Source organism: Saccopteryx bilineata, chromosome 1 (genome assembly GCF_036850765.1).
Source record: "Saccopteryx bilineata isolate mSacBil1 chromosome 1, mSacBil1_pri_phased_curated, whole genome shotgun sequence".
NCBI lineage: Eukaryota > Metazoa > Chordata > Mammalia > Chiroptera > Emballonuridae > Saccopteryx > Saccopteryx bilineata.
Window position 1 is genome coordinate 91,914,492 of NC_089490.1, and position 144,179 is coordinate 92,058,670.

Below are 144,179 nucleotides of genomic sequence, written 5' to 3' on the forward strand. Positions count from 1 at the left end.
AAACATCCTGATAGGAATCAGGATACAATGGTTGCCTTTCCTTGGGAGACCTGAAGGCTTCATAGTGTCCTTTGCTGCCCTGAGGCCTCTCTTTCCTCGCTGTTCTCACTGATCCCCAGACTCTCCACATGCTGTCAGCTTGACATCTCCTCTCAGATATCTGAAAAGACACAGCCCAAACTTAGCATGTCCCGAACTAGACTTGTGATCTGTGTGTGTGCGCACACACGCACTGTCATTCCTTGTCTCGGAACAGAACCGCCATCCATCAGCTATGTAAACCAGCTCTATCCCTGACACTTCCCTCTCCTCTCTCCACATATTCAATCCATCACCAAATCCTCCTGATTTTCATTCCTGAGTATTCCTGAATTTATGTACCTCTCTTGGCTTCACCCATCACTACCCTGGTCTAGGCTATGATCACCTCTCACTTGACCTACAATAGCCTCATGATGAGATTCCTCACACTGAATGATGCTCCTCCAGATTCATTATCTAATTAGGAGATGCACACATCCCATCGTGTCCCCCTTTTCATTTTAAACCTCCAGTGTCTCCCATTCGCTCTTGGGATAAAGGCAAAACTATTTAACTTAGCCTAAGGGGAGCTCCATGCCTTGGCTCCTCTTGCTCTAGACGTTCACCCAGTATTGTTTCCAGTCCCAAATGACTCTCATTTCTTTTCTATATATCATGTTCCTGCCATCAGCTGGCTTTACCACATTCTGTTCTTTCTACAGGGGAAGAATCTTTATCCTATTTTATGCCAAGCTATTTTGTACTATTTTTTTGTACCTTGACTCAACTGTCATTTCATTGGGGAAGAGTTCCAAGACCAATGTGACTCAAACACACTTTTGTATCAATCTCCCAAATGGGCCATTGCAATTTTGCATTTCTTTACATGACTGTTTGATTAAAGTTTGTTTCTTCCCCAGTTGATGGCAAGTTTTTACGGCCCACCATTCTCTTCCCAGAGAGGGGACACAACAAATGTTTGTTGAGTGGCTGATGAATGAGGAGACATTGCCCTAATCCAGTCTCTTCATATGATGTCAGCTACAGTCACAGCCCCCATAAAATGGTTTTGTCTCCCTAGTTGTACATGTGATTAGGAGTTGGCACTGAATCATATATCTGATTGTTGTTATTTCTCTGCATAAAACTGTGTGATGGTTCTCCACTGCATGGAGAACAAAGCATTTTTACTTACAACTGATTTTTAAATTTTGTCTCCTAATTCTACCCTTTCATTGCCCACTGTGTTTGTTCTTTAACACATGGTCACACCTGCTACTTGCTGTCCCTGACATTTTGCTCTTCCTAGTCTTGCTCATGCTGCTCCCGCCAACCGGACCTTCATTCAGCCATTACCTCTCACCAAACTTTAATTCATTCTTCTAATTTCAGAGTACATGCATTCTGCTCAAAGTTGTCCATATTCCTTTGGGCAGTATTAATTCTCCCTTTCCCAGTGTTCTTAGAATCTACAACAGCAATTTTCAACTGGTGTGCAACGAGAATTTTTAAAACATGAAATACCTGACTGTTTTGTCAGGGGCACTGACCTCTTTTCCCTTAGATCAGAGGTCGGGAACCTATGGCTCGCGAGCCAGATGCGGCTCTTTTGATGGCTGCATCTGGCTCACAGACAAATCTTTAATATAAAAAAAATAACGTTAAAAATATAAAACATTCTCATGTATTGCAATCCATTCATTTCCTACCGCTCATGTTCATGGTTGCGGGTGGCTGGAGCCAATCACAGCTGTCCTCTGGGACAACACCAAATTTTTATTGGATAATGTCTAACGTACATGGGTTATTGTATGGCTCTCACAGAATTACATTTTAAAATATGTGCATTCATGGCTCTCTCAGCCAAAAAGTTTCCGGACCCCTGCCTTAGACTGTCAAATAAAACAATGACAACACTCAATACAATAGCTATCCAATGAAAATGAATCAAAATATACCTATTATTTTTGTCAGATTTGGCAAAAAATATACCTTTTGGTGTGTTGGTGTGCTGCAGAATTTTAGTAATTAGTTTCCGTGTACTATAGGATAAAAAAGGTTGAAAATTGCTGGTCTACAAGGTAATGTGCACGAAATGGTCCAACTGCAATAACCTTAATTCCGACATTCAGTGGGAAGGGTCATATGACCATGTTTTTTTTATGTGGAGAATCCAGTTTTAACTTTAAGACTGTGGTAGGCTGTATTCTTGTTTGCACACTCTCCATTCCTCCCCCTCCCCGGGGCCTGGGTCAGTGGAGATCCCTGGAGTCTGGGTAGTAGAGGAGAGGGGAAGGGGAAACTTCACTAGGAGAGGGGAGGCATGTACTTGGATGTGTCTGTGATTATGTATGGGCGCAATGGGGTTCTCTCGCCCGGCTCTCGGAATGATGATGTAATGGCATTCTCCGTTCGGACAGGTGGGAGAGGGGACAGTCATGCACGAAGAAGCAGAGCTACTTCCATCCACTCACCACCCCTGCCACCTGTGGCCTTCGCCCTGGCATTTTCTGGGTCCCTACCCAAATTCAATCTCTTATGAATCCCTTTTAGGCATAAAAGGAAGTTCTTCTTGTCCTTAACACAAAAGTTTCTTTTTAAAACACATTTACCGAAGTGAAAAATAACATGCACTCCCTGTAAAGAAAGAAATAACAAGTAAACGGTTGGGCACACTGGCAGTCAGCAGATGATGGAGCCTGGGAGGCAGGGCAGTGCTTTAATAATCACTGCTGCCTGCAGATCATTCCCAACGTCAGCCCTCAAGCCGGCCTCCGCCAGGCCGCCGGGCCAGGGAGCTTTGAAGGAAAATTCAAGTGGCTACCTGCCATTGTGTTTGCTCCTTTCTAATGGTTTTTGAGCTGTTGACTTACCTCGCTTAAAAATAAGTGGAAAACATTCTGAACTGACAGATAAGACTTTGATTGTCTCCCGGGAATTTACTATACAAAGGGCTACTGGTTGCAATCTTGGAAAGATAGAACAAAGGCGATGTTTGAGAACAGGAGCAGGGGCAATACTGCCGAGGATGCAGTTTGGAGGAAGGCTAGTCTACAAAGCCGTCCTCTCCCTTCCTCAGGCCTCCTCCTTCAGGTGTCAGAGACACCTGGAGCAAACCACGCCACTGTCTTTTTAAATTAGACTTAGATCTTTGTTAGGGGGAAAAAAAAATCCTGCAGCTAGCTCTCCTCCTCAGAATGGAATGTGCTGGGCAGAGCCTTTAGCCTTAAGCAGAGAGGGGCGTGCCCTCACTCCTCTTGGGGGAACTGTTCGTAGAATTTGCGTGGGGCTAGGGAGGGTCTGCAGCAGATTACTGTGTGTGGACACTCCTGTACCCCCTGGATGTCTGGTTAATAAGAGCTATGCCAGGGTCTTTAATTGCTGTCTAGATTGAAACAAAAAGCTTCCACTGTCAATCTGGAAATTACCCCACCTCCCTGCTGGGCTAGCTCTTCCATTGGCCTGTGCTGCGTGCTGCCCAGCAAATCATTAACTCCTCGGCCATGTCATGCTGCATATCAGGTAAATTCCCTGTGATCCAAACCCAGAGTTTCTCAGGTAAAACCAGAGGGCTGCTTGCTGGTTGGGAGGGATGTGTTCATTTTATTTTGGAAATGCTTGTGAAGGACACGGGTTTCCATCCCAGCTCTGCTGCTGGATGGCCACAGTGAAATTCCCATTTGCAGTGTAACTGGATGCAATGGGCCAGCTCCATACCCACTGTGTCGAGCCGCAGAGTATAATGAGATGCTAGGGAAAGCATGGGACATCTAAAAGCTGGGTGCTGATGCTGCATTGTGGGTTCCAGGAGGGAGCTGACGTCTCTGGTGTGTTTCTCATTTCTCTCTATATATTCTCTCCACAGGAAAGAAGAGATGGCACATATGAGTCATATTCAAGGTCAATGTTTTGGGAGAAAGAGTAGGGAAAAGGACCACGTAATAAACAAAGGGATTACAACTTTGATTTTAGCCATGGGGACGCTCCCTTTCTTCTTTCTTGCTCTCCTCTCTTTTTCTCTTTTCCATAAAGCAAGTACAGCATAACAGACCAGGGATTGCTTCTTGGAACACCTCTTCACCCCAAGAAGTCCAGGATAACCAAGGAAGCTGATTTACACCTTCAGGGAGGCCAGTGTGGTGCTGGTACATGTCTAACAACACAAAATAAAACCAACTGAAATGCCCTGCTTTGTAGTGGCTGCCAATTTCAGTGGTGTAAATACTCCTTCCATGGGCAGTTTCAAACTACCAACATGAAGTCACTGAACATGATGTTGGGAAGAAATGACACCCTGCCCCCTTGAGACCCTAGGAGCCAGCTTGAGCATACCACTGAAGCCAGCCTCCTTTTCCTTTCTCCCCCTGGAATGCTTTTCCTTACGCCCATCTTCCTGATCCATTGGAGTGGAAAGACAGAGGGCAGAAATGTGTGAGTACATCCACAGGGAAAGTAGGAAGGAGACAGCATGGTCTACTCTGGTCCTGGCCTTGGGCCTGTAGCCTGTGGCTTCATGTCGGTGGACTCAGCTCACTATGACTCACCGGGGGTTCCACACGAGGCTTTGGGATCAGAGCCCCAGTAGTCCTTTGCTTGGCCTGGTCTCTAGGACATGTGGTTGATTGTGAAAAGACAGGATTTGAGCTCAGCACACAAGGTCCCATCCCTACAAAGCCACTCACGTAGGTGATGAACTTCATTCACCAGGGCCATAATTGCAGACAAGTTTATGTTCATCTTCTCTGATTCAGTTTTGTTTAGAATATGAATTTTGGCTGCCCACTATTTTCATACAAAGGAACATTAAGAGTACTCTGGACAAGAGCACAGGGGCGCACTAGGGCTGCTACTATATCTTCTGGGAAAGAAATGGGGTCAGTACGCATGGATTTGGGTGCCTTCCAAAGTGCAGGGACTCAGAGGCAGCTTGTTCTCATCAGGACAGCTCTGACCCGCCATGCCTGGGGCTGCTGAGAATGGCACTAAGCCAATCTCTTCATTCAGATACCCAGGCTAACATTTATAGTTGGGACTGGTTGCTTTAATGAATGCCTGAGTTTCAAATGGACAGACCTTGAGCACATTATGCTAAGCTAGGTAAGTCAGGCAGAGAAAGACAGGTACTGTGTGATATCACTTATATGTGGAATCTGAAAAGGTTAAATCTGTAAAAACAGAGACTAAAATGGTGGTTACCAGGGGGTGGGGGGAGGAGAATAAGCCGATGGTATTTAAAAGTACAAGCTTGTGATGAGTCGTAAATAAGCCATAAAGCTCTAATGTGCAGTGTAATGGATAGGGACAGTCATATTATACTATGCTTACGTCATGTAATAAATATCACTACATTGGCCATAATATTATAACATATACATGTACCAGAGTAACATGTTGTGCATCATAAACTTACACAATGTTATATGTCAAATGTATTCAGTGAAAAGAGAAATAAATGTCTGAATCTACTGTCATATATAGGTGTGTTTCTACTTCTTTCATGAGGTGAAGATTTAAGAATCTGGGACCTTGTAGATATACCTAGGTTAAGAATCATACTTGGAATATATACATATTCTCATATACTTAAGAATATATATGTGCATGTATAGATATATAAACACACATGCATATACATATACATAAGACTCCAGATGAAGAATCATATATATAATTCTATATCTTTGAATCATATTTTCCATATGAATAAGCTAGAATATTCTTAATGCATGAAATGCGTATAAACATTTGGCAAGGAAGTAAGTCAGTTTGGATTTTGGTCCCTGACTCAGGGGCCACTATACTCCATGACTAGTGGTGATTTCAACCTCCAGTTCTCCCACCTCACCATTCTTGAGCTATTTCATTCCAATGACATTGACCTTCACAAAGCTTTAATCACCTACTCTAATGACTACATCCACATCCTGGAAATTTTTTACTGTGTTCTTTTTAATTAAGGTATAATTGACATGCAGAGAATTTACTGTTTCTGGTGTACAGTTGTATGCACTGGACATATGGTACCACTACAATCAAGATACGGAACAGTTCCACTCACTCAAAACATGTCCCCATCCCTCTCTGTAGTCAACACATCCTCCTTCCCTGTCCCTGGCAGTCACTGCTCTCTGCAGCCCTATGATTTTACCTTTTGGAGGATGTCATATATAGACAGAACCATATAGTGTGTCAAGAAAATTCACCCATGTCGTTTTATCTGTTGTATTGCTGAGTGGCACTTATTTTGTTTATCCACTTACCAGCAGAGAGACATTTGTGTTACTTTCAGTTTTGAGAAGTTACGAACAAAGAACTATAAAGGGAATGACATACAGGAATTTATATGAACTTAACTTTTCATTTCTCTTGACATACACTGGATTTTTAAATTCTTATTATGGTAAGGGCACTTACCCCGAGATCTACTTTCCTAACAAACTTTGAAGCACAAAAGACAACATTGTTGACTACAGGTGTTGTGCTGTACAGCAAAGCTCTAGAACTTATTCATCTTGTAAATTTGTAAGAGTTGGAGGCTTTTTTTTTATAAATAAATTTTTATTTTAATGGGGTGACATCAATAAATCAGGGTACATATATTCAAGGAAAACATTTCCAGGTTATCTTGTCATTTAGTTCTGTTGCATACCCATCACCCAAAGAGAGATCGTCCTCCGTCACCCACTATCCAGTTTTCTTTGTACCCCTCCCCCTCTCCCTCCTCCCCTCCTCCCACCCCCCGTAATCACCCCACGCCTGTCCATGTCTCTTAGTCTTGTTTTTATGTCCCACCAATGTATGGAATCCTGCAGTTCTTGCTTTTTTCTGATTCACTTATTTCACTCCACATAATGTTATCAAGATTCCACCATTCTGCTGTAAGTGATCCGATGTCATCATTTCTTCTAGCTGAATAGTATACCATGGCGTACATGTGCCCCATCTTCTTTATCCAGTCTTCTATTTTTTTTACAGTGATTAAAAGCCTTTAAGCAAACTCTTGGCCAATACAGCAAGAATCCATAAAAGAGTAGTGTCCTTAACATGTTCACCAAGTCCAAGTTGGCCCCATCATCATGCCAAATTCCTGAAAAATGCAACCCAACCACAGTTCAGTCTGTTAGGAGCTGTCACAGGGAGCAGGAGTCCAGGAAAAGTCCACATCCAGGAAAAGTCCTCATGGCACTGGAATTGTTGTCACCATTCTATACTTTGCAGCTCATGTCCAAGTCCCAATGACCGCTGCTTCTAGCTGGTAATGATTCAGGCAGACCGGAAAAGCCATTTGCAGCATGCATGGATATAGAGCTTCTGTTCTCCTCTGCCTGGAGAGATGAGACCAGGTTGCTTTTCCCTGGAGCTCTGCGACTGTGGCATGGTAAAGAGAACCTTGGGATACACTAAGCTGGGTGGCAAAGGTAGATTCATAATAGAAGTTGGCAAAAGGGGGAAAGAAATCTCTAAATTAGGAGTAGGTCCCAGCCTGAAATATGAGTGGGGCATTGAGGTAGGAGGGATAAAAGAAACACTATATATTAAGCAAAGCAGCAGAAAATAGGACTATCAACACCCACAACAGAGATCTTTGAGGGAATAATAAAAAACATGACTATTCAGGCAAAACATAGTTAAGTGGCCCTTGTGCAAATGAGATCAGTTTACCTGCTTCTTGGAAGAAATACCCTAGGCTCGTCCACAGTGTCGTAGATGGGGCCGACGGCCCTGGGCACCTTCAGCCTTCAGTGGCTAACCCCAGCATTCTGGACAAGGTTAGGTCATAGGTGGCTGGAGCAGGGCTGGAAGAGACTGAACCCTCCCTTAGAGGAGTGAGGGGAAGCCTACCTTCCAGTGTCCCTGTTTCCTCACAGCAGAGGCATGTAAGCCTGGCAGGCTTTAGCTCAATGACCTTCCTTTCCACTATTGAAGCAGGACCCAGATGGCATCCTATGAGACCCCTTTGGGGCGTTGGAGCCTTTAAGGGTGTATTCTAAAAGCTGATAGTTCCCCTGATCTCTATTGGGCTTTTTCTGTCTCTAGGTATCTTAAAAGCCATGCTCAGAAGATCTCACTGAGGGGTTTGAGGATCCCCATCCGCCTATATAAATCTTTTCCATATATCTGGAGCTATTTGGAAAAAGACAAAAAGTGTTATTTGCTGGATCTAATAAAGAAGGTAGTAGTTTGCAGGTGAAAAAGATTTGGTGTCTCCTGTTCATCAGCATTCAAAAGAAATGTAATTTTTTTTTTTTAAGTAAGAAGCATGATATGGTAGACCCGTAGGAGTTCCAGGATATGACTACCCCCTTTAAAAATTTTTTTTTTTCAAATTGACCTTAAAATGTTTGCTGAGTACACTTTAATAATACCTTAACTTTAAAGATTGTAAGCATGACAAAATATAGTAAATGCTTTTGCTCCATATGCAGGAGCATTCTCAGTTTAGCCAGTTTAGGAAATCCAATAATAGAACAATGCATACAGACAATGAACTATAACATGCTTAGCAGCCTCTCCTGTTCTGACAGAAGTTACTATAGATCCAGAATATGTATCCACTGTAGTGTGGACATACGACTGTTTGCCAAATGAAGGTATATGAGTAACATCCATCTGCCAAAGTTGTCCTGGTAGGGGTCCTTGAGGGTTAACTCCAAATGAAGGGGCAGTATAGGACCCCTTGGACAGGATTTCCCAATCTGCCGTGCTGCTTCCCGAGAAAGTTGAAACTGTTTACACCAGGCTGCAGCGTTCTGGTGATGAATAGTATGAGACTGACTTGCTCGGTCTGTCATGGTTGCTCCATATAATTTTCTTTTGGGTAGCTTGATCAACAAGGGCATTCCTAGCCCCTGGCTGGTTGGCTCAGCGGTAGAGCATTGGCCTGATGTGTAGGATTCCTGAGTTCAATTCCCAGTCAGAGCACACAGAAGAAGCGCCCATCTACTTCTCCACCCCTCCCCCTCTCCTTTCTCTCTGTCTCTCTCTTCCCCTCCCGCAGCCAAGGCTCCACCAGAGCAAAGCCACCCCAGGCACTAAGGATGGCCCCATGGCCTCTGCCTCAGGTGCTAGAATGACTCTGGTTGCAACAGAGCAACACCCCAGATGGGGAGAGCATTCATGCCAGGCAGATCCCGGTCAGGCGCATGCAGGAGTCTGTCTGACTGCCTCCCCATTTCCATCTTCAGAAAAATACAAAAAATAAATAAAGAAAAAAATACAACAACAACAAAAAAAAAGAAAAAAGAAAAAGAAAATAGAAAAAAAAAAAAAGAAAAAGAAAAGAAAAGAAAAAAAAAGGGCATTCCCTTGTGCTAAAGCTCCAGGGAGCATGGAGTGAGCTTGAGTATGTCCTATGAAACATGGAGCTCTATGTTGACATATAAGTCTTTGAAGAAGGAGGAACTGCTGAAATGGTTCATCAGAATTTGTCCCTAAGACAGCAGTCTTTATAGTGGAAACACCATAAGTAAATATTTGCTGTCTGTCTATAGATTAAGGGGGGGAATATGGCAAATGCTGAAAAGCCATGATCTTTGTGCCCCTCCCCTCCCCCAACCCCCTCCCATTCCTCCCCCCACCCTGTAACCCCAACACTGTTGTCCATGTTTCTGAGCCTCATCTTTATGTCCTATCTATGTATAGAATCCTATAGTTCTTACTTTTTTCTGATTTACTTCTTTCGCTCAGTATAATGTTATCAAGGCCCATCCATGTTGTTGTAAAAGATCCTATGTCATCATTTCTTATGGCTGAGTAGTATTCCATAGTATATATATACCAAAGCTTTTTAATCCACTTGTCTTCTGATGGACACTTGGGGCTGTTTCCACATCTTTGCTATTGTGAACAATGCTACCATAAACATGGGGGTGCATTTCTTCTTTTCAAACAGTGCTATGGTGTTCTTGGGGTATATTCCTAACAGTGGTATAGCTGGGTCAAAAGGCAGTTTGATTTTTAATTTCTTGAGGAATCTCAATACTGTTTTCCACAGTGGCTGCACCAGTCTGCATTCCCACCAGCAGTGCAGGAGGATTTCCTTTTCTCCACATCCTTGCCAGCACTTATTCTGTGTTGTTTTATTGATGAGCGCCATTCTGACTGGTGTGAGGTGATATATCATTGTGGTTTTAATTTGCATTTCTCTAATCATTAGTGATGTTGAACATTTTTTCATATGCCTATTGGCCATCTGTGTGTCCTCTTTGGAGAAGTGTCTATTCATTTCTTTTGCCCATTTTTGGATTGGATTGTTTGTCTTCCTGGTATTAAGTTTTACAAGTTCTTTATAAATTTTGGTTATTAACCCCTTATCAGATGCAATGTCAAATATATTCTCCCATTGTGTAGTTTGTCTTTTTATTCTGTTCTTATTGTCTTTAGCTGTGCAGAAGCTTTTTAGTTTGATATAGTCCCATTTGTTTATCCTGTCTTTTATTTCACTTGCCTGTGGAGACAAATCAGCAAATATATTGCTGCAAGAGATGTCAGAGAGCTTACTGCCTATGTTTACTTCTAAGATGCTTATGGTTTCACAGCTTACATTTAAGTCTTTTATCCATTTTGAGTTTATTTTTGTGAGTGGTGTAAGTTGGTGGTCTAGTTTCATTTTTTTGCAGGTAGCTGTCCAATTTTCCCAACACCATTTGTTGAAGAGGCTGTCTTTACTCCATTATATTTTCTTACCTCCTTTGTCAAATATCAGTTGTCCATAGAGCTGTGGGTTTATTTCTGGTTTCTCTGTTCTGTTCCATTGATCTATGTGCCTGTTCTTATGCCAGTACCATGCTGTTTTGAGTACAATGGCCTTATAATATAACTTGATATCTGGAAGTGTGATACTTCCCGCTTTGTTCTTCCTTTTCAAGATTGCTGAGGCTATTCGTGTTCTCTTTTGGTTCCATATAAATTTTTGGAATATGTGTTTTATATCTTTGAAGTAAATCATTGGTCTTTTAATCGGTATTGCATTGAATTTATAAATTGCTTTGGGTAATATAGACATTTTAATGATGTTTACTCTTCCTAACCATGAGCAAGGTATATGCCTCCACTTATTCGTATCTTCCCTGATTTCTTTTATCAATGTTTTATAATTTTCTGAGTACAAGTCTTTAATCTCCTTGGTTAGATTTATTCCTAGGTACTTTATTTTTTTGGTTGCAATGGTAAAGGGGATGATTCCTTGATTTCTCTTTCTGACATTTCATTATTAGTGTATAAAAATGCCTCTGATTTCTGAGTATTGATTTTATATCCAGCCACCTTGCCAAATTCATTTATCAGGTCTAGTAGTTTTTTGACTGAGTCTTTAGGGTTTTCTATATACAATATCATATCATCTGCAAATAATGATAGTTTTACTTCTTCTTTTCCAATTCGGATGCCTTTTATTACTTTTTCTTTTCTGATTGCTGTAGCTAGGACTTCCAGAACTATGTTGAATATGAGTGGTAAAAGGGGGCACCCCTGCCTTGTTCCTGATCTTAAGGGGGTTGCTTTTAATTTTTGCCCATTGAGTATGATGTTGGCTGTGAGTTTGTCATAGATGGTCTTTATCATGTTGAGGTATGTTCTCTGTATTCCCACTTTGCTGAGAGTTTTGATCATGAATGTGTGCTGGACTTTATCAAATGCTTTTTCTGCGTCTTTTGAAATTATCATGTGGTTTTTCTCCTTTCTTTTGTTTATGTGATGAATCACATTGATTGATTTGTGAATATTGTACCAGCCTTGCCTCCCAAGAATAAATCCCACTTGATCATGGTGTATGATTTTTTTCATATATTGCTGGATCTGGTTTGCTAATATTTTGTTGAAGATTTTTGCATCTAAGTTCATCAGGGATATTGGCCTATAATTTTCTTTCTTTGTGTTGTCTTTGCCTGGTTTTGGAATTAGAATTATACTCACCTCATAAAAGGAGTTTGGAAGTCTTCCTTCCTCTTGAATTTTTTGAAATAGCTTGAGAAGGATAGGAGTTAGTTCTTCTTTGAATGTTTGGTAGAATTCACTTGTGAAGCCATCAGGCCCAGGACTTTTCTTTTTTGGGAGTTTTTTGATAGCTGTTTCAATCTCATTTGTTGTAATTGGTCTGTTTAGGTTTTCTGATTCTTCCAGATTGATTTTTGGAAGATTATATGATTCAAGGAATTTGTCCATTTTATCTAGGTTGTCTAGTTTTTTGGCGTACAGTTCTTCATAGTATTTTCTTACAATATTTTGTATTTCTGTTGTGTCAGTTGTTATTTCTCCACTCTCGTTTCTAATTTTATTTATTTGAGTCCTTTCTCTTTTTTTCTTGGTGAGTCTGGTTAAAGGTTCATCGATCTTGTTTACCTTTTCAAAGAACCAGCTCCTGGTTTCATTGATCCTCTGTATTGTTTCTTTAGCCTCTATGTCATTTATTTCTGCTCTGATCTTTATTATTTCCTTCCTTCTACTAGCTCTGGGCTTTACTTGCTGTTCTTTTTCTAGTTCTTTTAGATGCAGGGTTAAGTTGTTTATTTGAGCTTTTTCTAGCTTCTTGAGGTATGCCTGTAATGCTATAAACTTCCCTCTCAGGACTGCTTTTGCTGTGTCCCATAAATTTTGAGTTGATGTATGCTCATTATCGTTTGTTTCTAGGAATTTTTTAATTTCTTTTTTTATCTCAATGTTAACCCATTTGTTATTTAATAACGTGCTATTTAGTTTACAAGTGTTTGAATGTTTTTCAATTTTTCTATTGTGGTTGATTTCTAGTTTAATGTCATTGTGATCAGAGAAAGTGCTCGATATGATTTCAATCTTCTTAAATTTGTTGAGACCACTTTTGTGCCCTAACATGTGGTCTATTCTAGAGAATGTACCATGAGCACTTGAAAAGAATGTATATTCTGCTGTTTTAGGGTGAAAGGTTCTGAAGATATCTATTAAATCAAGTTGATCTAATATGTCCTTTAAGTCTGCTGTTTCTTTGTTAATTTTCTTTCTTGAGGATCTATCTAATGATGTTAATGGGGTCTTGAAATCCCCTACTATTATAGTATTGCTGTTGATCTCTCCCTTTAAGTCCATCAAAGTCTGCTTTATATATTTAGGTGCTCCTATATTAGGTGCGTAGATATTTATAATGGTTATATCTTCCTTTTGGATTGCTCCCTTTATCATTATGTAGTGACCTTCTTTACCTCTAACTATGGTCTTTGTTTTAAAGTCCATTTTGTCTGATATAAGTATTGCTACCCCAGCTTTTTTTTTATTTCCATTTGCGTAAAATATTTTTTTCCATCCTTTTATCTTCAGTCTGTGTGCATCTTTTGATTTAAGGTGTCTCTTGTAGACAGCATATGTATGGGTCCTGTTTTCTTATCCATGCAGCTACCCTATGTCTCTTGATTGGATCATTTAATCCATTAACATTTAAAGTTATTACTGATATGTAATTGTTTATTGCCATTTTTTTTCTTTAAAATTGTATTCCTCTTTTGCTATATTCTTTTTTTCCTTTGATCTGTTTACAACAGGTCCCTTAGCATTTCTTGCAGCCTTGGTTTGGTTGCAGTGAATTCCTTGAGGTTTTTTTTGTCTGTAAAGCTTTTTATTTCTCCTTCAATTTTAAATGATAGCCTTGCTGGATAAAGTAGTCTTGGTTGTAGGTTCTTGTTCTGCATTACTTTGAATATTTCTTGCCATTCCATTCTGGCCTCAAGTGTTTCTGTTGAGAAGTCAGAAGTCATCCTTATGGGGGCTCCTTTGTAGGTGATAGTCTTTTTTTCTCTAGCAGCTTTTAATATTTTCTCTTTATCATTTAGCTTTGGTATGGTAATTATGATGTGTCTTGGTGTTGGTTTCTTTGGGTTTCTCCTTAATGGAGTTCTCTGTGCTTCCTGAACATGTAAAATGTTTTCCTGCCTTAATTGGGGGAAGTTTTCCACTATAATATGTTTGAACAAAGTCTCTATCCCTTGTTCTTTCTCTTCTTCTTCAGGAACCCCTATGATGTGGATGTTATTTCTCTTCATGTTGTCACAGAGCTCTCTTAGAGTTTCCTCAGACTTTTTGAGTCTCTTTTCTTTTTTCTGCTCTGCTTCCGTGCCTTTATTTATCATGTCCTCTAACTCACTGATTCGATTCTCTGCTTCATCCATCCTGCTTTTAATTCCTTCCATTGTATTCTTTATTTCAGATATTGTATTTGTCATTTCTGACTGATTCTTTTTTATTATTTCAATGTCCTTTTTTATATTTGTTATCTCTTTATTTACGTTTTCGTAATGGCCATCTATGGTTCTAATATCTTTGAGCATCCTAACTATCGTTATTTTAAACTCTGCATCTGGTAATTTGGTTATATCTGATTCACTTACATCCTTTCCTGGGGATTTCTCTTGGTTTATTTGTGTTGTATTTCTCTGCCTTTGCATTCTCTCTTCACGGGAGTGGCTGTGATCATGTGCTTGGGTGCACAAGCGTTGGTGGCCTTGGCCTTTGCCCCGCCCCCGTGTGTGACATTATGCTCGGTCCTGAGGGCACTGGTGAGCACCTTTGCTCAGCTGCGGGTCTCCGCCTGTTTCCGGGCTTTCACCCTGCCCTTGCAGGAGGAGCCCACTCGAGGAATGGCTGCTAGCCTTGGCTCTACTTCCGGGCAGGACTGCGTGCCCAAACTCAGCTCAGTAGCGGAACTCTGCCTCTTCTGGGCTTTTGGCTCCACCCCTGCAGGAGGAGCCGGCTATCAAGTCAGACTGCAAGCCTGGGTTGCATGGGTGGGGCAAGGCTGTGCTCCTGTGCCCTTGCTCAGGGGCTGGTATCCACCGTTTCTGGGGTTCTCACCCTTCCCCCCCCCACAGGCTGGATTACAGGCTGCCGGCAGCTGAGCTTGACCACTTTTGCACGCCCCCTTCTCCCCAGCCGGGCAAGATTGAGCTCACACCTGAGCCCAGTGGAGGCCAGCTGGCTTCCACACCTGCCAGCAGAACCGTGCTTTTTTCTCCCGCTGCCGCCTGCCCTCCGGCGCGCCCTCAGCCGCGTGGGTGGGGGCATTACAGCTAGGACCCTAAGACTCACTACTGTAGACCCGAAAGCTCCCTCCTTCTATGCGACTCTGCTCTGAATGCTGCGGGGGAGCTTGTTTGGCTGCTCTCCTGCTTCCCTTTGCTGGTATTGCTGTTTCTGGGGGAAATAGTCACTTCAGCTTTGGGGAGTGACTCGTCCCAGGGGTTAGGGTGGCTATCTCCCAAAATGTTTCTCCCTGTGCCTCCTAGATTACACTCTCTTCCTGTTACTCTGGTCCTCTCCTTCCCCCCCCCCCCATCCCCAGAAGCCCCAGGTGAGTGGTTGTGAGAGAGATGTTCTGCGCGGTCCCTTTAAAAAGGATCCTGGGTCTGAGAAATCAGACTCTTTCTCACAAACAGTATCCTGACTTGTTTCCAGCTAAATACTGTCCTTACGCCTCTTCTGGGCTCTGGGGCTGCAGGCTGGGGCTTTGTTCCTGGGGCTCAGGACCCTTTCCCCTCTGCTAAACTCACTTCCCACCACGCGAGTCTCTCCCTGCTGCCGTTCGCTCCGGGGAGCTGGGCAGCCCTCTCTGCATTTCCACTTTTCCTTCCAGTCTCGGTGTGGCTTCTTCAGTGTTCCTTGGTTGAAGAGTCCTCTTAGTTTGGTCCAAAGTTGGTTTTTCCAGATGATAGTTCATAAAATTAGTTTGTAATCCACTTTGGTTCTGGGAGGTAGATGTTGGTACGTCCGCCTACTCCAGCACCATCTTGTCTCTGAGTTGGAGGCTTTTGAAATCACTGGGATGAAGTAAACCAACAGCAATGTCCCATGTCCTCCTTTCCCCAGCCCTGAGAAGCACCATTCTGTTCTCTGTTTCTGTGAGTTTGACTATTTTAGATACCTAGGTCAGTGGGATCCTGTAGTGTTCTTCCTTCTGTGATTGGCTTATTTCACTTACCACAATGTTGTCCAGGTTCATCCTTGTTTTTACACATGGCAAGATTTCCTTTTTTTAAAGGATGAATAATAGAAATACATTTAAAATTTATTTATCTGTTGATGGACACATAAGTTGTTTCCTTACCTTAGCTATTGCAAATAATGCTGCAATAATAAACACGTTTAACAGGGAGTGAGATCCTGATTTCAATTTTTTTGGATATATATCCAGAAGTGGTATTGCTGGGTCATGTGGACCTCACTCTCTCAATACTTGACCTTCTACCTGTGATCTTCGTCAGTTTTCTCTAAAATGCATATGCTTAAGTTAAACCCAGATACAAGTTAGCTCCAGATACCCTGCCTCGGCAAACAGCCTCTTGCCGCTGCCCCACCCTGGTCCATCCCTCCACGGTGAAGATCCTTGAAGGAGGCCTCTCTCCCCAACATTCTACTGACACTGCTCTTTCCAAGGTCCTCCTCCATGGCTTCCACATGGCTGCATCCAAAGGACCCCTCCTGTTCCTTATTGCCACTCGAACTCCTAGCAATTCCTTTTACAACCTCTCTACTTTTGGCTTTCATGACCCCAGCCTCATCTGATTTTCTTCACCCTCTTTAGCTGTCTATTTAAACACCTCTTATCCTCCCTACCTATATACAGTGCTGGTTTTATTAGGGGTTCTATGGGCAATGCAGGTGAGTTCTAAATGGTGCTTGATGCTATTTGGCTGGAGGACCCAGGAAGACCTGACTATTGCTTTGCAAATCACCCCCAATTAGTGAGTTTCATGAAGAGAAAAAGATGGTAAACAAATGCCGTATACTCTGAGTTGAGTCAGGGCTTCCTTTACCATAGTGTGGACCTTGGGTGAAGTGGAAATGAGGAAGAGGGTAGAAGTGAGGAAGGGGGTGGGCAGAGAAGCAGGCAGTGCAGAGAAATAGGTCCTCTGTCTTCCCTCTCCTTAACTCCTGTAACACTCCTCAGTTACATATCCATGCCCTGGATCTAACTACTATCTCCATACTAATGACTCAGAAATCTCCATAATTTTCACAAAGAACTCTCTTATGAATTTCAGACCTATAAAATCAACCGCTTATTAATATCCAGCACCTGTGGGCTTTATAGGCATCTAAAATGCAACATGTCAAAAATTAACTCATGTCCTTCTCTCCAAACTGGCTGCTTCCCCAGATTCCTCTTTTCAGTGATAACACCCATTTAACTGTCAACAAAGCACAAAGCAGAGCTGTCATTCCTAACCTCCTCTCCCGTCATCTCCATAGGCAGTGAGTCTCCACGTCCTGTGAATTCTCCCTCTGAAATATCTTTAAATTCTGTCCACTCTATCTCTACCAAGTTAAGGACCTCATTGCTTCTTCGCTAGACTATTACAATAACTGCTAACTAATTTCCCTCCAGTTAATCATCCACAGAGTAGCCAGAGGAATATTACTTAAATGCAAATCAAGTCTAGCCAATTCCTTATGTAAACATCTTTAGGACCCCTGGCCCCTTGCCCTCATTGTTGAGCATCGCCAACAATGTCATTCCCTGTCACCTCCTGCCTGTTCTCCTTCTTCCCAAGCCCTCTCTAGAAAGACACTGTAGCCACCACGAGCGATATCATGTGCCTCAGACATGCCATCTCTAGGAAGGTGAAATCCCCCTTCTTGGAGCTCTGCCCCATGCCACATCCTGAGTCTGCCACATTTCCCTGGTACCTTCTTTTTATATTCATTTTAATTTAACTTTTTTTACTCACCATAGTTTACTCAGGGGAAACATTTTATTTATTTGTATTAATGTGTTTACATTGACAGCAGACTTGGAAATGAATTTTTCCCAGCTTTACTGAGACATCATAACTGACAAAACTGTAATAGATTTAAAGTGTACAATGGGATGATATGGAAATGATTCCCATAATGAAGTTAATGAACACATCTGTCCCCTCATATGGCTTTACATGTTTTTATGTGAGAATGCTTCAGGTCGACTTTCAGCTCATTTCAAATATACAGTACAGTTTTATTAACTAGAGTCAGCCTGTTGTACACTGGATCCTGAGAACTTAGCCATCTTATAGCTGAAAGTTTGTTCTCTGACCAGCATCTCCCCATATCTACCACCCCCAGCCCCTGGTTACCACCAATCTGCTCTCTCTAAAAAAAATTCCACATGTAAGTGCTATCATTCAATATTTGTCTTTTTCTCTCTGGCTTATTTCACTGAACACAATGCCTTCCACTTTCATTGCCTTCCACTTTCACACACACACACACACACACACACACACACAGTTTCTTTATTCATTCACCCATAGATGGACACTTAAGTTGTTTCCATATATTGGCTATTATGAACAGTGTTGCAATAAGCATGGGGCACAGATATCTCTTTGAGATAGTGGTTTTGTTTCTTTTGGATATATACTCAGAAGTAGGAATCTCAGATTATATGGCAGCTTTATTTTGAATTTTTTTGAGGAACTTCCATACTGTTTTTCATATTAACTGTACCAATTTACAATCTCATCAGCAGTGCACAAGGATTCCAATTCTTCCATATTCTTGCCAAAATTTATCTCTTTTCCTTTTGATAACAGATATCCTAAAAGGTGTAAGGTGATATCTTGGTGTGGTTTTATTTGCATTTCTCTGATAATTAGTGGTGTCGAGTACCTTTTCATGCACTTGTTGGCCAGTTGTATGTCTTTGTTGGAACAATCTCGATTCAGGTCCTTTGCCCATCTTTAAACTGCTTTTTTACTATAGAGTTGTAAACTTTCCTTGTGCATTTTAAATATTCGATCCTTACCGGATGTATGGTTTGCAAATATTTTCTCCCATTCTGCAGGGTGCTTTCTTATTCTGTTATTTGTTCCTTTTGGTGCAGAAGAATTTTAATGTGATTTAGTCTCACTTGTTTATTTTTGCTTTTGGTGTAAATTCACAAAGTCATTGTCAAGACCAACGTCAAGGAATGAGGTCTTTGAGGAGGCTGAAGCAGAGAGCAATTAGGAAAAAATGAAAAAGGAAAGTTTAGTCTTGAGAAGAGAAATGCTTCTTCCATTATTAAAAAAAGGTAAATGAGTTTCAGATGACATCAAGTGAAAATGGGATCATAGTCAGAGCAGGGAATTTGGATGGTGTTTTGCCCCTTAGCTCAGTGGTCCCCAACCCCTGGGCCACAGACAGGTACGGGTCCATGGGCCATTTGGTACTAGTCCGCAGAGAAAGAATAAATAACTTACATTATTTCCATTTTATTTATATTTAAGTCTGAACAATGTTTTATTTTTAAAAAATGACCAGATCCCCTCTGTTACATCCATCTAAGACTCACTCTTGACACTTGTCTCAGTCACGTGATACATTTATCCGTCCCACTCTAAAAGCCGGTCCGTGAAAATATTTTCTGACATTAAACTGGCCCTTGGCCCCCAAAAAAGTTGGGGATCATTGCCTTAGCTGATATTTCTTCTATGAAGTATAAAGGGGATCATAGGCTGGGGTGGGGGAGTGACCTGGTGGCTACATGAGTGATGTCCATAGTGTCCTGTCTTCAACAGTGCTGCTCAACTCCTATAGGCTCTTATAGATTAGGGCTGTCCCACAGAACTTTCTGTGATGACAAAAATGTTCCATAATCTGCTCTGCCCCACACGGCAGCCTTCCAGGATGGCAGTCACTAGTCATAGTGGGTTCTGGACACATGGACTGTTGCTAGCATAGCTAATAAAATGAATTTCATTTTTTCTCAATTTTAACTCATTTAAATCTAAAATGAATCAGCCACAGATACCAGTGACTACTGCATTGGAAGAGATAATATTTGAAAACCCCTTGTGTTCACTATTCAGTTTTATCAAAGATTTTTCCTGTGTGCTTCTGACTTTTAAAGAAGAAGCAAACCGTTAGAGAGACAGTTTAATTTGTCCACAGACACTGTCTGCATCCTCCATCTCATTAATATCCCCTCCTACCAGCTATAACAGTTCAACGTTTTCATGTGCATTTTCATACTTGTACCGTAGATCTACCCCTAAACAAGATGTCAGTGTGCTTTGCACTTTTTAAAACTTTATGTTTATGTTGCACTTTGCATGTCTACAACTTTCCCCCCCTATATGCTTTTGAGATCCTCCTTATTTTGACATAGGGAGTGCTAGTTGACCTTTTGCCTCCTGTACTATCTTCATACATATGAACTCATCAGGATTTATTTACCTGTTCTCTTGTAAACGGACGTTTAGGCTCAGTCAAAATTTTCACATTGACAAATAAGGTCGCAGTTAACAGTCTTGTACTTGTCCTCAGGTGCGTGAGAAAAATCTCTCACATGCCTGGGAGTGGAATAGTTGGACCACAGTGTATGTTCACTTACAACTTTGCAAGATGCTGTACTATGTCTCCCCCAAAGGGTTGTCCCAGCGTACACTCCTAGCAGCTGTGCATGACCGTCACCATCGCTCCACAACTGTGAGTCGCCAGAGAAATATGTGTTCACTGGATAATTCCTCATATCTGCCTTGGGGTATGCACTGGTGTCCTGCCCCCAGATGGCCTTCTGTCCCAGCCACAAACTTTGTGCAACTCACTTCTGGATAAGAAACAAAAGGTAACTTTTTGATTGTCCCCAGGGTCTTTGTTCTTCTGTTATATTAAGACGCATTCTGTTATTTGTTGCTAAGGCTCCTCCCTTCCTCCCTCCCTCCTTCCTTTTTTTCCTTTCCTCTCTCCCTAATTCTCCCATTCTATTCACTAAGGCAGCCAATACTCACACAGGCATTTAAACGTGGGTGGAAATAGAGATGAAAGGCACAGCTGTTTTCTCAAGGAGCTCCCGGCCCAGCACACACAAAGGGCAGACAGTTCCAAGGCTGCAGGGGATGAAGGATAGAAGCATAGAGTCCATGGCAGCCTGAGTATTGGGAAGGGCTCTCTATTCTAACATCACACATGAATAAAACAGGGTGTGAGCAAAGGAGGGGATAGAGGCATCTCCAGTAGGGGTCCAGTCCTGGGGGAACATAGACTGCAGGGGCTCCTCTGGAACTGCAGGGTGTTTGACGCAGCCAGAGCTCAGCCAGTCAGAGCCCTCAGAAATGAGGCAGGGGAGGTAGGCAGGGCCAGATGGCAGAGGTCCTTGTATGTCACACAAAAGGGCTTATCTTTCATCTTGAGAGCAGCAATGTGCCATTGGTAGTTGACATCTGCTGTTTTTGTCCTCTAAGCATTCATTTCCTTCCTATTCTGATATTGCCTACCCCCACTCGTCCTTTGGCAGACTGTCTCTCCCAACTCTATTCGGCTCTGGGGAATCAGCCAATCACAGCCTTCTTCCACCCACCCACCTCTCCCAGGCCTGACCAATCACACTTCCCCAATTCCTTCCCCTAAGGAGTGGGTATATGATCCAAATGGGTCAATTAGGGGTCTTCTCTGAAGCACTAAAGATAATGAGAAGGAATATTAATTGCAGTAGAAAACAGATAAAGTTGTATCACAGAACATTCAGGGAGGATGTCAAATACGATGTTGAATATGTGAGTTTGGAGAAAGGCTATGTCCTAGAGATTTAGACTTGGGACTGTTTATTTGATGTCTCACTTTTCTCTCACTCTCTACATTGAATTCAAGAGCAAGTTCTTAAAGCTCTGCCTCTAAAACTCACCCTGAATCCATTTATATTTCTCCATGTCCACAGCTGCAGCTCCAGAGCAAACCACTGTCTTCTGTCACCTGGGCCAGGGCATAACCACCTGAAGAGTCCACTGGCACCATCTTTCTGCTCTGTACAATACGTTCTCCACACAGTAGAGTGTGCTTTTAAAAATATGAGTGGGATCACGGGCCTCTTCTCTTTACTGCCTCATCGAACTGAGAGTGAACTTGAGCTCCCACACGTGCTGTCTTCTGCCTCCTCTAACCTCGTCTTATAGCCCATTCAGTATTGATTTCTTCATTCCAAAATATTTGTGCAGTGCCTACTACTTTTCAGGCAATGGGGAGACTCCAATAAACAAGATAGATTATTAGGTCCCTGTTCTCATAGAGTTTACATTTTAGGGGGTAGGGGAAGAATATAATCGATACCACATATACAAGACATTTTTAGACAGTATTTATAAAGACAATAAAAAGGAATGTTAATGAAATGAAGTATTTGGATTAAGTTGGTGACACTTAGATCGATGACTTTTCTTCTCTCTCTCTCTCTTTTTTTTTTTGTATTTTTCTGAAGTTGGAAACAGGGAGGCAGTCAGACAGACTCCCACATGTACCCGACCAGGATCCATCTGGCATACCCACCAGGGAGTGATGCTCTGCCCATCTGGGGTGTTGCTCTGCCGCAACCAGAGCCATTCTAGCGCCTGAGGCAGAGGCCATAGAGCCATTCTCAGCGCCCGGGCCAACTTTGCTCCAATGGAGCCTTGGCTGCAGGAAAGGAAGAGAGAGACAGAGAGGAAGGAGAGGGGGAGGCTTGGAGAAGCAGATGAGCGCTTCTCCTGTGTGCCCTGGCTGGGGATTGAACCTGGGACTCCTGCACGCCAGGCCGATGCTGAGCCACCGGCCAGGGCCTTTTCTTCTCTTTTTAAATATAATTTGTTTCTACCTCAGGATCTTTGCATATAAGTCTCCTTGGAGCCCTTTGCTCTCAGATCTCCCCGTGGCTGCTCATCCTTGTCATTCATGACTCAGTTCAAATGTCATCTCCTCCATGAGGCTTCCCAGACTACTTAATCTAAATCTAGCTATAACTTCAGTTTCCAGTTTTAATGAGATATCCAAATAGGGACCTGGTTTTCCCTGAGCCTGGGAACTGAGTAGGTATTTTCAGAAGGGGAAGAATGCCCATAGGAACATCCACTTCCTAACTCTTTTACAAGCTCCTGCTCACTTCAAATTGTGAGGGATTCTCTCCAGAGTGGTGCCCTGGAATGCTCATATTTCATATAAAGTTACCAAAAAGGAAAGACTAATTAATAATGGAGACAAAAATAAACCAAGAGGTAGCAAACCAGAGATGCAGGCGATTTCCTCAAGGGCCCAAATCAAGTTAAACGACACAGAAAGTTCTCTCTCTCTGGATCTCAGTTTTTCATCTGTAAAACGAGACTATTGGACTAGAAGTCCTAGGGGGACCTTCTGTTTTTCTGAGCTCTGCCATCTCATGCCTGATGTTGGAGGCACCAGGTTGGTTCATACAGTTTTGGAGTGCTCGGTGCCAGCAGAGATGAGGGTTGACTGTGAGCTGGAAGAGTCCACTTTCAGATCCAGCAACTCTGGAGGCCTCACCAGAGACTGGGCAGCAAGCCTGGAGGAGACCAAGAAAGCCAAAAGCCAAGGGAGCTAATTAAAAACTCTATGATTGATCACTGGAGGGAGGATGATTAGCAGCAGTGGGTCCAGGGGCTGTTATGCATTTGCAGCTACAAATTGCTTTTCAGGCTCAGAATTAGTTCTAAGGAGAGCTCTAATGGATATGAAGTACTTCCCCCCAACTGTCTCCAGATTGCCACGTGAGGCTCCCTTATGGAGGGAGAAGGCAGGGGGAGGAATTGTGTGCGCAGGATGCATGCTGATGAGGGAGCAGGAAGTTAGCGTCATCGGAACCCTTCTGTCTACCCGAGGCTGCAGTGCATTCTCTGAGGCCGTATTGATGTGTCTTCAGTCTCCGGGTGGAGGTACCTTCCGGACCCTGACTTCATCAGGACTGTCGTCTGCACTCTTGTAGCAGCTACAAGTCTAGGACTGGGTGTACCTGGGGAGTGAGTATGGGCACCTCGGTGGCACTGAGTCACAGCTGCACCTGGCTGGGTTAGCCTAGTCTCATAAACAGGCTTTCTGCCTGTTTCCTATTGAAGGTAGCACTTCACAGCTGCAGTTAGAGTTCTGTCCTGAGTCTCAGCCTCCCTACTTCTTTTTATCTAACTCTTAGCATCCCCTTGGCATCTTGTCCCTGTGGCTGGAACTCATCTGATGGCTAACACACAGATCCCAGATGTGACATACCTCCTGGCTCCGAGTATCACACGTGCATGCATCAGACCGGTCAGAGTATACTGTTGAGCCCCGCAGATACAGCGTATTGGACCACCTGGTGCCATGATGGCTGACTCCATGCCCTACTGCTCCCTAGACCTTTCAGTGGAGTGCCCCTAATCTGTACCTGTTGGCAGTCAGAGATATGACAGCCATTCTGTCTTAGGCACCAGGGCCACAATGATGAGGAAAAATGGTCCTCAGTCCCAGTGGGTCACCGTCCTGTGCAGGATCGATACAACACATTCATGGCTGACCAGAGTGTGATGTGAGGCACAGTCAGGGAGGTAGAGACAAGTGTCCTGGGCTGGGCAGAGAAGGAGGAAAGCAGGCAGCAGTCCATTGGGGGGGGCAGCAAGGCCCCTGCTCCCCCTCGGCCACGGTCTCCTACCAAGCTTCCTTCCCCGTCACTGGCCCCAGGGATATCGCCCCCGGGCTGCTTCCTCAAGTCTGGCAGGACCTACCTTCCCAGTGTCTGTGTGGGTCCCTCTACCCTGTCACCCAGGTGTCTGCTCAAATGTCAGTCTTCCCATGAGAGAGATCTCCCTTCACCCCTTGCTTGCAGTAGGTCAGCCCTTGCCTAGACCCTGCCACTCCCCAGCACCACACCCGCTTCTTCTTCTTTATAGTACTTAATATCACTTGACATAATTTGGGTGTTTGCTCGCGTGCAGTTGACCCTTGGACTGCATGGCTTTGGACTGCATGGGTCCACTTATATGCAGATTCCCCCCCTCCCCAATACACACAGTAAGTACATTTTCTCTTCTTACGATTTCCTTAACATTTTCTTTTCTCTAGCTTATTTTATTGTAAGAATACAATATATAATATGTGTAGCATACAAAATATGTGTTAGTTGGCTATTTATGTTATCAATAAGGCTTCTGGTCAAAAATAGGTTATCAGTAGTTAAGTTTTTTGGGGAGTCAAAATTTATATACAGATTTTCTGTGTGGGGGTTGGTGTCCCTCACACCTGCATTGTTCAAGGGTCAAAAGGTCAACTGTATTTGTTTATTTTCTGTCTCCTAAATTAGAAGTTAAGCTCCTTCAGGGTAGGAATCTCGTATTGTCCGCTGCTACACCCCAGCAACTCAGGGTCACTGGGCACCTAGTACATGTTGCATTGGTGCTTGTTAAATGAATGGGTGAATGACACGAAGGTTTGCAGCAGGCAGCACACCTCAGGCTGACCCTGAAGGATGGGTGGGGTTGATTGACTTGGGCAGACATTCCAGGAGGGAGCATGAGTGTGGGCAGAAGCATGAGTGGAGGCAAAGAAAGGCAGGAAAGACACAGCAGTGGAGGGCTGAGGACAACAGGCAGAGGAAGGAACCAAGGTTGGCAGCCAGAATGAGGACAAGTGCACGTCAGTATGTGTAAGGACACTCACTTCAGCTGTGATTGAGTTGGGTCCCCATCCATCCACCTCTCGTGCTTCCTCCACCATTCCAAACACTACCTATCCTTTGAGGCTCAGCCAAAGTCCCGCCCCTCTAATAAACGGTAAGCTGTGTGCTTGGCAATCTCATGCAGTTTGGTTACAACCCTGACTTTGCCACTTACTAGCTATGTGATGTGGCAGAATCCCTTCTCAGAGCCCCTGTGTCTTATAACCGGCTAACATGTTGTAGATATGCTACCTGGGGTCGTCTTTCAACAAGAAGGTGACAAACTTCACCCATCGGGTCACGAGCTTCTGTGGGACCTGGCCTTGACTTTCCATCAGTATGAGGTAAACGCGGCTTTCTGGATGAGGGGAAAAGCAGAGGAGACTCTTGATTCCTGGTTTTACTTCTTTACTGGTTGTGTAACTTGGACAAATCACTTAACCTGTCTGGGCCTCTGTGTCCTTATCCATAAAGGTAGGAGTTAAAACACTTCCCTGTGGGTTTGTTGTGAGGATTAAGTGCAATTCCATTTAAAGTGCTCAGCGCAAGGAGGTGCTCAAAAACAATTAGATCTGGCCTCCCTCACCATTCGTCCCTCACCCACCCCTTTGCCCTCCCAAAGGTACCACAGCTTCCAGTGTGAATCTTCCCACGTGGCCAACCCCTAACTCCCCATAGGGCCTAGACCACCCCAGGCAGCCAGGGCTCTTGCTAATTAACGGGTTGAATTTTCAAGCAGCCTTAACCTCTCAGAGGAGATCATCGGCCCCATTAATCAGAGAAGGCCTTCCCAGGTCCCCTGTAAGGCAGCCTCGGGCATCATGCAAAATTCATCACAAAAACCCAAATGAGATGGCAAAAGTATGTTTCCATTTGAAAACCCTGATTACCCGTTTGCTAATGCAAGCTGGCTCAGAGCTGGGGTGACATGTTTATTTATTTATTTGTGGGTTGGCGTTTATTCTTGCAATGATGTTTTTATCCTTTGCCAAAAGACCGACTGGAGCCTATTCAGCAGGTGGGTGCATTTACTTGCTTAGCATCTAATTACATTATGAAACAGTCGGGGAGGACGCTGTGCATTTTCTAGTCTGCTCTCCTTTCCCAAAGCTTGTGGGAGGGTGGACGGAAAAGAAACATTACGAAGTAACTATTTCTCTCTGAGTTGGTGAATAAGTGGGGACCAGGGCCTCAGAGTGAGGAATTTCTGGGAATGAAAAAGGCAAATCATCCCTTTCCATTACGTACCCTGAAATCCTTCACATTCCACTCCTGTGTGTCAATGGGAAACTGTATCCCGAGGATACCCTGAAAACGTGCTTCTTCTTTCCCATATCTACATGATATTAAGTCAAAATACTTACTGAGCTCTTACGAGGTGCTGTTCTAAGCACATTAGTTTCATTATTTCATTTAATCCTCACAAAACCATATTAGGTAGGTAGTTTTATTATCCCCATGTAATAGATAAAGAAATGGAAGCATATAGAGGTTAACCTGCCCACCCTTCCAGATGGAGTTAGGTGTTGAAACCTAGACTGGCTCCAAAGCTGTGTTTTTAACTCTATTGCTATTAATAACAACATAATATTTATTAGTGTTAATAGATAAAGGAACATGTAAGTTGACAGGTAATTAAATTGATAGATGATCGTGGTAGAGTTCATTTTTCCTCCTTCCTGGCTGGCTAGCTCAAACTACATTCCCCAGCATCCCTTGCAGTGACCTGTAGTCATGGTAGATACACCAGTGGAAGAGGAGTGGATGTAATGTGTGTGCAGCTTCTATATCCCCTGGATAATTAGAAGTATTAGCCCTGGGCTTGCCTGCTTTCTCCTCTCTGATTGGATGGAGCGATAGCTGGTATCACCTTGGGAGCCTCGTGCGGAGGGCAGTGCCACAGCCTGTACTCACAACAGCCTGGGTTTCCATGATGATTTTATGGAGCAGGGCCTGCCAACCTGCCCCACACTGTTAGGTGAGAGAGTCATAAATTTCTTTGCTCTGTAAGTGACTAAATTTTTGAGTCTCTTTGTTATGCAGCCTAGCCACCGTTCCAACTAATAGAGTAATTTTTCCCCCTTTCATAGAATCAAAGTAACTTTTTCTTTTTCTTTTTTTTTTTTTTTTTTTTTCATTTTTCTGAAGCTGGAAACGGGGAGAGACAGTCAGACTCCCGCATGCGCCTGACCGGGATCCACCCGGCACGCCCACCAGGGGCGACGCTCTGCCCACCAAGGGGCGATGCTCTGCCCATCCTGGGCGTCGCCATATTGCGACCAGAGCCACTCTAGCGCCTGAGGCAGAGGCCACAGAGCCATCCCCAGCGCCCGGGCCATCTCTGCTCCAATGGAGCCTTGGCTGCGGGAGGGGAAGAGAGAGACAGAGAGGAAAGCGCGGCGGAGGGGTGGAGAAGCAAATGGGCGCTTCTCCTGTGTGCCCTGGCCGGGAATCGAACCCGGGTCCTCCGCACGCTAGGCCGACGCTCTACCGCTAAGCCAACCGGCCAGGGCCTAACTTTTTCTTTAAAGGTAATCCAGACTAACTTTTGAATCTATCACCTGATAGAACATCTCTTGAAGACCTTTAGTTGTAAATGGCTCACTTCTTACTGAGTTAGCCCATTCTACCTATAAAAGTTCTACCATTAGAGAGTTGTTAAAATTTAAATTCTAAGATAAAATGCATCTCAGTAATTTACATGCAGGGTCCCATTCTCCTTAAGGCCTTGTAAAGCAATCATGATTTTCCCTCCTACATCCAGAGCCACCTTCCACGCCCTGCCAACGATCACGCCTTGCGAGTGTTCTCCTGGGCTAAATGTTCTCCATCTCTTCAATTTTCTTCGTATAATATTATTCTGAGATCTGGGTACCATCTGCCCGACCATACTCCAGGTGTCTACAGCTCTCAAATCACTGTGATTCAGGACCAGTCCCGACCTTGCACATGTGTTTTGTCCAACTTGGAGAACAACAGGATAGCTATTCTTAGTCTCATTTCTATGCTTGAATCCGTTCATCTTTATATTAAATTCAACAAAGATTTATTCAGCTTTCTCTATGTGTAAGGATGCTTGGAGCTTGTAGACATGGCTTCAGTATGTGCTTGGCTTGGCTGACGTACTCTAGGCCTCGTGTGGGCTTCTCTGTCATCTCGTCCTCCCTGTGTTGTGAGGATGAAGGGCATCTGGGTTTTTTTTTTTTTGGACACAAGTGCAGGTCCTAACAAATACCCCTGTACAGTTTCATTCAATGACATTAGCTCCCTACACTTTCCAATCATGACCACCCCCTCCTAATTGTCATCCAATATTACTTCCCAGGAAAATGATGAAAAGATAGAAGTCATTCTGACAAGGAGCCTCTAAAGAATAATAGCTTTGGTTGCCACCCACAAACCACATCATTTATCTTCAATCTAATATTTAGTTAATGTGCATGAAAAATGATATTTTTAATACCAGAGAAAGTGACTTACTTGACCTTGAGAATGACGTTCCTGAGATTATTATTGTATGTAGCGATAATTTAAAAAAAAGCCAATGTCATATTCAGTATAAAGATCTTAATTCTCTAACACAGGTGTGAATAATTTTCTGGTATTTGGCTCAGTTAATCAAAATTAAAAGTACGTTGGAGGGTCTTAATGGAATAAATGGACATGGCATATGAAGATATTAAAAATGTCTTCAGAAGAAAGAATTTTGAGGTTTCCTTTGGAAACATTGACCTCACTCGTACCTTTTCTAGTTCACTCCAATGATCTCTTTCTTGCTACTTCATGTGACCATATATAGTCACTACCCCCGTCTCTCTCTGTATCTCTGTCTCTGTCTCTCACACACTGATACACACACACACACACACACACACACACACGCACGCACAGCATGGAAGTTCTGCTTCCGTGGCTATGTCTTCCACAGGTGTTCAGCTTCACTTTTGGCTGTCCTTGCTCTTTCCGGTTGGGTATCCCTGGTGCTTCCTGTGAGAGCTGCTTGTTCAGACCCGGCCCCAGGAAACTGTGTCCCTGGCCAGGCTATTCCCTGACTTCCCAGTAGGGGGTGATTTCTAATGTGCTCAGGTATCTTATAGACTAGTCACCTTCCCTAGGACTACTTGGTACTTTAGAAGATTCAGTGGCCCAGTGACCAAGACTGAGAAAGATTAAAGAAGGCATAAGACATAGACAGAGATGACCTAGTAATTCCATCATTTCTAGAAAACCTGAAAAGCTCTCAGCACTCACTGGTGGAATAAGGTCAGACAGGCCTTTTGGTCAGAAGCTGCCGGGCATATATATAGCCTAAGGGGACAAGTGTCTTTGTCAGCTCAGGCTGCCATAACCAAATACCATAGATTAGACTGCAGGCATCTATTACTCACAGTTCTAGAGGCTGGTTAAGTCCAAGATCAAGGTGCCAACCAATTGGTCCCTGATGAGAACTCTCTTCCCAGCTTGTAAACAGCCATCTACCTGCTGTGTCCTCACATGGCAGAGGGAGCTTGAGCTCTGGCCTCTCTTCCTCATATAAAGATACTAATCCCATCATGGGGTCCCACCCCTATGACCTCATCTAAACTTGATTACCTTCCAAAGGCCTCATCCCCTAATACTATCACTTTAGGGTTAGGACTTCAACATGTGAATTGGGGTAGGGGACATAAACCCTAAGTCCAAAACAATATTGGAAACTAGGCCTGCTCTGTTCACACCCCAACTTAGAGCCAACTTAGAGTCCCTAAACAGCTCTGCCATTTACAAGCAAGAAACATAAATTCTCTAAACCTCAATTTCCCCCTCTCTAAAATGGGGGTGTGGCCATTTGTGTTGTGGCTCTTAGTGTTATTTGAATATTCAAGAGATGTCCCTTCCTGTCTCTTGCTCTTGGAAGCTATTCTATACTTCTCTTCAGTAGTTGCCTTTGAGTCCTAAGCTTTTCTTCACCAGATTAGCATTATCAGTAAAAGTAGAATTAAACTGGAAGGGTCTGGAGGCCAAATATGAGGGTAAACAAATATCCCAATACCCTCCCGGCACAGCTAATTAGAGAAGACAGAGGCTCACTGCTCATGTGGACGCACTATCTACAGCATCCATTTCCTGTCCTCCTGAGCCCCACCAGTTGTTTAAAAATGCAAGAAAACAGTGATACAGCTGATGAACTCAACGCCCCCTCCACTACCTGTAAGTTGGATGTGAATCAAGACTGGGCCTTTCTAATGCCCCAAACAGCCCACCATGATTATGTGGTGTCTTTAAGAAAGGTTTGTTCATCTGACATGCATTTACTTAGAATGTCCACATGCTGGATTTCAGTGCTGGAGGTGGAAAGTCACCCTGACTATGGTGAGTGCCACGTGCCACCAGGCCTTTGCACAGGCTATTTCCTCTGCCTTGAATACCTTCCTCCTAAACCCCTTGTCTGCCTGGAACACGAATATTTCAAAACTCTGCTTATACATCATATTCTGTCTGATGACTTCCTTGAGCCTTCTAAGGATAATTACTCTCTCCGCTGCGTTCTCATGCGTTTACTCATAGTTTCTTATCACATTAGGTTGTGATTGTTTATTACACAGGAGTAATAATAACCTTAGATGAATCTCAACAAATGTAGGTGCCCAATAAATGAATGAATAAAAGAATGAAAAACTGGTCTCTGTCCTGGAGGACTCGGGGTCTCATAGAACACTGGTTTTATCCAGAACTCACAAAAACAATGAATGGTAGGTTTTATTACAGTGTGTCCGTAAAGTCATGGTGCATTTTTGACCGGTCACAGGAAAGCAACAAAAGAAGATAGAAATGTGAAATCTGCACCAAATAAAAGGAAAACCCTCCCAGTTTCTGTAGGATGATGTGGCAGCATGTGCACATGCGCAGATGATGACATAACACCATGTATACAGCGGAGCAGCCCACGGCCATGCCAGTCGAGATGTGGATGGTACAGAGAAAAGTTCAGTGTGTTCTGTGGCTCACTAAATTTGAATCCGTGACCAAAGTGCAATGTGAATATCGGTGCATTTATAATGAAGCGCCACCACATAGGAATAACATTATTCGGTGGGATAAGCAGTTGAAGGAAACCGGCAGTTTGGTGGAGAAACCCCGTTCTGGTAGGCCATCAGTCAGTGATGAGTCTGTAGAGGCTATACGGGATAGCTACCTAAGGAGCCCTAAAAAATCTGTGTGTGAGCCCACATCGAACTGCACTGAATAGGTATGAAACTGGGAGAGTTTTCCTTTTATTTGGTGCAGATTTCATATTTCTATCGTCTTTTGTTGCTTTCCTGTGACCGGTCAAAAGTGCACCATGACTTGATGGACACACTGTATATCTGATTTTCAGATGAGAGAACTGAGTCTCACAGAGGTCAAGCCACTTGCTTGAGGTCACAGAGTCAGCAATTAGACTGGAGGGTCAGACTGAAGCAGGTGTCCTTCCTACCGCTTCATGCACACAACTGTCTGTGATACAGGTCTGAGGATTCCTGTAGCCCCCAGTGGAACCCACGTTCTCAGCACTGAGAGTTTCAGAGCAAGACTGGAGGTTCTTCCAGGTCTCCGATCAATGGAGGAGGCTCAGAGTGGAAATTAGGGAGGTGATGGCCTCTCCCTGATCAGATATTAAAGTGAGACTCTGATGGGGCTTGGGGTTGCCTGGCTGAAGTAAGACCATAAACCTCTGAATGGCAACTCTGCCCCCTCCCCCGAGGGCAGAGCCTGAGTGGCTGGGAGGGAACGTGAGACCACAGCCCATCAGGAAGAGCCGTTTGGTAGAAGGGAAATGCCCTGATGTTTGATCCCATTTATTTGAGTAAGACTTTATATCCAGGCATTTTAGGTTCTAAATTACATGTCAAAGGCAATTTTCCTCTCTCTGGATGCGGTGGGAGGTCTTGTCCTTTCAGGGAAGCCCATAGGAGCTCTGTGACAGGCACCTCCTGTCTCGAGGAAGGAGAGCTTCTTGGGTTCATTCATTCAGCACACCTACACTGAGCATCTCAGCGGTGCTGGGCCCTGCAGAAGGGCTAGGGATACAGACAGGAATGAGACATGGCTGCAGCTTTTAAGGGGCTCAAAATATGATAATGCTTGTAGCTATCAGTCTGTTCATTCCTTACACAAATATTCGCAGTGCACCCACTCTGCTCAGGGCACTTGGAACCCACCTGTGAACAGGACAGACAAAAACTCCTGCCCTGTTGGAGTTTACATTCAAGCAGGGGAAGAGAGATAATAAATAATAAATGCAATAGATAAGTAAATTATGTAATATGTTAGAATCTGATAAATGACAAAGAACACGGGAGGAGGGAACAGGATTAAAGAGACAGAGTGCGAGGGTGGAAGGGAGGCTTGCAAATAGGGTGATAGGGTATAGACCTTTTAGGAGCATCCTGTGGTGGAGAACTTAAAGGAGAGCATGAGGCAGGGAGCTATCTGGGGAAAGCATGTGTGAAGCGAGGGAGCAGCCTGTGCAAAGGCCCTGAGGTGGAGTATCCCTGGAGACATAGCAAGGAGGGCCTTGTAACTGGAGAGCAGAGGGCAAGGGGTGTAGGAGGTGAGATCGAAAAGGCAAAGGGGGTGGGCACAGCATGGAGGGCCTGTAGGTTGTGGCCAGGACTTTGGCTTTGATCGGAATGAATTGGGGGTGTGTCGGAGAGTTTTGAGCTGACAAGGGATGTGAGCTTACTCATAATGAGAGAGCGATATTCTCAAATTCCGCCAAAGGTGGAAGTAGGGAGACAGGTACGTGGCTGTTGCTAATCCAGGTGAGAGGTGATGGTGACTGGGTTGGTCTGGGGCTGTGGAGAGGGTGAGAAATGGTCAGATTCTGGGTATACTCTGTGTATAGAACCGACAGGTGTCCTGATGGAGCAGGTGTGGAATGTACTAGAGCAGGAGGGACAGGACTTCAGTGTGAGCCCCTGGAAAGCTGGTGAGACCACCCACCATGACTGGGAAAGCCATATGGGGAACAGGCTGCAGTAGGAACTCACTGGTTTCCTTTTGGACACATTACCTTGGAAATGCCCATCAAACATCAAAGTGGAGAGGCTGAGTGGACTGTTTTTTTTTTTTTTTTTTATGTAAGCCTAGAATCCAAAGTGTGTGTGGGCAGACTGGGGGGAAGCTCAGACTGGAGATAAAAACTAATGGAGTACTCACTAATTACCAGCACTATATGAAGCATTTTATATACTTCATCTCACAAAATTCTTAACCCGACCCCGGGAAATAATATTTCCTTATGTCACTGATGAGGAAACTGAGGTGCAGATAGTTCTAGACAACTAACCCAAGGTCATTCAATGTGTCAACGGCAGAGCCAGGTTTCAAACCCAGTCATTCTGGATTGGACAGAGGGCTTTGGTGCAACTGGTCCACCAGATTGGACTGTGCTATAGCAACTGCTAGACTGTGTTGGGACGGAAGCTGGGGGCCTGGCTTATTCTGGTGGTGAGGGTGCACGACCAGCTAAAATCTGCAGAATCAAAGAAACGCATTGAGTTGGTGTAGGTACGATGGATTAGGTACCAATTCCAGAGGATCCCAGGCTGATAAGCCAGCATTAGGAGGGCTGGAATTCAAGCCAGAGAGTGATGGAGGCAAACAGCAGTCGTGGGGTCCCTCCAGGACATCCTGCTCGTGGTGGTCCAGCCTCAGCCTTCCTCCATGTCTCGCAGTCTTCCAGGGCCACACTGGTGAGCATGACACACCTTCAACAATTCTCTCTGACATCACTCTGTGTGACATCACCTCACTCTGACATCAGAACAGTCTGGAAGGTTTGGGGATGACAGGCCAGAAAGAAGTGTGTCTGCAGGGGCCCTTTGTAAACAACAGGCAGCACTGAGGAGATAGGTGAGACTTTAGCCCCGTGGCTCCCAGAGTCCCCTGGCCTGGAGCAGGTCAATAATGAGTGATGAAGTAAATGTGCTGGCCATATGTCCATCTCTTTTCCCGCTTCGGATACCTGTGTCCATCTGAAGGAGTGCCTTGATCTTACTTCTGGACAGTGGGGACTGACCAGGCCTAGCATGGGCTGGCCATATTCTTGGGTATCTTCAGGCATAGAGGACTTCTTAGACTACTGATGGAGAGACAGCTTCTGGTTAAGAGCAAATAGACTTTGGAACTAGGTGAATGTGGGAACAAATCCTCCTACGGATCTATCCATTAACTGGGTCCCTTAATTTTTTAGCAATTGCTTCATTTTGGGCCTCAGGGACTCATCTACAAAATGGAAATGCCATCCTTTTGCTAATTGGTTGTTGTAAGGATCTAGTAAAGCAAGGTGATTCCATTATCAAGATCGTGGGCTGTGGAGTCAGACTTGAGTCTCTTTTCTTTTCAAACCCTGGGTAGTCCTGGACAATGTACTTAAACTCCCTTAGGGCTCATTCTGTTTAGTCCAAACCAGGAGTGAGAGTAATGCGGACTTCCTAAGCAGGCAGGGCTATGGCCAGTGTACCTGCTGCCTGGATGTGAATTTCGAAAAGGGTTCTCTTTCCTCCAAGTGGGCATGGCCACAACTGGGCTCAAGACCTGGCAGGCAGTGTGTCGCCTCAGCCCAGCAGGTCCCTTTCTGCAAAACAGGCATGCCAAACAGGTCACAGTGTTATTGCTATGCTTAATTCCTGTGAGCCACTCAGGACATTTTCCGATGCACACAATAAGCACTCAATTAATGTTGATAATTATTATGATGTAAAAATATTAGCTCTAGAGGCAGCCTGTTTTGTTGTGAGACAGCCTGAACTGTTGGTGGAGTAGTCCCATGTTCTGGGGAGAAGTCTGCTTTCTAAGAAACAGAACTTCACACGCTTCTGTGGCTTCATAGCTATGTTTCACAGCATTGCCAGTTTGGGCTACTCTTATGGAAGAATGATGGTAAAGATGCCCCCAGTTCTCTGCCCCCCTCTGTACCTGTGCCCTTGACTTCCCCTGTCAAGACTTAGAATCTATTTTCTGACCCCATGACTCTGAGGTGGCCTCTGACTTGGCCATTTCTGCTTCCATTCTTCCTTGGACCTTCGCCAGCACCACGTGACTATTCACCCGCTGGATGGTGGCAGATGTGTGGGCCAGGTACATCTAATCCAGTTCAGGACTTGCCACCCCAAAATACCACACCCTGACATACCAACTATTGTAAGCTGAGGGAATGTGGAAAACTGGCTGAAGCGGGAAGTTCACTCTGACCTTACTCTCACTTTGTTCCCCGAAGCAGTTCGTAAAACCCTCCTGTGAGAGGTGCCTGCCCATACCTGGAGGAGAGAGCATGCTGTCTCTAAAGGCAAAGGGACACAGAGAAGAATCCAAACAAGCAGGCCTTAGAAAATCCCCCTCGGGGAACTGCACGGGCCTCTTACTCTTGATTCAGTCATATTTTTGCATCGCTACCCTCACTTCATAAAACTTAGCATAAAAGTACTCAGTTTTAACCACTTCTTCAAGCATTCATTTCCTTATGAAGGCTCCTATGTCATTTAAAGCTTAAAGTTAATAGATTTATGGTCCCCCCCCCCCTGTTAACCTGTCCTTGTCAGTTTCATTTTTGGACCCAGCCAGGGACCCTAAGAAGGTCAAGGTGAAGTTTTTCCTCTCCTGCACCTCCATTGCTTCAGCTTATAGCCAGCCACCTGGCAGGCATGTGAGTGAAACTATTCTAGATAAATCATCTCCTAGCCGACCATGGGCATAATAGCAAGACCAGCCGAGATTAGCTAAACCCGGCTCACAGACTTGTTAGAAGAGGAAAATCAATGCTTACTATTGTATGCCTCTGAGGTTTGGGGACTGTTTGTTATACTGCATTATCATGAGGGTAGATAACTGATACAGGTCTGGACTTATTGGCGGGCATTTCCAAACTGTGCCCCTGGGGCTGACAGAATTTCAGGTGCCCTGTGTCATCAGTCGCCTCCTTCTACTGCCCGCTGGATTTACAAGCCTCCCTCACATCTCTCTGGGGCCCTGCCCATAAGGTCAAAGTGATTTTCTGCTCCCCATCATTCTTTCCCGCCACCTCCTGGCTGAGATGGTGGGGACCCGACGCCGTCTGCGGGAACACAGCACGGCCCCGAGGCTCTCTCTCTGCTGGTCTCAATTTCAAAGGACATTTGAATCTGGCCCAGCCACACACCGTTCGGAGCTTAATGACATCTGGGTGCTCCCACTAGAGAAGCCCTGGTTTTCCGAGGGTATGTAACTCCGCTATTATGACTCACTCTAGGGTGAAACTGGGCAAACAAGTCTGCTCGCCGAAAGGCAATTTTGATTTTTAAATTATGAAATAAATCATCCTGAGCTTTTATGTTTTCTTGGGGTTTGTGTTTTGTTTTTTTTTTTTTCTTTTGCTCGAAAACTTCCACAGTAGCTTTCTGGTTTGAGATTATTTATCACTTGGCTCTCTTCTCACCCAAACTGTATTTGTTTTGTAAAATGACAAATCACCCTGTACGCTCGGGCCAGAACCTTGCGCTGAGTGGTGCGTGCGGACACGGGAGGGGTTGGGAGGGAAGAAACACAGGTTAGTTTCGCTTCAGCAGTGAGGCAAAGGGTCTCGGAGGAACAAGGAGAAAGAGCAAGCAGTCCCAAACCACACTGGCATGGCCGTAGGTTCGAATACATATTTGCTTGACACTGAAGTTCCTGCTTTGGCCAATCTGACCCTCCCCCCTTTTCTTTTAATCTTCTAGTCCTGGTTTCCTCCTTTAAAAATATCTCCACAGAATTTTGGGAACACCACATGTTTCACACCAGCAAGCAGTCAGGTGCCTTTCAGCAGCTATGGGGTTATTGTTTAGGGTCCTCACATCCATGAATGTCCCAGAATCATCTGTAAAGTAGACAGATATGGTGTCTCACAGATTCACATGCTCATCTCTTTATTAAATGTATAAAGGGTCACCGCTGCAGAGAAGCAACTCTATTTTGATTAATAAAGCTACAATTTCTCTAAAAGCAACTGAAAATTCATCCTAGTCTTTAGCCATTATGCGCCTTCCTGATTAGTGAGTGTTAGTCGGGGAGGAGGTTGGCCACCTGTTATTTCTTTTGATTACAAAAGTGTCTTTGCACTTGAAACCTACAGGAAGCAATTTCAGATATGAAAGGAGTAGGGTGCCTGAGCATTTGGGCCTGGGGAATGCTGCTGGACAAAGTATTTTCCTCTTGGGGGAGCTGGCCAGACTTACGGATGTGAATTAAGGTAGCTGCAAAGGCTGCAAATCTGGGAAAGCCATGGCCATGTTGTCAATGGCGGGGTCCTGGCTGGCTCAGAGCCAGGGCCTCCGACTACGCGGTAACTGCACACGGAGGGTGACTGACCGTCCGAACCAGAGAGAGAACTGGGAGAAGGGACAATCTGGCCACTCACTGCCTAACATGCTAACGACAATCTTCACACTTCTTGTGATGTGAGCTAACTCATGTCTTCATGGCATAAGTCACTCTTATTTGGCTATTCTGTTACTTGTGGTCAAAAACATTTCTTTTTCTTAAAAATTGATTTTAGGGAAAGAAGAAGAGGGAGACAGAGAGAGAGAAACATCATTCTGTTGCTCCACTTATTTATGCACTCATCGGTTGGCTTTTGTATGTGCCCTGACTGGGGATCGAATCCTTAATCTTAGTGTATCAGGACAATGCTCTAACCAGCTGAGCTATCTGGCCAAGGTCATCAAAACATTCTCACTTAAAAGTGTACATACCTAATAAATGTTTGCTGAATGTGAGTTTGTATTGTATTGTGCATCTTGAGAGTAAAATCTGATATTATTCACATCTTGGCTTCCTACAGCATTTAGAGCAGGTGTTATACCGTTGGGCTCAAAACATGTTGGATTGAGTTACATTCCCTCTGTTCCCCCAATAAGAAATTTGAATAGACCTAACTAGTCTCACTGCTTCTAGCCTCTGCTCCAATCTGTCTTTGGCACAGACACAGGACAGTGACAAAATTCCTCCTCTCCAAAACCTTCCATGGTTCTCCATGGGTTCCATAATAAAGTCAACAATACATTTAAAAGGCAATTGAGTTCTCAACAACTTGACTCCAACCTGTGTCCCTTTGCATCCTATCCGATCCTCTGCTCCACATGCACGGTTTCCTTGATTGTCCTCTCTCTGAGCCAGGCACCTGCCCACGTGGCTCTCCCAGCCCAGAACGCCTGTCTGCCTCCCTCTGGTCATCCTAACTTCTTCTTACTTTGAGGTAGAATGCAAGTTCTCCCACTTCATCTGTTTATCTTAACCAGGAGGTGCAAAGGCTTAAGGATCTAATGCAGGGGTAGTCAACCTTTTTATACCTACTGCCCACTTTTGTATCTCTGTTAGTAGTAAAATTTTCTAACCGCCCACCAGTTCCACAGTAATAGTGATTTATAAAGTAGGGAAGTAACTTTACTTTATAAAATTTATAAAGCAGAGTTACAGCAAGTTAAAGCATATAGTAATAATTATTTACCAAGTACTTTATGTCGGATTTTTGCTAAGTTTGGCAGAATAAATCTTTATAAAACAACTTACTATAGTTAAACCTATCTTTTTATTTATACTTTGGTTGCTCCACTACCGCCCACCATGAAAGCTGGAACGCCCACTAGTGGGCGGTAGGGACCAGGTTGACTACCACTGCTCTAATGGATAGAAGAGACATGGAAAGAGGAACTTGCTGAGATTTGGAGACACAGTGGAGCCAAAATGACAGTTCAGTTTGATCAGCTAGAAAGGGGCTGCTGAGTAAGTCCACACATGTGCAAGAATGTAAACAGATTGCCACATAGCCTGCCCATTCATTTAAATTGAGTAAATCACTACCATGGACGTGTACGCGGCAAAGCTATGAGAGTGGAAGCTTTCTGGAGAACACACCTCTCAGACTGCTGAACTGTGACGGTGTGCTGAGCTTCCACCCGGCCCGATCCCCTCCACTCACAGGGCTCCGGAAAACCACGATGGAGAACAAGATTATGGTGAATTGAAAACCAGCCTTGTACCTGTGAGCTATAAAGTTTCCACTTTGATGGAGGCTCATGCCCTTTTATTTGAGGGCTAGAAATTCGTAGCCACACAGGGGCTGATGTCTAGCTCCTGCAGCCGGGTGGTTATTCACTACTGTTACTCACAGCTCGTTGAACGGAGACAGGTACACTTTTGTCTCTTTCTCGGGGGAAAGCGCACGAAGGCACCTGAGTGCCCAGAGCCTCCATCCAAGTTCACATATGGGGCATAAGGGAAAGTCTACCGAGAACAATTCACATCTTATTCAGTCAGAAATGCATTTAGAAGGGGAAACTTCAGGTAAAGCCTTGTGTCAAGTGATTTCTGTCTAGAAATGTGTGGAAAACGGCATTAGGTGTGTTAGCAACGGGAAATGGAAAGATCTGGTCCTCATTGAACGCCTGTGAGCAAAGGGCTTTGCATCCTTTCTCCTTCAATCTTTGCAGTGAGCCACGAGGAAGGCAGTGAGCCTCCCACTTCATAGATTTTGAAAGTGAAGCCCTGGGAGCTGAAGTACTTAGCCAGAGCAGCCTGGTAGAAAACGGTGGTGCTGGCCTTCTCAGCCGTGTCAGGCTCATGTCCCACAATAGCTTTTCTGCATTTATGACCAATACTCTTCGAGGGCCTCCTATGTGCCAGGCAGCAGCCTATGACACAGCCAGGAGACACCTGCTACTGATCACAATGAATGTCAACTTCGGAAAGAAAGATGAGCTGGACAGACCTTTGCCATCTGATTGCAATCCCATAGTCCAGAGGGGTTCATTAACTTTTTTGAGGTCACAGAACAAGTAAGCAGCAGCATCGGAACTAGGACTCAGTGTACGCTGGCTTAGGAGTCCAAGGTACCTTTATTGTTATTATATTTACACATCCCAAACTGTGGGCCCTTCAGCCAGGCTAGGTTCGTGTCTCATTCCTGGGCCCCATAACTCTCTCTTGAGAAACTTTCTCAAGTCTAAACCATACTCTCCCGCATTGCAGACCTTCTCGGCCTACTGGGTGGTTATTAGCCAATACAATAATTTACTCTGTGCCAAGGTTATAATGGGTACCTTACTGTCTTGTAGAGCCCAGATAGCATATTTGCATTTTAAAAGTAGCTGTTAATTTAGCCCCATTCACTGTGGTTTAATTCAACAAATACAATGAAGTTAGCTATGTACAAAGCGCTTGGCTGTGTCGGATAGAAAGCAAAAAGGGCCTAAATCTCTCTTCAAAGGAGTCTCAGGCTCTTGGGCAGGAGCGAATGCAGACAGCTAACTGGAAGACACAGAAGAGTGATGCCAAGTAAAAATTTTAAAGCATGTATTAGAAGCATGAAGAGGAAACATTTTGACTTAACATAAGCAAACAACTAAAATATTAAAAAAAAAATGAGGTTCTTGTCTTCCAATCCCCTGAATAAAGGAAATTAAAATCCACATTTAAAAGCAGAAGGCAGAGGTAGTCAGTCTAGCCTCACAGAATATGTGTTAGAGGAATGTAGGGGCCAGAGGTATCAGTTGAGCTGGCCAGCATCTGGAACAAAGCTACAGCATCCTAACGAGTTTCCTGCCTTTAGTCTGACTCCTTCAATCCATCCTCTTCTCTGAAGAGCTGCAGTGATTCTAGAGAAACTCAATTATGGTCATTATTCTCCTGCTTGAAACCCTGTAGCTCCCCTTCATTGCCTTCAGGGTAACATTCAAACCTCATGAAGCACTGTACAGGTAACTAACACACATGTAGGGTGGGGTTCTGTTGCATGCACCTGCTACAGTACACTGAGAATCTGTGTCCAATTGTGGGGCTTGAACTGTAAGAGGGAGAGAGACAAATCTGAGTCCATGGAGAGGATTCTATGAAGACAATGAACAAACTCAAACTCATGTCACAGGAGAAAGGGCTAAAAGGCCAGGAGACGTTTAAATGAGAAGACGAGTAGAAGGGACAGTGAGAGAGAAAGCAAAGGCTCAGGGGTCAACCTCAGTCTTCAAGCCAGTGAATGACTTCCATGTGGAAGAAGGCAGAGTCTTGTCCCTGCTCTTTCTAGAGAGCAGAGCCAAGGCTAAGCGAGGATTAGAGGGGGTAAGACGATGGCTTAACCAAAGAATGTCCCAAAGATCAGAGCTACTCAAAGATACACAGAACGTAGTGTTTTGAGATATCACCTGAGGGTTATCTGCTCCGATATCTCCGGTTGCCTTGAATTACCTCAGACTCATTTCCCAATCTTTCCACAGTCATGGCCTAAACCAAGGACATAGCCAAGGTCCTAGAATAGAAAGCAATCTCGAAAAACAAAGCTTTTGTTTTTGCTATTGCCGCTGCTCTATGGTTTTTCAGAGAGTTTCTGTTTTTGCTTTTTGATTCTCAGCGCTAACCCTTGATGATCTATAAGAAAACCTCTGTGGAATTTAAACTAGAATCCATGGTTTGGGAAGAAGGTATGACGATATGAGTAAGAGCTGATTTTTACCACCACTTGTTCCTTTATTCATTCAATAAATATTTATTGAGCTCTTACTATTTGCCAGGTTTTATTCTAGACAGTTGGGAAATAGAAGATCCCTGTCCTCATGGAACTTAAATCTAGTGGGGAAGAAAGACAGCAGGAACCTCCCAGCACTCGAGTAATAAGTAAATGATATGCTATGTCAGAAGGTGAGGAGAGCCAGGGGAAAAAGTGAGGGGGACTAGGGACGCTGGCTGGAAGAGAATGGTCATTTCAGAAGATGGTGGTCAGGGGCAGCCTTACTGAGAAGTTTGGATTGGAGCCAAAGCTTGAAAATGTGGTAGCTGTTTGGATAACTGCAGGAATAGCATTTCCGGCAGCGGGAACGACTGAGGCCAAGGCTGAAATTCGAGGTTGTGCTTGCCATGCTTGTGTTAAGGAGGAGTAAGGAGGTCCCTGAGGCTGCAAGGAGAGTGAAGGAGATGAAACAGTGGGGTCCAGAGGAGGGGTTTTGGGGGGCCTTGGAGGTGATTGTCAGGCCTTCAGCTTCCTCTTTTTTTTTTTTTTTTTTTTTGAGAGAGAGACAGAATGAGAGAGACAGGAAGGGAGAGAGGGTGAGAAGCATCAACTCATCGTTGCTTTCACTTAGCTTGTATATTGATTGCTTCTCATATGTGCCTTGACTGAGGCCCTTGCTCAAGCCAGTGACCTTGGGCTTTTCATGCCAGTGACCTTTGGGGTCAAGCTGGTGAGCTTTGCAATTGTGTGACAATTCCCCTGTTCAAGCCAGCAACCTTGTGCTGACAAGCCTGCTCTTAGAGCCAGCGACCTCGGGGTTTCAAAACCATGACCTCAGCGTTCTAGGTTGATGCTTTATCTGGTCAGGCAGGACTTTGGCTTTTTAATTTTAATTTTTTATTTATTCATTTTAGAGAGGTAAAGGGGGAGAGAGAGAAATAGAGAGAAAAAGAGAGAGAAGGGCAGAAGGAGGAGCAGGAAGCGTCAACTCCCATATGTGCCTTGACTGGGCAAGCCCAGGGTTTTGAACCAGCGCCCTCAGTGTTCCAGGTCAATGCATTATTCACTGTGCCACCACAGGTCAGGCTTGGCTTTTTCTCTAAATGAAATAAACAGAGAGCTGTTGGGAGGTTCAGAGCCAAGGACTGATGTGACCCAGCCTTTAATAGGATGCCTCTCGCTGCTGTTGAGTACAAACTGTATGAAGGCAAGGAGGACAGGAGCGAGACTGGTTAGGTACGAAGCCAGCAAACCAGGCAGGAGAGAGATAATGGTGTGAAGACGGGAACATATGATCAGGTTCTGGAGATATTTTGATAATAGAGCTGCCAGGATTTCCTGCTGAATGGAATACATGTGGGAAGAAAAGAGAAGTGAAGGGTGACTTTGGAGGTATGGGCATAAGCAACTTGAAGTCTCTGCCCATTTAGGCGGGCAAGAGAGTGGAGCAGGTGCTGTGGGGGGCCGCGGGGAGGGCTGCTGTCCAATTTTGGACAATTTAGGTTTGATGCGCTTGTTAGCTATCCAAGTGGAGATGTTGAGCAGGCAGATGGACAGACGGGCAGGGTTTCAGGAGAGAAGTCTGGGCTGGAAATAAAAATATGGAAGTCGTCTTTACAGAAAAATCTTCCCTCAACTATACCCTATACATATAGTTATAGTCTTAGAAAATTCCGTGTATATTAGAGAGATGTCAAGAAATGCTTTGTGTTTAGTTGGAATTAGAATCTAAGCTCAGATCATTACAAACAGGGAGAGAGTCATGCAGGATGAAGGAGTCTTTGTGTGGGAACATCTTCAAACATGTAGGTCATTTAGCATACCCAATAAAAGCCAACTCGTGTTCCCAGTCATAGTGACAGCTAAGAAATGCCTGAACCCTTCTCCAGAATGTCCCCTGAAGGGGGCTGCCACACTTCCCTTGTTGAGAATCTCTGCTTGCAGTCTCTGCTCCAGGTTGTAGGGACCACGTGTGCACGCGTGACCCTGAATCTGTATCACCAGACTGGGCCTTTCTTGCATTTTAGATACAATTGGCTACTAGTCCTCTGCTTGAATACCTTGCAGACAAATAAGCTCAAAATGTTTAAAGCTGCATTTACCTTACCTTCCTGCCTCCGTGCCAAATTGGATTCTTTTCCATCACCCCTGTGAATAGCACACCCAGCCGCCTGGTTGCCCAAACTGGAACTATGGCATTACTCTTGGCTATTTCTTCTTCCTCAGCCCCACCCCCTTTAGCCAGTCAGTCACCAAATGTTATCATTTCTGCTGTTTGTATCTCCCCAGAGCACCCACTCTCTTCTGACCCAGTTGCCATAATCCAGTCAAGGTCACCCTTTTGGAACATTGAAACAGCTTTCTAACTGGCTTCCTGCCTTTCGTCTTAATTCTTCCAGCCCATCCCCTCCTCTGAAGAGCTGGAGTGATCTTGGGGAAAGAGCTCAAATCTGATATTGTTATCCTGCTTAGAACTCTGCAGTTTCTCCCTACTGCCTTCAGGATAAAACTCAAAGCTCTTGGTGGTTGTGCGTTCTTTCCTCTGCTCTTCTGCACACTATAGTTGGGTAACTTACTTATCCTTTATTCTCAACTACATATACTTTTCTTTAGAAAGCATTCCTTATCCCCTGCTTCCAAACCTGGGCTAAACTCCCCCTCTCTATGCTCTCAAAGTGTCCTTTCTTCTCCCCCAGCACATTTATTTCAATACGTTGTCATTGCTGTTGTGTTTGTCCATGTCTTCACCCCACTGTAAAGACCCTGAATGCAGAGATCTACGCCTTGTTTTCTGCTGTCTTCCTAGGGTCTGAAACAGTTCCCAGGACAGAGAAGGCTCTAACAAAATGGTGGACTGGGAATGAATGAATGGTTAGACAGAAGGATCTATTATATACAGACGAATGGATGAATGACTAATGCAAGAGTGATCTTCAAAATAAGAGACATGGGCACCTAGACATCAGAATGGATGCTGAATATCAAACATTACTATCAAAATCATATGTACTTACTAATTGTCAGCACTGGACGAATGGACAGACGGATGAATGGACGGATGGATGGATTGACGGATGTAGCATAGCTCTGAGAAAGAGGGAAAAGTAAAAATATTAATAACAGATCAGAGGGGTCAATGCTCACTGGGGTTCTTAGTGAAGACTTGGAAAAGACATCTTGATGTGGACATCTTGGCTATGACAGTAGAGTAGGAATTCTCACTCTGGGTGTATAGAGCACGCTCAGGGTGTCCACAGCCCACTGCAATTGTAGGCATCTTTTTATGGAGCGGGTGTGTTTTCATGGCATGTGGCTCCCTAGCTTTCATTAGGCTTCCAGAGGGGTCTTTGACCTAGAAAAAGGTTAAGACCACTGCTTTAAAGACACCAGACTATCACAGGCTAGCACTGCCTTGTCTTTAAAGCTTTGCCCATCACGCTGATTTTGAAGCTGAAAAGGCCAATCTCAAAGGTTTTTACGTTAAAGCAGGGGCCTGAGCCTTTTCTGATAAGAAGCTATTTTTGATTTCTCTGAAGCCTCCTGAGAATGGGCCCAGCAGGTGTAGTGGTGAGGTGGGGGCTAGTCCTAGGAGAGCAAGTCGGTGAGGGATGGTGTGGGCAGGTGCAGTGACACCAGTGGCCCCGTCTGGGAGAGCAATTCTGATCAAGTTTGAATTCATTTGGAGAGTCTACAGACAGCCTGAGAAAAGATCATCCAGGGGCCCAGCTTGAGTCTGGCGTCGGCACAGAAGGGTGCCAGACTCTGAAAACTGGATGGCGTCCAGCGGTGGACAAGGGCCCTACAGAATAGTACTGGTGGTTGGATGAGCATGTTAGAGGTGAGCTGGAGGCTTGGGGAGGAGGAGGTGCCATTTTGCCTGTTGACAGTGTTGATTGGAAACTCTGCCATGAGATTTATCCTCAGACTTCTTCTAGAAGGGTTTGATACTACATATTCATATATGCACTTCTTTTTTCAAGGAATGATAGAACTAATGATTGTTTTATAAATAACACCATTTAAATACAGTTTTAAATGAAATCAGACTTGCACAGTTCAACCATGGCCTCACGGGCCTCGAAACATCCAATCTGGAAAGGTCAGCCCAGCCCTAAGCAATGGAAGGAGCAACCTCTTTGACTCTAACGCAAATGCTTCTCCAGCCGTGGCTCCACAACATTCCCACGCCTCCCTGGGTTCACTCAATCGCTTATACACATCACCCTGCCCGTTTTCCTTTGGGACGATAACCCTCTACCTTTTGAGGACTCCAGATGGAAGTTTCCAAGTAAATCAAGCTCTGCTCCCTTAGGAAATGACATAAGGCTCCTCTGGCTAGTTGGAGAGAGGGGAGGGCATGGGTTTGGCTACCAGGGTGTGTCTAGTCTGCGACTGCAACCTGTGGCTGCTAAGGTCACTTTCTGAAAGCACAGGGCCACCGACTTTAATGAACTTCCTTGACTGAACCTGGCCAAGGCTAATGAAGCCAGTACCTGTCTGGCCATAGCAGCTCTTCTCCAGGTGGCCCCAGAGTGAGCGATTCTCCATCCCTCATTCTCACCCTTTTATTGTGGTTTCCACTGGACTGGCTTCCTTGGTATTACAGACTTCATTTTTCCTTAGTATCATCTTAGCAGGGTCTCACTCTCCTGCCAGGGCAAACCCTTAGGTATTCCTGTGTAGCCTTGTTGTATTTGTTGGAGAAGACGGTTGTGGGGGGCACTCTTCCCATCTCATAATCATTCTGACTGTCACTTGGGACCCTGCAACATACAAAGGGTGAAGGCATGTGAGATTGCTTACTCAGTAGGGGACAATAAAAGGGACTCTCAGACCCTAACCTCACCTTAACTACTTCTATAACATCTTGAGGTGCCTTGTAGGAGTCCAAACCCCTCATTTCACAGGAGGCCTAGTGAAAAAGGAAATGGTCCTCCTAGAGAAAGCCTTTGAGCCTGAGTTTATCTGTAACGACTACAGAAGGGAGAAGATGGTTTTATTTGCAGAAGACAAGCAGCAGTGACTGTTGGCAATGCCCTAAAAGGCTGTCAGGAGATGGAGGGAGTGCCCGGTCTGGGTTGGTCTGAGTCTGGGCAGCCATGGGAGCTGGGTTGCCCAAAGTGGCTGATACGCAGAATAGTGATATCACACCAGAGCCAGGCTGGCACTGCTCCAAGGTGGGAGTTGTAGGGGACGACAGAGAAGTCAGATATTCTCCAGAAGCTTGGGACCAGCAGCCTGAGAGCTGGGTACAGCACCCCTGCTTCAGGTGGGCGTTTTGAAAGCTAATTTCTAAAATATCACCTTGTCTAAGATTTGACAAGAGTCACTGGTGCCTGTTGGAGAGCTTGTGGACTTATGAAGGAGAGCAAGATCTGGAGAGTCCCAAGGTTCTGAAAAGAAACTGGGTATACCTGGAGGACAAGAGTGTGGGTGCAGGTTGTGGGCCCCACGGCTCACTTCACCAGCGATGGGTAAGAGTGTGCCCTCCGCAGACAGAGTGGCTTGGAGTTAGGTCTCAGTTCTCTGACTTCTGATCAGATAAGACTCAGAAGAGCAGGGATGGCACCCTGGGTTTAACCCTGAGTTTCCAAGGAGAGATTTCAAGGAACGACAGCATGGGTAAAGTCTATTTACAAGTAAGCAGCAGTGTTAGCAAACCTATAGTCTCGCAATCAAAACTCTCTACCAATGTTTCTCAACAGTGGTGCCAGGTATTATGATTTTGTCTTTTAGATAGAAACCAATCACTTGCATTTCCCAAAAGACCTAATAACGGATGTCTCAGTGGAACACAGAATAGCCTGCCCTCCTCGCCACCACTCAGGTGATGTGGGAGTGTCCCCTAATATCTCCCGGCATGTTACCTTATATCCGACATGCAAATGACAGAAATGGGTGGTTATAAGTGTCAGGGTTCAGGGTGGGATTTTGACAATTCTACAATGATCTCTCCTCTCTTATGGGACGTAGACATTCTTCACTGGAGGGAATGCCTAAGTGAAATGATTGGACAGCAGTGCTAGTACATTAGCTAGAAACGGCAACTAGTTATACACACAGCAATGTGAATGGATCTTATAAATATGGTGCCGAGTTAACAAGGTAAGAAACAGGATTAATTCTGGAATGCAAAGCCACTCCTGTAAGTCAAAGACACCAGTGCTCATCAGACAAACCCCCATATTACAGGGACACACAGAAATTCAAGAACAGCTATCAAACACACTGCAGCGGCTGCTCAGGAGGGTGGGCAGAGTGAGGTGGGAATGGAAGTTTTTTTGAAAAGGATAAAAGGGACTTGAGAAAAGGGAAAAAATATATTAAGAACAACAAAAGCAAAGCTAAGCATCTTGCCCACACATTCGGTGATCCTCACTTGAGAATATTCTATCTGCATTCTGGAGAAATTTGGAATCTGTGGAGAGAACAGGAAACAGGTCCTAATTAGGGCCTCAGTTCGGATGAAGAGATGGCTGATTTAGGTTTTGTGTGGAGAACACCCAGGTAGGAGACAACTAGATTCAGATCAGAATCATGGAAATTTTTGGTGTGCCTCTCCGGATCTGCCCCCAGTCCTTCGCCACCTGCCATAAGCCCAAGAGGCTGACTCCTGTGAGCAGCATGTGCCTGGTCCCCTGGCGCCCTGGCTGCCTGCTGGCTTTGGCCAGTGGGGGAGCTGGCAGGAGAGACGAGTGGGCTGGAAGAGAGAGAGGTTAGTGTACTAATATCTCGGGATGCCCTCCCACCCCCCAGTCCTCTATGTAGCAGAGCCTGGGCTCCTCTCCTGAAATCACCACTCTGGTTGGACAGGTCTCTTGTACAGTATCCATTTTGGCCCGCTCTGATCCCTACTCCCATCCTTGTCCCTCCTAGACCCAGAACTGCAGAACTGCCTGCAGTGTCCTGTGGTGGACTGCCCTAAGTGCTTGATCTTTTCTTCCTGTTGCTCCTTAGCTCTGCCCGTGCATTTATAAATAGTACCTTCTTTAAGCACTTAGCTGGGACCCTGGTGGGTACAATGACTGCCTCAGAAGTAGGCAAGCAGCGTGAAGGGACTGGTTGGCTCACATATCAGAGTTCACGAGTGCTCTGATCACCTCCTTGCTGGGAAATATGAGACACTGGTAATCTGTGGCATGTGTTGGTGTTGGTTACTTAAATTATTGCTGGTGGTAGCATGAGAGAGCGTGGTGGAGGCCAGGATTTGAGGAGATCAAAGGACTGAGATACTCAGTCACTATGGCAACAATAGGGATTTCAGAGATGTCATGTGGGCAGATTGCGTCTGGTAGCACTAGAGAGTATATACAGAGAAAAGGACAAATTGCAAGGTACAAATGTCCTTGAGAGGACATGGGGTAAAATCAGAAACTCCCTGTGGTCATTGTAAATGAGTCTCTTATGTTTGTAATAGCTGCTGAGGGTGATGCTTCAAGCCTGATTGTAGGGTTGATGGGGGTGTGCAGACAAGAACTGCTGTGTTTCTTATGCTAAAGCAAGAGACTGGAGGACAGGATGAGATCCCGAGGCAGGGATGGGGGTTTTGGACGGACATGGCTACAACTGAGAACTCCTCCTGCATGTTCCTTGCTGGCCCTGACTGAGGGGAGGACTTCCCACACATAAATGTTAACGTCACATCTGCAACTGCTGAATTCTCAGGACCTGCCTCCACTGTCTCATGGCCTCCTTAAGGACAGTCCTGTTCATCAGACAGACAAGCATGAGGCCTGCTCCAGAAGAATCCAGCTTATTGTTTTAGAGTAGCTTAGGGTGGCCACAGCTCATTCAATGACTCAGAGAACACAAGTCGTAGGTGCACAGTTCTGAATTTTCCTCACTTGGGAACTGACACAGTTTGGCCCTCTATGGAGGGATTTTGATAGAGGGCAGAGAGGGGAGGTGGGAGAGGGAGAGAGGAAAGAAGGGGTAGAGCATGGGGGATGTGGACCTTCTCTGGTGAGGTGCTATCAGAAGCGGATGAGGAAACACTGAGAGTGCTAAAACTTTCTGCAAGTAACAGCTGCTAAAGGCTGTCATTGGGCTTCAACCCCGGTGCCCCTCAAAGCCTGACCCTCCTGTGCCTGGAAACCCTCCCCCGACTTCCTACCTGCCAGATGAAGGTAAATGGTGCTGTGTCCATCAAAACATCTCATTAGGTCTGCAAAATGCCTCTGGTTACTTTTGAGATTTGACTTTTAGTTGACTTTAAAGCAACAAATCTCGCCACCGTGTTTCTTTGAGAAGCTGGTGTGAGATGGCCTAGTGAGGCACTTTTGGATCTCGCTTTCCTTGCGTGGAGAGCGCTCCGGACCACAGTGAGGACTTAAACTTCATTTTTCTTAAACTTTATTTCTAAGTCCCTTTGAGATTTGCATTGACTCTGGGAGAGTACTAGCCAGCCTTTGAGTTTCTAAGTTTCCATCTATGTATATATATTTTTTCTTTTAATTTTTTCCAGAAAGATAGTCCCTGGAGTTCTTTGTTCATTTGGAGATATCTTTGGCATTTTTCTGAGCTCCCTAAGACTTGGTGATGTCTTTCTGATTGATATCTGTGGATGAGCCAAATGAAGTGGCATTGATAAAGAAAAGAGCTTACAACGTTATATATTAAGCAAGAAAGCCATTTATATAGTATGATCACAAATGTTTAATATATACTCAGGAAATGGCATACATTCCTTTACAATGTGGGAAAAGGACTTCACTTTTTATATTTTAGAAATAATTTTTATAAAGAGTATGTTATATATATATATATGGTAGAAGTAGTACCTTTATTTAAAATAGGTTCCTCATTTGCAACTGTAGAGCTTATATACTGTTTGGGGCACCTGGCTAACAGCTCAGCCGGGGCTGAGATTTAGACCAAGCCTGGCTGTGGTGTGGCGATGCACTGGCCCAGGGGTTTCCTCTTTCTCATTTATCTGTCTCCTCTGGTGGGGGGGTTCCAGTGCCTGTGGAGGCTTCCTAAATACTAGTGGAATCTCAGAATACAGAGCTGATGAGTAAGCTGATTGGCCTCATCATGGTGAGGTTGGGGTCCGAGGCAATTTCTCCGAGTGGGACAAATGTGTTTCGCACGGCTCGCATCCTCTGCCATCACTGAGAATCCCGGATCAACTGGTGTATAATTGTGCTTTGTTGGTTCCAAATAGCTTCGAATGATTCCAATCCAATCCCCTCTGCTTAGGAGCGCACGCCAGACTCAGCGGCAACTTCGCAGCCCCAAGTTTGGTTTCAGCAAAACATTGTAGGTGTTTTGGATCATTCAGCTCGAGACTCTCTGAGTAAGTGTTGTTCTCAGAAGGAAGTTGGGCTGTCTCTGTTTGGTGTAAGTTAATGAGGAATTTCTTACCCCAGGTTTCGCAAATTGAGTTCTGCAAGATGTTAATGTGGTTGATATGCACACATTCACATATGCTCACATAAGTGATGGAGGGATAATTTGCTCTAAGAGTTTACTTAAAGGAATATAAAATTAGATGCATCCTATTTTCTCAGAGGCCTCGATGGTCAAGAACAACAGACTCTCTAGTTCAGTCCCACATGCTGAAGGACGTGCTGCCAAGGACGCCCGCTGATACCTGGCCTCCTGGCCTGGCGCCCCTGCTGGCCTCGGGACGAGGGGGCGGGTGAAATAACGATCTTTGGAGAGATTAAAAAGTGAAGGCTTTCCAGAGAAACAGCTGTCAGGGAGCTGGGAGCCCCCTCTCCACCACAGAGCAGGGGAGTGCATCCCCCACAGATCCAGCCAAGCAAGAAGAATTTTAAGAAGACACTGGAAGAACTTGACATGCATTCCCTAGAGTGAGGAGAGCGGGGCTTGGTATCTGACTCACATTTGAACGAATCTGAAAATGAGAGCTCAGGCTGAAGCTTCCCCTGCTAGCAAGGGAGCAAGAGAGCTTCTCTGGGAAGGGTCCCAACTTTGGGAATTTTGCGACAGAGTGCACGCATATTTTTGGAGAGCCAGATGTGGACCCCTACCAAGGCATGTGGCTCGGAAGTCATGAGAGGGACTCTCTAAAAAGATTGCTTGGAGGAGCAGGCCATGGCAAACAGGGCACTGGAAGAAAAATCATCGGGGAACAAGGGCTGAGGAGATCCAGTGGCCTGGGTGGTTTGCAGAGAACCTAGAAAGGCGCCCTGAGAAAGAAAGGACTGCTTTTGGATGTCCATCTCATCTGTAAGGTCCCAACATGAGGCAGAGACAGTGCTGGTCAGATCAGGACCCCTCACCCTCCCGAAGCTGCGAAGCTGTGGGGATCTGAACAGCCACTTGCGAGTGGAGGAGAAGGCGGGACCAGGAGGGGAAACAGAAAGAGGTGCTCTCACTCTCTGTCCCATCTTAGTCACTCAGCCTAAGCTTGACCTGCACTGGGGGCAAAGATGGGTTTTCAATGATCTGAAATTTGGAGTATTTCTATTTCCCTGGACTGTTTTTTAAAATACCAAGACAAAGCCTACTTATTTAGCAATACAGTTATGAAACTATGAGATCTTCCTGAGAGGTCCAAAGACAAGTGGCACCAAAGAGCACAGCATTTGCTCATATCTTCCCAGCTTTGGTCATTCAGTTGTCTGGTTATGAATCTAAGTATAATATCTTTTATTATTATTATTATTATTATTATTATTATTAAAGTAAGAGGCAGGGAGGCAGGGAGACAGACTCCTGCATGCACCCTGACTGGAATCCACCCAGCAAGCCCTCTACCCAGCAATGCTCTACCCATCTGGGGCTGTTGCTCTGTTGCTCGGCAACTGAGCTATTTTAGCACCTGAAGTGAGGCCATGGAACCATCCTCAGCACCCAGGGCCAACTTGCTCAAACCAATCAAGCCATGGCTGCAGGATAGGAAGAGAAAGAGAGAAAGAAAGGAAGAGGGGGAGGAGTGGAGAAGCAGATGGCCGTTTCTCCTTTGTGCCCTGACCAGCAATCAAACCTGGGACATCCACATGCCTCACTGTGCTCTATCACTGAGCCAACCAGCCAGGGCCATAACACCTTGTCTATTGCCCTCAACTGCTATTAACAGCTACCTGACCTCATGTTTCCTTTTCAACATTGCTCTGGAATGAGCACTCACTATTCTACTGGTTAGAGGTTATTTTCCCTCCAAGTGTCTCTCTCCAGTCATGTCTGAGTTTTTCTCTTGGGGGTGCAACCCTTGTGTGGAAAGGCAAGTTTCCCTGGTCCTTCCCTTCCAATTTTCTTGTTGCAATTTTCTGCCTCTTCTGTTATTGATGCTCATGATCAACAGCTGGCCTCTGTTGGTCTCACTGGAGGAATACTGACTCTTTCTCCCTGGCTCCAGTGAGAAGACACTGCTTTCCTCATGCCCCTGTTCCAAGCCTGGCTGTTTCTGTGACTTTTCTGGAGCAAGAAATCAGATCTGACCCCTTTAGATGGGGTTTGATCACTAATGCCTGTTTCAGAGACTAGTTACTCCTTTGAGCTTCTGGGGTTGGCGCTGCCACCAGTGAACAGTTCCTGCAAACACAGAATGTTCAGGGGTGGCATGTGCACTTGGCTGTCTCCACATAGCCAGGGGCCATTGGCCTCAACATTCTAGACCACTCAGCCTTCTCCACGTCATCCCTGCTCTCAGTCCCAGACAGGAAGAAGCCCCTTTCTCCTCTATTCCACAAGCCACCCCAGTTCCTAACCCCAGATTCACTGCTTCTCCAGGATGATGGCAAGAGTGTTGTTAATTTCCTTTGGGACAGTGCCCATTAGGGTGTAATTTTGGCCCCACCAACCTATCTAGACAATAAAAAAGTTCACTTTTTCCAGGGTTAAAATGATTCATGATCACTTTTTCACATAAGAAACTAAATATATGTATGTAATCGTCTTAATGACGGTGGGGTAGACCATCTTGAAAATGTATCCGTCAAACCAGTCAACTGCCGCATCAATGCCATCCTCGTTATGCATATTGTCTTATTAATTCTGGCACGTTTGGGGTAGTATTCAAATTGTACGGCATGGTAAATATTTATAGAACTTCAATTTACTCCCTGTGGATTTATGTCAGGAAGGAAGGAAGCTTTGAACCAATTCTGGAGCCCAGCGTTCCTCAAACTGTGTCTGAATCAAACAAATAAAATCTTAGAATGCAATTCCCAGGGAAGACAAACAATTGTACTTTCTAATGCACAAGCCCCTGTTGGCATACCACCAAGGCATAAAAGTTGTGACAGAATTCAAAGTGTCAAATGGCTGGAGAACTCTGGGAATACTGCGTTATCAGATGAGCAGGGGAGGTAAGGAGGGAGTAGAAATGGGGCTGGTCAGATTGTCTCCAGGTCATGTGCCCATGAGTCCCTTCAAGGAACCCCGGGGGCAGAGAGGATGAGCATTCAGAATTTGCTGAGCAGGTGAAAGTGTGGGAGCTTCAGGAGGCGCTACAAAAGATCGCCATTTATCTTGCTGCCCAGGAGGTGTGGACAGAGGTCCAGTGACCCACAGAGAAGCAGTTTATGTTCGTTTTTCTGCCTGAAGGCTCTTGTCAATTATGGGTTCTATAAATGTAAACTGGGTGCCCTGCTGGAAGAAGGTGGAAGGGCTTTAGGAAATTTCTCTCTCTGTTCCTTCTTATTACTGAGGATGAAACAGTTCCTGTCTCGGTCAAGGCATTATACAATTAAAAAAGAAAAAAAGATCCAGGTAGGCAGAGAAGAAATTAAAAGCAGTGACATGAGGCTGTCCAGAGGAAGAATGCAGGGCAGAAGAGCAAGGGAAGGGAAAGGCTTTGAAGCTGGAGGGGCAGGTCTGGGCTCTGCCTGCAGAAGGTAAAGCTGCCCTTTCTGAAAGAGCTGCTGCAACTCACACTTGGACAACAGTACAGGAGCAGGTTCACAGAGCCTTGTGACTACTGGTCCAAGGGAAGAAGACTCCAGGGTGGTGTGGAAGTTTGCAGAGCGGTGTGGGGGTGTCTGCATGTAGACTGGGTATGCCTGAGCTGGTAGGGAGCTGACTTCCTGCAGCGACTGAGTGTCCGCCAAGAGATATCAACTAGCAGCCACTACCCACTTCTCCCAGGGTGTGGGCAAAACCAGTCCAACTGTAAATGATTCAAACTTGTCTCTAGTATTGAGTTTGATGTCTGAGGAAGAAGACTGAAAGCCCTCCAGACACAGGTATTGACATTCCTCTCCCCACCAACTAACGGATGTTAATTTAGAGGATAAAGTAAGGTGTGTGCAGTGAACCTTGTAAAAAATCTCAAAGAAATAGATCATGACCTTTGGACTGTATTTTGAGTTACTAGAATAATGGAATTTGCTACCACTAGAGGCTACTGACAATAAAGGGCTTTGTTAAAAGAAAACTAACTCCTTTGATCTAGAAGGCTTGAAACTGAAGTTTGAAAGGGATATAAGGACTCAGATAAAACAATGGTCAAGAGACTAGAGGATGAAAGGCATGATCTAGAACAGGTATTTCTAAGTGCAGGAGCATCAGTTCTCCATGAGGCTAACCGTTGTTCAGAGAAAGTATAAAGGAAGAGTGGCCACCCCCAGCTCCCACCAACCTGACCAGGTTTCTTTAGGGAAGGACTGCTCACACCAACATGCATGAAGACCTCCAGAGGGAATTAGCAATATGGTCCATAACTTCTCTGACCACAAAATCTTTCTTTCCCACTGACACTTCTTAACATATCCTAAAAAGGCTGGTAATCCATGGCCTCCCACTTAGAAAGCATTGATCTAGAGCAGTAGTAGTCAACCTGGTCCCTACCGCCCACTAGTGGGCGTTCCAGCTTTCATGGTGGGCGGTAGCAGAGCAACCAAAGTATAAATTAAAAGATAGATTTAACTATAGTAAATTGTTCTATAAAGATTTATTCTGCCAAACTTAGTGAAAATCTGACATAAAGTACTTGGTAAATAATTATTATTATATGCTTTAACCTTTATAAAGTAAAGTTACTTCCCTACTTTATAAATCACCATTACTGTGGAACCGGTGGGTGGTTAGAAAATTTTACTACTAACAGAGATACAAAAGTGGGTGGTAGGTATAAAAAGGTTGACTACCCCTGATCTAGAGGAATGTGACAGTTCTGTCAAATCCCTTCCCCAGGTCTGCAAATCTCTGAGTAGAACAATTAACATTTGAGAAAGCTCAATAAAGTTCCAGTCTCTGCCAGAGTTGGGAACTGAGTCAGAGATGAACAGCTAAGTCAGAAAGAAGGACAGGCCTGGCCTGTGGTGGCGCAGTGGATAAAGCGTCAACCTGGAACACTCAGGTCGCTGGTTCAAAACCTTGAGCTTGCCTGGTCAAGGCACATATGGGAGTTGATGCTTCCTGCTCCCTGCTTTTTTCTCTCTCTTTTTTTTTTTCTCTCTCTCTTTTCTCTGTAAAAATGAATAAATGAAATCTAAAAAAAAAAAAAAAAGAAAAAGAAAGAAGGACATCTAGGGGGGCTTTTGTTTCTAAACAAAGCTGGGTGGAGAATGTGGCTTCAGGTCTTGTGGTCATGCGGAGGTATGGCCTGAACTGTGTCCCTACAAAGTTCATATGTGGAAGCCCAAGCCTCTGATGTATGGTATTTGGAGACGGGGCCTTTGGAAGGTAGTTAGGTTTAGGTAAGATCATGATGAAGAGGTCCTCATGATGGGATTAGTACCTTTATAAAAAGAAACACCAGAGAACTCTCCTTCTCTTGCTCTTGCTCTCCCTCTCTGCCACATGAGGACACAGAGAGAAGGCAGCCAGGGGGATCTGTAAGCCAGGAAGACAGCTTTCACCAGAGCCCAACCATGCTGGAACCCAGATCTTAGACTTCCAGCTTCCAACAACTGTGACATTGTTTAAGCCATCTGGTCTATGATATCTGAACTAAGATATGACAGTCTGAGCTAAGATACAAGGGCTTCCTAAAAAGAACTTAAGGAACTCTGGAAAAATGTACTCCTCTGTCATGGGAAAGTTTGCCACTTGGCCAAGAATAGGCCAGAATCAAAGCTGGTGAGCCGATCTGTCACAAAGGCCGAGCGAGTTCTCCCAAACCCACTGACTAAATATGTCATGCCTTCCACTTTAGGGAGGGGTGAGCAAAGGGGTGGAAGGAAGAATGAGGAATACGTGAAAATGTGTCCTTTCCTCACAAGTTTCCTGTTCACCAGAGGAGAAGTTAAATTAGTGGGGACAACTTTGGGATGATATGCATGAACCTGTGTGATGCGGCTGTGTCTGCCGTCTGCTCACGCTAATTCCACTGAGCTCAGTAAGACAGATAAACACGTCAGTGTCAACAAGTTCATGCCTCTGGACCCACATGGACTGCATATCCAGGTCTACATGCAGAGCAAAGACTCAGCGAGCTACATGTGTCCTCAGGGACTAAAAAGGTCAGATGGTCAGTGTGGATTCTAAGGACGTCTGCAAAGAGGCTGGGAACTGGGGGCCATGGCACTGAAACCTGGCAGGATCTGGGACCTTTGTAATATTCTTCCCATAATATATTCTTCCTTGACCTTCTCCCTCCATTTCCTTTAGTTTTCATCATGGTAAATAGTAAAATTCATAAAAGGCAAAGTCCTTTGAGTTTATCTTTGCAAGCATCCAGGAGGAGAGATTCAGCCAGGCTTCGGGAGAGGGACGCCTAGGGACAGAGCAAATTGGGGGATTAGTGACAAGGAGGTGTGAACCAGAGAGGGGGCCTTGGACCTTCAGCAGTCACAGGACTTAGGGGTTTCACAAGAGTGGGACTTATGCCTAAATATAAAATAGAAGGATGCAACTTGTTTTAATAAATCAGATCCAAAACGGTGGGCTTGTGGAATAGCTGAGGCATCTGGGTCCCAAACCTGAGGGGAAGCAGGCAGCCCTGAGAGGGGAGGCGGAGGTTTACCGCACGGCACTGCAGGGCTCTCCTGCAGCGCGCGTCTCCGAGGGGCACACTGGCTATAAAACCTACACTACCTGATCAGACACACGGTTTTCATTATAGGGACCTATCCTGGTGATAACAGGTGAGAATTAGGCATGCAGAATAAAAAAAAAAACCTAATAATTGCTGAGGTTCCCTTGCTGTCGTTAGGTTTTTATTTTTAAAATCTTGTGATCTTCGGTCTTTTAGTTCACTCAGGACTGTGCTACACGCAAAGCTGCAAGATCATGGCCACGGGCGGGAGGAGAGACACCCTGTGAGTTGAAGGACAAACAAAGCTGTGTTGAGGTATGGTTCTGAGACATTGTAGACCAACTTATTATTTATAGTTTGCAATAGCAAGACATCTTTGGTTCTGAAATTTTTGGAAGAGGAACAGCTTTACTACTCTGAGCCTGAAATTCTCTACTCCAATATTTTTTTTCTTTCCTAAAGAAACAATTGTTACTGCAACACAATTTACTGGCAAAAGTTGTGTTTTCTCAGGAACTCAAATTTCTGTTTCACGGGATGATGGGTGCTCAGAGGACCTGTGAGGTGACATGCTGTTTCTTCTCTATTCAACCTCTTACCTCAAATGTCACTTTTCTAGGAAGCCCTCCCCAGCCCCATTCCAGGGTTGGACCTATCCCAGGGGCTTGTTACTGTATTTACCTGGTGCGCCCCCGCCCTGACCCAGCCCTGGACTAGATTTTACCTTTCTGAGGGGCAGGGAGTCTGTCTTGTTTACTGTTTATATGACACCAAATACAATACTGACCTTTAATAAATACCAATTAAATAAGTGAATTGACAAAGGATAGATTTCTGGTGAGGTTAAAGGGAGGAGAAACAGAGGAGGCCTTGCAGGAGTCTAGAAGAGCTCAGTGGGCCAAACCAGGACACAGGGATGGACAGGAGCAAGTGAGTTGAGGAAGTGCTGGGTTGGGGGCCGGGCGGGGAAACAGAGGACAAGTTCCATATGGAGGGAAGAGGATTGCAAGCCCAAGGAGAGCAAAGACACCATGCACTCCGTTCTGTCAGAACAGGAATGTGATGTTCTTGAAAAACTTGATGTGATAAAAACCCAAGTTATTAAAGTATCATTTCTATGGGAAAGGGAGGTCAGGGGGTTAGAGGTTTTCAGACTCAAAATAGCAGATGATGCTTTGTTAAATACAGATTTCAGAATTTGCGACGAATTAAGATCTCTTACCAGTGGAAATTTCAGCAAGGCAGACATCTGCTGAAGGTCTAACTCTGCGAAATCACATCAGCTGATAAATTGTTGTAAAAGCCTAGTAATCATTTCATTTTCCAGGAGCTGGTGTAAGCAATAAAGAAGCCGGATGCTGTGAACTCTTAACAGCGACGAACACAATACAGGGCCGCGATAAGGAGGTGGAGGACCTTTATGTGAGTCCTCCTCCCTCTCCCTCCCTCCCATTCTCTTATTTCCCTTCAACACTCACTGTGTGCTCGGTGTCAGGGATACAAGATGAAGATTAATAACGTTCCATTCGTTTCTGTCCTCAAGGAGCTCATAGCCTAGGGAGACAATAGCTAGCAAAAACTTAACTCAAAAGTAATGTAAGAAGGAATTGCTCTGGATTCAAATTGGGAAGCTATATACAAAGAACTATGTGCCCCATGGTGGCACTGGCTAGGGGGATGGCTGGGATGTATAGAAGTTTCTACTTCCACCAAGTGAGATATTGAGTGAGTGGAATTCTTTTCAGTTCCAAGTGGAGGCAGAAGCATAGGCATGAAGGTGTGTCAAGCTGTCCTGAGGAGAACGATGAATTTAAGGTGTCACTGAATTAAGGAAATTAATGAGAGGACCCTAAGGTGGGAAATGTGTACCTGTGAATAGTGTCTGCTTTTGCATATGTTGTGTGTGTTAGGTACACGTGAGTTATAAAAGCAAAGAAATAGACAGAAGGTTTTAAACAGAGGAGCCAAGTGATTAGGTTTATATTCCAGCTCAGGACTGACTGAGTGGCTAATGGCGTGGAAAGGAACACTGAATGTTACTCAGGGCAAGATGCAGCGAAGGGGACTGGAGCTCTGAGCGCTGATGCCCAGCCTGAGGTCAGGCAAGGTGCCCTTTATTAGCAGGCTTGGTCAGTCCTGCCAACGGTGCTGGGAGAAGTCCGGGTCATGCCCTGGCAGCTCACAGCCCCGAGGCTCCCGGAGGAAAGTAGCCCGTACAAGGTCCTTCATTCCTTCTGCAGGATTGTTCTCAATGTTCGGCTCTGTGCTGGGCAGGCGGATACAGTGATTGACAAGATAGGCAGGATCCCTACACTCAGAAAGCTTCAAAAGATAGACAACTGATATCTCAACAAAAAATATAGAGTTTGACAGAGTAATCAGTGCTGTGCAAACAATAATGTTGTCAGGTGATTGGAAGGACGGGGTTTGTTTGAGCTGCTGTGCCCAGGGACAGGCTCCTGGGGGCATGAATGTTTGAACTGAGGATGCTGGGTGAGGAGGGACTGGGCGTGAGGATGTCTGGGGTCGAGTCTTTCAGGCTAGAGGGCTGCAGGTGTAAAATGTCCTTGTCATGCTCTAGGGACAGGAAGAGGACCAGGCTGGCTGACCTTCTGATGAAGGAAGGGGTCACCAAGCCCTCATGCCCCATAAAGTTTGATAAACACCACCAATTATATGGGGAAGGCATTTGTGATGGGGGTGAGGCCCTGTGCAGTTGTGGGGACCAGTTAAAGAGTCTAGGTAAGGCTGCTGCTTCTACGTCTGATGCTGGGCCTGGAGTCAGCAGGACAGGCCGTTGCAAAGGAAAGGCAGCCAGGAAGTGGGGGCGCACGTGACTAGCAGGGGCTGGCACCCTTTGCCATGGAGGTGCCCTCACGGGCCCAGGGGGTGAAGCAGTTAAAGGACAAGATGGGGTGAGAGCCATAGTCACCGCAGCCATGTCATCCAGGTAAGGCAGCAGGCAGCGCTGTGTGTGAGGAGTCACCACACATGCGTTCTGTACTGACCTTCACAGTGGTTTTCTCTTTAAAGGCTTCCAATTATTCTTCTGCTTCTAAATCTTGCAGCAAACGTCTCCTGGAGCTATACTGGAAATTCGGGGGCCCTGTCCCAGCCCAGATCAACACAGAGCTCATTCTTTGTCAACTTGGCATACACTTCTGTGGCTTTCAGCCATATTTAACTTCTCATGAAAGACAATAGCAGAACATTGCTTCCATCTAATACGGTTCTATCTATCACTGAAAACCCACTAACCCTCTCCCCCCAGAAAGGGTGTAAAGTCCTGTATCCATCTTTGGGCGATGTCCATTCTTTCCCCAGCTAAGCAGTATTCCTACTTGGATATCTTGTAACTTAACTATTGAGATCTAAGATTAAATACTGCTAAGCACATTGTATGTTAGATGGTAGGAAAATGAGAGTGGGAAAGAAAAATAGTTAATATATATGCAAATATATTCGCTTCAAAATAAGAAACACTCATAACTATTACAGTTCTCATTTCTGCGACTGGTCATGTAGTGGTAGCTAGCTGATATTTATAACTTTGTTCTACCAGAAAAATTCCATATTCCCTCTGCCCTCAGCAAGCACGTTGGCTCCTTATGGTTCTGCGCCTGGTGGGTGACTCAAAAGTGTATTCCTGAAGGGGATGGATCATTGGCAGGCCAGTCTGTGCTGGGTTGTAGTTGTCCATTTGACTTTAATCACAGGACACAGGGGCCACCTTGGGGCATCTCTTCTTCCAGACGTACTCCTCCTAATCCTGACTGTGCAATAATAACCCAGTTCCTGCATGCTAGTGAAGGGCAACCACCCCAGTGAGGAGCCCTCTTCTTTGCCTATTGATCGCGGGAACGAGAAACCGGAAGTGGCTGAATGCAAGTCTCAGCTTCCAGTCTAATCGAACTGTTGTTGTGTCCCCAGTGGCAACAGTCCACCCTTGGGCATCTAAGATCTTGAGATCATCAGAGTCCAAGGTCACAAGGAGGGAGAGCAAACATTTCACTTGTGGCTCATGAGGGATGAGGATGGGGGTGGGGCACTCCCATTTCTGTTCCTTGGTTCTCAGATTCGTGACACCCTCTATGGGGGAAACACAATACATGCAGGACGCTGCCTGGGAGCAGGCACTGCAGCATCCTGCTGGACGTGACCCGGCTGTCCCCATGAGCCACAGCTGACCTCATGCACTGTCTCTTACACTATCACTATTACAATAGCACCACCTGAGTGAGGTGATTTCTTTGGGTAAGAAATCATCCCCAAACACGTGACTGGCGGCAATAACAATAATTTTGTTCCTACTCCCCCAGTTCTGGAGTTGACTTGTCTAGGCTAGGTGGTTCTGGCTTAGACTTTGCCACGTGATTGAAGTTGGCACTGGGTAGGGGCTCGTCTGAAGGGACCCCTCACTCACATGTCTGGTGTTGTTTCCAGCTGCTGACTGGAGCCTCAGCTGGGACTGTCAGCTGCAACATGCACACAGAGGGAGAGGAGCCCAGAGGGTAGAAAGAATAAAAACAGTATTTGGGACCAGGCCATGGATGGATGAGAATGCTCTCTTAGGAATACAGGCTTTCACTGCTCATGTGATGAGGAGTCATTGGTGACTGAGAAGTGTCATGTGATCAGACCTGTTTGTGGACTATTCCTCTTTCCCTCTCTCCCTCTATCTAGAATCTTCCATGTGCCTGCCAGCATGCTAAGCCTGGGAAACACATTGGTGAGAAACATGGTTCCCACCTTAAGAAGCTCATAGCAAGATGCACTAGCAAATGCCTCTGCCAATCATACAAACTGCAAAGTGGAATAAAATGAAGAGCCTCGGACTCTGGTTAAATACTGGACTGGCGTCGCGGGATCAAAGGAAGGGACAGCTCATTATACTTTGGGAGCCTGTAGGGGCCCTTCAGGAATAGAATACAGGAGAGGGAGATGGAGGCAGAGGGACACTTAAGAAGGCGAATATTTGACAAACATCTATGGAGCACCAACAATGCACTAGGTATTTCTGTGGCTACAGCAGACAGAGGTGCGTGGGCTAGCAGGGTATCCAGTCTCTGCAGAAGTTACCTTAGAGTGGAAAGGAAAACTACAACGTGGAAACCATGTAACAGCAATGATAACAGCTGCCACTTGACAGTGTGCCAGGTGCCGCTCTGAGTGCTGGGGATGCGTTAACTCCATCTGCATAACACCCGTGGGAAGTAGGTGTTATTATTCTCCCACCTCACGTGTGGGAAATGGAGGCACAGAGACATAAGTTAGACAACTTCCCTGAGGTTTTAGAGTTAACAAGTGGCAGGACCAGGATTTGAACCCAGAGGGCCTGGCCCCAGAGAGGAAGATCTGAGCAACAGGGACACTATACTTCTTCACTAACGGGATACAGAAATTTCAGAGAATGAGGAGGGCCATGAAGAAACCAAAACAGACAGCAGGGTATAAAGTAAAAGAGATGGGGTGAGGTGGGGGCACCACTCCAACAGGATGCTTTGGAAGACCTCACTCAGGTGGTGCTATTTGAATGACGTCTGAATGGTGGGAAGGATTTGGTGATGAAATGATCCTAGCAAGAGAGTCTCATGGCTCCCCTGGAGCACGAAGAGTAAAGGAGAAGAAAGCAACAAAAATGCCATTTGCCTCCTGAGGGGACTCAGCTGGAGATGCTTTCAAAGGAGACTGAGCCCAAATGGCATCAGGGAGGCTGTCCGCACTGACCTGCTGGCCGTCATCACCGAGAAGCCTCCCTCTCACTGCATAGCTGCCCTGGGCCGCTGCCTGCACGGGTCTCCCCAAGTCCCAGCCATTTCAGGTGAATGTTCTCTGGGCTGGCGCGCTGGCTGGGAACACAACAATGCACATGGCTAAGTCTGGGATTTGGGCAGGTAAATGTGCTAATTCTGAATTCTGCCAGACCTGGTAGCCAAGTCTCAGGGAGCAAATATGTAACCAGGTGTCTTTGGAGTGGGTAAGGCATTGAAGCTCATGGCCGAAGGCCGAGGGCTCCCTGCTGGTCAGAAGACTTCTGAAGCCTTGTCCAGAAGCTTGTGTGGGATGCTAGCTCTTTGGAAGGAACTCTAAGTTTCTGGCAAAGCAGATGAAAAAATAATGTAGTTCAAGCCCTGAATCAGTATTGACACTGTTTTTGCTACCAGTTTACTGTGTGATCTTGGCCAAGTCATTTTTCTCTGTGAGTCTTCTTCTCCATGTAAAAATAAGGGCATCAGGTTGAGTGGATTTCTAAGGTTCCTGGCAGGTGCCTTGTTCCTGGGGTTCAAGCACTGAAGACATGTGCTGAACTCCACCCAGGACAAGTGCAAGGAAGAAGCAGCAATAAAAAGTGATTTTTCCAAATAATTTGATACTTTACCATTTCAACAAATGCATCTAGGTCACTACCATGGGGAGGAACTGGGCCTTTGTGGAATTCTCTGAGGTGTTGTATAGTGTTCTGAAGATGAGAAACACACACAGGATAATCAGGAAGCCCTGTCACTGTCCCTTTCAGTGTGGAGTGTCCCTAAAGGTGCTCAGCCAGGATTCCTCAGTCCTGCTCCTGCCCTCATTCATGGCTGGGGCAGGTGGGGATGGGAACGATCTTACCTGCCTCTCCAGATCCCTGTTCTCAAGAGGAAACTCATATTTTTGCCCCCAAATTTAGAAACATGCAAATAGGGATGGTATTGGTCTATCCACTGGGCTCAAGAACACTCCATCAAATTTGCTTCTATTTCCCTCAGACCTCAGGCTCTGTGCCCGAGACTCAGAAAGCGCTTGAAAAAGAGCACTGTAACATGCAGACACTCTGGTTCCCAGGAGACGCACTAGCAAATGCCTCTGCCGATCTTTCAATGCTTGCTGCATTTGGTTTTCCAACTTATAGGCCTTTGCACCATCCCCACTGCAACTAATGTGATTCTTTCATAGCCAACTGGCCACTTGGCTAATGAGCTTCAGATGCAGCAGGCGGGGGAGGATCGGGGTGCAACCAGCCGGCCGGTCATTAGGGCATTATTTCTCAGAGACATGGAAATGGCTACCCCAATTTGAATGCTACTTCCTTGAACAGGGTGATTTGTCCTCTTAGTTTTTACTCTTTTGATTTAAAGGGAGATTCAAAGTTTCCCTTGGCCCTCCCAGAGAGATGGGACAGATCACCACAAATAGGGACACAACAGACAAAAGGCACAGACTTTCCTGGGAAGCCTTGCCCAGTGTCAGCATGCTATGGAGTCGCAGCTCACTGGTGCCTGCCAGGCCTCCCTCCTCCCCGGGGCTCACAACCAGAGGTGGGCTTGCCTTGAAGGCAATAAATGATGCTGAGAGGTCAGGGCCCCCACTTGCATAAGGTTCCTACCTGCAACAAGATTTTGAGGCTCTGAAGGAAACCCCAGCAATGTGTTCACATGAGCATGTCTGTCTTAGTCTCTTTGGGCTCCCATAACAAGTACCATAGGCTGGGTGGTTCACAAACAACAGAAACTCACCTCTCACAGACCTAGGGGATGGAGGCTGAGAGCAGAGTTCCGGCATGGTAGGGTTCTGGTGAGAGCCCCCTTCTAAGTTATACACTGTGGACTTCTTGTTGTATTCTCATGTAGTGGAGAGAAAACAAGCTAGCTTTCTGGCTTCATCTTAGAAGGGCGCTAATCCTATTCACGAGGGCTCTACCCTTATAGCCTAATTACCTCCCAAAGGTCCCACCCTCAGATACCATCACATTGGGACTTAGATTTCAACAGATAGATTTTGGAGGGACTCAAACATTTAGTCTGTAACAATATCCCATTGTAAACGTTGCAAAAGATCTATTAACCACAGTTGGTTAAGACAGATGTCCGTTCAGGCAGGGTGATTGTGAGTTTGGAGCGACCCTGGACCTCTGGCATTGGCAAAGGGGAAACTGAGATGGGGAAAATACCTGGTTTGGAATTAGTGAGATGTATTTATGTGGTCACAGCTATTTTTATATGTAACCACATCCGTGCTGGTCATCTTGATGTAAGAGTGACTTCCTACTGTGTTGATTCACTTTGCAGTGTGACCCAAAAACAGAGCTGGGGGCCCACTGTGGTGTAAATACGTCCTATAGCACCTGGCACGGGAGAAACTTGGGTCAGGGGAGAAAGCAAGGATTGAAATGTCCAGAACCAGAAAGTACTATGTGGAGCATTCTCCCCTCATCAGAGGATGTAAATTTCTAAGTGGAGGACTGATTTATTTCTCATCAAAGCCTTGTCAACATGAAAATCCCCTAGTCAGAAATATAGTGTGGCATGTGCAATAACAAGCACAGCATACGTTAGTGGGGGCATGCTTGCTTGTCTTTTTTCAAGGGAATTGTGGAAAATAGGGTTTATCAGAATTTCCATGTTTTAGGGAGAGAATGTCTAGCGGAACCACAAACCCTAAGTGCCTATCATGGCTCAGATGAGAAGCACACAGGAAAGAAAATTTACCGCGTTTTTTCGATATAAACATTTACAATGGCTTTGCCGATATTGATCTATAAAGCTAAAGGAACCTTTTATAAACTATTAATACAAATATTAATACAACTAATTATAGAGAAGCCAAATTATCTCCTTATGCTTTCGATAGAATGATACAAGACTGCTATCACATGGAAAGCCTAGCAAAGTTTATGCCGCTGAAAGTTTAGGACAAAGGGACACTGTAGAAGTGGTTACTTCATAACATTACTATGTTATTTCTCTGAAGTTGTCATTTTTAGTATGTGTCAATTTTTTCTTTTACATTTTAAATTCTATTTTAAACCTAATTTTGCACTCTCTTTCTTAAAGAGGGCCCACCTTGTAGCACCTGCAGGCCCCGTGAAGCAGGGCTCTGTCCCATCCCTCAGCTATGGCCACCGACGCCTTCGACAGCCACCTGTTGCCCAGATGGGCTCCTGAGCAAATCCCCGTAGAGATGCAGTACTCACCTCCCCGCCTCTTGTCAGCAGAAGTTGGGGTACAGTCTTGCTCTCAGACCTGGGCTGGAGCCCAGCACGACTGCTGGGGTCTCCTGCTGCCCCTGCATCCCACCCAGGTCTGGATCCAGCAGTGCAGAAGTGAGCCCAAAGGTGTGGGAGGCAGCAGGCCCTCCCCCAGACACTCACGCACTCCACCACTCGACCTGAACCCCCCAGCGTGACTGGGGTCACGGGTCTGAGCCTCTGTCCAGGCCAACACACACACCTGGGGCTCACCTGGATTAGGCAGCGAGGGGTGCAGGAATAGAGTAGGAGGCAGCACGCGGCGTGTGGACAGAAATAAGAACGTGTAAGGAAAAGGGGGAAGGAGCTAAGCAGTACAATCAGTGGTTGCAGAGCAGCCACAGAGCTGCGGATTGCAGCACGGGGAAGAGAGACAATGACGTCGGGATAACAGGGGGCGGGGCCGAGTGGGCGCTTGGGGGCAGTGGGGGCACCACTCTGTAGAGCGCACGGCTTTCTGACCTCTTTGGTGTACAGCTGAGATGATGTGGGATGGCACTGAATGTAAACGTTGGTTGAAGAAGACAACGAAGAAAAAGGGGGGAAATAAAAAATGAATAAAAGTAAGAGGTCTGCCCTAGGGCCAGAGGAGGTGAAAAGGCAGTGACAGGTAGTGTGACACGGCCACCCCTTGGAGGTCGAATGGAGGGAAGAGGAGGATGGGGTAAAGTGAGGTCTCCTTAGGTATTCATAATAAAGATGGTGATAACATGACACCTTCCAGGAATAATATCCTCAGTGAGAAGAGCAATGGATTATGAGTTTCCTTTCCGGCAGAAGCCACATTGGTTTGTAAACTTGTACATTTGCAGCATCTGGCCCCAAACCTGGCACATCGTAGATACTCAACAGATCTCTATCAAATGAATGAAATAGTATCTGGGGGGCTTACTTTGTGTCGAGCACCGTGAAAAAGGCTCCACTTCCTTTAAACCTTACAACACTCCCGCGAGAGAGGTGATAAGCGTATCCTGCGCCACAGAGCAGAAAACCGAGGTGGGTGTCGGTTGCACTGCCAAGGCCCCTCAGCCAGAATGGCAGGTCCTGAGCGGTGGGCTCTGTCTTCTCGCCATGTTCTGAGCCAGGCAAAATGCTTTTCCCTACTCACTTCTTATCCCTAGCCAAATCTCAGGCCCTTTGGTTGGGACCCGGGACCCAGCTGCCAGGCTGGAGGCTAACCCCAGAGCCGTGCTGCCTGCACAGATGGGTGTCCTGGAATGCGAACAGAACCACCGGCCTCCCAGGTATTTGGCCATTGGCTGGGCTTGCTACCTGGCCCAACTCATCGGCTGGATGATATGGTCTGATTCTGAAATTGGGGCTCATCTGGTTTTCTGGACTGAACCCACAGAGCATCCTGCTTAATGACTTGAAGCTCATGCCTCTCTGCCACCTGCCTGGTGGCTTCCTGGGTGTGCCCAGCTTTCCCTCCACAGTGCGCATTCACTGTTTCTTTACAAGTTGCCTCTAGCTTATATCCTTATAAGCATCGTCAGTGTGTTTGCACCTGCCTTCCCTTCCAATAGACCATGAACTCCAGGAAATGGGGGCTGTGCGATTCACCCACCTCTGTGCTCTGTGCTCTGTGACCTGCACGGAATCCTGTATGTCCACAGTGGCCATTCCACAGGATGAGTCCAACCTCAGTTCTGTCCCTCACTGGCCTTCAGTCTTAGGCAAAGGACTTAGCTTCTGTTTCCTCAGTTTCTTCATGCATAAAATTGGGAGATAATAGTCCATACCTAATAGGGTTGCTGTGAGGATGAACGTAGTCAGTAAATATAAAGACATAAAGTGGTACCTGGTACAGAGAAGTTGTGTTAGTCATTATGATGCTTAGTGTCACCTACCGCTTTTAGGAGTTTACTGCACTGCCAGCAAGAGCTCTAGCCCAGAGTCTGGCCTGGCTCAACTCTGGCTTTGCCTCCAGTGTGCTGTGTGCTACCATGTAAACAGCGACCCTGTCTGGGCTTCTGCACAGTACAGAAGACTAGGGGCTGGATGGATACTTCTACCTGGGACAGTCCACACTTTTCATCCTCTGCTTTGCCAATAAACAACTTCCTTCTAAATTCCGTTAGCGTAAATAGAAGGGATTAAAAAAAGCCAAAAACAGTCTGATTCCATTGCAGCTAAAAATTTTCCCTTTTCTTCATAGCGCCTTTTAAATGTGAACGACAGAAAAAAATTATCATAAATCTCCGGTAAACCAAGGGCTTGACTGAAATAATTGCAAGATGGGTTGCAATAGGCTCCCCCTCTCACCTGCAATGGCTGGGACTGGTCCCTTGGTCCCCACACATCAAAAGCCAGAAGGGGGCACCCCTGCACCACACCTGGAAACAGAGGCGGGGACTCTCGGCTGCTTTGCAGAAGGACAATCAGACCTCAGGGACCTGCTATCCCAGTCTCCTGTCCTTGGAGCCTTCTCAAGTGTCAGCTAACAGGTCCATTATTCTACCTCCATTTTCTAAACTTGCTATTCTGCCTCTTCCACCCCTGAGATGCATGTTGGCACCGGGAAGAGAGTACATAAAATATGTGCCCTTATTTTAAGCACTTAGCCTTACTTTCTTGGGCTTTAAAACATGTCACTCCAGCCCTAATCCCTGGCTTGGCATGTCTAAGGTGAGGCCCCATCAGAGGAACAATGCCGTGCAGAGTCCTGTGGTGGAGGTGCTCTCCAGAGTGGGGAGAAGGTCAGAGCAGCTGGACCCTGGAGGATGTGGTGTGAGATATGGTGGTCTGCAGGGGCCAGTTCTTGTAGGATCTTGAACTTCCTGCATAAGATTTTAGAGCTCCATGAGAATCAGGGAGCCTATGGGCAGGTTCCAAGCAAGGGCAGGGATAGGCATGGGGGCTTAAGTTGAATGTAAGGCTAGAAGGCAGGATATGTTAGAGGAGTTGGGAGATGGCAGGCCACTCAGATATGGCTTGGGCACCAGATAAGGTAGGAAGGACATCCATCCTTAGGTTACGATTGAACTAGAGTCTTGAGACCATACCTTTCTCTTTCCAAGGGAGTGGGTCAGCAGTGCCCTGCACCTGGCCGAGGAAAACTGAGTCTGCTGGTGAGGGTCAAGTGACACGAAGAGGGGACTAGAGGGCTGCAGGATGCACCATGCAGAGTTTAGGGCTTGAAATCAGGGGCTATCCTGAAGGGCCTGTGCTTCATGCTGTCTTTGAGAAACTGCAGAGTGGAAGGGGGGGGGGTAAGGAAAAAGGAGGAATGTTGAAGTGGGGGCTGTTGTATACATACAGTGGCTGTTCAAAGATTATGTGAAAAGCACTGTGAAGAAGGCCCACTTCCTTATTTTTCAAGCATTTGCATTTAGAGTCTCCCTAGCTGAGAGCTCGCCAGGGTCATTATGATGGACATTTTCTCTGGAAGGGACCTGTTAATTTATCCCATTATAGCTCTGCCTTTCTATTCTCCAAAGGTTCTTATTTTTTTTTTTTATTCATTTTTAGAGAGGAGAGAGAGAGAGAGACAGAGAGAGAGAAGGGGGAGGAGCTGGAAGCATCAACTCCCATATGTGCCTTGACCAGGTAAGCCCAGGGTTTTGAACCGGTGACCTCAGCATTTCCAGGTTGACGCTTTATCCACTGTGCCACCACAGGTCAGGCTCTCCAAAGGTTCTTAATAGACATCTCAAGTCTGCCTCCTCCTTTAAATCTGAACCATGGGAAACCCAGGGCATTTTTGGGTCAGGATCCTTCTTCCCATTCTGTTCCCCAAATTTCCTCCACCCTCAGTTGTCACAGAACCATTATCACCCATCTGGAGTGAGCCCCATTAGCTAAAGAGCACATTAGCATAGGTGGCATTCTCAGATGCCTGTCCTTAGTAAAGAGTTCCACCAGCCCTGGACTGAGGCGGGCAGGAGATCAGGAGGGCTCACTGCAGTGGGAGGCTGTGTGAGCTCCCCGAAACGGACAGGACTCCGGATTTCAGTTCTCATTATACCACTTCTCATCTACTTATTCATGTAAAAAGGTTTCCCCTACTGTTTTCCACAGTGGCTGCACCAGTCTGCATTCTCACCAGCAGTGCAGGAGGGTTCCCTTTTCTCCACATCCTCGCCAGCACTTATTCTGTGTTGTTTTGTTGATGAGCGCCATTCTGACTGGTGTGAGGTGATATCTCATTGTGGTTTTAATTTGCATTTCTCTAATGATTAGTGATGTTGAGCATTTTTTCCTATGCCTATTGGCCATCTGTGTGTCCTCTTTGGAGAAGTATCTATTCATTTCTTTTGCCCATTTTTTTTATTGGATTGTTTGTCTTCCTGGTGTTGAGTTTTACAAGTTCTTTATAAATTTTGGTTGTTAACCCCTTATCAGATATATTGTCGAATATGTTCTCCCATTGTGTAGTTTGTCTTTTTATTCTGTTCTTATTGTATGGAGATTCCTCAAAAAATTAAAAATTGAACTGCCTTTTGACCCAGCTATCCACTTTTAGGAATATACCCTAAGAACACCATAGCACTATTTCAAAAGAAGAAATGCACCCTCATGTTTATGACAGCATTGTTCACAATAGCAAAGATCTGGAAACAGCCCAAGTGTCCGTCAGTGGAGGAGTGGATTAAAAAGCTTTGGTACATATATACTATGGAATACTACTCAGCCATAAGAAATGATGACATCGGATCATTTACAATAACATGGATGGACCTTGATAACATTATACTGAGTGAAATAAGTAAATCAGAAAAAACTAAGAACTATATGATTCCATACATAGATGGGACATAAAAATGAGACTCAGAGACATGGACAAGAGTATGATGGTTATGGGGTGGGGGGGGGGAGAAGGAAGGAGAGAGAGGGGATTGGGGGAGGGTAGGGGCACAAAAAAAACCCCAGATAGAAGGTGACGGAGGACAATTTGACTTTGGGTGAGGGGTATGCAACATAATCAAATGTCAAAATAATCTGGAGATATTTTCTCTGAACATATGTACCCTGATTTATCAATGTCACCTCATTAAAATTAATTTTAAAAAAAGGTTTCCCCTAGTATTTCCTAAGGGCCAGATGTGGACTCTGACCTCAAGGATTCTTAATGTTCTCTAATAATAATATAAAAGTCATTTATTCAATTAAAGGAGTTAAAAGAGTTCAGGAAACATACATTTATATTTCAGTTTGAGGTCCATCTAGAAAGTCTTCATGGAAGAGTTAGCATTTGAACTAGGTTTTGAAGAATTAGAAAGGGGCTGAGCAAGCTTGAGGTGTCAGAGGGTTCGGAACAGGGAGAAACAGACGTTTCCCTAGGATTTCTTCCAGCCTCCCCTCCGTGCTTCAGTAAGGAGAGTAGATGAGGGGCCACTGTGAGCTTCTGGGGCTCTCGAGGCAAAGACTAAACGGGCTCTCTTGTGCAACCAACTGCTGACTTCAGGCAAATTATTTGACTTTGATAAGTCTGTTTCCTCATCTGGAAAATAGAGGAAATAGGATCTGCTCTCCATTTGCTTCACGTCAGTGTTTTTTCGATAAAAGACTGATCTCTGTGGAATGCCGGGATGCGAGTGCTGTGGGAGAGAGAAGTGTGGGAGTGACGACATCTGCAATTTCACTTGCTCACTTGCTCCTTGAGCTACGGGATCCCAGGCCCCTATAATAACCTAGCGGGGCCCTTGGAGGCTTATCCCAATAACTCCTCCAATGCAGGAATGCCATCCAAAATGTCCCTGAGTAGTCCTTTGGGAAAACAGCTCCAATGATAGCCAAATACCCACATCTCAAAGATGTTTTCCTCATTGTTAAAAAAGTTGTCAATAGAGAAAGTTATCCTTCCATTTAGTTGAAAGTTGCCTCTCAGTAACTTTCTCCTACTGTTCTTACTTTATTCATTTAAAAATGTGACTATTAAAAAAAGTTGACTGTTGATGACCCACTGGTCATGTACTAGAACTAGACAGTACGGATGAGCCATGAGCAGCAGCCACTGACATTGCCCTTGAGGAGCTTCTACTGTGTTTGAGGATGTGATTATAGGACTGACCAGGCAGTGGTGCAGTGGATAGAGCGTCAGACTGGGACGCAGATGACCGAGGGTCAAAACCCTGAGGTCGCCGGCTTGAGCATGGGCTCACTGGCTTGAGCTCAAAGGTTGCTGGCTTGAGCAAGGGGTCACTTGGTCTGCTGTAGCCCCCTAGTCAAGGCACACATGAGAGAGCAATAAATGAACAACTACAGTGCTGTAATGAATTGATGCTTCTCACCTCTTTCCTTTCCTGTCTGTCTGTCCTTATCTGTCCCTCTCTCTCTGTCTCTTTCTCTCTGTCTCTGTTACAAGAAAAAGAAAAAACTAGGTAGATAGATGATGGATAGCTCTACACACCACATGAAAAAAAAAAGGAGTAATCATAAGGCTGAGCCCAGCAGGGTCCACACTGAAGGTACACAGTGAAAGTGGCAGAGGGACTCAGAGGAGGAAGAATCCATTGTGGACTGAACTGAGTGGCTGGGAAGACCAGCTGGTGGTGAAATTTCAGGGGAGCCTTAGTGGAAAAGTAAGATTTGAACAGGCAGAGAAAAGGAGAGAGCATTCTGGGCAGGAACCATGGAAGCAAACTGCAGGGACGAGAGTTCAAAGAGCCTGTGCCTTTTACCCTCCTGAATTATCTCTACTGTGTGAGAAGGAGGAAGAGCAGAACCAAAGCTTCCTCCAGATCTAAAGTGAGAGAGAAAACCGGACAGACTAGATTGGGGGGAGCCTAGAATAGACACTCCAAGGACTTCAGGGTTTAGTGGAGTGTAATGTGTCTGGTGACTAAAATCTGGAAACTAATAAAAGTCACGCTAGCGGGGGTGAATCTCTGTTCTAACCGCTTATAGCCTATGGCCTGGTGTAACTTGTTTAACAGCTGTAAGGCTCAGTTATTCTAACTATAAAATGGAGTTGATAATGGCACCCAACTCATGAGATTGTTGGGAGGATAAAACGAGACACGTATGGAGATAAACGCTTAGCGCGGTCCAGGCTCATACTGAGCTGTTAGTGAACATGAGCAGTATTGTTGTTGCTGGATACATTTGTTATATCGCCTACGCTCTTGGAAATGTGGAACCACTAAGCCTTTGTAAGCTTCAGGCTAGCAAATTTTTCTTCCCGGGCTAAGCCATTTATCTTACTAAGACCCAAACTGGCAGCTATACTATTCTCTTTTCATTGGGTCAGGTCCTTTTCTAGCAGGAGATAGTAAGGACCCTAAAAATGGCCAAGAGGTGTCTTAGCTCAAGGAAAAAAAGAGAAGCCAAAAGACCAGAGGGAGAAATATAATTAATCTCAGCTCTGTTTCTGCCCTTGCATGAGCCAACTACCCTGTCTTCCCCATTTTCCCCATCTGTCAAGTGAGGGTCTCCATGCTGATAGTTGCTAAGGGCCATCTTCTCCTGCACCTCTGTGGGTTTCAATACCCGCACAATCATTATTCAGATGAACTCTTGTATATGTCTGGCATTTTCTGCACTTCATAAAGCTCTCTCATTTATTAATTCACTTGTGTCCACAGCCCTGGGAGTCAACCAGGGCAACTATTCTTATTCTCCTTTGACAGGTGGGGAAACTGAGGCCTAGAGGGGAGAAGTGACTTGCCACTAGACCCAGAGCCACTGAGTATCCACATTTGGGCTTCCTATCCTTGGGGTGATTTCATCACAGTGAATCTTAAAAACATACAAACAAACATGCTATTTTGTGAACTGAAAGTTGCTTTCTTTTTCCAAATGAAGCAAACCACTTAATTTCTCTTCCAACAGCAATCTTTGTACCTAATTTCTCTAAACCTTTTTCTATTGCAGTTGCCAAACTTTCAGGCTGCATGCAGTACAAATATTAATTTGACTAATGAGACTTGAAAACGATCTGATCACATTTTCCAGTTTTACCGCAAGTCGAAATTAAAGAAACACGCAAAGTTTGGAATAACAAAGCAGCATTAGATGTTTCTCCCTGCAGAAATTTTTTATAAAGGCTGAGACCTCTGGATGGGTGGGGAGGTGGGGTAGGTATGGATATACATCTAAGCTGGTTAGGTTAAACTTGAGAATATACTTGAATATTTGAAATATTGATACCTGACAACACAGTGTTTAAAAAGTATGAAGACTGGTGACCATGGCCTAGGTTTTGAGTTGTGTCTTTGTCACATACCAAGTGTGTGAGGTTATTTATATTTTCTGAGCCTCAGTTTTATTATCTTTCAAGTAATGATATGAAAGGCATCCACATCATAGGGTTGTATTGAAGATTGAATAGATCAATTAGTATAGAGCAGGGGTCCCCAAACTACGGCCCGCGGGCTGCATGCAGCCCCCTGAGGCCATTTATCTGGCCCCCTCCGCACTTCTGGAAGGAGCACCTCTTTCATTGGTGGTCAGTGAGAGGAGCATAGTTCCCATTGAAATACTGGTCAGTTTGTTGATTTAAATTTACTTGTTCTTTATTTTAAATATTGTATTTGTTCCCGTTTTGTTTTTTTTTTTATCATTATTTTTTTTGTGTGTGTGTGTGTAATTTTTTTTATTATTATTAAATTTAATGCAGTGACATTGATAAATCAGGGTACATATGTTGAGAGAAAATATCTCTAGATTATTTTGACATTTGATTGTGCTGCATACCCCTCCCCCAAAGTTAAATTGTCCTCTGTCATCTTCTATCTGGTTTTCTTTGTGCCCCTCCCCTCCCCTAACCCCTCTCTCCTTCTTCACCTCCTACCCCTCCCCCAATCTCCTGCCCCTGTTGCCATCACATTCTTGTTCATGTCTCTGAGTCTCATTTTTATGTCCCTTCTATGTATGGATTCATCTTAGTTTTTTTTTTCTGATTTACTTATTTCACTTCGTATAATGTTGTCAAGGTCCATCCATGTTATTGTAAATGATCCGATGTCATCATTTCTTATGGCTGAGTAGTATTCCATAGTATATATGTACCAAAGCTTTTTAATCCACTCGTCCTCTGACGGACACTTGGGCTGTTTCCAGATCTTCGCTATTGTGAACAATGCTACCACAAACATGCAGGTGCATTTCTCCTTTTCGAGCCGTTTTGTTTTTTTACTTTAAAATAAGATATGTGCAGTGTGCATAGGGATTTGTTCATAGTTTTTTTTATAGTCCGGCCCTCCAACAGTCTGAGGGACAGTGAACTGGCCCCCTGTGTAAAATGTTTGGGGACCCCTGGTATAGAGCATCCTTAATAATGTTTGGTGCATACCAAGGGCTTAGAAAGCTTAGCTGCTATTGATATTAGTTTAGGACCTATGATGCACCCATGTATTAAAGTCTCTGGGGCCTTAGCATCAGTGCCCAGGCCCCTTGACTGGGCTTCTGACCTACCTATTTGACTATTCAGTCAGTGTCTCTTTCGAGAGTCTTAGAGCCACATCAATCTCACCAGATCCAAAAAGGAGCCAATGTTCTTCCTCCAGTAAGGGAGGGCAGATGCCTGTTGCCCTCTGTGTCTCCTGGCATGCCGTCGGTGCTCAGGACATGTTTAGGAAAGATTCAGTTCCTGAGTTAACCTGGCAATGTTGAGCAAATGCATGCTATGGATCAGGAGCATTGCTATCATTTCCATATTGTATTTCTAGAACTTCCCATGTCATTTTGATTCTATGACAGGAGAGGACCTAACACCGAGCTGGGCACTCCCTGAGGACACAATGATGTTTGTGGATAGACCAGTCTCTATGGGACCTTTGCCTTTAGGTTGTGCCTTTGAGCTGAGTTCAGGACATACATCTCCAGAGAGCCGATAGAGTTAGGGCTGCCAGCCCCATTGAGTAAGGTATTTGATACACAGCTGCTGTTTATTTTAATTCATTCCAACACTTTCCTTTCTTTCACGCTCCCACTGTGGTGCCTTCATGGAGCAGATGTCTCCATTAGAACAGATGTCTCTGCTGAACTTTCTGGATGGCTCCGAACTCTCTCTCAGGAAACTGCCACTGATTTAGTCCATGACAACATATACAAAGAGCTACTGCTTCCTTCCTGCATACCCTACCAAGCACTTGTCTATGTCTTATTTTGTTGTCTGCTGTTTGGGGTAATTACCAATTTTTTAAAAAAATCCTAGGGGTCTTTATAGTTGACTTTTCTTTGCCCTGAGTCCTTTTGACCCAAACAGCAAACTTCTAGCTCCCCATAAATCTGGATTTTTAGAAACATGTATTTTTTTTTAACTTAGTGTAAGCGTGCATGTGAGAGAGGATGGGGTGTATGGGAGGAAGGCAGGGCGTTAGAAATGGGTGTTCATGGCACAGGACAGGAACCAGAGTAAGGAATTCCTGACTGACTCAACCAGGGTACTGAGAACAAGAGAGTCATGTATCATCAGAGTCTGTCTGGGACATCATAAATTCAGACACCAGGCACAACAAGTCAAACCCCACCCCCACACCCAGGGTTGCTGATCCAGAGACGAGGAAAGGGTCTGGATGCCAAGAACTGACAGCTAGGTTGGATGGAATGGGAGAAAGAGGCGATGAGGATGGGATTCCTAGTGTTCTCAGTGTTTGGGGGCCAGAAGGCGCAAGAGGAGAGAAAGGTGTGCCAAACGCAGGAAGAATGATTACTTTTTTGGAAGAACTTTTGATATTTCTTTGTGATCACAACAGTTACACTGACATTTGAATCTTAATGCAGAGCACGTGAAGAATTTAACAGGTGCTATTACATTAGACTAGTTCTGCTACTTAAACGTAATCATATTTTCTCACTTTTTGCTGAGAAAATGAAGGCACAGAGAAGGTGGCTTGCCCAAAGTTACACAGCTAGGAAATGGCTGAGCCAGAATTCAAGCAGAGTTATAGCTATTTAGAAGTTCTTTTTCTTTTTCTCTACTCCACAGAGATTTACTTAGTACTTACCACATGTCAGACGCTATTCTAAATGCTCAGGAACTATCAGTGAATCAGAAAGACAAGGCACCCACCATTCTGTGTCTTACATTCTCTCCATTATGACTATATTACACTGCTCACAAACATTAGGGGATATTTTATAGCTTCATATTCATTTTGAAATGTCCCCTAATGTTTGTGAGCAGGATATATAGAACTTCTTGGTAGGATCTTGATCTAATGAGTAGAGAGATTGTACCCTGTGCAATGATATAGCATAGCTATTCATTGAGGAGACACTTTCCAACTATAATTGATAATAGTAAGAGCCAGCGCTTATTAAAGATTTATGATGTGTCAACAATTGCAAGAAATACTTTCTAGGCATTATGTAATTTTTCTTAACAACCACTCTCTGAGGCAGGCACTATTGTAGCCATTTTACAGATGAAGAAATTGAGGTCTAAGGGAACATTCTAACTGGTTCACACAGCTAGTTCTATTAGAGGTGACTTTGGATCTAGGAGTTTCTGGCTCTAAAGCTCATGCACTTCATCATTTGGCCTTACTGTTACTAGAAATTGGACAGCTCGATGTGGAAAACAACAGCAATGACAGAGGACATATTCAAGGCAGGATACTATACTGGACTTTGGTGGGAGTGGCACATTTCTTTCTTCTCATCCTAATGAATAGGATGATGGTTCTGCAGGATTTTCAGCAACAATGGGGACAGCCCTTCTCCTGAGAGGGTCTTGTGAGAGTAAAATTGATTAAAAATCAAAGTGACTCTTACTGATTTTTGTTACTATAACTGCAAAAGAGAATTTAAAATGTAAACATATTTATGAAAGAGCAAATTTAAACAGAGTTTAAAAATAAGTGAAGTAGTTAAGGATGATAACCCAGGGTGCAACTCCAAGTTCTATAAACAAAATAAGATGGAGAAACACTTTGGCAGAGGGAGGCGTGCCTCTGTCTTCATTCCATAACGGAGTAGCCAAGGGTTCATTCTTGAAACTGATCATAAGAAAAACACAATTTTTAATATTTTTTAATGTACAAGGCATTTGAATTTAAAAATATCTTTATCTCCTCTTTTCAACATCCCACTAATGGAAATGTGCCCCACAACCATGAACAGAATGGGAGAAGGCTCATTATTAGCTCATAAAAAAAAAATTGAAGAGGCCCTGGCCATTTGGCTCAGCGGTAGAGCGTCGCATGGCATGCAGGGGACCCGGGTTTGATTCCCGGCCAGGGCACATAGGAGAAGCGCCCATTTGCTTCTCCACCCCCCTCCTTCCTCTCTGTCTCTCTCTTCCCCTCCCGCAGCTGAGGCAGGGGAGCAAAGATGGCCCGGGCGCTGGGGATGGCTCCTTGGCCTCTGCCCCAGGCGCTGGAGTGGCTCTGGTCGCTGCAGAGCGATGCCCCGGAGGGGCAGAGCGTCGCCCCTGGTGGGAATGCCGGGTGGATCCTGGTTGGGCGCATGCAGGAGTCTGACTGTCTCTCCCCGTTTCCAGCTTCAGAAAAATACAAAAAAAAAAAAAAATTGAAGAAACTTGGAAGGAAGAAGTGGCAACTAATAAAACAGGATCAAGGGCTTGAAAGAACACTTCATTGGAAGGAGAAATTAAGCAAAATTAAGAACTGAGAATTTTCAAATATGGAAGAATAAAAAGCACAGGCAATTAAAAATTCCAGGATAAGAAAGGAAAAGTACTATAAAAAAGAAATGTAATCACAATAATTTCTAGTTATTGTGAATAATATTTGAGAAGTCCAGAAATATTAAAAATATCCATTAGTTTTTGGGATCAACCTATAGGAAAAGCATTGAAGACATAAATATAATTTTAACATTTTAATATTATTAACTTTGATGACATAAGAGTAGAAAAAAATTTAAATGTGGGCAGGTAAGGGGAGAAGAAGAAGGAATGATTGAAGGAGAACAGATACTACCTGGTAGAATAAAACTTAAAGATAGTATATGATTTGGAGTTCAAAAGTGACCAAATATTGGTTTGCCACAGTATCTATTACTGCCTATTATCTTGGCGTACATATTAGCATTGTCTTGCCCTCTCAAAAACATCCTGAGATTCTCTGAATGTTATGAATCCAAAGAGACCCAACACTGAAATATAATATAATTAAATTGTTAAAACTGAAAAATGAGGAATCTTAAAAGTGGCAAGAGAAAACAACTATTTATGTAGAAGGGAAATCCCATGAGACTATTAGTAGATGCAGGCCAAAAGGGAGTGGCAGGACATATTATAAAAAGTGTTAAAAGAAAAAAAAAACCCTGCCAACAAAAAATATTCTATACATCAAAATTATCCTTCAGAATTGAAGGAGAGGGAAAGAGATTTCCAGACAAGTAAAAGCTGAGAAAATTCACCACCACTATACCAACTATATAAGACATGTTAAAGGAACTTTTTAAAACTGAAATGAAAGAATACTAATTAGTAACAAAAGAAATAAAGGTATAAATATCACTGGTAAAGGTAAATATATAGTTAAATTTAGAATACTTGAATGTTGACATACTGGTGGATAAATTACTATAAAGCTAAAGGACAAAGATATTGCAAGTAACTATAACTACAATAATTTGTTAATGGATACACAAGGTAAAAATATGAAAATAGTTACATCAAAAACAAAATGGGGGAGGAGATTAAAAATGTAGTTTAGATATGCATTTGAAGTTATTAACAGCTTACAATAGACTGAAATATAAGACATTTTATGTAAGCCTTGTGGTAATCCCAGAGCAGAAACCTGTAGTAACTGCACGAAAGATAACAAAGAAAGGAACTAAGCATACTACTACAGACATCAGAAAACCCCAAAGGAGAAGAACAGGAGAAGAAGGAAAGACCAAGGGAATTACAAGTGAACATAATTAAAACTATAAGTCCATACTTATCAATAATTATTTTAAATGTAAATGGACTAAATTCTCCAATCAAAAGACAAAGTGGCTGCATGGATAAAAAACAAGACCCAACTGTAGCTGCTTACAAGAGACTCACTCCAGCTTTAATGACACAAAGAGACTGAAAGTGAAGGGATGGAAAAAGATATTCCAAGCAAATGGTATGCAATGGAAAGTTGGGTAGCTATACTTACATCAGTCAAAGTAGACTTTAAGCCAAGACTGTGGTAAGACACAAAGAAGGTCATTATATAATGATAAAGAGATCAATCCAGCAAGAGGATATAACATTAGTAAATTTTTATGCACCCAACATGAGAACACCTAAAAATACAAAGCAAATATTAACAGACCAGAGGGAGACACAGACAACAATAAAATAATAGCAAGGAACTCTAATACCCACTTTCAACAATGGGTAGATCATTCAGACAGAAAACCAATAAAGACATATTGGACTTAACGTATAATTACCTGTAGGTCAGATGGACTTAACAGATATTTACAGAACATTCAATTTAATAGTAGCAGAATACAAATTCTTCTCAATGTACATGAAACTTCTCTAGGGTGATCATATGTAAGGCCATTAAAAAAACCTAAGCATCCATAAACACACACACACACACACACACACACACACACACACACACACACAGAGAGAGAGAGAGAGAGTAATATTATTATGCCACGAGAAAGAAGGAAATCCTGCTATCTGTGACAATGTGGATGGACCTTGAGGGCATTATGCTAAGTGAAATAAGCCAGATGGAAAAAGACAATTACTGCATGGTATCACTTATGTGGTATCAGAAAAAAAAAGTCAAACTCACAGATACAAAGTAGACAAGTGGTTGCCAGAGTCGGGGGTTGGAGAAAATAGGGAGAAGTTTATAAATGTGTACAGACCTTCAGTTATAAGGTGAATAAGGTCTGAAGCTCCAATGTAAAACTTGCTATAGTTAATAACACTTTATTATATACATATAATTAAAATTTGCTAAGAGAGTAAAACCTAAAAGGTCTCACAGACACACACAAAGAAGATAAATATGTAAGATGACTGATATATTAGTTAATGACATGATGGGAATCCTTTTAGAATATATGCTATATCAAATCACAATAATGTGCACGTGAAATACATATCATACATTTATTTTGTTAGGTTCAACCTCGTCTTTGGCAAATCTTTTGAGATGGGCATGCAGATTGTTGGTTTTCAGGTTTCTTCAAAGCTATAATTTTCTCTCTAAGTAAGTCAATTATTTTCATTATTATTCAGTTAATTTCCATTGTGATTTTGTCCTCTGACACAGGGTTATGTAGAAGCATACTGCTTAATTTCCAATCACGGTGGAATTTTCCAGTTGTCTTATTATTGCTGAAACCAAGCTCATTTCCTCTGCGCCCAGAGAACCTCCTTTGTAGGGGTTCAGCCCATTATGTTTGTGGTCCAGCATATTATCAATTTTAGAAAAATTTTTCCTGTACATCCTTGGAAAAGTATGAAATTTGCATTTTCTAAATGCATGTTTTATATTTTTTGTTATTTCTAAAATGCAATAAGCACCTATTTCCAAGTTACCATAATGGATGCTGGGTGGGGGGATTCAGAGCCATAGTTAAAAGCCATAGTTTCTATTCTTATAGAGTTTACAATCTAGCTTTATTTAAAAGCCATAGTTTCTATTCTTATAGAGTTTACAATCAAGCTCCTGTCCCACTTTGAACAATAATAGGTTTACGAAGATAACAATACTGTGTAATCTAACAAAACAATGCTTCATTTTATTTAAACTACTTTCCCTCATAAATATCTATTAATAATCTTAATAATATAATTAAGGCAAACTTACACACTATATTTAAAATACACACACACACACACACATATATGTGTATATACTGGCAGAATTGCTAGACTGAGGATTATGACAGTCGGAAGGGTCAAGGTCAAATTGCAAGGTCTTGTCACTGACACCTACCCCAGAACAAAATCGCCAACCAGAGCAATATCACATAAGGCAGAAATTAGCGCTTCTGGCAAGGATCTGAGAGATTGCAGGAGTAATGATCCCTATTCGATTCCCATTTAACTCATCTGTTCGGCTGCTACAAAGGCACTTATTTAGATCACAGAGGATGACAGTGGGCTATCACAGAGTTAATCAAGCGGTGCTGCTACTCATAGCTATGGTTCTGGAAGTTGCCTCTTCCCTGGAACATAACAATACAGTGCCCGGCACAACAGATATGACCTAGCAAGAATATATAAATATATTTATTTATTTATTTTTTGGTCCCATCTCAATCACTAAGCAAAATGAGAATTGGTGCATGTATACTTACCTGGTAAAGCAGTATACCTTGAGTGCTGTGACCCAGAGCTAAGACCCTTGGTCTTCATAGTAGTCTGGAGGGGCCCAAACTTATTCTCATAGCCTGCCAAACAGCACCCTGGTGCATCATATTGATGACAGTACGCTAATGGGCAATGGTTAGCAGGAAATATCAAACACCCCACATACCTACGACATAGCTATGTCAGAAGGTAGAAAGTAAATCCTGTTAAATGTCCAGGGCCTATCACACTGATGAAGTTTCCAGGGTCCATCAGTGCTTATCAGTATTCTGCCGCTGAAGTCACAGCCCAGCCGCATGCCTCTCATCGTCCGCTGCAGAGAAAGCCGCACGGCGCTAGGTGGGCCTTTTGGTTGGTTGCAGGCAATGGACATATTTGGTCATGCTCCTCTGATCTGTTTATTGAGTCACTCATAATAATGACACTTTTGGATGGGGCTTAGGGTAAAACAAGGCTCTGTATCAAGTCAGTCTGCGGTGCAGAGCATTACCAAGCTTTTGGATGCTCCAGGCCTAATGGTATCGAAAACATCTGTATTGAACAGGGACACTGTATGAAGCCTCTGGCAAGCCCCAAAAGTTGCTTAACTCCCAGGGTTTGTAATGAGAATTCCTTCTGTGACAATTATTCTCTATTTGAAAAGCAGCTACCGGACCCCAGTGGAAGCCTAATGTGTCGCCATGAGACACCAGCAAACTCTGAGACCTGGGCTGCTTATTGTGACTTTGATGTTTTCGGATACAGTGCAGCACAGAATTGGCACACACAGTAGCATTGCATTATAAAGTAGAAACGGACTACACAGGGGTGAGCAAAGGTAGGTTTATGGTTGTATGTGAAATATGGAGTTTATTCTGGTATGATAATTCATTAATTATTGGATTCTTTTGCATATGGACCACTGCAAACCTATTCCGGCCCACCCCAGTATGGGACCACTCCCGAGTTGTTCTGGAAGATACAAGGAGACTGTACTTTCAGGTGATAAGAATCCTTTAGAGCTTCATGTACTGCTTTGCTGCTTATCCCTTAACTCCCACCTCTGACTTTAGGAAGAGTTCCCTATGACCAGATGGTGGAGGCAAATGTGGGGGCCTGGTCTGGCGATGGATCTGCAAAGTGAGAGCCGCTGGATGTGGTGGCCGCCGCATCTCAGCCTCACCCTGTGGCATCTCTCCAGGACAGCGACAGAAGAAAGCGTGCCAGGCGAAGGCTCGGCATCTGGTCACCCATGTCCCGGGGGAGGAAAGGTGGACCGAGCAGCACATCTACACTGACACAGGAGCAGTGACTAACGGCTGGGTGTCTGCTTGAGAAAAAGAACCGGACTGGAAGATCGAGACAAAGTGTTCTGTAGGGAGGGGACGGACAGGCCAAGAGAGTGAAACTATCGCTTATCCTACATGAATTCCCATCTGAGGGCATCCGTGCCTGAGGAGGCTCTTATAAATCAGATGGATGAGAAAGAACATTTCGTGGATGTGAGTCCTTAGACACCCTAGGGCTTGCTCAGTGGGTGTCCAGGGACAAAGTGGGCACGGCAGCAGAGATGGAGGCTATGCACGGTCTCAGCATCAGGGGCTGCCCCTCATCGATGCTGGCCTGGCAGTGCCATGCTGAGCATCAAACTTGTCAAGATCAGAGGCCAACCCTGAATGCCAGGTATGGCACCATGCCAGGGGAAACCAGTCAGCCATCTGTTAAAATGCTAATATTATAGCATCCCTCCCTTCACTGATAGGGTAATCGTTTGTGCTAGGAGGAATTGGCACAAATTCCAAATATACGTTTGTCTTCTCTGCCCAAACTGCTCCATTAGCACTGGCAGTCTTATTTCAAAATTACATTATGCTTTATCCAATCCCATGATATCTAACACACCATCTCCTGTGACTCTTATCCATGACCTTTACTATCCTTACCAGTTTTTCCGTTGGGCAGAATGATAGCTTGATAGAATGATGGAATGAATGGTCATTGAAGCCTCGCTGATAGCCGTATGAAAGCCACAGCCCTGTGCTTGGGGGGTTCTCCTACAGGATGTAATAAAAATGGTAAACCAGTAGCTAAACCACATAACCAGAAAGCATCAATCCATGTGAAGGTGGGAACCGACTCTCACATAGTCATACCTAGAAACTCACTTGGGAAACTTTTGCTTCTTGTCCTGGTAACCTTCAGCTTGGTGGGCTTGTAGGTACGCTACCCCAGGAGAAACACACCCGGATAGTCATGGTTCTAATAATGTATAAGCTGAGATTGTTCTCTGGCCATTTGAACTCTTTATGTTGACAAACCAACAAGAAGAGCAGGGAACCACATACTTACAGGCGTGAGAGTCCCAGGTGCCACGGGGAATTGGGTTGCTGCTCTACAACAAGGCCCTTTTCAGAACACAGGGGATTTACTGAAGTGCCTCTTAGAACTTCCTTGCCCAATAGTCTTGGTCAGTGGGAAACAGCGGCAACCTAATAGAGCAGGACCTCTTGAGACTCAGTTCCCACTGAATTGAAAGGCTGGTCAGGATCCCCATCTTCTCAAGGTGCTGACAGAACAGAAGGGAAGGGACAAGTGGTGGAGGAAGGCAGCTGTGACTATCAACTGAGACGCACGGCCAGGGCGAGGCAGAGAGTGAGGTATGTTCCAGTTAATGATCTCTTTCTCCTCTTCACCTCCTCGCTGACCCCAGATACCTTAATGCGAACGGTTAATGTATGGTCGACATTTCAAATACTATGTGAAAGTGAGTTAACTTCACTATGCAATGATAAGGGGTGCGGTTGGAGGTAAAAACTTGCCAACAACAGGACAATAATGGGGGGCAAGTTTAAATTTTACTCAGTGCCTGTCACATACCAAATACCCTTCTCTGTGCTGGAGATACAAGGATGAAAGAAAACAGCTTATTACCTAGCTCAACAAAACCCAGATTTGGGGAATATATATAAAGAAAGGGAATATTTACTAATTATCTTATGACCCTAACACAAAACGAAGAATTTTAATGTATTTATTTTATTTCTCCCTTTTCCTAAAAATTTTGAAGTTTAGTTCCCATCATAAGGACACAGTGGTACACTGCTTTTCTCCGTTGTATAGAATGCCTCCATCCCACCTCTCAGGGTCCGTCCACACCCCCTATCTCCCTGTGCTGTCTTCGGAAAGGCTGATGGGAGTGAATGCCGTCAAAAGACTAGCTTGAGCCCTGGCCAGATGGCTCAGTGATAGAGCGTCGGCCTGGCGTGCAGGAGTCCCAGGTTCGATTCCTGGCCAGGGCACACAGGAGAAGCGCCCATCTGCTTCTCTACCCCTCCCCTTCTCCTTCCTTTCTGTCTCTCTCTTCCCTCCCACAGCCAAGGCTCCATTGGGGCAAAGTTGGCCCCAGGCCCTGAGGATGGCTCTGTGGCCTCTGCCTCAGGCACTAGAATGGCTCGGGTTGCAGCAGAGCAGCGCCCCAGATGGGCAGAGCATCGCCCCCTGGTGGACATGCTGGGTGGATCCCAGTCAGGCGCATACGAGAGTCTGTCTGACTGCCTCCTCGTTTCCAACTTCAGAAAAATAAAAAAAATTTTTTTTTTTTAAATTAAAAAAAAGGTGGAGACAAGATGGCGCTGGAGTAGGCGGATGTACCAACATCTACCTCCCAGAACCAAAGTGGATTACAAACTAATTTTAAGAACTATCATCTGGAAAAACCAACTTTGGACTAAACTAAGAGGACTGAAGAAGCCACACCGAGACTGATGGCTTTTCCAGTCTACCTGAATCATTACCAGCTAGAAGCAGCGGTCATTGGGACTTGGACATGAGCTTCAAAGTATAGAATGGTGACAACATTTCCAGTGCCATGCGGACTTTTCCTGGATGTGGACTTTTTCTGGACTCCTGCTCCCTGTGACAGCTCCTAACAGCCTGAATTGTGGTTGGGTTGCATTTTTCAGGGATTTGGCATGGTGATGGGGCCAACTTGGACTTGGTGAACATGTTAAGGACACTACTCTTTTATGGATTCTTGCTGTATTGGCCAAGAGTTTGCTTAAAGGCTTTAGTCACTGTAAAAAAAAATAGAAGGCTGGATAAAGAAGATTAGGCACATATACTCCATGGTATACTATTCAGCTAGGAGAAATGATGACATTGGGTCACTTACAGCAAAATGGTGGAATCTTGATAACATTATACGGAGTGAAATAAGTAAATCAGAAAGGAACAAGAACTGCAGGATTCCATACATTGGTGGGACATAAATATGAGACTAGGAGACATGGACAAGAGTGTGGTGGTTATGGGGGGTGGGGGGAGGGAAGGAGGGAGAGGGGGAGGGGGAGGGGGAGGGGTACAAAGAAGACTAGATGGAGGGTGATGGAGGACAATCTCTCTTTGTGTGATGGGTATGCAACAGAACTGGATGACAAGATAACCTGGACGTGTTTTCTTTGAATATGTGTACCCTGATTTATTGATGTCACCCCATTAAAATAAAAATTTATTTATTTTAAAAAAAATTAAAAAAAAAAAAAAGACTAGCTTGTCCTCCAGTTTCCACTGACATTAGCCACTGGAGGAGCTTGGGAAGTTATTGGGGAGACAAAGGGAAATGTTATTAGAACATTTCTATCCTCAATCCCTTCCTGTGGGGTGGCTTCAGGGTGGCTGTGTCCGGTGGCTCAAAGAAGTCACAGCTCCTATCCAGGCAGACTGTTGACATGACTGTCCTCCCCGAGCTCTGGCGGCTGCCTTTCCCTCTGCTGGTTGGGCTCGGAGAAGCCACAGCTCTTCCCTGACCAGCTCAGTGTCTCAGGCTTCCCCGGACCCTGTCCATGCCTTTGTATGCATTGGTACCTTGAGATATGAGTTTAATTCGTTCTGTAATCGATCTCGTAAGTCAGTCAGATTTCTCCCATTTAAAATAACTAAAATAGATTTAATCCATTCCAGCCCTGTGAAACATCCCCAAACCATCCTAAATTATGAAAAAAGACATGTTTTTAATTAAGAAACACACATGTATACTTTATCAATGCATAACAAATTATATGAAATAAAAGAAAAAAGTGTTATTTAGTACTGTATTCTTACCTTAGAGACAGACGAGTGCGGCTAACGGAGGTGAATGGCGGAGGAGGAGGGAGGGAGGAAGGGATGCAGGCACTGTAGACACGTAAACTAAAACTGCACTTTCTTAACACTAAATTTAAACTAAAACTGCATTTTCTTTACTTTAAACAAAACTAAAACTGCACTTTCTTTACTTAAAATGAAACCACAAGAACTTAATTGTAAAAAAATGCACTTTCTTAACTTTAAAGTTAACCTAAGCTTAACATTACGTATTTTTAAGTTAATCATCACCTGTTTTTGCCTTTTTGGCTGCATTTTCAGCACTTTCACTTGCAGGACTTTTGAATAAAAATCTATCCAAAGAGGTGTGCTTTTGCCTGCCTTTTAAAATGTTATGGAAATGTGACAAACAAGTGTCATTAAAAAGTGCTGAAGCACGACCAGTTGAAACTTTTTCTGGGTGTTTCTTTTCAATAAAACTTGAAAGCTTCTCCCACATTGCCAGCATGTCTTTAATTTCACTTGTAGAAATCACTTCCTCCGACTCTACCTCCTCCTCACTACTAATCTCTTGCAGAAGCTCCGTACATTGCATCATCTGTAGTTCCTTCAACTCCTCAGTTGAGAGTTCCTCCTCATGTTCCTCGATGAGCTCGTTTATGTCACCCTCATCTACCTCCAGACCCATCGACTCTCTGAGGGACACAATCTCCTCCAACGCTTCTACTTCGGTCTCCGTCTCTGGTTCGAATCCTTCGAAGTCCCTGTCTGCAACAACATCAGACCATAACATTTTCCATGCCTAGTTCAAGGTTCTTCTTGTAACCTCTTGCCATGCCAAGTCAATAATGCATGAACATATCACAATGTTGTAGTGATCTTTCCAAAACTCTCGAAGGGTTAAATTTGTATTCTCAGTCACCTCAAAGCAGCAGCAGAACAAGCGCTTTGTGTAAAGCTTTTTAAAGTTGGAAATGACCTGCTGATCCATAGGTTGCTAGATTGAAGTCATGTTGGGTGGGAGGTAGAGGACTTTCACAATTTTTTTTTCAGTTTTTTTTTTAATTTATAAATAAATTTTTATTTTAATGGGGTGACATCAATAAATCAGGATACATATATTCAAAGAAAACATTTCCAGGTTATCTTGTCATTTAGTTCTGTTGCATACCCATCACCCAAAGAGAGATTGTCCTCTGTCACCCTCTATCCAGTTTTCTTTGTACCCCTCCCCCTCTCCCTTCTTCCCTCCCCCCACCCCCCGTAACCACCACACTCCTGTCCATGTCTCTTAGTCTCGCTTTTATGTCCCACCAATGTATGGAATCCTGCAGTTCTTGCTTTTTTCTGATTCACTTATTTCACTCCGCATAATGTTATCAAGATTCCACCATTCTGCATTAAGTGATCCGATGTCATCATTTCTTCTAGCTGAATAGTATACCATGGTGTATATGTGTTCCATATTCTTTATCCAGTCTTCTATTTTTTTTACAGTGATTAAAAGCCTTTAAGCAAATTCTTGGCAATACAGCAAGAATCCATAAAAGAGTAGTGTCCTTAACATGTTCACCAAGTCCAAGTTGGCCCCATCACCATGCCAAATCCCTGAAAAATGCAATCCAACCACAATTCAGTCTGTTAGGAGCTGTCATAGGGAGCAGGAGTACAGGAAAAGTCCACATCCAGGAAAAGTCCGCATGGCACTGGAATTGTTGTCACCATTCTATACTTGCAGCTCATGTCCAAGTCCCAATGACTGCTACTTCTAGCTGGTAATGATTCAGGTAGACTGGAAAAGCCATTTGCAGCATGCGTGGATATGGAGCTTCTGTTCTCCTCTGCCTGGAGAGATGAGACCAGGTTGCTTTTCCCTGGAGCTCTGCGACTGTGGCATGGTAAAGAGAACCTTGGGATACACTAAGCTGGGTGGCAAAGGTAGATTCATAATAGAAGTTGGCAAAAGGGGGAAAGAGAGCTCTAAATTAGGAGTAGGTCCCAGCCTGAAATATGAGTGGGGCATTGAGGTAGGAGGGATAAAGGAAACACTATATATTAAGCAAAGCAGCAGAAAATAGGACTATCAACACCCACAACAGAGATCTTTGAGGGAAGAATAAAAAACCTGACTATTCAGGCAAAACATAGTTAAGTGGCCCTTGTGCAAATGAGATCAGTTTACCTGCTTCTTGGAAGAAATACCTTAGGCTCATCCACAGTGTTGTAGATGGGGCCGATGGCCCTGGGCTCCTTCAGCCTTCAGTGGTAAACCCCAGCTTTCTGGGCAAGGTTAGGTCATAGGTGGCTGGAGCAGGGCTGGAAGAGACTGAACCCTCCCTTAGAGGAGTGAGGGGAAGCCTACCTTCCAGTGTCCCTGTTTCCTCACAGCAGAGGCATGTAAGTCTGGCAGGCTTTAGCTCAATGACCTTCCTTTCCACTATTGAAGCACGACCCAGATGACATCCTATGAGACCCCTTTGGGGCATTGGAGCCTTTAAGGGTGTATCCTAAAAGCTGGTAGTTCCCCTGATCTCTCTTGGGCTTTTTCTGCCTCTAGGTATCTTAAAAGCCATGCTCAGAAGATCTCGCTGAGTGGTTTGAGGATCCCCATCCGCCTATATAAATCTTTTCCATATATCTGGAGCTATTTGGAAAAAGACAAAACAGTGTTATTAGCTGGATCTAATAAAGAAGGTAGTAGTTTGCAGGCAAAAAAGATTTGGTGTCTCCTGTTCATCAGCATTCAAAAGAAATATATATATATTTTTTAAAGTAAAACACATGATATGGTAGACCCGTAGGAGTTCCAGGATATGACTACCCCCTCTTAATTTTTTTTTAAATTAACCTTAAAATGTTTGCTGAGTATACTTTAATAATACCTTAATTTTAAAGATTGTAAGCATGACAAAATACAGTAAATGCTTTTGCTCCATATGCAGGAGCATTTTCAGTTTAGCTAGTTTAGGACATCCAATAATAGAACAATGCATATAGACAATGAGCTATAGCATGCTTAGCAGCCTCTCCTGTTCTGACAGAAGTTACTATAGATCTGGAATATGTATCCACTGTAGTGTGGACATACGACTGTTTGCCAGATGAAGGTATATGAATAACATCCATCTGCCAAAGTTGTCCTGGTAGGGGTCCTTGAGGATTAACTCCAAATGAAGGGGCAGTATAGGACCCCTTGGACAGGATTTCCCAATCTGCCATGCTGCTTCCCGAGAAAGTTGAAACTGTTTACACCAGGCTGCAGCGTTCTGGTGATGAATAGTATGAGACTGACTTGCTCGGTCTGTCATGGTTGCTCCATATAATTTTCTTTTGGGTAGCTTGATCAATAAGGGCATTCCTAGGCCCTGGCCTGTTGGCTCAGTGGTAGAGCATTGGCCTGGTGTGCAGGATTCCTGGGTTCACAAATTTGAACTCATTGAGAATGTCATCTTCAAGACCAAGTGGGTGGGCTGGAGCATTTTCAAGGATTAGTAATGTTTTCATCGGGAGTTTATTTTCTTGAAGATATTTCTTCACTGCAGGACCAAAGGCGAGATTTACCCATTCAATAAAAACTGCCACTTAACCCATGCCCTAGCATTGGCACCACATAACCTGCAGTTTTTCTTTAAGAATTTTGTGAGTCTTAAAGGCTTGAGGATTTTCGGAATGATACACTAGCAGTGGCTTTACTTTACAGTCACTGCTAGCATTTCCACACAATGCAAGGGTCAGAAGGTCCTTCATGGGTTTATGGCCTGGCAGCTTCTTCTCCTCTGCCGTAATGAAAGTCTTTCGGGGCATTTTTTCCAAAACAATCCTGTTTTGTTACAGTTGAACACTTGTTGGGGGATGTAGCCTTCCTTTGTGATAATTGCGGCAAAATGTGCGATGTACTCCTCAGCTGCCTTAACGTCAGCACTCGCAGCTTCACCATGCCTCACCACTGAGTGGATGTCAGATCTCTTCATGAAATTTTCAAACCAGCTGTGACTTGCCTTAAATGTATCTTTTGCTGCCTCTTTTGAGGTTGATAGTTCTTTCTTCTTCAAGTTGCCGTAAATAATATATGCCTTTTCACATATTACAGTCTTCATCACTGTATCTCCTGCCAGCTCTTTCTCTTCCACCCACACCAGCAGAAGCTTCTCCATTTCTTCATGGATATTTGTTCTTAATTGGGACAGAATTGTAGTTCCTTTCACTGGATTTGCACTTTTGATGGCATCCTTTTGTTTAAGGATGGTACAAATTGTAGATGTATTGTGGTTGTACAGCCTTGCCAGTTCAATCACTCATACACCACACTCATGTTTTTCTATTATTTCTTGCTTTACTTCTATCGACATCATTCTCTTCTTCTTCTCACCACTGTCCTTTACACTCACTTTCTTTGGCCCCATGATAGCACACAAAAAAAGTTAGTAAAAAATGCAAAACTGCCTGACCAGGCCGAGGCACAGTGGATAGAGCATCAGACTGGGATGCAGAAGACCCAGGTTTGAGACCCCGAGGTTGCCAGTTTGAGCACGGACTCATCTGGCTTGAGCAAAAAGCTCGCCAGCTTGGACCCAAGGTCGCTGGCTTGAGCAAGGGGTTATTCGATCTGCTGAAGGCCCACGGTCAAGGCACATATGAGAAAGCAATCAACGAACAACTAAGGTGTCACAATGCGCAATGAAAAACTAATGATTGGTGCTTCTCATCTCTCTGTTCCTGTCTGTCTGTTCCTGTCTATCCCTCACTCTGACTCTCTCTCTCTCTATGTCTCTGTAAAAAAAATAAAAAAAAATAAAAAGAAAAACTGATGCAAGAACGAGTACAGTGCACGAGATTCGACTTGATTCTGTGGGTAACATGTGAGAAAGAATGAGATGCTGGTGTTGTGCTGCCGATACTGGACCCGTGTGCCAACACGCCAACTAGCGGCAGCTTCCTGAGTCACAACTTGTATCTCGGAATTTTGCTTGAATCTTGAACAAAAATACGGACCAAGTCGCAGCTCGTATCTTAAAAAATTTGTATGTTGGTCTGCTCATATCTTAAGGTACCGCTGTATTTCTTTCCTGAAGCTGCTTCAAATTATTCTAATCTGCACTCATTATCTATTTCCTTTGAGAACCCTGGCTGGTTTACTTACAAACAGCGAGTACAGCATGGGTGAGTATATCATCATTAACTCGATTTCATTCTTGTTATTCATATTCCTTATAAGTATTTATTGTTTTCAATTATGCAGCAGAGAACCACTTGTTAATAGCTCTCCCTCTCCTTCTATTTCTCTTCCCAAGCTAACATCAAAAAATATTTTTAGCTTATAGTCTAAAAACTGGAAATGCAGCTTAAAATGATCTGAAACCTTTGTTAGTATCTCTGTATAAATTGTGAAAATGTTTTGTAAAAGTATTATGCAAACTCACACTACTCGATGCAGTAAGTGTGATCACTTCTCTACACCTTCACCAGGATCGACTATTCCTACTTTAAAATAATTTCGCCAATTCTGTGGTTTTAAAATTCATACTTTATGTTTAAAATATAGCATTCCCTTAATGACTAGTGAGCTCATATCTTTTCCTACACTTTTTATCAGCTATATTTTCCTCATAGATAAATTTTCTGTGAGTGGCTTTTCTCATTTATTGATCCAGGTCTTGGTGTTCTTTTGTATTGATTGACACGAGTCATTTATAGAAATATTAACCCTTTGTAAATATTTGCTGCGGCTCATTATTTCAAGTCTGATTTTGGTGTTTCTATGTCTGTGTGTCAGGATTTAAAAAATTAAATTGTAAGTCATTGAATCTGTCCATCTCCTTTGGGTCACATTCTATTGCTCTGGGCTTGGAAAGTTCTCACTTCTCTGGAGACTGAATTCTTATTCACTTCTATTTTTTTCCCCTCTGGTTTTTTTAAGATTTGATATTTTTTATATTTAATTCTTTAACCCATCCAGAATTGATCTGTCTGCATGATGTGAAGTAAGGACCTAAAATTGATTTTTTCCTCTTCTAAATTGCTACTCAGAGGTCCCAGCACCATTCGTTAAACAATACTTCCTTTTCTCATCCCTGGATGATGTCTCCTTTATCACATATTAAATTCTCATTCATAATGGAATATATTTCTGGGCTGTTTTGTTCTGTTGATCTATATGTCTATTCCTGTGCTAACATCATATCAGCCAAAAGAGACTGCTTTAGATATTTTTGGAATAAGAAGATATGCAAGGAGGAGGTAGCCCAACTGGTTGAGGCCAACTGTAAAATTTTGATGTAACAATGAGAAAACCATAATCTTCATCCCTCCCCACCCCTGTGGTCTCTTTTCCTTCAGGAAAATAGCTCATTAAAAAAAATGGCAAATATTAGTCAACTGAGTATTAGAAGCTAAAATTGGGTAAAAAGTTATTTTTAAAAGGAATAAAAATTTCATTTCCCTTTTCAAAATAAGCATAAGTTTCCTGGCCTAAGTAAGTTATTGGTATCATGGTCTATGAATTGTGCCTGAACTTTAAATACATGATCTTGTTTTATCCTCAGGTAATTTCTTTCTGGGACACATACTGTTATCAGTATTTGACATGTCTGCAGAATTTTTGGAGTCTCTTTAACTTAACCAGGATTCAAGACAGACCTTCTCATTACAAAGAAAAAAACACACAATATCTCTGGCTTCATTCTCTATTGCAATGTTAAAAACACAGTGCTTTTTACATTCTTTACAAATAAGCCAATGTAACCCAGAGTGCATGTGATGTTGTCTCTAATTAGTCCTCTCATCACCTGTAAGGTGATATCTTACAGTTTACTTTCTGTCCTGCTCCAACAATCTGTGATCATGCTCTACCAAGACACCATAAACACTGCTGAAACCTGCCAATATCCAGCCCAAGGCTGCTGCTGCCTCATGCTGAGGCCCGTGGAGCCAAGACTGGGGAGTGGAGATGAAGGACCTGCAGCGGAAAGAGGATGGCCGCACTTCATCAAGAAATTGAATGCATCCCTCTGAATATCTGAGGAGTTAACAGAGAATAGTTTCAGATGCTAGCAACATTAACAAGACAATTATGGAGTTGTATAACTATAACCAGAGGATATTGATTAATACTTCCTGTGAACCTGGAGGAAGTCACCAGGGGCTAGATGACCAGCTCCCTCTATAACTCTGTTCTACTTAATCTTTTCCTCAGTGACTTGGATGATGACAAAGAAGGTACATTCATCATGTCTGAAAAGAACACTGGAAGCATAACAAGTATATCGGTGACATACTAGGAACCCAAATCAGTCCCAGCAGATTGCTCAATGGACCCATATCACTGACTTGCAATATTATAGGCTACTCAAGTGCTGGATCAGAGCAGTTGCCCAGAGATACGAGAAAGGCTAGGTGCTAATTAAATATGACTTCAACATGGCCACCCAAATCCTTGCTCTCTTATTTTCCAGTTTGCTTCTTTTTCCCAACACTTCCTGCAATCACACAAATTAGGCCCTTGAGAAGTCTTTCCTTGGTAAGGTAGGCAGAATTCTGAGATGATTCCCAAAAGATTTCTCCCCACATACAATTGCCTCTCCTGTGAATATGATGAGATATCGCACTGTGTGAGGTTACAAGACAGAAGGGATTCTGTAGGTATAATTAAGGTTACTAATCCATTAACTGTGAGGGAGATTGTTCAGGTGGGGCTAACTTTTTAAGAGCACAGAGTTTCCTCTGGCTGGTGACATAAGAGGAAATCAGTGAGGTTTGAAGTGTGAGAAGGACGAGATGCGATGTGGCTGGTCTGGAGAGAGAGGGGCTATGTAAATAGGAATGTGGGCAACCTCAGGAGCAAGAGTGGCCCTGGCAGCAAAGAAATGGAGAACCTCGGTCCTACAACCACAAGGAACCAAATTTTTCCAATAATCTAGATGTGCTTGGAAATGGATTCTTCCCTAGAGCCTCGAGATAAGAGCTCAGCCCAGTTGGTACCAGAGCATAGAGCCCAGTCAAGTACACACAGATTTCTGAACCACAGAACTGAGAGTTAATAAATGGGTATTATGTAAATTGCTAAGGTTTTGGTAATTTGTTAGAGAAGCCATAGAAAATGAATACACTTGGTTAATGTGCCTTAATATCATGGTGGTAATAATAATAGCAATAATAATAATAATAATAATAACAATTAATTTATTTCAAGCTTACTATGTGCTGAGTACTTTACAGGATTTCTCTCAATTAATCCTCATCTCAACTCTATGACCTAGGTTACAGATTGCTCAAAGTGACCTACTAAGTCATAAAGCCGGGATTTGAATGCAGCCATATTCTTCCATTAGATTTCAAAAGGACCCTACTCCTCACATTTTCATGCATTGCTTCGTCAACCTGCCCCATGGCATGCAATCACATTGCAGTTTTCTAATACAGATGCCACACTCCACATGCCATCATCACAGGCTCCCTCTCACTAAGGAGCATCCCAGGGCATGTTCTTAGCATGTTCTTCTCTAGCTCCAGCTTGCCTGTATCCCCCTCAAGGCTTCTCTGGCTACTCACACACTGTTGGGTCCTCAGTTCAAGTTAGAGCACCGTTTATTTAGCATTTAGTGCTATGCAGCATTATAACGATTCCCTTACATTTTGTTTTGGTATTTGTACCCCCATTAGAATGTAGTCCAATGAGGGAAGGAACATTTCTGTGTTGGTCACTGCTAGGTCCCAAGCATCTAGAATAGTTTCTAGTTCAGTGGAGAGATCTGATCCGTTGTAGATCAGTTTCTTTAGGAGTCCTGCATGGCCTTCTACTTTCTACTATGTGTGAGTTTCATGGAGGTCATGCAGAAGGAGAAATGTTGGAGTTTTCCCTTTAACTCCTGGCTATTAGTGCTCTATGTATGCAAAAGAAATACCATTTACTGATTAACTGCTTTGTTTCTGGGTTTTACTAGGTATAATGCATGCATATATATATATATATACACACACACACACACATATATATATACACACACACACAGATTATTTCATTTAATCTTTTTGCTACTGTATGAAGCAGGTTTTATAGAGTCCATTTACCAATAAAAAATTAGAAGAGCAGAGAGGCCACCCAAGGTTATACACCTAGTAGAGGCCATGACTGCCACTCAGAATCCAAAGCCCGTGTCTTTCCACTGACTAGAACATGACCGCTGGAATGTGAGCGTCATGAACTCAGGCTCTTGGTCATTGTTTATTCTTGTATCTTTAGTGCTGAGCCCATATTTGAAAACCTCAATGCTCATCTGTTGAATAACTAAGTGAGTTGAAGAAGAAATGAATGAAGCATGCCCCTCCGCTGGTTCTGCTTCAGAGGGAAGACCCTTATCTTTCATCCACGTGCCTTTGACTTTGATTTGGGTTCTCTTATACATGTTTTCATGCACTTTCTACTTTTGTTTTGGTTTATTCAGGGTGTTGGGATTAAAAGCGTTCTTAGGAGGCGGTTTTTCATCCTTCCTCCAATGTGGAAATCCTTTTTTTTTTAGCACCCTGCACAGATGGTCAGCCGGTCTCCACAGGAACACCTCCAGTGACGGAAGACAGAAGAGAACAGGAGGCGGCCCGCTTCATTTTGGAGGCGGTTCTGATGATTAGAAACATTTTCATTTGATGGAACTGTATTCTGCTGTGTCAGTGAGGCTTCTTCAAGTTGCAAGGAACAGAGAGCATGAGGGAAATTGTATTTAGAAATAATGAGAGGCCCTGGCCGGTTGGCTCAGTGGTAGAGTGTTGGCCTGGCGTGCAGGAGTCCCGGGTTCGATTCCGGCCAGGGCACACAGGAGAAGCGCCCATTTGCTTCTCCACCCCCCCCTCCCTCCTTCCTCTCTGTCTTTCTCTTCCCTCCCGCAGCCAAGGTTCCATTGGAGCAAAGATGGCCCGGGCACTGGGGATGGCTCCTTGGCCTCTGCCCCAGGCACTAGAGTGGCTCTGGTCGCGGCAGAGTGATGCCCCGGAGGGGCAGAGCATCGCCCCCTGGTGGGCAGAACGTCGCCCCTGGTGGGCATGCCAGGTGGATCTCGGTCGGGCACATGCGGGAGTCTGTCTGACTGTCTCTCCCCGTTTCCAGCTTCAGAAAAATACAAAAAAAAAAAAAAAAAAAAGAAAAGAAATAATGAGAATTGATCCACTCAGTTCAGTGACAGGGTGAGTTCCAGGTACCATTTGGTCAAAGATCCATAGTGTTCTCAGGGTTCTGTCCCATTTCCTAGGAGTTCCCCATGCCCTGACATCCTCTGGGTGTCGGCACCCTTGCCAGGCTGCTTTTCCTTTGTAATAATTAAAAATAGCAAGAGCAGTTCCAGGGCCTTCTAGCCTCACACCGCCATTATTATGTGGAGGAAGAGAGACAGAGCTTTTATTCCAGCCAATCAGGCAAAATCAGGAGGCTTACTCTGACCAGACAGGATTAAAACCTAGTAATCCGTGGGGCTAGAATGATGACATATGGTGATTGACTGAGTCTGAGTCGGGCTCCAAGGCTGTTTGACGTGGTAAGGGACCGCAGTGAACACTGCTGGCTGCCCTACAATCCTTCCACTCTTCCAACAGAAACCAGATTTTATTCATGTGTCTACTCATCAACCACACAGTCCATGTGACTCAGGGGAGGCCACACTAGCCCCTACTAAATTCTATGCTTCACTCCTGATTAGCCTAATATAATCCATGCGTGGGACTCCCCTGGTGACTGTTACTGGCCTGGGGCTGGGATATAACCTAAGGTGAACCAATCAGAGAGAAAGGAAAGATTATATTCTATGCTTAGAATAGAAGTCTTCCTCCCTTCTTGATGAAGATGAATAGGAAAGTATACAGTCCTGATTGCCAGGAGCAGCTGTTTGTGACAATAATGCTGGTCAGAATCAGAATGATGCTATTGATCCTGGCACTGGAATGAGATGGAAAGGACCCAGTCATCAACTATATTGCTGAGCTTCCAATAGTTCCATGCCCCTCTCCACCCACTGCTCCCAACTCCCAGCTGTGTGAGATGAGAATATCCCATTGCTTAATCCTGTTTGAGCTGGGACTTCTATTTGTTAAAGCCAAAATTATTATCACTGGCACATGCAGTATGAACACTGCAAGGGTTATTTGTTGACAGGCAGGGGCAACCTCATGGGATTCCTGTCATCTGTCCATTGGCTCAATCTGTACCACTCAGGAATTGAGAATGGGTGCCCTCCGACATAGTATAATACTTTAAGTCAGCTAACATGCCAACATTTGAATTGTATCCTTCAGGCTATTATTCCTAGGCCATTTGATAATTTTCCATATGACATGGCATTCAGACTCTTTATCGTGTTAGAAAGACAGCAAGGCTTACAGAACTAAACCATATTCCAAATGTGGCCTGGTCTCTAGGTACAATGAGGATGTTGTGTTCCATATGCACGACTCAACTTTATGCTAAAAAAAGAAAATAAGTCAGACTGACTGTAATGGGTTCAAGTCCAGAACCTACTCACTCAAAGGAAATCTCTTAACCACACTGAGCCTCAGTGACTTTTGTGGGGTTTTTTTTTTTTACATAAAACGGGGAAAATACTCCTTGTTTACTTCAAAGTGTCACTATGCAAATCCGATTAAATACTGGATGTGCAAGTTTTTTGTAAATTGTAAAATGATGCAAATGTAAGAAATGATGATTAATGCATCTCAAGATGGTGTCAGCTTCCTTCGACAGTTGTATCACACGGTTTAATTATACCCTGCCTTGTCTCAGAAAGAATTTCAGGCATTTTACAAGAGAACATAAAAAAGACAAGAGAGCATAAATTAGAAACAAATCTCTTATTTAAAAAAAAGAAAAGAACAGTGCAGCCAGGAGACAGACATCGAAAGTAGACACTTAGTAAACATTTTTCAATGAATATTGGAGTTGATCAAAAAATTTTTCTCTGAGCTTTCAAGAAGCCAATGTGATTACAGAACACCGTGTCTGTTACATGGTTCTCAGCTCTCATGAAATAAAAATAAATGTATGCTCGCTGTGGCAGCTCCTCTGAATTTCCTAGCTGTGGAGACACATTATCATCACATTGACATTAATATCTCAAAACATCAACATTAATTACGCTAGTGTATTAGGGGCCTGAGACCTATGAGGTGTGGTTTTACAGGCCCAGACCTACCTATGGAGATCTTCACTGGGTGTCTCCTGGACTAGCTTCCAGGCCATCTCCATAGGTCAAAGCACTATGGACACAGTTTCCACCATGAGCATGACCTTGAGTGTGTTTCTATTCCCAGCCTGAGGCCCTAAGTGCCTGGAGGTTGAGAGGGAAGAAGATGTTCCCTTCCCACCGGGCCTGAGGTCCACTTTCTGCATCCTCACCGTCGACCCCAGACCTGACCTCCTCGTTGGCTTGGCAGTTGGATCGTCACCTCCTTTCTTGGAAACACCACCCATCCAGAGGTGTGACTTTGCCCTCTGGCCCCGAGAAGACTATCTCAACATGCCCGGCGTCCACCTTGGTACAGTTCCCCAGAGCAGAGGTGTTTGACTTTCAACAACACTCTCCTGTATTCAGGTTAGATTTCCCAAGAAATGCCTCAGATAAAGGTACACGTAAAGAAACTGAGGATTAGAGTGAGTGGCGACCCTTCCGGGGGAGAAAACTGGTGGGCAGCAGCCTGAAGGCTGGAATTCCAAGTTGTGTGTTGCAAAACTTATCGCCAAGCCTGCCATCACCGCTGCCATGCGGGACCTACACGACTCCAGGAAGAGATGAATTACCTCAACCAACTTCCACTGAACTCACACGACGTGCTAAGCCCTGTAGTTGGCCCTTCAGCTCTATGACTTAATTTCCATTAATGAATTCATTAATTTTTTCCAATAAGATCTTAATCCTCTATCTCAAACAGAGCAGAGCTCCCTACTTGGATCTCTCCTTCAAGGATATTGCCTGAGACTTGGTGCCAGTATGACACATGCCCTGTGAATGCAGATCCATTGAACAGAGGGAGCACAGTAAGTGCCCCCGCCCACCATGGGGTCTCACCCACTTTATGTATTATTCCCCATTTAATCAGCCTAGAGGTGTCCCTCCAGGGCCTGTGTAACTTCTGCTGGCCCTGGGATTTATCATAGTGTGGTTCATCTTGGGAGGCTGTGTCATCTGCATGCAGGGACTCCCGTCTGGGGGTGCAGCAATACCACGTGTCAGTGTCCTGCCTGCGCTGCCTCTGGCCCTCCCTGGAGTCTGCTGCTGATATGCTTACCAGCAGGATATTGTCTTAGTTTCTCAGGGTCAGGGAGTGAGTCAGTGATAGAGGACAGGTCCCTGAAGCCCGGACGGTAGATGCACAAGGTTGTGATTGTACAGATGTGCAGCGGAGAGCGTGTAAATCTTCAGGTTAGCTGGAAATGAATGCAAATCCGCCCTCATTTGTGTTCCTCGCCTGCGCAAGCAAGGAGGCATGAGAGGATGCAGGGTGCAGCCCATGACAGGCAGAGGAGGAAAAGCCTGGATTCTTGTCTTAGCCATACTGCTAACTTACAAGTGAACTTGGGCACATGGTCTGGTCTCAGCATCTCCCTCCAAGGGAGAGGTTGAGGTGTGTTTTATGGGTCAAACAGGCCTGTTTTGGAACCCCAGCTCCACCACTTGCTAGTGGTGTAGCGCTAAGAATATTCCTTATGCCTCTGAACCTCAGTTTTCTCATCTGAACAATGGGCTAATAAGGCTAATACCTAAACTCAAAGGGCCATTGTGGAGAGTGAATGAAGTAGAGGGTGGGAAGTATCTGACAGAGACTTGACACATGGCAGCCCTGAATCAGTGTTCATGGTTCTCGTATATTATTCTCTCTCGGGGTCACTGGAAACAGAAAAGGAGACTTCATGCATGTTCCCACTCAAACCCCGCAAAGTAAGTGTAATTATGTATCAGCAATAACAACTTCATCACGGATTTAAAGGATCATTGGTATGGAGCTGTAATCAGCAAAATATACTAAGATAATAGAAACATCTGCTTTTAGACTAATAGGATTTGGGGGCTAAGCTGATCCCGCTTTCTTGTTTCGTAGGTGAGCATACTGAAGTGCAGCGAGACAGAATTCCTTGCCAATATCTGGAGCTAATTAGGGGCAGGTTGGGACTGGAAGCTGGGTCTCAGGACTCAGACTATGGTTTTGTACTTCCAGCTGTTGCCTTTTCGGTAGCAGAAACCAGAGTTCGAGTTTGAGTAAACCGCCGGTGCTCGCCGAGGTAGGCGGCAGTAAATCTGGGACGCGTGTTTGTAGAGCTCACGTTGATGGTATGCTTTGGGCCTGCCAAGCACTGTTCTTAGTGCTTTGTGAGCATCAAACCATTTAATCCACCTGACCACCTTCAAAATTACTCACAGGACCCTTATTTTTCATATATGGGGACGGAGGCACAGTGTGGTTCAGTAAGTTGCCCAACACTGCAAGGGAAGCCCCTGTATCAGAACACAGGCCCTCTGGTTTCAGTGTCCGCACCCTTCCCCACAGTGTTCTAAGTCTCTCAGCCTGACCCTCTTAATTCCTTCTGAGCTAACCAGTTACAGCCCACACCATACCAGGACCTGCCGTGCCAGTGTCACTGTGTCCAAAGGACTGGTCCCTGGTGGCCTCCTGGACCTCAGATTTGCCTTCTTCTGGGACGAAGGCTGCCTTGCCCTCCACTCCTGCATCCTAGCATGGGCATCACTGCAGCAATACACACGCCCCCTGGATGACATGCATCCGGGCTTTAATGTCAACCCTGTATGCTGTGACAACAAGAAATGTGGTTCTACCTGTGGACCGGATTCACCAGCTCTCTGTGAAGCATTTGCTAGTGGAGCTGCCTCCTTAGTGCCTGTTAAGTATTCATGGACCGGACCATTCGGGGCGATGGAGAGGGCGTCGTAGGAAATGCTGGGCCTCGTGGTTATCTGGGCATCAGGAACAGACGCTTAAGAAAGTGACTGCGCCATCGAAAGAGATGTGAGTTTATTTGTTCTGTCACTAGTTACAATGGAATCTTAGCAAGAGCATTTCACGAGAACTCACAATGAAGCTGGAGGCACAGTATCAAGTAATTTATCAATACATAACTTCACTCCTTTAATCTGCAACAGAAAGAGGGTTAGGCTGTACTGTCCACATTTTACAGGCCAGGTGACAGAGCCCCCAGAAGGAAAATCGCTGTCCAAGATCACAAAACCATGTTGCGCCAAAGCCAGGGTTCAGAATCAAGATTTGTGCTAGCAAAGCTACCCCTCCCCCCGTGGAACACGGCGATGCTTGGACACAAAGGGAGAACTGCTACAGCAGGCACGCTGGACGAAAGGATGTGTGCACATTTTTGTGAGTTCCCTGACAGGGAATGCACAGAATGAGCAGTGTGCTGTGCCTTTAAGAGAGAAGGTTTCACAGAAGAAGCGGATGTCCAAAGGAAAGGTACAGCCCTACTGAGCTTATAGGCTCACCAGGTGAACTTGGCCAAGTTAATTTTCTTTCTAGTCTAGAGAGCAGCCCAGCTGGAAAACTGGGCACAGCGCAAGGGCCTTTTACCGAACGCTGAATCTTGTAACTGAGCCAGGCTTTGTGGCTGGGAAAGAAATTGCCACGAAATGAGAGGCAGGAAGAGCCCTTTTCTAACAGCGAGAGCTATTCCAGGGCTGTGTGCGAATGCTGTGCCAGGAGGCAATGCAATTAACAAATCCTGACACCGGCGGCTGCGTCTCTCCCGGGCAATGTCTGCACTGGAGCCAACATCTGCTGGCTTACCACCCCCAGACAGGATGCGGGCTGTGCAGCCCTGCTGTCCACATGTTCCAGGCCAGGAGCACTTGGCAGGGCCCTGCCATCCCTGGAGGGCTATGTGGTATGGCCATCTTGGGGAAGGGACAGCCCAATGGGCCCAGGTGGCCCCACAATCAATGCTGAGGTGGCCATCAGAACCCTTCGCCTGCAAATACTGGCCACAGCCCAGAAGACAAGATAATCACCATAAATAAAATTGAAGTGGACACTAAACATATTAGAGTGTCTTTGCTGCAAGGCACCTGAAAACTTTGTTTGTTCAACAGAACTAATAGTATTAGCCACCACCGGTGGAGCAGGGGCGCGGTGCCAGCCCCTCTTCTCAGAGCTCCAGGCGCATCATCTCTATTGATCCTTACAACAACACAGGCGGGAAGGTGCCATCACACATTCCATTTTACAGCTCGGGCAACTGAGGCTTGGAGAGGCTTAACATGACCAATTCACCATACTTGGAAGCAGCAGAGTCCAGGTGGAATTAGAATGAGTCCCAACCCTGAAAACTCGTGTTCTACACTGCCTTCCCAACAAGTCCGCCCGTGGGAAAGTGAATCTGGCAGCACCTGCCCCAGGGAGTCTGTCCCTTTCAAAGGAAGACCCAGATATACACCTGCCCATCGCAATACGTTTTTGTGACTGTATGCACACTCATGACTGGCAACGTCACAGTTTCTGGGAGTGGGGGAGGATGAATCTATGTTGCAAGTCTGGTCTAAGAAGGGATACTCAGGTCCATTTTCAAATGCTAAACAAGAATGTGTTTATCCTTGTTCCCCCCCGAGCCTCAATTTCATTTCTAAATCCAGTGGGTGAGAGAACAGCAAACCTGAGGTCCTCTTCCGCCTCCAAACACCGTGATTCCACAGGAAGCCTGCGCTACAGGCTTGCCACGAGGAAGCCAGCACCACTGTCCCCAATGCATAGAGATGATGTATTGATGTTGGGTCTACCACCCTCTATTCCCCCCACCCCCAAAATGGCCTCTTTCTCCTTTCCATCTGTTCAAATTCTATCAAACAGCAGAATCCAAACTCATGGACCATCTGTTGCCAAAGCATTCTCTCTGTGAGCCCCTGAGCTAGAGGTAGCTTCTTTTCCCCCAAACCAGGCGAGCTCTCCCCGCGTACCGGTGCCTCTGCCGTGCTGTCTCAGAGCACAGCCCCGCGGAGAATCTCAGGTATGCCCCACATGGATGGGCCAGCAGGCAGGTGCCTGGGGTGGGGGGGGCTGCAGCTGGGGTGGAGGCTGGAGAGCATAGCAATGAAGGGATGGCAGGTAGGGACTTGGGGACAAAGGAAGGGGGGCGGCAAGATGTTTTGTAGGTTCTGGGTGTGAGACTTTGGGGAGTGGGGCACAAACCTAAAAGAGAGGATTAGGAACTCTTGGGGGTTGGCCGTTTTCCTGCCCTTTGCGCCATGTTGAAGTAAACAGTTGGAAAAGATGTGGTTGCCACCAATTACCTCGTGTCACTCAGATGCTTTCTTTGCATGTGACACTGTGCAAGGACTGGGCCATGTGGAGTGCTGGATTCGCATGGTTTACACAGTGTTAGCTGATGCCACATGGGACTGCGTGCGGTGATTTCCTGCCAGACTCCAGATCCTGCTTCCCATGGTTCTCACCTTTCCTTCTGCCCAGCACCCCTTTCTTTCTACCCTCTGGAAGCCATCTTTCTAGATTTGTCTCAAGCATCATTTTTTTGAAGACTCCTCATACAGTGCAGCCAAGTAGAAATACCCCCTCACTGCTTGCACCGAGGCCGGGGTGGATGTCCACCGGGGATGAATGCTGCAGACCTTTGCCTCCATCGACTGGTTTATCGATCCGTGTCCTCCACCACATGGTGAGCAACTGGAGGTCTGAGACCCTGTCAGGCTCCTTATTAATCCCGTGCACTCTGTAAATGTGTGCTGGATGAGCAAAGACAAGGATGCTCAGGGCACCCAGAGCAGAGTTTTGGGATATGGTTAATAATTGGTATTTCACATTTATTCAGCGTCTATGCTTTGCCAGAGAGTATGCCAATGCTTCCAAGGGATTATTAGATTTAATCTGTTCAAAACTGTATAAGTAACCTTATCAAGTGAACTCTATGATTATCACCATTTTCCTATGAGAAGTATGAGTCACAAGAGGGAAAAAATAGTCCAAATTCCCACTTACTAGTAAGTGGCTGAGCCAGGAATCAGAACTGAACTGAGCTTAAGTATTCAACCTCAGTTATCATATTGTATCAGGAAGGAAGAAGGTGGAGGAGAAAATGAATTCTCTGTAACATGAGAATGAGGGCCAAATATTACTAAGGTGTACTAATGAAGTCACATGTCTAAATTTTCAATAAGCACATTTCACCTTGATAATTATTGACACATCCTATGATTATTGCACATAGCTGATTATTGCCTCTTTCTCCCTGGGGAAGTTTTGATTATATAGAAGTAATAAAGCCATGATCTGGAACTTTCCTGCCCTCTTCCCCCAGGACTGGCTGCAGACCCCTGGTCACATTTACTTGAATTTCTTCAGAAAGAGTAATCAAGTCAAAGGCATCTCTGTGCACAAAGAGAGGACGCTCTATTTGGGAAGAGGTGAAAGTTGCTGGAATTCAAGCCTAGGAGATACGGTAGGTATGAGGCCAAGAGAGCAACTCCATTCTCTTAGTTAAGGGAAGAAATGTAATGTTATAGGAAGAGAATGGTCTTTGAAGTCACAAAGTCCTCAGTCCCCATATCCAGCCTGACACTTAGAAAATGTGTGATTTTGAGGAAGGTCACTCAACTTTTCTGAGGTTATATTTCTTGTAGTAAAATGGAAATCATAACAATATGTACTTCACAGTACAATTTGTTTTATAATGAAATAATGTAGGTAAACAGGAGACTATTCTGACAGGTATGACTTTAAAATTATGAGGCTTATTTCCAAGGGCACATGTGAGGACAAGCCATTTCTAAACGGAGGTCCAGAAAAGCTCTGAGGCAAGGTTGTATCGTGTTAAGATTTATGAAGTGTTCCCCTTTAAAGGGTAGCTTTCATTCCAGTGCATTAATCCAGGTGGATTGTAAAATCAGTGAACATACTACCTTAGACATACCTCATATACCTCTGCACCCTCCAAAGTGCTTTGTTTGCAAAAAAAAACTTAGCAGATGCTTGGCCAATTGATTCATAATTTGGGAATTTGCATGAACCTCATGATGGTGGGGAAGTAAATACTGTAGGTCACTTCTTCCACATTTGCTGGCCCTCTCTTTCGCGTAATCTTCTGTGCTGCAGAGACTGGAAAACTAAAAAATGACATTTCCTAGACTCCCTTGCAGCTAAGATTTTGGATATCATTTTGCTTTTGCATTCAGACACACGTGGCAAGACTTGAATCAGACCCAAGTTAGGCAGGGAAGGTAAACACATAGGAGCCATTGTGTTACTGGTATAGACCTTGCAGCCTCACTATGACCTTGGAACAAGTGTCCCTGCAGTCCCTTCCTGCTCTCTATCATCCTTCTTGTGATAGAGGTAGTAGTCTCTCTGGTAGCCAACTCTATAGTGGTATCCAGAAATCAATCTTGGAAGCCAAGTCCCCAGCCTGCTCTTCTAGCTCCCCCAATAATTCCCTGTATTATATCTCTTAGACATTATAAAAGCAGTCTTATCATCTGTAACTATACCGTGATGGATACAATATTTGGCACTAAAAATAGTTATAGGCACTAGACTCCTAAGGATGAAATTCTGAGATAGGTTATGTGACCTGGCTAGGTTGAAGGTAAAGAAACTCTGGTTACCATTAGAAAACAGAAAACAAGTCGTCTATGATACCCAGTGGTAAAACAGTATTTAAATGATCAGGTGTGGATATCTGGAATAAAGCATCAACTGATGGTTAGCTTTGGCTAACGGAGTGGTGGCTACTGTTGTTCTGCCAGCACCCCGTACCTGGCATCTGGCCCAGGTAGAGTGAACTAAGTGCAAGGAGCAGTAGACCCCTCCCTCTGCCTCACCGACTCCCTACAGAGCGACTTACTTGCTCATCCACATCATTCCCCCGTGGCAGTAGTTGACATTTGCCTATACCTGTACTTGGTGAGGGCGACAGGACTATGCCATATTATTCTCCCATGTGGAATGATCATTTCGGATATGTGAGAGCATATGTGTTTATACCTACAAGTGAATGAAAATTATTCCCTGAAGTGACAAAAATTCATTTTAGAGAAAACAAAACTGGCTTTATGGTCATGATGGATATGCCACGCTAGTACATCTCAGTTTTGTTTTTTTTTTTCCCACAAGCCCAAACTTTGGGAAATGCCATCCTATCAAAGGCCCTGGAGGATTCCTGCTGCCTCAGTTGCCCCCTTGCAACACCCCTCAGGCTGTTCCATGAGTCTCATCAGTTGGGAGATGTGAACTGGCCTTGTTGGCGACGTCCATAAAGAGCATAAAGAGCCCCCAGAAACTCTTCCTCACAATCAGGAATTGTGTGTGCTAAAATGTTACCGAGGTTTCCTGTTCCTGGTGCCAGATAATATTGTCTACACAAAAACGAATTCTATCTATGCCACGCGGTAATTGCCAGCCACCTTGAAGTTGGTGTGTGTGACTACGCAGTAGAGATAAAGCTTCTCCAAGGACCGACGCTCAGCATATTTGGCAAATTTAATCTCATATTCCTACTTACACATTTTTTTCCCCCTGAATTACTTATTAAAATAAAAAGTGCTGTAACTGTTTTTCTTTTGATAAGACCCGGGCAGCCACAGCTCAGTCTTCCCTTGGGTCCTCCACAAAGCAGTTTTATCTCTCCACCTGCTGGCTGCAGACCACTCGGAGATGAAGGCTTCTGCAGCCCCTTCTGTCTGGAATGGAGGAAGGAAGGAGAAGCTGGGCTGCTGAATATGCAAATCGCCCCTAGCAGACAGCCTTTGTTGTCTGTTCGCAGTGTGGGGAGGCCCAATTAAGGGCTGAACTCTAACCCCAGAGCCCCCCCGAAAGGCGCAGAAGGGGGCCCTGCAAGGTGTTCATGGAGAGAATATTGGAGGTTCAAAAAAGAAAGATAAAAGGAATCTCTGTGGAAAGAACCTGAGGATGGTGGGTAGGGTTTTTTTTCATCGTTGTTGTTGTTTTTCAATTCAAAGGATAGAACAGTAGTCACGTGTTTTTGAAAGAAAGGAAAGTCACATCACTGGCCAAATGAAGCCTTGCTGCTAGAATGTTCTGGGGCTGTGGGTCCCTCAGTGAGACCACCTACGCTGTTGTGGTCTTCACGGCCCTTTGACTATAGACTCAGATGACATCAGTGATGACACAGAGCAACCATGACCTGGAGCACCAGTGGTACCCAAGGTGGGCAGGATCGAATCCTGATGAGTTTCAATGTACCAGGGCCTGGCATCTGCAATTAGACTTTTGCTACCCTGATTACCACAGCTGGGGAGGTCTTCCCTTTTCTCTATTTTTCTCATTCGGTCTTACTTTCTCAATGACCCTTCGGTTCTTCTGCTGCTCTAAGAAGTTGATGCAGCGCTCCCTCCACCACCACCCCCTGCCACCTGCTCCAGGGGCTTCTGCACAGCTGCCTGTCCATGTCTGCCTGCCTGCCTCACCGTTGCCTCTGCCTCCACATCATAGTGACGTGTTTGTATTTGTTGACTCACAAACTGACTCACAAACTGCTGGCTCTCTGCTTAGAACCTGGGTCGTAGCCCAGCCTACTCTAATCCAGGCTGGTTGGAATTACATGGCTTCCACATAAATGACTCCACGTGCTGCTCCTTCCTGAGACTTCTGTAGGGTACCCCCACTCACCAGATTCGACCCCTGGAAAAGGATGTTGGCCCAGATCAAAACTGCCATGAACTTGAATATGCTATAGCATTCCCTGGGATGGAATCACTCTTTGTTCCCCAGATTCATGCCCTTTCTTATCCTCAGGTCTTTGCTCTTTCTGTCCTCCTGCCTAGTTCTTTCTCTGTCCCTGCTCACCCGACTAACTCCCACTCCATCTGCCAATTTAGGCTTAGTCTCAGGTATCACTAAACCAAGGCCGATAGAGCTATCTACCTCCCGCCACCCCAAGTGTGGTCTAGAAGCTCCTCCTTCCATGATTTCTGCCTTCAACTGTAACATTGCCAATCCATATCTTTGTTTTGTCTCCGAATAAACTTTGAGCTTCTTGAGAGATTGAAATATTCCTGTATATATATTTTTGTGTGTGTGAGAGAGACACACAGAGAGAGAGACACACACACACACACACAGGAAGGGAGAGAGATGAGAAGCATAAACTCATACTTGTGGCACTTTAGTTGCTTATTGAACAACTAAAGTGTTCAATATATGCCTTGACCGGGGGTGGGGCTCCAGCTGAGCCAGTGACCCCTTGCTCAAGCCAGCAATCATGAGATCATACTGATCATCGCACACTCAAGCTGGTAAGCCTGCACTCAAGCTGGATGAGCCCATGCTCAGGCAACCTCAGGGTTTCGAACCTGGGATGTCAGCATCCCACTGGTCAGGTAGAATATTTCTATCTTGTTTACTGGTGTATTCTAAATACATGGAAGAGTCTCAAAAATATGTGTTGAATATGTGGTTTTAAGCCAAACTTCCAGCTACTAAATAAAAAGCACTGAATGCCCACCTCCACACACAATTTGGAAGCCACTAGGGGGCTGAAGTCTGATAGTGAAAGAAAATAAGAGGAGGTGGAGGAGAAGGAAAAGGAAGAGGAATCTGGGCAGCGGGCAGCTCCCCGGGGAGGAGTTTTTGGGCTAGGCTGTGGGGAAGCAGGTTTACGGCCCTGAAGTAAGAACAGAGTGGGCAGAAGAGTCACGGTGACAGAACACCCGAGGAGAGCTCACTCTCTGGGCTCCAGGACAAATGGTGCGTGTGGTAGAGCTGCCTCTGCACCAGGGCTGAAAGGGAGAGGTGTGGGCTTTCTCAGAGAGGGTGATGCTGCCTTACAATGGACCACAGCACTTCAGGTCCAGCAGACACGGGGACAGGGCTGTGTTTGCCTTTAGGCAACTGTCTTCCGCATCTTGGGCTGTGTTTCATCCATCGAACGTTCCCTAGTCTTGGGAGCGGGGATGCAGAGAGGAATAAAGGCAGGGCCCCACTCTTGAGGAACACAGGCTCTGCTGGACAAGGTGAGCATGAAAGTAATCAGTATTTATATATTTTTTTATTTTTATTTTTTTACAGAGACAGAGAGTCAGATAGAGGGATAGATAGGGACAGACAGACAGGAACGGAGAGAGATGAGAAGCATCAATCATTAGTTTTTCATTGCGCATTGCGACACCTTAGTTGTTCATTGATTGCTTTCTCATATGTGCCTTGACTGCGGGCCTTCAGCAGACCAAGAAACCCCTTGCTCGAGCCAGCAACCTTGGGTCCAAGCTGGTGAGCTTTGCTCAAACCAGATGAGCCCACACTCAAGCTGGCGACCTCGGGGTCTCGAACCTGGGTCCTCCACATCCCAGTCCAACGCTCCATCCACTGCGCCACCGCCCAGTCAGGCGAAAGTAATCAGTATTTAAAAATAATCAGACGTTACAAAAACCAAAAGTGAGATGAGGGGTGTCTTAGTCTGGTGTACCATAGACTGGGTGGCTTACAAACAACAGAAAGTTCCGTCTCCGGTTGCGGAGGCTGGAGGTACATGGCCAGGGTGCCTGCATGGCCGGGTGAGTGGAAGGGGCAAGGAAACCCTCTTGAGCATTGTTCATTGTTTATAAAGGCACTAATCTCACTCGTTAGAGTTCTGCCCTCATGACTCAATCACCTCCCCAAAGCCCCTCCTCCTAACACCATCACACTGGGCATTAGGATCTTATCATTTTATTTGGAGGGGACATAAACATTCAGACACAGTCAGGGGACACTTGCACTAGAACATGAAGAAGAAATAAAAATTTCATTGATGATTTCAAGGAAAGACAATCCAGGTGAGAAGAATATGTAGGAAGAATAGCATCATGAAAGGCCACAGTATTGGCCAATTACATGAAAGAGTTCCACTTGGCTAGAGCCGAGGAGGTGGTGGGATGGGCACAGAGCGCTTCACTGAGAGCTGGGGTTCAGACGGTGAAGGCCTGGGGTCCCACGCTAGGAGACGGGAACTTCCAAGTGACTCTTAGGCAGGGCTCTTGAGCAAACTCTGGCCCAATGGCCAAATATGGAGCCTTCCTGTGTCTGTCAGTGCAGTCTCGGTGAACACGGCTGTGGCTATTCATTTACTTGCTCTGTCTGGTTTCATTAACTCTGCGAGGGTAGATGGAGTCATTTCAGCAGAGACAGTGTGACCTGCAAAATCTAAAATACAGGCTATTGAGCCCTTGATAGAAGGAGTTTGCAGTTCCTTGCCCTAAATCAAGGAGTGACATGGTCAGATTGACATTTTAGAAAGATTACTCCAGCAATTGTGTGAGGCTCTGCCTAAGCCCTCATTTGGAAAAATAGAAGATAGGAGTTTCTACAAGACTTGAAAATCTCTGGCTTGCTTGATCAAACCTCAAATCACGGTGCCACATGCAGCATTGCTATGAGTTTTCCCCTCCCCATCTTGAAATCATGTTTATGCCCTGGTCTCTAAATCAGAACAAATTCTTTTAGGGCAAGGAATTGTAGCATTTTAATTTTTTGTCTCCCTGATGTTTATCTCACTGCCTGTCACTGTCGGCTTAGATAACTGAATTTAAATGAATTATTGAATTACTATTCCACTGACATGAGGGACCACCATCATCCCATTTGCCACCTCTGGGTGTTCCCCTGAGTGCCCACCTGCAGGTGGGCATCAGAGAAGAGACATTGGTTCTTTGTCCCCCCCTGGAGCCCTAGAAAGGATCCTGATTTGAGAAGGCTTTTGTACTGGGATGTGTGTACCCCTTTTGTCTTCAAGGACCCTGAGAAGATCTGTTTTGAGGTCTTTCCCAGGCTGTGTCCTCAGGTAGGCATCACCTTGGCTGAGGTCCTGGAGAGAAGAAAGCAAGGTGAGCGTCAGGGTGCACTCCCGGCCCCCAGGAGTCTTTTAGGAGGCTAATCAGCATTTGCAAATGAAGATTAAGGACCAGGCAAACAACCCAGCAAGGGATAACTGCAAAGCTGGCCTAATCTTAATGAAATCTGCAACATATATTTATATAAATCATAATGACTCGGGCTTGCTTTCCATGTAATTTGCTTGGATGGGTTTGGAACAACACGGCCAACTGTTTCGCCGCTGCCTCTGCCCTATTTTGAAGTGCTCCTTAGCAGCCCACGCCATGCTAGCAATGACATCCTGCTGGTCCAGTGGGACCTGAAGCCCAGTGGAAACACATGACATGGAACTCCTTATCTTCCTAGAAAAGCCAGGGATTGTCTTCTAACCTGAATCTGAGAGGATGTGGTGGAGAGAAATGCGGTTGTGAGGACCATTACTGGGGTCCCGTTAGCAATTATCTTCCTCCATCCTGTAGCCATTCTCCAACCTGATGTCCTCAGGGACTGTAGGGTTCTTTAGCATTTTCTTCTGCCATTATGACTCAGACAGCCAATCTGGGCACAAAGAATCCGGGTACAAGCAGGTTCCGGTGAAGCATGGGAGCGGACACTGATGGCACACCTCACGGCCTCCGGTTCTCTGTTCCCCTGCAGCCCCACGCCTGCCATGGCCCTCCTGCACCCAACCTACCTCCCTTTAATCCCATGGTTTTCTAGATGTGTTGACCTGCATCAAAGCCAACTGAGGAGTTTGTTTGAAAATGCTCCAGACCTCTTGGGATGAAGTCCAAGAACGAGCTTTTCTAACAGATTCCCTGGATGATCCTTAGGCTCATTCAAGTTTGAGGACCACTGAGTTGCATGCAGATATTGAAAGGACTTTGTGCTCTCATTGTGTCTTGGATCGGATCAGTCCTGATTTTCATTTTCAAGGAGTCCCAAGACTCCTTCCTGTGATCCTCCCACTTCTTGCTGTTCATGACTGAGCATGAACTGTTTCTGAGTCTTTGATCTTGTTCTTTTATCTCTAGAATCTCATATACGTGTAGTTGTGCTCAGCTGGGCCAGGCTTTTCCCGTCTCTCTGTATGGCAGGCTCTATCTCATTTTTTGGGGTCTCAGTTCAGATGCCACTTCCTTCGAGATGCCTTCCCTGGCCATCATGTTTAAAGTACCTCCCACAACTTGGTACCTATCACATCACTCTGCTTCTTTCCTTCAGGGCCTGTGGCACAGTCTGTAATCATGCTGTTGTCTATTGGTGTTTGGATAGGCAGTGGAAATGTAAGCTTTATGAGGTCAGGAATCTTGTTTGTGTCCATCCCTATCAGATCCCCAGAACCTCGCCCAGTACCTGACATGTTGTAGGCATTCAATTAACAGTGGCTAGAAGAAGTGGCCATCTTTGAGGAAGATGACAGATATCAAGGCAAATCAAGTCACACATGCTGTCCTGAGCAGATGGTCTGCGTTACAAGATGATGGGGCAGGGACCAAGGTGCAATGCTCACTGTGGTATCACAATTCCATACCTTTGAAAGTGTTGCATCTAAGCCTCAATCAATAAATACAGGAATATTCAGTATAGGTACATAGCATTAGGGCTGAAAGGCTGACAAAGATGCCAGTATCTTTCTGATGACTTTAGAAAGCCACTTCTGCCCAGTGCATCTCAGCTGGCTCATCTGATGCTTAGATGGTCTCTACAGGCTCTCCCAGCTCCCAGTGGCCCCCCAGGCATTGCGTCAGGCCAGAGGAGAGAAGGAATATGTGGAGCAGACTTCCTGCATCTCCTCTAAGGCTGTCGCTGCGTAGAAAAACTCCAGTCAGTCTGTGATAGGTTCTTGTCTTCCTCCGCCTCGGTGCCTCCCAGACAGCTGGCAACATTTAACATTGGGCAGGAATCGATGCAGCCAGTTTCGGAAAAACAAACAAACGGCCTCAGTGTCGTGTTGAGGGTGATAATAGATTAACAGCACCGACGGATCAGAGGAGTCATTAAATATCAGGTTCCCCTGAATGTTTACAGGAAAAGAGCTTCCAGCAGCAAGTTGAAACTGCCCCGAGCAGGCAGCCTGAGATGTGGGTCTTCGCTCTACGGGAAGAAGTTTGTCTTAATGTGAAGTTGCAAAGTGAATTATGGTGACAAGCACACTGTTCAATCAGCATCCTGCCCACCCCAGCGAGCGCCCTCCTATTGGAACAAAAGATGCTAGAATGAACTTTAATTGTCCTTATCCCTTCATCCTTTTAAGGCACATCTGAGCCGAGTGAGAACAGGCCTCTAAGAACCCCATCCCCCTCACCCCCCTCCACAGAAACACCAGCAATGGCATATAAGGGCTTTGGGGACCGCCAGGATTCCACTTCAATCCTGAGCCCTTCTTTCTATTGGCTCCTGGACATCGATCACATTGCCTAACGTCTTAGTTTCCTCTTGTGTCAAAGGAGCCATTGGAAGAATCATTAGATAACATGTGCAGTCCCTGGCAACATGCTGGGGATACTTGTAGGCAATCAATAAATCATGTTTCTTTTCCTTTTGTCTGTAATTCAGATCATCGCTCTGAGCCGATGTGGCCGCCTCTGAATATACAATTCTTTTGCCATGCCCAGCCCATCAACCCTGTATTTTTCCATCCAGGTGTCTGGTGGAAGGTAGGAGGCTCTGCTCTCTCCCACAGGCCAAATTCACCCATGCAGCCTCCTGACCTGCACCCCTCCCTCTGTGTGTCCCTCCGACATACTGCTCATCAAAGTCAATGACGTCTATTTTATTTCAGGGCCCACAGGGACTGTTTGCTTCCGTATCCCTATCACGGAGCGAGCAAAGTGCCTGATCCATATTAAGTGTTCTCATTTCCGGTGGCCGAGAGATTAGAAACAACACCCTGGATGGGTAAGAGACACAGGGATGGCAGGAGATTCAACAGTGGATGGTTTGCTAGAGAGGTCAAGAGGGACACATAGCTCCGTTCAGTAAAGAAATCCAATATACAACAACAGAACTTCACGGGGGGAAATGACTTTTTATTCTCTACACACTCATTCATTCAACAAACATTTATTAAACATCAATTTTGCATGAGACGCTATTGAGGCAGAGCTGGAAATGACCTTCAAATCCAGACTTCGTCAACTCAAACCCAGTTCAATGTGGAAAGGAGGGAGGAGGCAGCCCCGAAATGGAGTCCCTTGTAAAACCAAAGATGCCCTCTTTGTCTTCAAGGAGCTGAAAGTCTGGCTGGAGAGACAAGATTACAAAGCAAGGAGTAATGTTGCATTTGAGATAATAACTATATTATCTGTCATGTTAGTGCAAATATTTTGTCAGGTTGCCATTTGCTTTTAATGTTGTTTACGTGGATTTTGACATGGAGAAACTTTTAATTTGTATGTAGTCAAATCTGTCAGTCATTTCCTCTCAGCTTCTTCGGGTATATGTGTATGTGTATGTGAGAAGGCTCTGATTGCTTCTGTGTTGGTGGGAGTTATATTTATTTATTTTTCTGTTTTCCTAATGGGAAATTTTAATCTCTATTCAGTGACACTATATTGAAGTTATAATAAGAAAAACCTGTGCTCTTTTTTTTTATTTCGTAAAAAAAAATCATTTAAAAATCAAACAAAATACATAGGAATTGAACCAAGAAACTCTGTATATCTAAACAGAGTTGAAATTGTATTCTGAACATTCTGCTTAAGAGAACAAGGAAGTGGGTATTACTCCCTTTAAAAATTATTTCTCTTTTGTTCTCCTTGTACACGTAGATGCCACATATAAGTGAGATCATATGGTATTTACCTGTCGCTAACTGGCTTATTTCCATGCTTCCCAAGTCCATCCATGCTGTCACAAAAGGTGAGATTTCCCTTTTTCCAGTCAATTAGTATTCCACTGTGTAAATGCACCACAGCTTTTTTATCCACTCATCTACTGATGTGCACTCGGGCTGCTTCCAGATCTAGGCTATGGTAAGTGATACTGCAATGAACATAGTCGTGCATGCATTCTTTTGGATTAGTGTTTTGGGTTTCTTAGGCTATATTCACATAAGTGGGATTGCTGGGTCGAAAGGAAGGTCCATTTTAAATTTCTTGAGATCACTTCATATAGATTTTCACAGTGGCTGCACCAATCTGTGTTTGCACCAACAGTACATGAGAGTTCTCTTATCTTCACATCCCCAAACAAAATAGAAACAGAGGCATGGACACATGGAACAGACTGACAGCTGTCGGAGGTAAAAGGAGGGTTGGGGGACTAGATGAAAGGAGGTAAAGGGATTAACCAAATAACATGTGTACACAACACAGACACACACAACAGTGTGGTGATGGCCAGAGGGAAAGCGGGGTGGGGAGAGGTGGAGGTGGGCAAAGGGGAGAAATGGGGATGGAAAGAGACTTCACTTAGGGTGATGGGTGCATGATGCAGTGGGCAGATGACGTTCTGTTGAGTTGTACACTTGAAACCTATATGGTTTTGTGAACCAATGTCACTCCAGTAAATTCAATGAAAAAAAAATTATTTCTATGAAAAATGTCATTCTAAAAAAATAAACTTCAACTTCAGCTGTATTGAAAATTAATCTAACATATTTCCTTACCAATAAATAAAGCATGATTGCAAAAAGGAGCAATGTGTGAGGAGGGAGGGGCACCCCGGCAGGGGTTGTGCCATCCGCCAACGACTGGAAAGGTTTGTGGAATTAACTTGTGAGCCGGATTTAATGTGCGTTTATTGAGATCATTAGAACACAACTCATTTAACCAGTGTCACAACTGTGCAGATTTGTGAATTTTTTTATTACTATTTTCAAGATAAGGAAGCTAAGACTCGGAGATATCAAACCAGTTCCTTTAAGATGTATGACTGGTCAGCAGCACTGTCCCTGCCAGGGGTCCCCAAACTTTTTACACAGGGGGCCAGTTCACTGTCCCTCAGGCCATTGGAGGGCTGCCACATACAGTGCTCCTCTCACTGACCACCAATGAAAGAGGTGCCCCTTCCGGAAGTGCGGGGAGGGGGGGGGGCGGATAAATGGCCTCAGGGGGCCGCATGCTGCCCGCCCGTGGGGCTGTAGTTTGGGGACGCCTACAAGACTAAAGGGTCCCGCGTACCAGACTAATGGATGAAATGGATGAACACAAAGGCAAACCATTATGAAATTTCAAAATTCTGGAGACAAAAAGGAGATCCCTAAAGTTTCTAGAGAAAAAGAAAACTAGGTCACAATAAGAAAAAGTGAGTCCCAGGAGAGCATCAGACTGCACCATGATGGCAAAAGAAGACAAGACACAGAACCCTTTAGAATTCTGAAGGAGCTATAACAATGTTGAACAACCTTCAGTTCTACACTCAGACAAAAGAAATCATTACAAACATTAATAAATTATTAGACACGCAAGCTTCTCAAGAAGCTACTGGATGAGGCCTCTGCCGAAATAAGGAAGCAGCAGGTAAGTACGAGAGTTAAGAAACAGATGCCCTATGAGGAGGGAGAGAAACAGATTCCCAGGGAGTCTGTGGTCGTGTCTGAGGCTGACGCCAGAGAACAGCGGTTCCAGGGAAGAGCTCTCCAAGTAATCTTGACCTGGAAAACCAATTCCTGGAACTGATAGAAACCCAAGGTGTCTGAGTGCATTGAAGGGAGATTTATAACCACGATATGAGTTTGGAGATTTCTGACCGGAACACAGGAAATGATGTCACTGAACAAAAATCAATGGTTAACTTCAAGGTCAGGGGGGTGGGTGCTGAGGGCATGAGACAAGAAACCAACGAAAGCAGAACATAGAGTACCTGGCTCGCCTGTGAATGTGGATACACTCATGGTAATATATTCAGGGGTAAATTTTCATCTGTCTAAGAGTTGCAAGTCAGTATATGATGACCAAAACAAGGAGGTTAAGATTTTGCAATATATCGTATAGATATAAAATTTTGAGATATGAAGGTTAATCTTAAAAAAGAAAAACAAAAACAAAACCACACGTGAAGACTGACAGTGATCGCCTCTTTCAGTCAGGGGCACGCTGGGGCAGGGACAGCTGTTTGCCATTCTAAGTCTTAGAGAGCTATTTGACTTCTCATATCATACAGGCATATCCTTAACAGAAAGTGAAGTTATATTAAAGACACCTGCAGGCAGAGGGCAGGTGGTGTGCGGGTCATAACTGGATAATGCTTTGCATTGCACTTGATAAGAAATACAGGGCGAAGGAAGTGGGGGCAGGGAATAACCACGCAACTCACCTCTGCGGGAATAAAACAGGGATCCAGGTTTGGGTTGGCTAGAAGGTGAGGTGGCCCAAGTCCGGCAGACCCTAGCACCTTCTAATCAAAACGGCACGGTCAAAGCCCACACGTTGTTTAATGGGAACCCATTATCATTATAGAGAAGATAATAATTTATCTCCATTTTACCAACGAGGACTCAAAGTCACAGAGATTAAATGACTTGGCAAGAGCACCCTGCTCATGAGGGGCAGGGCTCGGCTGGCTGATGCTAAATTCAGCGCTCTTTCCAATGCTGCGGTGCCTGTTTCTCTAAAGCTCTGAGCCTCAGCTTACAGGTGGATCGTCGATAGAGACAGCAAACACCCCCCAAGAAGTCTAGGTATATAAACAGTTATTGACTAGCCATCCACATCCACTCAGATGGTTCCTTGGTACTCCACCAGGTAGTCACTATTCATTGCCCATGTGTTCTGGAGCCAAATCCTGCAAAGAAATTGGTAATATACGGTGACCCAGGCACTGGCGGCTTTGGCTCAGAGTGGAGGTTTCCTCACATATCGTGCCCTCCCTTGCTGGTTTACTGCCTGTTTTCAGTTTGGATGCATTCCCTCCCTATTTCTGCCTTCCTCAACACTCCAGCCTTACTGTGTGGCTTAAGAAATAAAATCCAGCCTTGCTCTTGGCTAGAGTAACCAATCCTTCCTAGTTTGCCGGGGACTGTCCTGCTTTTAACACTAAAAGTCCCCTATCCTGACAAATAGCTCAGGCTCAGGCAGAGTGGGACGGCTGGTTGACCCAGGGGAGGCATTTCTTAACCACTGTTTTGAATATGAACTAGTTCAACCCACCTACTCAAAGATGGTTCAGCGACTTGTGAAAGATTCTCTGGGAGTTTTCACTTTGTTTGAGTTTGTAGGTCATGACTTCAGATGACTCACAAAGCACATGAATTCCTCTAGTTTTTCCTCCCCTCAGAGCTCCTAATTGAACAAAGACCTGGCTACATGATCTTGAGACAACTATTTAAACAGCCTCACATCCTTTGTTGGGAGTAACACACCTTCATAGGAATGATAGAAAATTTAAATTATACCAATTATCAAAGTCTTCTACATGTCAGGAATTCTGCTAAGTCTTTCATATACATTATAAAAGACTAAGTCTTTTATATACATTATAATCATTTGTTTGCTTTAATTTTTGTCTCCCTTCACTAGGATATAAAGTTTGTAAAGATAGAAATTGTATCTATTTTCTTTACTGCAATATTCCAGGGTGGTATAGGGAAATTGTACATATATGTAATTTATGTGTGTATGTGTTAAATTTTAGATATAAAAATACAGCCTATTTGTTGGATGAATAAATGAATGATTCTATTTAGTTCTAAATAAAACTGTAACGTAGCTACTCCCATCCCAGTTTTATGGATTAGGAAATTGACATGAACAGGGTTTAAGTAACTTGCTCATGCCCTGAATGAGTAGCAGACTCAGAATTCAACATGTGGTCAACCCAAAGGTCAGGCCCTTGGCCACTATGCTAACCTGAGACAAGCTACTGTATTTCCTCATGTATAAGGTGCACTTTTTTTTTTTGAAAAATTTGGGATCTAAAAACTGGGTGTGTCTTACACAGTGGTTATAGATTTTTTTACTTGCATTTCCCGCTTTTTCACACTTGATTTTGCACTCATTGTTGAAGACACTGATTTATCATCAGACACAGATGAGGACAAACTAATGGATAGACGTTTTGACAGTGATGAGGAGTTGCATGAATTTTATGATGAGTAAAACTTGAGTTCAATACCTTTATGTAATGTTTTGTTTTTTTTTTTCAAATTTTGAGCCCCCAAATTAAGGTGCGTCTTATATTTGGGATCGTCTTATACATGGGGAATTACAGTATGCGAACCACTCAGCGTGGTACCTGGCCCACAGGAGGATGACAACTCCCCTGTCTCTCCCTCTTTGATCATTGCTGGAGCCGGCACAGAGACTCACAGCCTGTACACTCAAACCCTGCCTGCCTCTCCAGCACATGCAGGCCTATTCCAAGAAGAAGGCAGGGCTAGTGGAGCAGCATTAATTGCTAGTGACGCGTGTGCACATCTGCACCAAGGAAGTGGCACCTTCCATCAGCGCATGTCCCTTCACATCGTACTGGGAGTAATCGGACCTGACGCCCTATTCGCATCTGACAGCAGTGTCGCTGCCTGGAGACACAGAAATAATAAACAGGAAAGTCCCAGCAGAGTGACAGCCAGAACACCTGTGTGTGACAATAGTGAGTGGCCAGCACCGGCGAGGCTGGACGCATGCTGGCGGTTGCTCGCCTGCTCGCTCGCTGCGCCTGGCTGCTCCCCTGGGTGTGCGCCCCAGCCCTGCCCGCTACGGTGCCTGTGCACGCCACCTGCCCACTATGGTGCCTGTGCACGCCAGCCCTCTCATCGCTTCTCCCTCCCCTGTCACCTCCCTTTTCACACTTCTCCCTCTGAGTTCTTGGAGTTTTGCGCTGTTCATTAAATTAATCTTCTTCCCGAAAAGAGGCAAAGTAGAAAAAAGGAAATGTATGTAGATTTCACTGGAGACTTTGGAATACCAGGCAAGTGTCACAGAGCCGTCAGTTCTAAATCTTGCATTAGAAATTGTCCCAGCACCACCAGCGCCTCTCCCTGCCCTTGTCCTCTCATGCCGCTCACCCTCCCACTGTCTTGCAAAATTCTCCCTCCCCCTCCTTCTTTCTTTGGCTGTCAACTCCTCCCTCCCCAAACACCCCTGGACCTCAAAATTCTTCTCCTTTTATTACCCAGAACAGAGTAGAATTCTCTACCTGTAGATACTCAGAAACAAAGTACCTTAGAAGATGGCCGAGGTTAAACTACAAAGTAAAAGAAAAGACACCCTATCACATGATTAATATTAATGACTGCATCTTCCTTCGAGATGGGCCGCTCTCTACCTTTCTGATCCGGAAGCAGGCTTCTGGGCTCCATTCAGCTCCCGCTGAGTGCAGCTCTGCCAGGGCTGGGTTCTTACAGCCGCCACCGCTAGCTGATCTCTCCTGTGGTCGCTAGCCTGACATGCATCCCTCCCCGCCACCCTCAGCACAGAGCAGCTGCCCCGGGCTCAGAAGCTGGGTCCATTTTGGCTAATGAGGGCAGATATAAGACCCCAGGTTTTTGAAAGGGACTATGTCATAGCAGAATGAACTGATCACGATGTTCCCTGCCTGGCCTTTACTTCCGATGACAAGTGGCGGCTCGCCTGCCGACTGACCCAGTGTCCACTCTCTCAACTCTGCTTACACATTCTTCCCAGTGGGTTTTTAGGAAACCACAGCCACCACAGTGAAAAGAAAAAGGGACTACCCTATGGCCCAATGGGATCACTCAAGGCTGGGCACTTCCTGGGCGTAGATTTTGTTGCTGTGTAACAAGGCGTGGCTGATTCATTTCTGAGAATGGCCCGTGTGTCACCCTCCTCCTCACCCTCGCCCCTCACTTATGGGGATCCACTTTTTCTCATTCAACTTTTCCCTCCTTCCCCACCTTTGAAGAGAGTTCTGTGTTCGCTCAGAGGAAGGAGGAATCTAGGGAAAGAGAAAGTGATGACTAGCTGGATGGGGGAAAGGAGAAGTTTGCCATCAAGCTCAGTTCCCAGGTGTTCTCTTACTGTGACAAATGGGTGAAGCCAGGAGAAAACTCAGGAGAGAGCTGGGTGGGGAGACAGCAAAAATAGGACAGTCAAGGGTGAAACACTCCACAGCTGTGCCAGCCATTGAGTAGCGAAGAGCACATATTTTATACAAGTGTAAGGGTTAAATTTCAGTGAAGTAAAATTAAGTAAAAGTATAAACATGTATCCTCAGTCACGCATCAAGTCACAGACTGCAAATGTGCTGTCAATTGGGAGAAACCAGTATGTAGGAGAAAGACTATTGGGGCTGGCTCCAGAAGATGTGGGTTCAAATCCTAGCTCCTCTGCTTACCATGTCAAGTCAAAGAATGCTGGTTGGTGAGACTGGCTCACTTTCCCACTGATTCCACCTTGTCGCAGAGGAAGAAAAACGTCCTGAGCAAAGTGTTCTACAGCTCAGTCCTGAGAGCAATAATTGCTGTGGAGTGTTTCAAATGCGAACACTGGCTCTTCTAGAAGAATTCTGATTATAGCCGGGAGACAGAACAGAGAGCAAAGCAAACAAGAAAGCAAAAGTAAAACTGACTCAGGTTATCCTCACCTTGATGATCAGTGAAAGATCTTTGAAAGACAGACAAAGAATCTGGGATGCTGGTGGATCAGCATGATCCAAGCTGGTCAGGCATCCTTTGGTCCTGGTCTATTTCCTTGGGGATATCTATCCACCTCTTCATTAGTCTGTTATGCCTGGAGGTGATTTTATCTATAGTCATTAAATCAAAACACTCATTGGTACTCAATCTCCCAGGTTTTTCAGGAATTCATCGGCATCAGTGGGATCAATTCATTTTTACAAAGAGCCCATCACCAGATGACGGTCTGCACCTGGAGGCTCCTCAGGTATGAGATGTTTAGATGGGCTTTGTTAAATCAGGAATTTCCTTGTCCTCCTTCTGTCAGTCTTTTAAAAAACCTTGCCCATGGATCTGTGCATTTGTAAAATAGGATGATTGTTTGACAGTGTCCTTTTGAGTTTGTTTCAAGGTCTGAATCCCTAGTGAGAACCGTCCCTCAGTCAAACCACTATTTAAGAGACCGTTTACACTTTCCTTGCTTAGAACAGATCAATGAACTGTGTTTCAGAACAGCTGCGTGCACAAGATGGTGGTTTCCCTAAACAGGGTGAAGATAATCAGAGTTGGGTATGTGATAGTCATGTGTGCTCAGCCTTCTCCATCAGCCCTGTGCTTCACCAGCTCACGGACGTAAGAGTCTTTCCTCCTATTTTACTACTCAGGCAACTGGGAAAATAAATGCCCTGAAGAGATCCTCACCGAGCAAGCCCTAACAAAATACAACAAAAATCTCTTCGGGTCTTTTGATAGCAGATCTGACTCACTCTCTTTTAAATATCCATTAACCTTTTTCTTGCAAACAGAATTCCTGTTTGTTGAGAATTCAATGTGCTCAGCAAATAATTCCCATTTCTAGTCTCCCATGCAGCCAGGGTTGGTCTGTGACATGGTTCTTAAAAACAACTATGACAACCCTAATATGGCATGCAGTATATGCCAATTGCTGTGATGTAAATGCTCCCACCATGGTTGATATTAAGCCGCCAATGGTTAACAAGTTGGAAGTTTGTACCTTGAGCACCTTCACCCATTTCCTCATATCCTGTACCCCACCTCTCATAACCACCAATCTGTTCTCTATTCCTAGGAGTTTGTTTTTTACAGATCCTACATATAAGTGAAATCATACAGTCCCCTTGAGGGACTGTATGAATAATTCCCTCTGAATTATTCCACGTAGCATGATGCCCTCAAGGTTCATCCGTGTCATCACAACTGGCAGGATTTCCTTCTCTTTATGGCTGAATAAGATTTCGTTGTGTATTTCACCTTTTCTTTATTTATTCACCTGTTGGTGGACACTGAGGTTGTTTCCACATCTTGGCTATTATAAATAATGCTGCAACGAACATGGGTGTGCAGAACTCCTTTTCATTTCGAGAACTATTTTCATTTCTTTCGGGTATCTGCCTGGCAGCGGACTGCTGGGTCAGACGGCAATCCTCTTTTTAAGTTTCGGAGAAACCTCCACACTCTTTTCCACAGTGGCCGCACCAACTTACATTCCCACCAAAAGTGTTTGGCAATATAATGTACAGTGTGATGAGTATAGTTAACCCTACCATATTGTATATTTGAAAGCTGCTAAGAAAGTAAGATATGAAAGTTGCTATCAAATGAAAAAAAATGTATAACTATATAAAGTGATGTACAGTAACTAAATAGTGCAGTAATCATTTTGCAATATACAAATCATCTGTGTGTGTGTTTTTTTTTCCTAAGCTGTTGTCCTTCTTCTGCCTATTCGTATTCCTGAATAAGCGTTTTGCTTTCATGATCAGTTGCTAGGTGCTGATTGGTTTGGAAAGCAAGGGTTGGCTGGATGATGCTGTGTGCCCATTCTAAGAATAGTGCCAACTGGAGACCTCAGAGGAGGAAGGCACAGGGTCTTCATGAGAGAGGCCCAGGGAAGGCTTCTGGTTTGGAAGAGGAAACGCTTATTGGTTTGGGGTGGACAGCCAGCCAGTCAGTACTGGGTTTGCAGTGGCCTTTGTTGATTATGGGAAGTAAGTAGGGGCACTCAACTCTCTGCAATCCAAGGGCGATTTCTCCGAGGCTCTCTCTTCAGTCAGGGCCCTGGTGAAAGGCAGCGAGTCTGCCCAGCTGCCTCACGCTTGCTCCAGGCCCAGGTGCTCCTGGCTGGTGTCATGCCCAGGTCCGGGCAGATTCGCAGTGGACTTTGTGGCTTATCTGCAGAGGAGGGAGCACAGGGAGACTGGCATCCTGGCAGCTCGGAGGAGCATGGGGCATGGAGCTTTAGCCATCTGCGTTCCGGTTCTGACTCATTAACTTCATTTATTCTTTCAACAAATATTTATGCAGGGCTTAACTCTGCATCGGGGACTGTGCTGGATGTGAGGACACGGTGCTGAGCTGAACCACGCAGGTGAGGCCACTACCGTCCGGTCAGGCCTTGAACTTGTCCCACAACAACAGCAGTGACGGCTCTGTACCAGACTGGTGTCAAGTGCTTTCCAGGTCACTGGTCCTTACAACAACCCCATGAAGAAGGGAGATGTCGCCTGATAAGACAACTGAAACTTAGAAAGGTTACACCGTTCACCCCAAACCCAGTCATCACACAATGCCAGAGCCAGGATTTCAAACCTACGTCTGGTGACACCAAGGCCAGTGTTCCTAACAAATGTTGGAACACTTTTATGATCTCTTCGTTTTATGACCTCTGAAGCAGGGGCTATTAAATAACTACCTTTTTAACGGGCTCATTGTATCAAATAAAAACAGTTTTAGTTTTTAGCGGGGCACAAAGCCGTCTGGGGTTCACAATGTTTTCCCAGCCTTCCCTCAATCTGAGTGCAGCCACGTGCTAAGTTCTACGTCAGGAACAGTGTTTGCACAGGTCACAGCCTTCCTTTTGTCCCTTTTCCCCTGCCCACTGGGCTGCAGGTGGGAGGGGAGCGAGTTTGGACCATGAGGCTGAGGGCCACGCCTGAGTGATGGCTGGAGCCACAAGGCGGACACCCTGACGCTGCCACCTTGGGGAGCTATACCAGCCTTGGGCCTGCCGCTGGAAGACTGTCATAGGAGGAAAATTAACTTTATCATCTTTAGTTCGTTAGTTTAGATTTTTGATATATACAATGGAACCTATATGCATCCCAAAATATCACCTATGTAAAATGGAAGTATAGCAGAAAGCACTTGTAACTAGGAATCAGGAAACCTGGGCTTCTAATCCTAGCTTTGTCACTAACTTACTGTGTGACCGATTAGGCAAGCCAGCCTCCCTCTCTGAACCTCAGGTCTTCCCTTGTGAAAGAGAAGGGGTAGAATGGGAGATGATAATGCCCGTTCCAGCCTGGGCCATCTGTGAATCACACAGCTGTTACTTATGCTGGAGAATGTATCTGTCCTGTAACGACAAAGTGTCGAGTACTTCAGGCTCCGTGCTGTGTGCTGGGGCTGTAAAGATGAACAAAAACAGCCCTGGCTTGGTTCAGAAGAAGTTTATCATCTCGAGAAAACAGTTATGCAAGAAAGCTGTTACAACCCTATGAGCTTTGCAGCCGGACAGACGTGTCTGAACACGCACAGGGGCATGGAAAGGGCTCCACAGACATGCCTGGGACATCCGAACGGAAAGCTGAAGGGCAAGCAGCAGTCCGCTCCGCAGGGGAGCAGGCTGGGAAAGGGGCACACCAAGTGGAAGGGGTACCGTGACAGTGGCACCAGGGACAGGGCTAACGTGAGGGGCCTGAGGAGAGGACAAGCCAAGGTGAGGGCAGTGCTGACACGGTGGAGGGCGGCGGGGTGTGAGCCTGACGGACGAGCAGAGAACACTGCCCGACGGGGGCCGCTATCCCTGTCCTGGGGTGGTGGGGTGACGTTGAGGAGCTTTAATTAAGAAGTGGCCTGGTCATATCTGCACGAGGGAAAAGTGATGGTGGCCAAAAGGTAGTGGAAGAATTGAATATGTATAAAAAATACAGTAAGAGCGCAGGTTAGAGGCAGTTTCAATAGTTGAGGAGGAAGATACTCTGCGCCCGACCAGTTAGGAGTCAGGACATTCCGGGGATGGAGCTGACAGATCTGTTTCAATACCCGGATGAGGGGTTAAGGAGAAGGCAATGTCTAATTTTGGTTTCTGGCCAAAAGGGACTGACCGGAGAGGTGATCGTGGCTTTAACTGAGACAGACGAGCCAGGAAGGCAGGCAGGCTCCTATGTTCAGGAGGAAAGACATGAATGGAGAATGGACATACTGAGGGGATGTGTTTGTAGGGCAGGTCCTGTTCACATGGTCCTATCTAGTGCCAACAGTCATAATAACCAACACTTACTAGGAATATGGCACTGTTCTAAGTATTTTACATGTATAGTAAGGCCTTTAACATCACAACAATACTATGTAGGTGCAATTTCTCTCCCCATTTACAGAGAAGGAAACAGAGGCACAGAGAGTTAAGTAAGCAGCTCCAGCGTCACATATTGAATAAAAGGAAGAGCGAGGACTCGAACCCCGGCTGATGGACTCCAGAACAGTGCTCCCCACTGCTACACATACAAACATGAGTCATGAGGTGATGGCAAATCCAAAACTCTGAAGTGGGCATCTGGGCAGGGAGGTTATCAGCACCTTCACAGCATAATGAACTCTGAGACCAGTAAGATCGTTCGAGGAAGGATATTAGAAAAAGGCTGAGACTGCGAGTGTGGAAAACATCTCTGTTTAAATGATGGGCCAGGAGATCTTCAAAAAGGTAACAAATCCGTGAGGATTCATGTGGCTAATCCCACACAGGCAACACACTTAATTGTATGAAATGTTACTAAGCCCCTATCAGCGACAGGTCTGGCACCCTGGAGGTGTTTACCGGGGGAGAACAGACACATAAACACTCAGTGTGATGTGTGTGGTGAAGGAGGCGTCCACAGGGTGCTGTGGATGCCCAGAGGGGGCTCCTGAATCACTCTGGGAGCTCTGGGAAGGTTGATCCAATGTGGGGGCACTTAAGCAGATTTAATAATATGAGACTTAATAGTGAACTCCTTGAGCAGGAGTTGATTTGATTGATAAGGAAATTAAAGGGCATGGCAGTCAGAGGGAAATGTTACGTTCTGGATCACGCTTGTCAGCAAGAGCTAAGCCAACAAACTATGGCTTACCGCGACGACGAGCAGTCTGGAGAGGACAGCATGTTGCTGCAGCGGCCCCCCGATGTCACAAGGAAACCAGGCTGTGTTCATCATGGTCCTCCTCCATCCTTAGCCGTTCGTCCCCCGTGTTTGTCCCTTGTGGTCCCAAGATGGCTGCTGCACTTCCACATTCCTATCTTTACCTTACAGGCAAAGATGATAAGGAAGAACCACCAGGCTGAAGAGACATGCTCAGTCTGTACCATTTAAAGCGGGTTCCGAAACACTTCAGATGGCCAGGGCAGGCCTACATGGGCCACAGTTAGCTGCAGGAAAATGTGGAGAGGTAAGTATTGTTAGCTAGACACATAGTTCTTTCTTAGCAAGAAGAGAGGGAGAATGGATGTTGTCTAGGTAACAGGTGTCTAGCACAATGCTGTAGAAAGACTGTGGGTCTGGAAGACAGGACAAATAAAATCCGTGTCCTCATTTCGCCTTACATGCATAACAGACCTCATGGTACGAATCCCAGCCATGTCACACAGTTATCATTAGCATCAAGCTATAAGGTCTACAACGAAGGGTTTGGAACAAAAAGTGAAAAGCTCCACCTCTGTGCAAAGAAATACAGCAGTGTTCTGTTCGTCATCTGACAGACGAGCCAGGAAGGCGGGCAGGCTACTATGTTCAGGAGGAAAGACATGAATTGAGAATGGACATACTGAGGGGATGTGCTCAGGACACAGACCACCACCCATGTTCTCCGGGGCACTAAGATGACATAGGCAATGTATGTTTACTGCAGCAAGAACATTTTTATCATATGCAACTGACAGTCCAGACTCTATTGCAATTACAGCAGCTCAGTTTTTACAGCATTTCTAGATAAAGTTTGTATTGCTGGACATGTTGAAGCCAGATTCATCAAAGGAGTAAAAACGCCGAGTGCATGAGGTTGTTGTGCTGGGAGGCTGTTGCCCTGGGTGGCTGAGTGGCTGTGGAGAGGAGAGAGAGGAAGCTGACCATGCCCGTATCTGGTGTGGAGAATGCCGTCTGTGGGGCCGCCTCCTCCAACAACCCCTCTCTCTTCACTTCCTGAACAATCCCTGCTGGGGCAGGGGAGGGGGCAAGCGGGCATCCTTGCTGCCCGCTTGCCGAGGCAAGCCGAGATGACTAATTTTCACTGGCAGAAGGCTGAATTATCTCTGCCCCCCCCACATGTCAGCAATAGGCCAGGAAGTTCTTTTCTCCCTCCCTCTTCATGTCCGCATGGGTCCAGCTGGGACACAGGCTGGCAAGTCAGGATCACTAAATGCCTGGGTCTTTTTGTATTCGCCTTTTTAAAAAAGGTTTTATTCATTCATTTTAGAGAGGAGAGAGAGAAAGAAAGAGATAGGGAGAAAAGAGAGAGAGAAGGGAGAGAAAAGGGAGAGAGAAGGGGGGGAGGAGCAGGAAGTATCAACTCCCATATGTGCCTTGACCAAACATGCCCAGAATTTTGAAAAGGCTACCTCAGTGTTCCAGGCTGACACTTTATACACTGTGCCACCATAGGCCAAGGCACATGCTTGTTTAAAGATCATGTTCAATGGATATCTATGATTAATAGTAATAATAGGTAATGATTCTTGAACAGTTACTATGTATTGGACTTCAGTGTGCATGATTTTACAGGTGACGAAAGCGAGGTGTGGGCAGTTAAGTGGTTTGCCTAATGCCCCACAGCTAATAAATGGCACAGTTGAGATTCCAACCCAGCTTTCTCTGATTCCTGTGTATTTAACAACTGTGAAACACAGTGACCAACCAGATCAAGCACCTACTATGTGCTAGGCCCTGAACTAGACATGAGGAATACTGCTCCTGACCATGAGCTGACGGGCTTCTAAACAAGGAAGTGATGCAAATGCTCACTGAAATCGGAATGGGAAGGTGGCCTGGGAAGATGGGTAGTTCTAGTGGGGAGAAAAGAAGGTGATCCGTGAGCTGTGCACACCCAGACACTGAGTCAGGAGTCCTGGGTGTCACCCCTTCCTTACTCCGAGTGCCTCTGACACAGGGCAAGGTGACTGGCCACTCCGAGCCTCAGTTTCCCCACCTGTAAAATGGGAAGAACTGCCTTGATCATCTAGCAGAGCGGTGGCGAGACCCTGTAACTTTGTAAATGCCACAGTTGGGTAAAGCCGGGCGGGGGGGGTGTTACTGTTGTGGATTTTCTCTTATTCTACGGAGTAGGAGGCTGGAGCAGGGAAAGTTTACTTCCTAAAATTAGAAACTCTGCTCTCCTTCTCTATAAATTTTCAGCTCCGCCCTTGCTCCTTTGCCCGTTAGTGTATTTCATCTGGTGAGCAGCCTGGGACCGGCAACCTTCCCTGCTACCTTTCGTAGAAGCTTCAGATGGATCACAGACCTAAGTCTAAAGCTAAAACTATTAAATTTCTAGGAAAAAAAAATCTTTGCGACCTTGATGGAGGCAAAGATTTCTTTGTGAAGACAGCAAAAATTCACTTGCCATAAAAGAAAAAAAATATTGAAAAATTACACTTCTACCCTTCCAAAGACTCTTTAAGAAAATCAAAATGTAAGTCACAAAATGAAATAAAAATAACCACACATTTACCAAATGCAAGATTTATATGCAATGATTAAAGGAACTTCTATAACCCGACAGCAACAACATACACAAATAGAACCACTGCTAAATAGGTGGGCAAAGTCTTTAATAGACACTTTATAAAAGAAGATAGAGGAATGGGAAGCACACATACACAAAGGGGAATGCAAATTAAAGCCGCAAGGAGCCACTATACAACACTGAGAATGGCAAGCATTTACAAAATAACAAAGGAAAGAGAGAAAGGGAGGAAAAAAGAGAGAAGAGAAACCCAACAACACCAACATTGGCGGGCGGGTGGCGTGAGCAAAGCTCTCATCCATCTTGGCATACGATGACAGAAAGGCTTTTACAAACGGTCTTGCAATGTCTTCTAAAGCTAACCATGCACCTACCCTGTGTGTTCAGCAGGTCCCCTCACAAAAAGAAAAATACATGTTTATAAAATCACTTGTATAAAAGTGTCACCACAGCTTCATTGATAATAGCTTGGCCTGTGTGTAGCAATAAGGGAAGGGATAAACACACTGAGTTATAGTAAAACAATGGAATAGTATCGGGCAACAAAAAGGAATAAACAACTGATAAATACAACAACATGGCAAAGCTCAAAGGCATTATGCTAAGTGAGAGGGGACTTACAAAAGAGAGCACAGACAGTGTGGTTTCATTTATACAAAGAGCCAGGACAGAACAATCTAATCCGTAGTGGAAAGAAGTCCGAACAGAAGTGGCCTTGGTGGAGGGCAGGGGAGGGCCGCTGGAGGGAGGTGTTCGGGAGCTCGGATGCGGCAGGCATGTTCTGTGTCTTGACAGGGGTCCAGATGAGACAGGTGTACTTGTTTGTCAAAACACAGAAAATGCAAGCTTGACATCTATGTGTTTATTTATGTTAATTTTACCTTAAACATATGTCGACAAGCACTGTGTTCTGGTTAGTGATATGTCCTGAAGTATTAAGAGGGAAGCTGACTACTGTCTGCAACTGACTTTGAAATGCATGAAAAATAAGGTGGATTGATGGATGAATACAGGAATGGGTAACTGTAAGCGGTGAAAGTAAAACATTAATGGTAGAATTCAGGTGTGAGTATACAGGAATAGCTAGAAAGGTCTTATAACTTTTCGGTATAGCTGAAAATTTTTAGGTTGGAAACAATTATGCTAAACCAAAGAGGCCAGACATGGACGAGTGCACAAGGTATGGTTCCATTTCTGTGATGTTCTAGAACAGGCTCAGCGCTCTGCCCTTCTGTCCTTGCAGTGATAGGAGTGAGACCGGCAGCTACCTGGCTGGGCGCGAGCGGAGTTGCCTGGGAAGGGGCAGAGGGAACATGATGAGAATGTCTGTGTCCTGACTGGGGTACTGGGGGAGTATGAACCTGGCTCCTGGCTTGCTTACAGTCGATTTCCTGGACTTGGGAGTGATGTGTGCAGAATGCAGTTATTAGGAATGCTGTCATGGGGTTGGGGGTGTCAAAATGGTTCATAATGCCCACTTATAAGGGGTGCATACATTTATTGTATCTCAATTCTACCTCTTTAAGTCTGATTTAAAATTCTCTCTACTATTCTAGAACCAAATTTTCTTCCCAACCTTCATGTGCAGTTAGGGGTCGGGTAGGGCATACCTAATGCCTCCTAGTCTGTCCTCTGCCTACAGAGGCTCAAACTTTCGCCAGCAACTATTGGTGATGTCCTTCACCTGGCTTATCCCTGCTGGTGACAAGGGGTCCCATACTTAACGATAGAGCATGTCAGAGCAAGTCCAGGTTGGCCCCTCCTCTGTGTCTGTTCCCCGGGGAAAAGGGCTGGCAGCGATGGAGGCCAGCTTAGGTGAGCTGTGCCCGAGGAGCGGCGGTCCTGGTGTGTACCTCCTCCTGGTGTGGGGAAGTAGAAACGGATCAGAGGACGCCTTGAAGCCAGGGCCCGGACACAGCTGCAGGAGCTGGGCCATCCCACTGCCGTGGGCTTGGCAACAGTGCCCTGCAGTCCACCTGTGCGAGCCCATTCTATAAAAGAAGCCGGCCTTGGGTGGCTCCAAGCCATGACAGAGTGTGAGTCCACAAGGCCTGGGGGTGACAACTCTCCTTGCCTCTTGGGCCTCCTTTCAGGCCCAGGTAGGTTTTATTTTAGGATCTGAACACATAAAGTGTCAGATTCCCTTCTGAGGACAGCAGCTCCCGGACACTGTCCCGGATTAGGGAGCCCGCCTGTAGAGACCTCGGGGTGCCCTGCTGCTTCCTCCCTCCGTTTTTTAACATACAGACTTTAGCAAGAGTCTGTTATTTCTTGGCACCTTTTTTGGTGAAGGAAGGGGGCACACAAATTTATTCTCTTACAGGACTCTGCCCCAACACTTTAACTATCCATGTTTCCCAGGAGACAGGCAGTTTTTTGAGGGTGGAGTTGCTGCCCCGTTCATCTCTCTTACCTGCATGGCCCAGTGTAAGCCTGGGCGATGTTTACTGAATGAACGCTTATTTTCTGAGCATTGCCTGCATGTATGAACCATCATTAGGGAACGAAATAAAGAGAAGACAGACTGTTTTGTCCTCCAGGAATGTGTTCTCCTCTCACGAAGATAAAACATTTCCACAGAAAGCAGAACAGAAGGAGAGTATGAACCTGGCTCCCGGCTTGCTTACAGTCGATTTCCTGGGCTCAGGAGTGATGTGTGCAGAATGCAGTTATTAGGAATGCTGTCATGGACGGGGGGTGGGAGGGGTGAGCTGACCCAGTTCTTGGTGGATCGGTGTGTTTTCAGTGGATAGAGAGGCAAAGGGGAGTGACTTCCCTGCAGGGGACTGGACGGAAGGAAGGTTCGGAGTCGTGCATGATCATAACCTATGTGTGAACACCACTGTCCACTGGTGTCCCGTTTATAACTGCAAAGCTGGACACCTGATGGCCCTCATTTTGTCACACAGAGTTTTGTGGAACCTTCACTTTCCTTGAAGGTCATTCTTTCTTCTCTAAGGATGACTTATGGGAGGAGGGTTCCCAGACCTAGAAGCACACCTGCTACAAAGACATTATCAGGATTTCTGATTTCGGGGAAGGGTGTGGACTGGGATTGTGGGGACCAGTTCCAATCCCAACCCTGCCAGTAACGTGCAATGATCCTATCTGTGGGTCCTCTCTGAACTCGTCAGCCTCTGCCCCCTCCTCTTTCAATATCCACATACACAGTTGGAAATCAATGTGATTTCCTAACCAATCTGAGCAATCGTTTATCCAGCCGCGACTTTCTGTCTCCAACGCCTTCCAGACTTCCTGTCACTCAGGGAAGGGGGCCCCCTTTCCCTTTAAGTCGTAGGATAGCAGAACGTACATTGGGAAGGCTGAAAAGTGGGACTCAAATGTCTGCTCTACGAGGACCGTGAGTTCACTGACTCCTTTATCCTGATGCTGACCTCTGTCAACCAGGAGGAGTGGACCAGTGAGCCACCCTCATGTCCCTAAATCCTGTCACCTCATTGTCCTCAGGGGCATGCACTAATGTAGCCCCTGCTTCACTCTCACCCCATCCCCTGCCCTTATAATAAAGCCCCCTCTCTGTTAGAAAGTGCACTTTTCCACCTTGGGGCTGCTTCTATGAAATGTTGACCTCTGGTCACTCGACTGTGACCTTTACACAGGTTCTCTCTGTGTGAAATGGCCCTCCCTTTCTCTCTCGTCTTCTCTGCCTGACTGCTCAGCACACCCATTGCTCCAAACCAAACTACTGTATGTAACTGACATGTAAATCAAGTATATTTAAAACAAAGATGATAAATATTTAAAACTCATTGCTTCCTAATTATCTTACTCCATGTTACTATAATCTATGCTTTTGAAACTATGTACGTTCACAGTGTCGGCATGGTGAGAGCACTGTGAGACTGCGGGCTACTCACTGGTTCTCAGTGACATCGCGCTGGTAGCTAGAAGGAGTCCATGGTGGGAGGACCTGTACCACGGAAATGGCAGATGCTACAAAGCAGTGCCAGCTATCTAGCTTGTTTTCTTTCTCCCTCCTTCCCTCCTTCTCTCTCTCCCTGTTGGGAAACTGGTAGTTAAACATTTATTAGCACATCATTGAACAGAGAGGTTACATAACTTGCCCATGGCCACCTCCTAAGCATGGAGACAAAGACTCAGACCCTGACTATCATTTCCAGAGTCCATGCTATTAACCACCTTCCTAGAGAAACAGCATTGTGTATAAACACCCAGTTCATTCTTCACAGGCCCACTTAACTGTTACTTCCCACCCTCCAAACCTTTTCTGATTTCTCATCTCACTCCCTTCAACTCACAGAAATGCTGCCTCCTTCCTGGTAGTCTACACACTCTGGTCTACCACAGGACCTTAGGGACTTTAAGCTCCATCAGGGGACACATTGTGGGTATTTCATATTTATCAATGTGTTCCAGCTTCCAGGACAATGCCTGGCACTATATTCAATAACCTTTTGCTCAGGGGTGAAAACAGTTATCTGCATGCATTATATCTCCCACCAAAGCGCATACTCTTTGAGAACTGGAACTGTGAGGCCGACACCCCAGTACCAGGCAAAGAGCCACATATAGATTAAATACTCAGGAACTATTTGTTTAAGGAAAAGCAGTTAGCAAAACTTAGTGATCAGCTTTCTTCTTCCGGCGAAACTGAGAGCAGGTATTGATGAAGCAAGCAGAAGGAAGACAAGGTTTGAGGGTGTGAGAAGCCCCTGCCGTGGCGCATGGAGAAGAGGCCACGTGAGGCTCCGGGTGGGATGCAGGGAGAGGACACTGGGAGGGCTGGCTGTGGTCACGGCTCTCCCTCACTCTGGTTTTGCTGAGATTCAGTCCTGCTGAGAGCAAAGAGTAAGAATGTCTGCACGTGTGTCTTTTATAAAAGATAAAAGTATTCGTGATTGTAAAAAATTACCCTAAATAGGGCCTAGAGAGACCTGAATTTGAATCCTGGATGTGTTAGATTGCTTTAATGATCCCAATTTTCTACCCCTTCCGGCATCCATACCCTTTGTCATGAATCTTTGCATCATCCTCCCACGATGATTCTGGGTTTATTTCTTTGACTAACTTTGGCCAAAAAAATGAGGTAGAAGCAACCATGTTCCAGTGCCAAGGCTTGCTTGGCCCAATAGACAGACGGAAGTGGCCATGTGTCAGTTTTCCACTTGCCCCTTTATCTATGCCTTAGCCATGAGAGGGAGCTTCCCACGAAGGTATGCTGATCCCGGGAAGAGAATCAGAGTCACACAGAACAAACTTTATCCATAGCAGAGGTCAGCCTAGGTTCGGGAACCCATCTGCAGATACATTGTAAACCATAAATGACTAATGTTGATGTAGCTGAGCTGTGGAGCGGTGTGTTAGAGAGAGAGCAACAGCTAACTAATGCACTGGCCTTTTCATACATGCGTGACAGACCTCAGGCAAAGCACCTGACCCGCCTGTCTTAGCTTGAACTGCCATGACAAAATACCATAGATGGGGTGGCTTCAACAACAGACATTTATTTCTCATGGTTCTGGAGGCTAGAATCCAAGATCAAGGTGCTGGCTTCTGGTGAGAGCTCTCTTCTCTGTTCAGGACTTGCAGACAGCTGCCTCCCGCTGTGTGCTCATATGGCCTTTACTCTGTGCGTGTGCAAGGCGGGGATGTAGTGAGTCAGCTCGCCGGTGTCTCTTCTTATAAGGACACTAGTTCTATGAGATCAGGGACCCCTCTTATGCTCTCACTTAACCTTAGTTACTTCCTCAGAGGCCCCATCTCCAAGTACAGGGGCAGAGGAGGGCTTTACTGTATGGATTTTGAGGAGACACACACTTTCAGTCTACTCAACCCCTCTTAGGCTTCTTCTTTTTTTCCTCTGAAAAATAAGGCTGCTTTGTACAGAGAACACATTCAATAGTTTTTGAACCAAGGAGATTGAATTACATATTTATACTTTCTTAGAGTCCTTCTAAGCTGGTTTCCTATTTCTTTCTTTTTTTGCTATTTTTCCACAACGTCATCCAAAAGCTGACATGGAAAGGAAAATATCCTCCTCTATGAATATTAAACTGTCAATAAGGAGGGGCATGGAGACACCCAACATTTAAAAACACATAAATACATGTCATCTTATTGAGCAAATTAATCAACCGTTTCATTCAGTGTAGTTTATCTAGATTCTGCATCAGCCCTTGGAATATAGTAAACAATTCAATATATTTATAGAATACAAAAAGCGAATGATTGAGGTATTGAGTCCAATAAGAGCACATGCCCAACAGTAGCTGTCCTCAAAGGGCTCAGGAAGATGAGGCAGACATAGTCTGAGTCACTGGAGAGACCGAGTCCTCTGCTGGACGGCTGGGAATTGCAGAGACAGGGGCAGAGGAGGTGCTGAGCTGTGCTGATATTCCCGGGGCAGTCAGCGACTCCCATCTCTCTGCTCTGCCTCCCTTCCTAACCATCCTCCCTCCCTGACATCCCACAGGCATATCAGCGGCAACTTATTCCAAACCACACTCATTTTTCAGCTTCTTTCTCCAAACCTAATTGTGCTTGTCCTCATTATCTGCCTAGTTGTCCAAGTGAGAGATCTGAGTCATCTGCCTCCCTATAGCCACGCCATTGAAACGGAGAGATCCAACTTGACCTTAATCACCACCACTGAGCTACCATGGGCTGGGCTGTCCCCGTGGGCCAGGCACTGCTCTAGATGACTGGATCTCATCCAGCCCTCACAATAACCCAATGGAGAGGGTGTGAGCTTTCCTTACAGTGAATGAATACAGGCTCTGAAAGGGTAAGTGACTTTCACAAGGTCATAGAGTGGAAGAAGCCAATTTGCACCTTATCTGATAGACTTTAAAACCTCTGCCCTTTCCGAGCTGTCAAATGCCCTACAGTTCAGATGTTTCCTTGTCTGCCTTCCCCACTGTCTCCAGACTGGGACTGGGCACTCACTCCTGCTCCCCTGCGCCCTGAGCCTCTCTCTCCGAGAGCGCTTGCCATGGGAGATGGCAATTACTCGTCTGCTCACCTATGCCCTACTGGGAGGATTCTTACTCTTCCCTCTTCTCAGTTCAGTGTAAGCACTAATTACAACTATTCCATAAATACCCTTAGAAACTAATCAAATTCCTATATTTCTAATGATCAAACATGCTATCTTTCATAGAGTAGAGGATTACATCTCACAATAACTGTGAGAGAGGAAAAAAATTGTCCCTGTTGGCCCATTCTTTCCTATAAGAACTAACCTATATCACCCTCCTTCCCCCCAAATGTCCAGGTTCTCTCCCAGCATTCCTACAGTAGACCAGAGCAGCAAACCCATCCCCATGGCCAGATGGGGCTGCAGGGGAGGGAACTCCCAGGTACTCGATATACGGGAAGGGATTGGCCAGCAGGGAAGTCCTCAGTGAGTCCATCTAAGCAAGGTCAAGGATGTCAGAGGCTCCCTTCCTTCCAGAAACCTGACACGGCTCCACCCCATTTCCTTCCTGTATTTTCTGGACCTTGTGGCCACAAGATGTATGCTTAAAATACAAACAAGCAAGCAAACTACAACTAAAGCAAAGCAAAGAGGGATCCTCTGCTTCCCAAATGTAAAACAGAGTTCTTGCTACCAGATTGGAATTTCCTGCCCATCCCCATTGCAGCCCAACCTCTCTTGAGCCCTTCCATCCCCTGCCTTTCAGAATTCAAGCCTGGCTACCAAGCAGACGCAAGAAAAGACTGTCCCAAAGTGCCTGCTGTTCCCAGGAGAAATCAGGAAGTGGAATGAGCCCAATTTTCTGTGGTGGGGAAGAGAGGCAGCCATCTTGGCTGTCAGTTTATTCCGACATTCAAGTGATCCCTGAATTTACTTGACAACAAGCAAATCAGCAATAAGCCAAGAAAAGAAGGAAAGTGGTTTTCATTCTTGCCTGATTTTTTTTTTCCTACATGTGAGAGATGACTGAAAGATTTTTATCTTGCTTTCAAAGTAACCAACCTTAGTCCAGCAGAAAAAAAGTGCAGCCGTGTTCTTTCCTGCACTGAGGATGTTTCTGGGAGTTTTCAACAAATGGGTCCTTGGCCAGGAGCCTTGGGAAACTGTACTGAAAGGTGTGGGCATGAGTTGGTGAGGGCCAGAGCTTGGGGAAAATGGGTGTTTCTGTAAAGCAGGGCATGCTTTTGATTGCTTTCTCACCATTCCTGTTCTCACTCTCAACTTCAGACTCGTAGGAACACAAGTTCAAAGACTTCTGACACCAACTATCTGGAGTTAGGCCACACTTCACGGGCTCAGTTCATAGTCCTCCGCAGAACTGCCCTCACCCTAGACATTGCTCAGGCCACCCCGACTTCTGGCCAGTTGTCTGCAAATTCATGGGTTCCCACTCCATCCTCAGGTTTGATAATTCACTAGAATGATTAAGGGAACTCAGGAAAATGCTATATTTATTTATTTATTTATTTATTTTATTTATTTTTTTGTATTTTTTCTGAAGTTGGAAACAGGGAGGCAGTCAGACAGACTCCCCGCATGTGCCCGACCGGGATCCACCCGGCATGCCTACCAGGGGCCGATGCTCTGCCCATCTGGGGCATTGCTCTGTCCCAACCAGAGCCATTCTAGCGCCTGAGGCAGAGGCCATGGAGCCATCCTCAGTGCCCGGGCCAACTTTGCTCCAATGGAGCCTTGGCTGCGGGAGAGGAAGAGAGAGACAGAGAGGAAGGAGAGGGGGAGGGGTGGAGAAGCAGATGGGTGCTTCTCCTGTGTGCCCTGGCCGGGAATCGAACCTGGGACTCCTGTATGCCAGGCCGACACTCTACCACTGAGCCAACTGGCCAGGGTGCTATATTTATTTTAAGTGTTATTATAGCAAAAGGATACAAAAGGAGAGAAGCATAAGGCTAGGTCTGGGAGGTTCCAGAAGCAAAACTTCTGTCATCCCCAAGGATGTGGACCCCCTGGTACACTGTAGAGCACTGTCAACCAGAGGAACTCACTAAAGCTTTTTCTTGGGGTTTCATTATGTGGCATGATTGACTGAATCATTGGCCAAGCAGTTGAACTCAATTTCTAGCTGTTGTCCTGGAGGTTGAGCTAAACAGCACATAACACAGCCCCAACTCTCTAATCATGCATGTGGTTGGTCCTTCTGACATGGTCAGGGCCCCTGCTGAGCCAACTCATTAGCATAAACTATGTAGGGGCCCACCATCAATCACTGTGATCATATATACTATCAGGTGTGGTCCCAAGGCCACACCATGAATATCAAATAGCCTCTGAGTACTCAAGAAATTCCAAGGATTTAGAGGTTATCTTCCAGGAATGGAGGGAAAGGCCAGCAAATTCTTCATCACATAGCAAGGAAGCCTGGATTCAGACTTTATGTATGACCTACTGCATTTCACCATTGTACCTCTTCTCAACCTTTGTCTTCAGGCTGAGCAATCTTCACTGACTTAGGCTGCTGACCACCCAGCGTAGGATGCTGAGAGTCCAGACACCTAGATCTTCTCTTGAATTCTGTTGCATGCTGTACTTTTAGAGAAGTCCTTTCACTTTCTTAGGCTCAGTTTCTTCCGTTGAAAATGAAGGTATTAGAGCAGGGGTCCCCAAACTACGGCCCGCGGGCCACATGTGACCCTCTGAGGCCATTTATCCAGCCCCCGCCGCACTTCCAGAAGGGGTACCTCTTTCATTGGTGGTCAGTGAGAGGAGCACAGGATGCGATGCTCCTGGAGTACTGTATGTGGTAGTCGCTCTCACACAGTACTACTTCTGGTGACGCGGGATGCACGCGTCACGGCTCCGGAAGCCGTCATATCACTTGTTACGGCTAGCAGTGACAAATATGAAACCGGACATTGACCATCTCATTAGCCAAAAGCAGGCCCATAGTTCCCATTGAAATACTGGTCAGTTTGTCGATTTAAATTTACTTGTTCTTTATTTTAAATATTGTATTTGTTCCTGTTTTGTTTTTTTACTTTAAAATAAGATATGTGCAGTGTGCATAGGGATTTGTTCATAGTTTTTTTTTTTTATACTGCGGCCCTCCAACAGTCTGAGGGACAGTGAACTGCCCCCTGTGTAAAAAGTTTGGGGACCCTTGTATTAGACACTGGTATCTCTATGTGCTAGCTACTCATACTGATGATTCTATATGACTAAGTCACTAAAGACTCGATTTCTTCATCTATAAAACAAGGGGCTTGGATTAGATGATTTTTAAGGTCTCTTGCTGGGCTAACAATCCATGGTCGTAGCACCGTACAACCTTCTCCATGGGTAAGGAAAAAATGATTCATCGCTCTTCCACACACAGATACCATTTTCTCATTTATTGTTCTTTCCTGTCTAGAATAAGATAGCGGCTGGCTAGTACCTTATCTTCCCCTCACATAGATGCAAGAGAGATGCCAAAGGTTTTCCAACTTAGTTCTGGGGTGATGAGAAAAAAAACAAAACAAAAAACGAGAAGGTAAGAAACAGGACTAAATGGTAAAGCCTGTGGAGAGAAGCCTGGGCCAGCCAAGAAGGCATGACTGAGAGAATTTTCATCCCCTTGATAGATATTAATTTTTCATTAAGTGCTTGTGTTACAAAGTTTAGGAAACTATTTCCAGGAAAGGGGCATTGATTCCAAAATGTGGGCATTTTCTAATTGTTACACAAATGTGTTTTTCTGGAGGCCCACAAACATTTTGTACCTAAAATACAAAGTAAATAAAAGCTACATGATAATGTCGCTGAGAGTCCCCAAAGCAAAAGCAAAAGCAAAGGGTGCCCCCATTTTTTGGACTCCTCAGGCCCCTCGTCCCATGCCTTTGCAATCAGCCTTGGCAATGAAACCGTTTACTTCCTATGGTGGTTCACCCACTGAACCAGGAGCCTACAAACTCTTTTTTGACCCCACATCTCCAAAGTAGGTAAAAAATTTGAGTATACCCCCACAACCTGCATCATTTATTTTTAAATTACACATGTGCATTATTGTATTAAAATATATCTATTCTTTACAAAATTGTAAAAAGAAGGGGGAGAGGAATTAAAGATACACTTATTTATAATAATTTTATTCTACATGATAACCACAAACATCTTGTTTCCTTCACTAAAACACCTCAATATTTATAATATTTTCATGAAGACAATGCAACTAAATACACTTTACTACTTTTGAAAATCATTGTTGATCACAGTGTGATTTAACAATTTAAAGATCTGGCTCAAAATCCAGTGTATTTTGATACTCAGCTTTGATGATCATCATAGCTGAAAATTATAAAATGAAATGGTACAGGGTCCAAATGAAATATCATGTCATTGGCTGGGATGATGAAAGCACAATAATTCTATATTACCATGCAAAGCTGTGTAGCCTTTTCAGATTGGTGATAAAAAGGGATGCGCCAGTAAGCCACACAAATGTGCGAAGGAAGCCCGTATCAAAGTACTAGACATACTATATGATGCTTATATAGCACTCTAGGAAAGGCAAAACTACGGCTGTGGTAAACAGATCAGTGGTGACTAGGCCTTTGGTCAGGGAAGGGGATTGTTAGGTGAGAAACTGGGATTATTAAGCATGGTAATACTATTTTGTGTGATACTGTAATGTGAGACTATGACACTATGCATTTGTCAAATGTAGACAAAATTTTTGAAAAATCATTAAGTAGATCAGAACGTCCCAGGATGGAATGCAGAATGTGACAGAAATAATTTAACTCTATTCCAAATGTATGCAACACCCTCTCTGAAGGAAGTGCCAACCTAAGTAACTTTGGCAATAAATGGAGTCTGTACGACTAAAGGCAAAATAAAATGCACATAAGTCTTTTACTCTGGCTGGTAGTTGTCTCCTCAGAAGATACAGGTTAACAATTCTGAAACCAGTGCCCATATAAACTGAAATTGAACAGCCCAACCAGGTGGTGGCACAGTGCACAGAGCGTCAACCTGAGGACCCAGGTTTGAAACCCCCAAGCGCGGCTCATCCAGCTTGAGCACAGGGTTGCTGGCTTGAGCATGGGATCACAGACATGACCCCATGTTTGCTGGCTTGAGCCCAAGGTCACTGGCTTGAGCAAGGTGTTACCGGCTTGGCTGGAGCCTTCTGGTCAAGGCACATATGGAAAACAATCAATGAACAACTAAAGTGATGCAACTATGAGTTGATGCTTCTTATCTCTCTCCCTCTCCTGTCTGTCTCTGTCTCTCTGTCTCCGTTTCTCTCTCGCAAAAATAAATAAATATATAAAATAAAAGCCCTGAAATTGAATAATGATGTCAATGAATGGTGGATTCTGGGAGCCAGGTTAACTCCTGGAGTAGAAGGTTACAAACCAGCAAGAGTCCAAAGCTAGAATGATCCATGTGGTGATGGATTACAGTTGGAGACATCAGCATCAATTAATGTTTCTTTTGATACAAACAATTGTTTACATATAGGGAAATATTTATAGGTGAAATGCATATATAAAGTGACTAAATATACACACAGAACTCTTCATTCTGTTAGCCAACAGAACCTGGAGGCAGAGACACATTAGTAGCAGCAGGAATCTTGTACCTGTACCTTGGTCTCTAATTACGTTTTCTAATCAAAGGAACCAGGCTTCTTGGAGAAAGGGCTGATTTTGGGACCAGGGCAGTGATTTTACGAGATGAGCCTGGAGCTCATCTTGTGGTTCCAGACAATGTGAAAGTGTTTTCTGCTGTGTTTTGTTTTTAAAATACAATGATTGGGTATGTCAAAAGGACAGAGGAACCAATTAAGAGAGTTCACAAAAGCAAAGCTGAAACAACTTGAACAACACAATATACAGCTAGTGCTCGACTTACAACCACTATTGGTTTCGACAGACCGGTTATAACACGATTTGGTCATAAGTTGAGTAGGCTATATGTACAGTACTGTGAAATGATGTTATAAAAATCTTTAAGTCATATTTTATCATAATTTTCCTTCATTATTGTTATATATCATAATTTTCATTGTTTATTTTATGCCATTTGTATCATCTCTATACCATTTTGTTTCTTATTTTTACATTCATCAGGTTTAAGTAAAACACTGTATTACCAGTACAATTGGTTTAATATTTGCAAAGACAATTTCCTCTTGGTAGACATCTTGGGAGGGGTTTGATGA